Source organism: Amblyomma americanum, chromosome 3 (genome assembly GCF_052857255.1).
Source record: "Amblyomma americanum isolate KBUSLIRL-KWMA chromosome 3, ASM5285725v1, whole genome shotgun sequence".
In the NCBI taxonomy this organism is placed as follows: Eukaryota; Metazoa; Arthropoda; class Arachnida; order Ixodida; family Ixodidae; genus Amblyomma; species Amblyomma americanum.
The window spans coordinates 140,367,551-140,511,729 of record NC_135499.1 but is presented as its reverse complement, the minus strand read 5'-3'; the positions used below and the strand labels follow the sequence as shown (position 1 = coordinate 140,511,729).

The window sequence follows — 144,179 nt, the reverse complement described above, 5'->3', positions numbered from 1 at the left end:
CAACTAATCCACGCGCGCCCTGGCTGCGATGCGCCGCCAAAAATAATTGCGTCTCAAAAAAAAAAAAAGGCCCCCCCTTTCGGCTAGGCGTCTCGAAGATATATGTACACGACGGTCGCAGGAGAGGGCAATATTGGTCGTTAAACATGCCGACGGCCGGCGCCCTGTGCCGCTCTTTTTGTTCGAAGCTGCGTCGAAGCGGCCGGAGCCCCAGGGAAACCCCCCGTGACGTGGTCTTCCAAGCGGAGTTAAAGCGCTGTTCTATCGGGGTCACGACTGTCGACATCTGCGGCGGCCATCGCACTATCCCAGAACGGCTCGCTTCTACAAAGGAACCGAGAGGCAATGTGCCAGAAGAAAAGAAGTGAAGGGGGGGGGGGGGGGGGGGGCAGCTTTTTCACAGGGGCAGCTGCGTGGTGGCGCGAGGACCGTTTACCACGCGATGACGTTTGCGGCGAACACGGCCGCTCTCTTTGGCGTCTCTTTTCTGCCGGCTCGCCGCCGAACTCATGAAGGGTGCGCGAGCGGCTTTGTGGTTTTTTTTTTTCTCCTGTTGTTTTACTTTTTTGGGGGGGTTAGACCGACCCTCGGCCCCGTGCCAAGCAAGCCCGTCTGTTTACGCCGCGAGGCATAAAGGAGGCCATAACGTTCCCATCCACACGACGCCGCTGTGTACAGCCCCTCTACGGTACGCACACACACACAAACACGCTGCCGCAGCCATACGGGGCTCGCTCGGTTATGGGCCGGCTGGGAGCTTGCGCTCGACAGCGTCGCGAACGGAGCGGCAGTGCTAGCGTTGAAGTGAAGGGGGTGTTTCTCTCATGACACCTACACCGTGGACGCAAACGAATTCGTGACTGTATGTGTGAGCGAGAGAGAGAAATAGTGGGTGGGGTAGTGTGTATGCTATCAGATTAAAAGGTCGAAAGTCGAACAATGGAGGCGTGATAGTCTTCTTTTTTCTTTTTTTTTGAAGACCGTCGAGAGGCAATACACCCCTGCGCAAGAGTCAAAACACATCACAAACGTCTCATTTTCCCCTACCAGGAATCGAACTCTCAATAAAACTAGCCCCGTAAAATAAAGCTGCAATCACTCATCGAGCCGCGTTATGAAGCCCAGATGAGTGTGCGTGTGATGCAAGCTGGTGTGACAACCTTATCTTCGTCGTTGTGATTGAATTTTAATTTTTTTAGCATTTCATTGAAACGTGATACGAATAATTATTCTTTTTTTTTCTCTCTCTATGTAAAAAAATTATGCCGCTGTTTGCTTCCAGGACTAAGGAAGGCGACGCACGATTGCTCGACCATGCGAGAAATTTATCGATCACAAACCATACAGCTCACGGGTGACAAGCATGTGTTTGATTAAGTTTTTTTTTTTGTCACTTTGTGATCTCATATGCTGTTACATTACATGAGGTAGAGGCCCAGTAGGATCCCTCCTGAAATGATGCATCAGTAAAGTTAGACTTTTGTGTGTTGGAATACTAGTTATTAATTGTACGATCGTGCATAATACGTACAGGGTTGGTCAAAAGTTCCTGGGCCACAGGGTCCGCTTTTAAGCAGTACAGTCCCGAAAGTAACGACACCCACGAAGCTAAAAATCTCTGTGGCTGCTAGGAGGAGCATCATTCTCACCTCCGAAAACCTTGACAGCTTCAGTGGCATCTTAAGCGCCAGGATGTGACGTTGAAAAGCAGACCCTGTGGCCTGGGAACTTTTGACCGACCCTGTACATCTTAGTGACTTATTTTGAAACGAAACAGCAGTATTACGCTGTCGCTGCTAACGGGACCTCAAACAGAGTGAAGACAGTGGTTTTTAATGTCTGAGCTTGGCGAAGTAAAATGAAATAAACTCCGTCGACTCAGCACTATCGTATTGCTTGCATTTTATCCCAAACATACGAATGCCGAATTATTTCAATCCGGACAAGTAACACTTCGACTTTGACGCGATAGATCAGACCTAGCCAGCAATTCTTACGTCCTGAGTGACTGTACCGACAGCGGCGGCAAGGTCACTTCAAAATTTGAGGATAGCATGGTGACGGTTGGTTCATTATAACCATAAAACGGCGCTAAAATTGCATGTCGTTTCTACCTGTCCGCGCCTGCCATCTTCAGCAGTAGTGGCAATATTTAGAGACGAGGAAATGTCATTTAAATTTCAATTCGGAACTGCGAAACATGCGTTCCGCTGAATAGTTAATGAGCAAAATTTGAGGCTCTGTGTGATTCGCTAAAATTGGCTAAAATTCTGTCCTTTTCGCGCAGAATACTACGAAATAAGCGGTAGCTTTAAAATGCATAAAAATACGCAAATCGCTGTTAAGCTGTAAAATAATATAACAATGTGTTCTGAAACTGAGTCTGCGTCCGCTGCGAAAGAATGTATAGAGGCTATAGGGCTCGCTGTTATTGTGTGCCCTATCGCTGAAGCAGTCGAGCAAAGATCAAGGTCTCTACTGCAGACTGTCGCCTTCCATGCTGCATGCGGGATAAGTAAGTTTCGCATTGTGCTGCATCCGATGAACGATTGAGGGGAATGCCGGGGGTCTGCAACTCAGCATAGAGAAAAACTGGTGCGGAAGCCTGCATCGCGTACACCCATATCCAGCTGGACTGCATACTCAAGTTTTATTTTGCTGCCGGCCGGGTCCTCCTGTTTCACCGACAAAAGTTTCCGCCGGTCGATTAAGGCAGCTAACTGGGCCCAGTTCTGCTCCACTGTTTTCCCCGTTTTTACACCAACTCAACCAGATGAAACAAAAACGAACAGCAGGATATGCGTTTTTTTTATTTTACTGATAATGTGAATAAATAAGAAGAAAGAAGAAATCGAAAACATAAGGAAGCAACGAACGCATACGAAGGAAAAACAAGAAGGAAAACGACCAAGGTGGTTTCAACAAGAGGACAGGAGAATGCATCGTTAAAAGAGCTGACGGCAATATTTCACGGCAAATAGTTCCAATCAGAAGTTCTTCTGGAAAACATAGTCCTCAGCACTTAACCTCCACACTTGGATGTCATTACTAATTTCCCCTTGATCTTAGATGCAATTGTGCACTTAAATGTCACGACATAGTCTGCGTGGCAGTATGTAGTGTGGTTGCTTCTTGGTCGGGACCAGCTCTGGAGCCAAGAATATTAGCAAGCTCAATTTTAGTCTCACAGTCATATTCTCAATTCCGCGGTCACAACCGCGACCGAACTCGCGAGCCCTGCTGGGCTGTCCGGCCCCGTACGAAGCCATCGAACCCTCATCAATCGATCTCGCTCTGCAGGACGATCAGAAGGAACGGACTGCCGCTCCGTGCAGGTTAGACTACACCGAGTCGCTCCAGGATTCAGCCTTCGTTATAAGGGGGGTTGACGGGGTCCATCTATGCTCTCCTCTCCACCCCTCCCCGCCTCATCGCGGGCCGCCGCTGTCGAACGCCGTCGTGAAGGACGTTGATGTAAACGGGGATATGGCTTCGGCGTCACGTCTCTGACAGGGCCCACAGACAAATGACGTCGAGCACATCATTAACCGGGCGCGTCTATGAGCCTTCTATTATTGCCCCGCCTGCATCCATTCACGAATCACGCGGCCTGTCCTGTAAATAACTTCTCCGCAGCGATGTGTGCGCGCCTCGCTGCCCCCCCCCCCTCCCCCCCCCCCCCCCAAAAAAAAGGGTGTGGTGCCTGCCCCGCGGTGCAGTGCCTTCGAGAGCGCCCCAGGCACGCGGCGGGCATTGGCTGCGGGCCATCGTGCGGAACGGCCAAAGCTCTACCGCTTTGCCTGCGCCAGACTTCGCGCAGAAGGTGTATACCTCTTCTCTTTGGTTTAATTTTTATCCGGATTAAAGCTCGTCTACAGTGCTTTTCAAAAGTTCAGAGGCCACTGCTATGTAGCGCGCCTTGGCATTTTAAAGCTCTGATGAAGATGAGAGAAGGGGACGTCCACTTCCCTCTCTAAAGATTTGGAGTAATAAATATAATAATAATAATAATAATTGGTTCTTGGGGAAAGGAAATGGCGCAGTATCTGTCTCATATATCGTTGGACACCTGAGCCGCGCCGTAAGGGAAGGGATAAAGGAGGGAGTGAAAGAAGAAACGAAGAAGACGTGCCGTAGTGGACGTCTCCGGTATAATTTCGACCACCTGGGGATCTTTAACGTGCACTGACATCGCACAGCACACGGGCGCCTTAGCGTTTTTCCTCCATAAAAACGCAGCCGCCGCGGTCGGGTTCGAACCCGGGAACTCCGGATGCGCTCATTCCCAGCTTTCCTAGACATCAGCAGCTAGCGCCATCTGCTGACTGCCAGTAGCCAGAACGGCGTAACTCGATGGGTGATGTTTTGAACTTATAAATTGGAAAAAAAGAAGAAACTTAAGTACAGAGAAGTTCTGCTATAAACACCGGCTCTTCCTCCTTGCTGAAAAATCTGATTTACAAAATGCTCCCTGCATCCACACCATCTATTTCCAATAGCCAAAGAAAATCAATGGGATGGAACGAACATTCGAAATTCCCGCGGTGATTTTGACTGTCCGGCACTAGGCGGCGCGCGGAGGCACCCGTGCAAACTAAAGCGTCTGTCCAGATCTCCCGGTCTTGTGGGAATACACGGGCCACACTGGTGGACACAGAAGTAAACCTTGTGGACTTGGAACTCGTGAATTTGTTAGGATCACTTCTCGGTCTTTTGCTTGTTCAGTTGAAATCAGTGCGCTTTTGACATATAAGTGAGCAGATTTAATGTCCAAATTAGTGAGAAGTTTAAAGTGACATAGCGCAAATGTCCATGTGAGCGTATAACTCGTTTAATCGAAAGTTTAAAAGACAATTAACAGAACTACGATCGAATGTGCTTTTTCTGCCAGCAACAAAACCAGTATAATATACACGTTCGTTCAAATTTCGCACCGTGTAGCAGTTTCTTCGAAGACACTGAAGAACACAGGTATATACAGACTCGCTCAACGTAACCTGCAACGCACAGCTGTCGACCGTAGCGCGTACGCGGCGTAATACCCGCTGCAGAATCTCCACATGCCTTCTCATTGCGAGCTAAATGAATTAATTTTGACCGCCACCAGTCTCCCATATTGCTCCAGAATGGAGGCTCCGAAGGAATCTTGCTTGTTGCAAGCCACACTGGGCGTGACTCTGATTAAGTCTCTAAAGGCACTCCGCGGAGGCTGGCCACTCACATGGATTCTCGGTACGCCTCCATCTTGGGATCGATGAGCCGCCGCCTGTTGAAGTGACTGATGCCGTTCACCTCCTTCGGACACCTTCACAGTCCTGCGCGTTGGGGAAGGGAAGACAGGGCTGGGCATTATGACAACACGACGAAACAGTAACGACATAAAATTGTCCCAGCCAGCAGGCCGTGTGCATGCGGGTGGTCGTGCGTACCAGACCTGCACACGTACCACAGGAATGTGGCGAATTAAGCGCAATACCAGTGAAGGTGAAGACGTTAAATAAGGTTGCGTACGTTCTTTACGGCAGTAGTGGCGCATATACACAACGAGTAATCAATGTTGCGTTGCAATAAGGTACAGGTTGTACACTCTACTCCGAAAGGAGTAAAAATAAAGTAAGATGCCCTCTAGTGCACTAGACGAATGTTTACTCTCTTTTTTACTCCCGTATAGGCGTATTTCGTGCTTAGAATGTAGTGTATAAGATAATGGCACGTGGAGAAACAAAGGCTACATGCAGAAAGCCAAACCCTCGCGAACTCTGTTGATCGCGAAGTTCAGAGCCGTCCAACAGCGTCTCGACAGTAGCGGCGAGCCTCGCGGACTGAAACCCATGCTTCCTACAAATAATAACCGAGATCAAACGAAAAACTAACCGTGCCCGGGGCATCTGCATGTACAAATCATCTCCTTTACAATATACCTGCAAGCCCAAAAGCGCGGTATTTAAAATAGAGGCCGTGTAACGCAACCACTGTTCAAGCCAAGCCTCCGTCAGGATGACGCCGGTCGGAAACGACGGCACGCCTACCGTTTGTTTGTTCCATGCAAGCAACGACGCAGCAGCGTAGAGCAGCTCGCAGACCTCACGCGATGCGCGTCACCGCGCACAGCTCAGTATACGTGCACGCAATTCATAACAGACGTAGCACGCGCTTCCGCATGTAGTGCATCAAGCACTGAGAGCGAGAGAGAAATAGACGGTGAGAGGGAAGTGTTAATGAGAGCTCAAGCTGTCAGCGCAATGATTATAACAGCTTAGCCTGTAGATAAAGAAGGAAAGGGCAAAAAAAAGGTGAAATAATTATGGGCGCAAGCAGTCGCAAGCGAACGTACACACACGCACGGACTCCCGCATATGAGCGCGCTATAAACATACTGGCGTGCGGGATGATAAGCCACCCCTCCCGCTGTTGTCGGGCCATCGATTGATTTTCGCAGCCGCGCCGAGTTGCGCACGCGAGCCGCTCGTTTATCTAACGTGCCAGCTCATGTGTTGACCAAAATGTGCTCCTCTGTGCGGCAACGCTCACGAGATACGCGCCTCGCGCGCAGGTTACCGTGGTGACAACAAGAGCCGCTCCCTTCCTCGCACTTCGCCCCACGTGGCCGCACTCAGAACGCGCGAAGAACACGCGACAAGTGCACTTAGGCGCGAGGCACGTTGCTGATGACGGTGGACGTCGGTGGACCCCGTACTGCGCGCCGACCGGTCACCCTTTTTAAAAGCGGCGGCTGCAGCAGCCGCCACTCGATGCGCGCCTCTGCGCCACCGCGCCGAAGCCCCTTTGGAAAAGGGCGCCGCCGAAGAATGCGGCTCGGCCTGCACCGCCAGAGCAGCCGGATATGCGGCGCTGCTTTATCCGGCGCACGTGACGCGCCTGTGTAGGAGAGGCCGTTACGTCACATTTTTTTGAAGCCGGACGTGAATGCTCACTCCCCCCCCCCCCCCACACACACATTACTACTTGTCCGCCGTCTCAGCGCGATTGCGCATGCGCAGCAGACAGTGAAGCAGACGACGCTACTGCATCCAATGCTCTATTGGCTGCGTCGTCGGCCAGATAATCCCAGCAGCGCCTGCGAAAGTACGTGGAGCTCGAATAGGGAGGGCCTCTCCAGCGCCATGGTATAACGTGCTACACTTGTGCGCGCTCCTTCAAGCTCAGTTTTTTTTTTCTTCTCGCCCTTTGCATCACTTTGCTTGATACAAGCTAGCTCTCTGACTGTCGGTTGGGGTGAGTGGAGGAGAGTTGCATCCTGTCGAGGTTGCCCTTGTTTTATTAGAAGCGTGCATGAATCATATGAAATGTGTCAGCGTGGAAAACGCATTGCAATCTCTGCGCGGAGGAGAACTGCAGTGTGCTCGTGACTACATAAGGAGGCGCCGACTCATGGTGGAGTTATCCAACCCACGGTTGAAGATACACGCATATACACTCTCACAACAAATCCGTGCCGGAATGGAGTGAAACCTGGGGCTATAGCGTCAGCGATAATGCGGATCTGGATCCGAAAGTGTGTCGCTTACGTATTGTCTCGTACTCGCTCGCGGAAGCAGAAAATGAAAGGGAGCCGCTTCAATAAAAATTGGTTATAAGGAAAGCAAAGCCACGGTAATTGTTTCACATACATAGGGTTGGACATCCTAACCGCGTCTTTGGGAGAATGATGGAGGAGGCAGAAAGTGACAGCGTAGATGAGAGGTCCGGGATAAATTCAAGAACAGGAGAAATCTGAGAGAGTGAATAAGAGAAAATAAAGACCTTTCAACCCGAAGAGGCCCCGTTATTCCACCGTCAGTCAGTCATGCGGCAGCACTCAGCAACTGCTCTGCGCTCAGAGCTGTTACGTATATAAAAGGCGGTTACGCAATAACCTCTTCACAGGCAAATCAGTCGGTCAGGAGCGGCTACCGTGCTATCCTGGCCTGTAAAGGACTAAATGATAACACACGAGACCACAATGGTGTCCGGTTACGGAGACAAATCGAGCCGTCATGCTTGCCTGCTGTTAAACGCGGAAAGGAAAGCTTTACGCAGAGCAGGCTTAGGGCTGCCTACTTTGACCGCATGAAAAAAGGATAGGAAAGTGCACAGGCCTGTTGGCCGATGCCAACTGGGCCGCTATCACTGCCACGTGCAGACAGAGGGAAGTTAACGTGCTCGAGAACTTCCTCTCTGCGTACGCATCTTCAGGCTCAGGCTGCAACAGGAAAGAAGCAGCTCGAACGATGCAGTCACTCGTTGGAAGGCGCTTAAGCTGAGCTTAAAGCGGGACGTCACAGTCTTTACGACATCACCCGCGCGTCATTCACGCGCTCCTTTTATGCCCGCGACATCCTGCAGACAAGCAAGTTCGTAGGTTCGACGTCAGTAATGCGCAGCAAAGAATATGATGACGATGATTATGAATTTTTACGGCGCAAGGGCATAAAGAGCCATGGCACAAGGTATTTTCGTCTACTCAATGATCGCGACTTAGAATACAGCTCAAGTCTCAAGGTTTTGTCAAAGGCCCATTTCCCAAGCGCATCACCCTGAATAAGCCGAGCACCAGGCCAGAGAAAAGCGTATACCCATTTTATCACCAGTGCGTACCCGGTCGCACTGGGGATCGAACCCCGTACCTCCCACATGCGAGGCGGATGCTCAAACCACCATTTACGCAGTAAAGAACATAAGGGACCGAAGTGAATAGGCCTTTCTGCATCGTGTTTTCTGTAATACATTTTTTTTTAGTTTATGTGGGTATCTATAATAAATAAATACGCCCCGTAAGAGCTTGAGAACGGCTTACAGAAGAGTGAAATAAATAGTAATAATTAAATACCGCCTATCCCGTACTGTCCAAGCACTGAAAACATGTGAGAAAAGTCATGAACTTCGGGTATTCGTCATGTGGTCCGTATACATTGCAGAAATGCAAAAAACTAAGAAGTTGTAGATTTATCAGGAAAAATATTATTACTGCGCAGTTAGTGAGAAAACGAATGTAATTTATGAGTGTATAAAAGAACTACAAAACAAACCACAAATTCTGATGCGCATAAAAAAATTTTGCTGCTGTCAATCAACAGCAAAATTGAAGGATCATTCCACGGCTTGTCAAGTTCATCAATCAGTACGACCGTTGAAAAATTTTAGACTTTTTATCATTAGGGTTATCTTTGACTTTGCTTAAATAAATACGTTATAAAAGGCAGTTTCTACAGTAATGTCAAGAAATACCATACATCTGCACGCGAGCCTAAATGAAAACTAGCATTCACATTTTTGCAGTTAGCATCGTACGTCATATGCCGGTAATTACATCGTTAATTTACTACACCGAAAGAAAGCTCGTTAGAGTGACGATTGAGCAGAAGAAATGGAGCTCTGGAAACAAAACACACTTAAGGCTCGCTACAACAGGCTTGAAAGGGCGCTGCGATTGGCAAACTGACCATTGCTTAGTAATATACGTAGACAATCATTTCATGGCATAAGTTTCGAGGAGAACCCCGTTTGCTTCGCTGTATCGGACACTGTGTTACAGTGTGCTTCTATATGAAGCGCTTACATGTAGAAGCAGCAGCTTTGACGCCAGTGGCAGAGTAGAACAGTATACCAACATTGGGCCGGCTGTGTAGACTAATGACCGCGGGTCCAGCAGGGCCAATGTAACGACGAAAATGAGAAGGTCAAAGAAGGACGAAAGTAAGAGCAAGCGAGACCGGCGCTCTCAGTCTCGCCGATTCCCGGAACCGGCGAGATTCTTTCGCCTTAAAAGGCGAACCATTAGCCGCGCGCGCGGCGTCAAGTCTTCTCATTCTCGTTTTATTTTTTCTCTCGCGTTCCGCGCGTATACGTGTGTGGTGGTTTACTGCATTCTTCTTTCAAAGCGCTTTCCGTGGCGGCAGTCCGGCACGGGTCCGTGCATTGTGTCCGCTCGCTCCCGACAGACGGACAAGAGAAGAAAATGGAGAAGCGAACGAGGGTTCCGAGATCGGCGGCTAAGAAAGAAGAACGGGATGAGAGAGAGAGGGAGAAGAGAGTCTCGCAGAAGAAATCTAGCGGCGGCGGCGTCTTGCCAGAAGAAAGGAAACGGGCGCGCTCTCGTCGCCTTCTGGCTTGCCCTCCGTGCCGCTTATATGCGTCCCGGGGCAAGTGCCAATGGCTCTCTTCATTGGCCTCTCCGACACCTCCTTCTCGGTGCGCGAGGCGCAATTTTAGGGAAACAAAGACGCCATTTTTCACACCCCAAATTATAGCCTGCCATGGCTAGACGACGTGGGCATCCTCTCCTCTTGTTCCGTGCCTCGTCGATGCGCTCCTGCCGCCGCTGCACGGTGGTGGTGTCCGCGCGCCACGTCTACGCAGCCTCTCCCCCTCCCCCTCCCTCCGAACTACTCTGCCCTCGCCTTCCGAATTCCTCCGGCCGGCCCCAGCGCAAGCTGCCATATGGGAGCGCGGATATGAGCCCGCAAGCGGAGAGACGGCGACGGGATCTCCCCGTCTCGTCGAGATTCGATTAGGAGCGCGGCTTCGCATGCCTTATGCTGAAAGTTGTCCCGACAATTGTCCTGTCACTCCCTGACGCGTCAGTCGTCGTGCGGGCGACGCGCGTGTCGGCCGTCCGTCCGGATATGTGTGAAATATGACCCGATTGGTGCTTTGTTTTCCTTTCTTTCTTTCTTTTCTTCCTTTGTGTCTTTTTATTTTGCGATGCTTGCGGGACGTTTCGGGGAGAAGCGAGACAGATGTCGCTGGCCTCACCTCCGGCATATTATCGGACATGGCATATGCACAGCTAGATACTCGCCCGGCCGGCTTTCGTTGCCTTGCCAAATTCGGGCTGTGCTCTCTTAAGTCGTCGTTATGGAGGTTTGCCTCTGCTTCACTCTAACGATACATTTTACAGCATGCAGATCTACCTGCTGAGGGCTCGTTGCGAGAGAACAAAGCTTGAAAATCGAAGGTTTGACGAATTGCTTTCCGCAATTGGGTAGTACATTCATATCGCAGGAAAAGCAGCGCCGAACAAAGGTTGGGGGTCAAAAAAGTGGTAGACCTTTCGCTTCCCTACGTAAGCCGCGAACGGAGGCTTGTTACGAACATTTTTTTACCGCAAGCTCTTGTCAGAGTCGCGCCCTATTTGTTGTGAAAAGGAAAAATGTTTCCTTCGTTGCCATTTTATAGCGTTTTTATTTTTGTAGATTGGAGTGGGGAGTGCAAACATACGCTGAAGGAGGGAGACTAAGAAAACTTTAGTTCGGAAGAACAGACGGGAATGATACAATCCTCTCAATGGCAGCCAGGCGGCTAACATCTGACTCGCGGAGATCGAACAACACTCGCATCTAGCGCCCCAAGTGGCAAGCGTCCAACGTCCACTCCTTTATGGGCCGTCCTCATACGACACCCATCGGCTCTCTCCCTCTTGCTGCGGCTTTTCTCCGCGGTCGCGCACTCTCGTCCATCGCACCACAGCAGAGACTGCTGTTGCAGCGTGGCCTGTGGCAAGCCAACTCCCCCCCTCCCTCCGGCTCCCTCTCTGCAGGACTGCAGGCATTTTTGTACCCAGCGGGCCGACGGCTTGCCTCTGGCGTAAATACGCACTCGGCCCGATTGCTATCGACGCCACGCCATTACAATAACCGCTGTTACACCGTGTCTCCCAAGAAGGAGATTGATGCGGGTCTTTTCCAAATGAAGTGTTGCATGCACCCCACACGAGCGGGTGCGCGCGCTGGCCCGCGTTCCCCTCCAGCCGAACGTTGCACCTCGCAGTTGTTTTCGCATGCCCCGGCCGGTGTCTTCTTTTCCGCCGATGCTTATCGGCCCGCGGGCGGAGGACAAGGAGAGGTGGAGGTTTCGAGGACAGCTGTAAAATTGAGGCCCGCCCGGGTGGGTGGCTCCTCTGCGCGGTCGGCTTCTGCTCCTACTCTCTCTCTGTCTGCTCCTTTGGGCGTGTAGCAGCAGAGGCACCGTAATCGCTGTGGTCGTGAGGTCGCCGGTTCGAATACCGGCACCTTATGATCTCTGCGTAAACTTCAATTTTTCCAACCACTCCGTGCTGTTTGAATTTACTCAGAGCCCGCTTTGTTGAAATGTTTTCGCCTTTACTTCCCAAGCAGCACAGGTAATCGGCCCAATATTGGAGATGGGTGGTTTCACCCTGGTCATTTGTAGGACCGGCCTTTGCCAATACATTTCCAATTATTGGCCGATTAGCTGCGCTGCTTGGGATTGGGGAGAAAAAACAGAAGGCGTCACCAGCGCGTCAGGTTATTCTTTGGCAGGAAAGCGCATTGTAGGCGCGATGGAAAGAGGTTGGATGAGGCAAGCTGTCACGATTCACGTATTGCAGCCTCCCTCACATCACGTGTGCTGACAACAGGTATACAGTAGTGGTTTTCAGGCTGTTTCATCAACTGCGTTTGCACTTTGAGGCAAGCCGGCGTATTTACGCTGAACTGTCGCTCCACAGTCGAGGCGAGACAGTGGGAAAACACTTGAGCAAAATCTGAGAACATGACGATAGGGCAACTCTGTTAACGCTGTACAAAAAACACCGCGCGCTAAACGTGCTCGCAAACTGACGATTGTGAATCGTCTGCAACGTACAAAACAGACATCACGCACGCGCACTCACTAACAGCAGCAAGAAAGCACACTGCATACGTGTTCTTCGGGTATACCACAGTACCATAAACTGAAATGGCGGTGAGCGCAATCGTTCCAAGATGAGCAATGGCGAAAGGCTCTGTGGTTAGGAGTTCGACTGCTGAGCACGATGTCACGGGATCGAATCCTGGCCGCAGAGAAACACCCGTGTGCTGTCAGTTCGGTGTCAGTTCAGGTCAAAGAAGCCTAGGCGTTCTAAACTATATTCTGGAGTCATCCACCGTGGCGTCTCCCATAGACCATGTCTCTACGTTTAAACCCACAGATACAGAACGTAGGATGATACCATACAATACCTTCACACTACGCCGCACCACGGAACGCCAGCCGCATCACACCACACTAGCAAAGCTGCCGCGATGGCTCAGTGGTTACGGCGCTCGGCTGCTGACCCGAAAGACCCGGGTTTGTTCACGGCCGCGGCGGTCGAATTTCGATAGAGGCGAAATTCTAAAAGCCCGTGTACACTCCCTCATAGCCTGAGTCGCTTTGGGACGCTAAACCTCATAAACAGGCTAAATCAAACCAAACACCTGACCAGACTACCGCGCCCCACACCACAACACAACACACCTTAAACCAGACCAAACCGACTATAAAATACGATATACCATACCGCTCTCACTTCATCCTTAAACATTTCCCTTGCGGCGCCGTTCAAGTGTCCAGCGCAAGTGAGACAATTATTGCATTCTTCTTTCCTCGTAAAAATAATTGTTTTTGTTTTTTTAACAAGGCTGCAACATCTGGAAAGGGCATGAGCTGACAAGCGAGTAAAGCTCAGCGTGCAGCTTTGCGCAGGTACATTCAGCGCTTTAGACGCCCGAGGGTGCTTCTATAGCAGCTTGATCGAGACAACTCAAGTTCACGTTGTTACGTGTTCACGTTTCACCTATTTACACTGCGCCTTCTGACGCTGCCGGACCTCTTCGCTTTTGACTGTGTAGGTCCGTGCCCGACGCCTTCTGACAAGTAACATAAGATAGTTTGCTGAGCACTTGGGGTAGTGATGTGAATGCCGTAGTGAAAATATAAACGCAATAACTGTGAGCACAGTGCAAATATGTAGAGACACTATTTAATGCTCACCGGAAGTCAAAGCATGGTAGCCTATCGGCATACGGCGCTGGGGACGATAAAGATCTTGTCAAGCGTTTACCCCCCCCCCCCCCCCCCCCCACACACACACACACACTTGATTTGGTTTTTGGTTGGAGTTTTTATGCGCCTATTCGAAGATATAGAACATCAATATTCTGCTCCTCTGAATGGCACTTCGAGCGCAAAGCTGACTCAGTGAATGAAAAGATCCACTATGCATGGAACATTGTAGGGAATTTTTTTTTTAAGTATGAATGATCTCGGCGCAGCCCCAGCCGTAATTTGAAATTTAAAATGTGTGTCTTGAGCTTCGTAGTGTGGGCTTTTCTGGGGCATCGCTTATACCGCACCTGTTAACGCGCTATGACACCATTGCACTGTTTTCAGCGCAACGACCCCGTACGCACCCGATTATCCGTTGAACCTTTCACTGCTTTGGGTTTATGGGCACTCTCGTAGATTTATGCCCTGTTTATCACATCCTTTTCTGTTTTTATTTTTCACAACTGAACTGAAATTGCTGCTTCACAACAGTGCTTGCCATTCAGGTTTCCTCCTTTTCTGACCTATACAAAGGACTACTTTAGTTCAAATTAATGGAGTTTTTTTTTTTGCGAGGTATCCACAAAAGTGCAGCGTTTAACGAAACTCATCACGCTTGTTTTCCTTTCCTTCAGTTTACAGAGATGGCACATACATTAGAGCCTCCGAAGCCCTCACGTGATGTGGATACAGTGGCCTCCTCTTATCTGAACAGTCTATTGACGCAATCACCTTTACGAGCTGTATAAACGCACGCGCCCACCCTACTGCAAGTTTCGCAAGATCGCGCATGCACAACAAGCATCAGCAAATCCTACATCCATATCGTTGCGCTGGCTCCGAAAATATACACCACGCGAACCCCCCGCGGAGCATTCTACGCGTTACCCTCAATTTCTGGATCGTTAAGGCCGGTGGCGATAATAAAGCCGCACAAACGCCGCGAACTTCTCTGACAGCCTGTCAGTGCTGCGTGCTTTTTGTTGTTAGCGTCATCACTCGCCACCTTCCCACAAGGCGGCTTCACGGCGAGAGGTGTGCGCGAGTGGATGAGCATGTGGCCAAGGAAACAGCTTGTGTATGCGCTTAACGCAGCCTCCCCTCCCTATGCACCGTGTATATGCCTTTCCACAGCTCTTGCTTGATTTATAACGAAGCCGCGCTCTATATATACTGTTTGTGTACCTTGGGAGAATCGGCCGGCGGCGCGTCGCTTACAATCCCCGCCGATTGTCGCGGGGTCGCCGCGCGAAGGCTGCAGCGAGTGGGGCATTAACATTCAGAACGGGCGCGAGACAGCTGTGCCTCCCTCACCTCTTTCTTCCTACTCCCAATCTTGGCTCTGCTTATTGCTTTGTTTTTATCTCAACGCGCTCACGTACACACTGGAGCAGCTAGATTTTTTTCCCCCCTCGGATGCGTATGAAATATGATATACGATCGGCGCCCTTCGCTTCGGCCGACACGACACCCTGTTTCAATGTGTGCGGCATATGAAGAGCCCCCAGTATGGATTTGAAGAGATAAACAAGAAAAGCGGGAAACTCCGAAAACGCAAACGCAGGCGCAGAAAATTGAGAGGAGTCTCGTGGTGGGTATATACGCCAGAGCAGCCCAGTGGGAACGGGGACTCGTTTGAGCTTGCATGGACGTTTTGTTAATCTCTGACCCTCGGGGGAAGAAGAAAAAGAATGGAATAAACAGTTATCGAAAAAGCACGAGGAATAAGAGGGAGGAGATTGAAGAAGGACGAGTGCGCCGTGGACGGATACCGCGGCGTTGAGAAATCTGGAACGCTCGTATAGCACTAACGGCCGTACGTGTCTACCTATACACAAACACACGCACGCACGCACGTATCGCGGAAAACGGGAATTAAACGGTTTGTTTTGTTTCGTGCGCTGTATACGGAGAACACGTTTTCATCTACGCGACACGAGATTTCCGTCTTCCGTGAGCGGAACCCACTGCTCGCCGCGTCTTTTTCTCACGCCCCTGACAAGACACCAGGGGGGTGGCGGTATATACTGCAAGATAGAGCGAGAAAGAAAGAAAGAATAGGTTGAAAGGAAAAAAGAAAGAAGTGGAATGAAACATTCAGTTCGGAGCGTGATCTGCCTCTGGCTAAGGGAAAGGCAGCGGGAGACGCGAGACTGAGGAGAAACAGTGCGAGACAAGAAGAAAAGTAATGGAGCAATAGGAAGGTTATCGAAGGCGGAACAGAATAAAGCAGGTCGCGTTTCACTTGGGTGTGTCTCGGCGTGCCCGTATCGTCGGAACGTCGCTCTGCGGAATGCCGAGAGCGCATAACTCGCGTGTGGTCATCATACGTATATACATCACTGTACTCGGTTCATAGATGACAACGTGAGTTCGCCGGACGACGACACGATGCCGCGCGTTGAGGAAACGAACCGGGTTGCCACCCTTGCGCTTTATATATTTTTTCTCTCTTCGCCGAAACCCGGGTATACGATGTGATAACTGCACAGACCGCTTGGGCAGGAGACTAAGAGGCGGCCGTGGCTTAGTTGATATATTTGTTGAATACCTCACGGGCTTAGCGCGTCGCTGTCTCGAGCACGGAAATCAATGTGCCAATATTTGATTCCTCTCCAACATTCTACGGCAAAAATTTTGAAAATTGAAAAATTGTAAGGTACTGTTATGGAAATATTGAAGGTAATAGTCTATTATTCTTTTATGCAGCAAAATCTTTCGTTTAAAGTGTTTCCAGCGATCGCAACGAACAGTTACGACTCCCATAGAAAACCAATGGGGGACGCTTTTGACGACAGAATATCACCCGACTGCCGTCGGATGATCTGCAGATATACTGATTGGTATAGTTAAATCTTAGATTATATTAAAAAATGCGTCTATCAACGGCTTTCTGCTCAAAAATGCTTTTGTCCAGAACTGTTAAGCTTGACACTCTCCTTATATACCAACAGCACTTTCCAAGCTCCTCAGTATACAGTTAAATCGCATTCACGACTGTGCGTGAACTTTTTGTTTTATCACGCTTAATTAATTAACGCAACAGCGTTAAGGCTTCCGTTCTGCAGAAAATCGAGCATCGTCGGCGTCTTCGGCGTTGTGCGGGAAAAATACCCGGAGAAGCAACCCGGCGGGCCACCTAGGTCACGTGACCTTGTGGCGTCATCGCAACCTGCCCATCGGATTGAGAGCAAACTGACCACCGTGGGAGGTGGCGGTTAAGTTAATTATTGGTCTCGAGGGGTTGTTTGGGAAGAGCAACCTCGGTCTCACAAGCCTCACTGGTGGCAGCACCTACCATCGCAAAGCAGTGGCGCATCGCTTAACAGCTGCACCACTGCGCCAGGAATGGCATGAGGACTAGCGATCTATGGATGTAAAGTCGAGAGTGACCAATTTCGCATATATGAACATTAATTAACCCGTTAACGCTATCGCGTCATGCACTTAAGGCGCCACTTAGGTGTCCCCTACATTTTTTTTATTAATTTATTTGAAATGCTTACAGGCTTATGGGGAACTGTGTAACGGGGCGTCAAAATAAGAACAATGTATTTGTCGACAGAATAAGCAATTAAAAAATATATATAACGCATAGCAAAAGTATTTTAACGCATGATTACTGTGTACAGAACAGTTGACCAAGCAACAACGAACGAAAAGAAGAAAGACACGTGGCAGAGGTTAAAGAACAACAATAAAATAAAATTCACGCGACGGGCGTTATTGCCAGTTCTTACTAAAAGAAATCGTGATTAGCACAGTTCGGGATATGGTGTACAAATACTGCAAACAAATAAGAGGAAAAGAGATGCGAAAAACATAAAAGAAAAACAGAAGCAGAAAACAGCATCAAATTGGCGCTTAACTGCTGTTACAAAGGAAAAGAAGACATGTAAACGAAGGTATATTAAGCAAGGTATATTAAGCAAGATGTGTGACGAGCTGGCGGGAATGAATTTGGATGAGATTGTGAAGCGTTGTTGTCTGGTGGGTTATATCATAACCTCATGGCTCGAGGAAGTGCTGATGAATTGAAAGCTAATGCGTCACCGTAGATCCGTTATAATTATACATGTACTAAAAACGGCTCCTGATGACAAAGTCATCAGTAGACAGTCAAATCGAATTCACGACAATGCGAGAAAGGTTTCTCAATGACAAACAGCCTGCGCCGCCGTGGTGGCTCAGTGGTAATGGTGCTCGGACGTTGAACCGAAAGACGCGGGTTAGATCTCGGCCGTGTTGGTCGAATTTCGACAGAGACGAAATGGTAGAGGCCCGTGTACTGTCCGATTTCAGTGCACATTAAAGAACCGTAGGTGGTCGAAATTATCCGGAGCTCTCCAATGCGGTGTTCTTCATAGCCCAAGTCGCTTTGGGATGTTAAAAACGCGATAAAACCAAAGGAACTACCTCCTGTGACCTTTATGGCCTCGCTGTATCTTTGCAATTTGTCATTTCGCAATCTAACCCATCTGAACCTCTGGTGTGCTCACTGCGAAACAACTTTCAGAAATCTACAATAATGTATTCTATGGGTGAAAGCCACGAAAGGCAAGGAAAGATGTAAAACGAAATAATTTTTGAATATTTTTGAATATTTTTGAATTTTTGAATATTCACGTGCTTTAGAGCTCATTGAACGCGTGGGTCGTTAATTGAACGAATTAATCATCAGAAATCAGTGGAAAGAGCACATGGCAGAAAAAAAATTCAAAGGGCATGCATTGGGCATTTTAGAAAATTTCTTGCTACCTAATTCTGTAAAAAATTTCCTAGATGAAAATGCATGCGCGGAATATAATCTTTTCAAAATTATTGAAGCGTACATGGCGATTCGCTTTTATTTCTTCGATTTTTTGTTTATTCGAGAGTATGGGACGAATCAAGTATTCAAGTGGTGACTACTGCCTCCGCCTGCATGCAAACTAAAGAACGCGCGCTTGGCTTTGATGAACTGCCCTTTAGATGGGTAATAACTCACTAGAAGCGAGACAGGATATTAATGCTGAATTCTACAAAGTAATTATTTTAAAACTACCTAGCATCAAATGCAGCTCGGATGCGCCTGATGATTTTCAGGTCTCTATAGCTCATTAGGACATGCAAAATTATATAATAGCAGCAGCACGTTACAGCACACTGGAACATTTTTGCAACCTTGATAGGAATTAACCTTAGGTAAATTATTAATTAATTACCTTCGTTCTTTCTTTTTTGTTAGCCTTCCTGCAATCTATTTAAGACTTAGCGAAAGCAGTTAAGAATCTCACATTCCTGGTTTGGGATGATACGGACACAGCAAGACAATTCGGCGGCCATGCCGAGAATGCGCCTTGCTCCCCACAACCTATAGTCCAGGAAAAGGATGTCTCTCGATAAAAGCCGGTTAGCAAAGATAAGTGACGTCACATTCCTGTGACCGCAAGCGGGAATGCACATTCTACAGCGGCGATGATACGCACCGTAAACACATCGTATTGCACCGCGATTGCTGCCGGTTAAAGTGCACTCCCGCGGTAGCAGCATGCTCAATAATTCTCTGAGAATTTCTTTAGAGTTGTCCATTAAACCTGCTTGCAGATTTGTATTTCCATCTTTGAAAGGTAGCACAGTTTTCATTTAGGATCAAATTCACTTGACTAAAGCTAAATTATGGTTAATTGAGATAAGCTAAATTATGTCCTTTTCTTCCATGCTATACACTACACTAAAAATGTGTGCCCAATGTGCTCCGAAATGATGTAGTTCTAAACAATCTAGCAAGTAAAATAATATTTCGTGAAGCGTAGTTTATGATCGTGACTGCTATTCTATTACGCCCCCAAAAAACGATCTAGAAACAAAAAGCAGCCGTCAAAGCAGCTCGCATAACTCGTGCGTGCTAGTTCTGCAGTGTTAGCGCCACCGCAAGGTCACTGCATCTTAGGCGATCGGCCTTTTAGTGTCATAAACGTACTTACAGCCTTCGCCAAAAGTCTTCAGGTCACAGGGTATGCTTTTCAGCCTCGTATATAGTGGGCAATTAAGGTACCAGTGGAGATCAAAGTTTCTGGTCGATGTGGAGGACTCTCGCCATCACCTTGATAGTACATCAGCTTAATGTTGGCGCCCTAAGTGCTCCGTTACACGGCTCAAACGCATACCCTGCGACCTTAAGACTTTTATCTATAGGGTGTACCGTCTTTGTCAGAAGTAACCAAGCAACTGTTTGGTTGTGAATCGTAGAGTGGAATCCTTACGGCACCCCTGAAGCCCGAATTGTACTCATTACCTTACACAGATTTAGAGCATAAGGGCTACTATATGGGCTCCACTACACATCTGATAAACAAACCCTCTTGCCTGGCAACTTTCAGAAATCTACGAGAAAAATGTGCAAAAATCTCGGGCTTTGGCAAGTAGCGCTAAAGAGAAAATAAAAAATTTAAAATTTTGCCGAAATCGATGCGTCTGATTCTTATTGGAACCCGGTAGCATTTAGGGGCTCGTCGCACAGGTTAGCGTATATATAGGGTGACACATTCACCAAACAATCGTGACTGTGCGGCAGAATGTGTGGCCCTCGCAACCCACGCTGCTGGACACCATACTATAGATACTCGATGACGCATTATAATTTGGATCCCAAATGTGGAACTATAAACGCTCACACGCACACGGCGATGCCTCTTAAATTTTACAAGGTTGTACGCCGTCAGGGCACTTTGATCTCGGAATGGCGCGGTCCGTCCGCTTGTGACGCGACTTGTGCATGCCCCAGCCGTGGCATGCGGCTGAAAACAAAAGGCGCGAGTCTTACGCAGGGAAGGGGAAAGTCGACGGCAACAAGGAATCAGCACTTAAGTAATCGCCGCCGATGATACCGATGATGGGGAGCAGAGCTGCAGTTCGCGCTTACGCACACAGGCGGGCGACGATACGGAGCCATTTCTCTTTCAGCAGTCGCTCTTTCTGTAAACAGCGACACGCACGGCACTCGGTCTTCGCCGAGAAAAAAAAAAGAATAAGCGACCAGCAGCTGTTGCCGGGTGCGAGCCTGCTCGCATACCTTTCCTCTAACAGTTGCCCAGACACGGGTGCATGCAAATTTCAGGGAATGCATGCAATGTGCTTAGGGCGACGTTTCCTGTTATAAAATCTGTGCAGCTTATATTGTTCGTGCAGGAAAAGAAACCAGTACCAATGCGTCGTCATCGATTTTTTTTTTTTTTTTGCAATATGGCAGCGAACAAGCACGAGACTTCCAGTCCTCTCGCCGTCCGGTAAAGAGTATTGCAGCTCTCACGGGTGTGCCTGCCCCAAAGCAACAACTGGATCGCAATATCAAGGATGAAACATTCTGCGGGGAAGCTTTCACTGCTCGGTTCACACGACGGCCGTTGTTGCCCTAACTGCAACAGTACAGAAAATGGGCCTAGATGGTATACGGGCCATGCTAGGTATGTGCGCACCTTGCCACTTGTGAGCCAGCACATTATAAACACGAATAAGCCTATTGGAAGTAAAAACGGAGTAGAATGTTCTTTAGCGTACTCTTTTTTAGGGGCAGGATATGTCGTCCAAGTTCCTGAGTAGATGTCGATCACTAAATATACGGAATGCTTACTCTAGGAAACGGTTAAAATCTTCGTATAGCTGCAAGAACTTCGTACGTTTTGAAGAGGCATTGAGTTTCCATTTCCGACCGCAAGTGTTCCGTGTTTTTAGTGATGGAAATACACCCCAGGGCATGGGAAGCATATCCTTCCCCTTAAATGGAGTGCGCTGGAGAACAGCTTACTCCCTTTTTAGTCCTTTCGTTATTAGAGTGCATGTTCTATTCTTTCCTTCTTCGTGGGACATGGCGGAAAAACTGAAGTTTGTCCTGTATCCATTCATTACAGCGTTCAAATCACAAAGAGGCTACTTTCATTGAAGACGGAGGCTGTACAGGAAAGAAAGGACTCTAAAATGAAATACGAACGTCTAGACTTCCGGCTCTTTTCACAAGCGAACTGCGATGACGTAAAGGACGGTTTTTATACGCGGATCTCTGAGGATAGACCACGAATCCAGTAACTTCCAAACAATGATCACGGACTCCCCTTTCGGACTTTAGTGAGGAGCTTTACTCGACTGGTGGGGGAAAATATACATTTTTTAGCAATAGACGTGTATTTTTCTGCCGAACAGGCATTACCATGCATAGCCTCAAACATCCAAACAATAGATCTTTACCGAGAACAAAAATTGCAAGGAGTTGTCCTCAGTGTGCTGTGCATTATCTGAAGCTAAGGCACATCTATGAGAAAAGCATGCACGGTTCTGCCTTATCACCTCTTGCGAAGTGCTCATTCATCGGACGGTACGTCACATATTGATGTCGCGCTGCACAGTCGAGGAATAAGACAAAACATCGGTGTGCGCGTTTGAATTTTGCCTGATAATATATATATATATATATACGTTGAATTAAATCCGGTAAGTTTTTAATATGCCTTCCACAACTTACTATATTTTTAATCAGTTGCCTTGAAGAATTGATACATACATACATACATACATACATACATACATACATACATACATACATACATACATACATACATACATACATACATACATACATACATACATACATACATGCATGCATGCATGCATGCATGCATGCATACATACATACATACATACATACATACATACATACATACATACATACATATACACACACATACATACATACATACATACATACATACATACATACATACATACATACATACATACATACATACATACATACATACATACATACATACATACATACATACGTACGTACGTACGTACGTACGTACGTACGTACATACATACATACATACATACATACATACATACATACATACATACATACATACATACATACATACATACATAAATACATACATACATACATACATAATACATACATACATACATGATAAGAGGGCCCAGCAACTTTCGGCGCCGCGCGCAACGTGCCTTTACTACTCCCGTATATCGCTGCGTACAACACAATAAATTTCGTCACTCACGCCCTGTTGCGCCATAGAGGGCACCACTGTAGCGAGTCACGTGCAAAGCGCAGCGTCGTATCGTGTGGCGCCCAAATAAATCGATCCTGCTATACACGCGACAGAGCGCACCCTCCAGCGGTCAGTAAACCCCTCGCGTGATACGCGGCCACAATGAATATTAAGCAGCGTTTGGAAACGAACAGAACAAAGAGAGAGAGGGGGGGGGGGGCGCTCTCGGTCCGTCCGATGCAAGAACGCTGCGCCAGCTGATCTCTGGCCGCAATCTATCTGATGAGCTTCGCGTCTCTTCGGGGGCAGCATCCGATAGTGTGGTCGGGGAGGGGGGGGCGATGCGAGCACAATTAAAGCTGTGTGACGACGACGTCTCCGGCTCTTCATGGGCGACGGCATGTTCGATCCGAGAGTCCCGGGAAAGCGAATGCCCTCCCCTCATCGCACCGCGAAGATAATTGGCGCCTCTTCTAGAAGCGAGATAAGCACGCCAACGCGTGTGGTGTGACACGCACTCTTGATGCAGCAACACGTTGTGGTTTTGAGTGATGGGACGATGTTGAAGGTTAAGAAGGCCAAGTGATCAGCACTTTAAACTCATGCGGCGAGCGTGATATGTGTGTCAGTAAGAGGGTACGCCATGCCTTACTTTTCTCTCATAAATTTGTCCATTAAACTTGGTTACTTGGCCGCGAACATTGCGCTTTGATGGTGAGACGAAAAAAAAAAGAACTGCTCTACTAAAGGGTCAAGTGGCGGTGCACTAGTCTCAAGCGGAATCGAGTATGTGAGCAAAACCTGAGCGGCACTTAAAATCGCAATGCTTGAAATAAGAGCTTTTCCGAAAATGAGGCTTGCGGTGAACTTATAATAAACTGCACAACTTCAACCAAAAATTTTAACTTTAACCCAACGTTTCGAAGCCGACTCGGCTCCTTCATCAGGGGTGACTGAGGGCAGTAGCTAAGCGTCTTTAATACCCCTGTCACACGGGCACTTGTAAGGCCTTAGAAATTAAGGTCCTTTGCCCCAAAGGCGCGTGACGCGCATCTACACGGCAAAGCGTCGAGACCTTTGCGATAAAGTTCCGTAGCAATAAAGGCGGCCGTCAGCGGCCTTAAAGTTGCTTAAAGGAGCAACCCAGACGGCAGCGCCAGCTAGCGAGCTCAAAGAATAAAAAATTGACGCAATTTTTAGTTTTGAAACCGTAAAAAAATATCTAATTTATCTTATTTAATGGTTAATTTTGCGTTACGGTGCACTTAACCGTAGAGGAGGCTATGACTAAAGACATCCACACTGCTAAGAAAGGACTTGAACGCTTTTCAGCAGCCGCATCGACACACACGTGCTTGCGCATCTCGCTTTGCTGTTTTTTCTTCGTTTGCTCTTTGTTGAGTGCGTGTTTTGAGTTTGCTTGTGTGCACAAAGACACAAGCAACAAAGCACGCTTCTCGAACACAACGAGGAGCCGAACGGAAAAGTGCGCCTGCCGTGGTCGGACCGAGAAGGATGAAAAAAAAAGAAACTTTGTTTCAAAATATCCGTTTCTCACCGCCAGAACGCTCGTTTATTATCGTGATAGCTACTTTTTCCAACATAAACGAAAGCACTCTTAGCTGAAGTGCTACCGTCTGCTTTAATTTCATAATGTTACTAGCGCCGCTTCACACACAGCGGTGACTTTTGGCATTCACGGAGGCCGCGTTCTAGCTCCTTTGGATTTGCCGTGTAGCAGCGTCGCTGCTCCTTTTCGGTTTTCCTCCTTTAGTGCAATAAGACAACTTTACGGCAAAGGCTGAGAAGAAGTCCCGTGTGACAGGGGTCTAAGTAGGCAAATCTATCAAAATGTTTAGTTTTCAGTTTTGCGCTGAACTGCACGTCAAATGGGATGTTTCATAATTTCGGCCGGCCGCATAAGGCCAGGTGGTATACTACTACCCACCAACACCAGAAGTGGGAGCGAAATGCAAGAGTAACCTCTGGAACGAGTGAAATTACCGCTATGCCTAGTTGGTCGCCAGTGCTGTCTGCGGTACTCCCTGTGCGGATTCGCAAAGTTCGAACTCTAAACCGAGTCATTACTGCTCAGGGCGGAAAACAAGAAAAGGAAAAGAATATCTTCAGAGAATCCGATTCGCTGCTGACTGTTAGCGAAATTTCATGCTGAAGATAGCTGCCCTCTCTCCCCCTCTCTCTCTTTCTGTGCGGGCTATTGCTCAGAGAAAGGTTCATTTCAGAAGACATGACTGCACTGACACTTCACTGACTGCATTACTGCATGGCTGCGCTGAGTATATCGTCATTAAATGCAATAAGGAGTAATGTATTTAACACGAATATACATATAGTCATATACGCTGGTTGTGTCTTTTCGAAAAACACTGGACTGTACAGGAGCTGAGAAAATAAACACGGAGGCATACTTGAGGGGATCATTGATCAAGTCAGGGTACAAAGTAACCAAGCAGTCTTTTAAATCAAATAGAGCACAAGCGGACCAGAGCGAGAAATAAATGATTTTGTGAGTTCATGCGTAAATCGTAAAAATAAATGTGCAGTAATGTTGAGAAATATGTAGATGCTACTCTTATACGTGTTGTCGCCAAGGGGTCGGGAAAGTTCGCAATCAGTCCTGTACGTACCTGGCCAGTGCCAAAACATTTTTGGAAACCCTGTTCAGTTTCAGTTTGTTATTTTTCTCTTTTGCTACGCAAGAGCAGGGGATAAAAGCAGGTATACAAGATCGTTCAAAACTTTAGCACACTTGGCAATACAGTGGAATTGAAGGAAACAGCAGTTTTTACAAATAGATCAGGGCATGGAAACGCACTATGCAAAGCAAGAAACATATGTGTGCAACATATGCAACATATTTGCACGTGAGAAGAAAAGTTACACAGTTCATATCGCATAAAAAGAAACAGCACTAAAATACAGTATTTTCAGGATCAGAATCAATTTTCGCGGCAGAAACAATAAATGCACTTTTTAGATTGTCTAGATGGGTCGAAATACTCTGCGTTCAACATATTTGACCGAGTGGGCTAAGTACAAAAATGATATACCATTTTTCAGTACGTCGTGTCTGTCGAATAAAAGGTTTCCTGCAGTTTAGCAAGAGAGATTTTTACATGTGTACTGGTTTTTAAAAATGACCTATACTTTAGGATCAATCTGTAATTATGCAAACGAAAAAGTGAAAGAAAATCATGTTTTTAAAAAATGCACGAGTGGTATGATTCTAGACTGTATTAGCTATATATCGGACTGTCCTCTTTTGTAGTAGGTGTAGTCTTTAAAAGCTTGTGACGCCTGTGGCCCAATAGATTACGCAACGGTATTGCAGAAGCGAAAATACTAATGCATTATTAAGTGAAACTTTTAATTTAAAAGGTAATACGTCCTCATTCTGGAAATAATGCCAACACCTGATGCTACCTTATATTGAAGGTGCTCTCCATGTTCATTCCAAATTAAATTTTTTTAAAACATCACACTGAGAACCTTTACGGAGCCAACCAGTTCAACGAGTTGCACTCTCAGATCTACGCTAATGCTTCTTGATAGGTGCTCACCTCTTGGGATGCATTACAAAATGGCTTCAATTCGTTCCAATTTATTGTGTTTCCCTGGTAAACAACGCTGACTAAACCTCCTTTGAATCCATCGCCTGACAGCGTATACGAAATTTTGTTATAAGACATCAGTAAAAAAAAATCAATTAACGAATTGACGGCAAAGAAGTGCAAACGAACGAAACAAAACGCATACGTGGTTCTTTCTATTTAATTGATATTTAATTCTGCTACCTATTTCCTATTTCCGCTACCAGATTACGTTTTTGCGTTTACACATGGAATCATTAGTTTGTCGCACGACTTCACAAGCGCTGTTTATTTGCATTCGGCTATGTAAGGACTGAGGTGAGAACAGCTTTAAGGACCATCGAAGATCGCCAGCGCGTCTCAAACATGATAGCTAAAGCGGTATAACTATAAATTGTGTTATTGTTTTTCTTCTGATTTTGTTTATTATGTTACACATTGTTTCCGCTCTCCGGCTCAATAGCGGTTGTTCCAAAGAGTATAAATAAATAAATTAATTAAAACTACGTTAAAATGCAACAACAGGAACAGGTACCCATCACAGCCAAGCGAGGAGGCAGATTTCATCACTCCTGACCAAATAATGCTATACTCTGCTTTACATTTTCGGTTAAGAATTTGAGTACAATTGTTTTGTAGTGGAATTAGCCCCTAATTCAACTTATAGGTACCACTCAACGACAGAAGTATAGTCTCGAGATTTCTAACCTAATCCACCGCCACCGTACAACGAGTAGAAAATCACTAAAAAGGCTTTTATAGAGCTCCGCCGCTTATATAGCTGCGTGCTGTTTGTCACAGGTTTTTTTTTTTCGTTCTGCAAAATGACACACTCCCGGATTAAAGGTCATTGGCAAACGCCTTGTCTCAAATGCATACCACGCAAGGTTTTCCCTTCAATAGAGATACTGAAAATAAGAGCAATTGGAGAAAGCAGCTTTTCCCTAAGGACAAAGAAGCATGAGTGATATGGTTGAGGCCCGCAATGAAATAATTACCGCTTAATCAGTGTACCGCTCAATCAGTGTCAAATAAGACGTGGCACCGGGAAATTCTAAAAGCATGCCTTGACTAGGATTTCAACATCTTCCCGGAAAAAAAAAACCAAGACAGCATAACTGTAAGGCACCATTCGCAGTTTTTTTGTTTTTTTTGCAACACGCATATCAGATTTCTACACAATCCGCCGTGTGTAGTGTGGCATGTCCTGGGTCCTTTATCAACGTGCTGCTTTCCCACTATGTGTCCATATTTGCACCTACTAGCTAGCCCAGCTGCACACTGTCGTCAACTGGTTCAGTAATTCGCGCGCGTAAAATGAGTAGAATTTTAAACAGCGGTCATTGTTAAGCTCGCGTTTTAAGGCGGCCCAAACGAAGCTCTCCGCTTCGTACGGTGGGTACGAAACTACCGCACAAAGACTCAGACTTTACAGCCTGCATACAGCATGCATGCAAGCGACGCAGCGAGTACACGCGACATCGCCGTGAGAACTAAATACTGCTCTGGACGTTAATCGATGGCAGAAGCAGCGTACGGTGCATTTCAGGTTTTTGTTCGCAGCTCTCAACAAACCGCTGCGGCCGCGGAAAAAAATCGCGGGAGAGACCGTGGCTTTTTTTATCATTTCTTTTCTCTTTCTCTCCGTGTACGAGTGGACAGTGGAGGACCCTCGAAGTCGCCATCCGTCACTGAGCGATTAGAGCACTTGTCCCAGTTCGATTAATCTGCGACGCAATGCTTTCTTCGCTTTCTGCGAAATCTATAATCTGGCCTCGCGTCAGACGCCAGACAACGCAGGCAGATCGAAATGGTCGCTTTCGCCAATCGGTTACTGCGCCAAGCCCTACAACAATCTCAGTCGTCTTATATGTGACCACTGGCCAGAGGTAATTAATATAAATAACGTCAAAAAATAACCCCTGGCATCGAATAGCGCAATGGCAGAAAGAAAGGGGAAAAACACGGCAATTCGCGACAAGCGCCCGTAAAAGTACAATTAGCACTCATTATATAAGACAATGCCTACAAATATGGTCAGATGGCTATGACACTCAAGGAGGCTACGCAACACACACACGCACACACACACGCACACGCACACACACACACACACACACACACACACACACACACGCACACATACATACATACATACATACATACATACATACATACATACATACATACATACATACATACATACATACATACATACATACATACATACATACATACATACATACATACATACATACATACATACATACATACATACATACATACATACATACATACATACATACATACATACACACACACACACACACACACACACACACACACACACACACACACACACACACACACACACACACACACACACACACATACATACATACATACATACATCAGTACCAATCGATCTGAGTTGTTATTGTCCAGCTACATAACTCAGTATCCTGTTTAGTTCCCGTTGCTTTGTTTAAAGAGCTAGTAAGTTCGAATTAAAGTAGGCGACGCGTATCCTGTTAAATCAATACATCCCGTCCACGGTATAGACAGAAAAAGAAACTATACAAGCACTGTCGTGAACTGCCGCTTCGAAGCTGGCCAGTCTCAACTAGAGTCGCATGTCGCGGCGGTGCGGTTGCTGCATGCGTTGGTGAAACATTAACCCGGACAAGCGCGCATCGGTCGTGCTCGGCTTTCAAGCGGTGGCAAAGCCGGCAAATGCACGCAGAAAAGAGGCGACGCAACGATATATAACACTACAGCCCTCGAGCTTTCTTCCTGTAGTCGCGTTGGTTGTACAGGGTGGGTACGTGTAGTACGTTGCAAACCGAATAAAACAACACAACTAAACGCTCTGGTAACCGAACAAATCCAAAAAGAAGCTGCAAGTTTTGTAGAAGTACGAAAGCATGTACATATTAGAGAAACATCCTGCAAACGATTTATAGGGCGTTTAATTTATCCACTACAGATTAATTACGGAAAACCAGTCAGAAAGTTGATTTCAGCATGTTAGTCACATAATCAATTAATAGTGTTTTATATAAGCTTGAACCGTGTACCCGCTTGGTCATATAGTCCAACCTCAAAAGGCGGTGCTGTGTAGCTACTGTAGCATGTTCACAGAAAAATTGCATTGAATAAAATGAAGTGCCTGGTACACCGTAAGTACTAAGCATCAATTAGGCAATGAAAGCTTTTATGCTAGGTAAGGCTACAATCGAGTAACTGTGTTGAGAACATGAAGAGAGACATCACTTTCGACAAATTGCTTTCAGAATAACCAAAACAACTGGCTCTTCACAAACAATGGAGATAAACAGTTATAGCTGTAGCGTACGACACTCAACCCATAACCATTTACAGGCATTGAAATATGTATACGACGGCTTTCACTCTGCCCATTGGTCCGACACTTAAAGTACGAACCAAACAAGAAGACAACACTTATACTCACACTGAATAAGAACACTCTATAGGCTTCCATTTTCTTTCCACTTGGAATATCCTGATGCAAGTATTCGTGTCACTTTTAAGAAAACTTCGCAGAGTTCTCTTTCACAAGCGTTTTAATTTAACAGCTTCGGCGCATGTGCTTTGCAATTCTAAATACTATCGAACTAGCCAAATATGGCGCAGCCCGATCTCCGAGTGGCAACTAAATTTCCAAGCAGCCTCAGAAAGAAGTGATTTATTTCTTCTACGTATCTATTACTGTTTATGATGTACACAGCAACACACTCACACACACACCAATACAAATGTACGTATCCTTTTCAGTGCAGCATAACAGGAAGAATTCCCGTTCCACTTTGATTTATTAAATGGCTCAAAGTAGTGCAATAATTTTTATTCTTCTACCGCCTTCGCTGGCTTTGAAAATACTTCTCTTTTCTATACTGCGACTTGCATCGGTAAATATCACTGAGCGTATAAAGCAAAAAGGATACATAGCAAGCGCACGTATTTCAAATAAAATAAAAAAAGCGAGGACAAGAGTCAAGCCGACTGGGAGCGTGCACGTGTAAAACACGCCACCGCATAACAACGCGCGGGCGGCGGCACAAAACAATGTGCAAATGAGGCGGGCAGTCAAGTGCCATGACCTCCGGCCGTCTTGGTTTTCCTTCTTTTCACCTTCTTTCTTTTTCTTTTTTCCTCTCTCACTTTCACTCTTCTGTCTGGCGTGCAAGAGCCGAGGCGTCCGCAACCTTTTGTTGTTGCAGGCGGCCAGGAACGTCGACGCGCGTTAAACGAGGATATCGGCCAATAATAAACACTCGGGGGCAAAAAATAAAGGAGGAAGAAAAGAAGAGCATTAGTGTTTTCTTCGCACGTTTCTCCAAGCGACAACGACACGCACGCCTCGAGGAAATCCCGTATGTGTGCGTATATCAATGCACTTTATTTATAGGAGCCCCCGATAAATGCCTAACTGCACGTATAAAGCGGACCACTACCGACCACCCTTCGCTTTTCCCTGGCTGTCCGAGTTAGCTTTGAAAAACTGCCGCAATCGAAGTTTCTCCATTCAAACCACGAGTTTGCTCGAACGCTCCCGTAAAACGCTAGCCGAATGTTATATACAATTGCGTCTCTCTTTGTATACTGACGCGTCCTCTGGCGGGATGTCTTTGGCGGTGGTAATTAGCGAGCAAACCAAAGGAGCAAATAATGCGTCGGCCAGAATGAGGTGCATCAGTAGCAAAACTCTGCCGTTTTATCTGACACCTATGTATTGTACACGATGTAACGAAATACATGCATTTGACAATGTATCATCACAAAACTATGCATCAGCAGCAGTGGCTGGAAAGCACACGCACACGCAGTGAAGTTTTTCAGCCTAGTTAAATTTGGCTGGCTTGAAGGCCACCTGTTGACATTACCCCCCACGAAACAAAGATGTTTTGGGCGGTCGCTCTGCAAATATGCATATAGGGATGGAGACGTGGCTCACTTCAGAAGAAGAGTGGAGGTATAGCTATAGGAAAGGAGGAGGATGGTTTGGGAAAGAGGGAAGCTGCAGGGAAGGTGGTTATGCATCGTGTATTAACCCCGAGCCTCCGTCTGCCGATACACGGGGCACAATGGCCTCCGGAATTCCTTCCGCCAACGAGTTATTTGGGGGCAAAATGGAAGGAAGCACAACAAGCGCTGCAGCCACACTGCAGGTTCGAAGAAAAACAAACAAACGTACAAACAAAAACACACACGCACGGCTCAGGTATATGCCACCATAACCACGACGACCAAGATAAAGGGAGGCCATTCTCCCCTGAAAGAAGAGGCCAAACCTGACGTTTACGGCCAGATCCGTCTCGACCAGCAGTATTTCATTTCACCCGTTAGTCAGGGGAGAAATTGCCTCTGTTTCAAAGGGATCGTTACTATATACCGCGCGCGGAGAGCGCTTTCTCGGCGAGTGCTTTGACCTTCCGCGACTGTCGGTCAGGGGAGGTTAGCCGCCCATGCTCCTTGTCCCGCAGCGTTCTTTTGTTCCCTCCTTTCTTTTTTTTGCTTCTCTCGCTTTTGCCAACGAACGACACGCTCCAGCACAGTGCAGGTCCTGCCCAGCGCCAGTGATTGTGAAGATGTTTTGAGGTAACCGCGCACTATCTACCTGCTAGGCTGCAGCCACAAGGGCATTGTTTTTCTCCAGTACACCGCCGACCGCGGTGCGGACGTCGTTTTTCGAACGCCGTCCCAACTGACGAAAAACGTAGCGGTGGGAATTACCAATTGGCATATACTTAAACCTGCGCAAAGAAAGGGCCGACATCTTTTTCGTATGTCCGGTAAATAAAAAAAAATTTGTTCGAGTTGAGATGCGCTTTGCTTCGCTGCGAAGAACGATATAAACTGCGCTCACCAGAAATATAGCGCGCAGCTTTAGAGAGGTTTTCAGCGCAAGTCGCTCTTGTTACAAACATGTGTGGCAGCCTTCATCTTGTTTTTTTTTCTTTTCTTTAAAGGCCGCAACTGTAATGCCTTCAACCAGAAATAGCGAGTAAAATTTGGAAGTTACTCGGTGGTTACCAAGGAGGAGGTAAGCGACTTGAATTATCCGCGAGTATTCCGCACCGCTGAACCCAGTGGATACCACGGCGAATGCAATTAGAACGCGGTGACTGTCTGAAAGAGGACTCGTGGTCGGGAAGATGAAACGAGGGGAGAGGGCTAGGGAGAGGAGAAGGAGAGAGAGAAAGTAAGGGCGACAGTTGTCTTACATGGGAGGGACCGCACAGTTGGACCCTCGAGCTTTTAAGAACCATCTACTCTAAAACACAGAGGAGGTCGTCTCCACAGAGGAAGGCGTCCTCAAAACGCGAACAGAGCTGTGCAACCTTCGCGGTCCAGTCGGGGCGGGAATGAGAGAGGTACTCACGTCGCCGTGCGCAGGAGCAAGGCTAGGAAGAGCACGGCCCAGGCAGCGGCGAACCAGCGCACCGCGTAATCCATGGGTCTCTCGGCGGGGCTAACTGCAACGGCGCTGCCCGCTCCGCGCGGAGGCCGGCGGCATGGCTAGTGCTCGTTTCGCGCCGCGCTCCTGCGCTCTGCTGCGGGGCCCCCCTCTCTCGCGCGCGGCCGCTGCCGCAGATGCACCCGCCGCTGCTGCCGCTGTGCAGACCGTGCCGGAGGGCGGAGTCGCCAGGCGCCTCCTCTCTGCTGATGCCGCTGCTGCTGTTGCTGCTGCCGGAGGCCCTCCCGGCGGAGGAGACCCGGCTCCCTCGCGGCTACCTTTGCCACGGCACCAAAGGCGCCGACGATGCGGGGACAGCTACGCGACACGACGACCGACCCGCGCGACGTCGATGACGGCGCTCCTCTTGCGCGCCGCGCGGCCCCAATTTTCCTCCCCAGGGGAGGAGGGGGGAGAGGGAGGGCCGCGTAAAAGTTTCTTGGTCGGGGTGTGCGTGGTATCCCGGACGTTTGAGTATGGGACGTCCGATGAACGGATGGGACTCTGGGAATTCGAAGTACGAGGCTGCTGATCAGCTGGCTACTTTGTTGTTCCTTGAAGGGCTGTTGCTGTCTTCAGCTGTTGCCCCTTAGCTACTCCTGTACAGAAGACCGGGATGCGCCCTATCAGGCACTGTCTAGCCGGTGCTCTCTGGGACGTCTTCACGGCTCCTGGAGAAACTGACTTTAGATAGTCCGTTGCTTGGGCACTCAAAAAATAAAAATCTTCTGAAATGTTCGTTGCACACTTTTGGCTCTGGAAATGCACTGAAGGCAAGAGTCGCTTCTAGTCTCCTCGTTCAGGTAGAAATGTTTCTGTGAGTTCCCGATGAAGTAAGGTCAGGCCAGAGAAATTTGCTTCCTATTAAAAAAAAAAAAAATACTGCAGTTGTTCTTGCGAGTAAGGGAACTGAAGGAGTACCGGTTTTAAATGCAATATATGTTCACTCGTTGCCCCGAATTTTCCTTTCTTTTTCCTCTCTCTTTACCTTAATGTATGAGCACTAGCCTGCGACCTTTGACGGCACAATACTCGGTGACTTGATGTCGAGAGACGATCCAGACTCCCTCTGAAGTCAATGGCGTGTCCAGGAATCTGTGACGTACCTTCGGTATAACTCCGAACGTATGCAACTGACACCCAGCTCTGAAAAAAAAAAAAAGGAAAAAAGCACACATAATTTTTTTCGTATCTTTCACAACTCCAGAATGCGACATGCATATTAGCAGCAAGATTGTACAGCTGGGACTGTCTTTAGGAAAAGTCAGACGTATATGTGAAAGATAGGAGAGAGTGTGCGTCCGCTAGTTATAGTCGTTACTCCAACGGATGCAAATTTTTTGCGTGAGAATTAGAAAAAAAATGCCATGCTGCATGAATTTTCAATTGCAGTGCAAACTGTGGAATCGCTGTCATCATTAGGTCCTTGCATTTTAATGAAATAGTGGAGCCTTTTGTGATAGACTTTAGCTTCACTACTCACCAAATAACTCATAATTCTAAGTATATTTTAACTGTTTCTCCTAAGATAATATTATAGGATGTTATTGTTGTCGCCATGTTCAGAAATTTTAGAACCTCTATATATTTGAAGTATAATTCTGGAGTCTAGCTAGTCTGTCTATAGACGTGATGAATATACAGCGTAAGGCAAGACAAGGGACAGGAACAGTAAAAGACACACACGGGCACCCGTGTGTGTCTTTTACTGTTCCTGTCCCTTGTCTTTGCCCTACGCTGTATATTCATCATGCAGAGCCAACTAGCCCGTAAACTCGCTCTTGTACATAGAGCTGTATGGCGTCTTTGAACGTTCGTAAAAATTAGGAAATTTGTTACGAAAAAAATCCCTACTTGAGCTTAAAGATATGGCGGGTGAACGGCGCAAGAAATCAATAAAAACCGCAGCATTGCACTATTAAACAACCAAGACAACAAATCAGAACGAAAGAGAGATTTATGTGGCAGCCTGAGAGAAAATACACATGACTTGCTGTATTTTAAAAGAGGGATGACAGATGACTTATGCAAAACAAATCACATTCATTCCGTTGTGACGAACTTTCGGCAATATAACATTGTTCCGCAAGGCGGGTTTCTAGCGAAATACTTTTTGACAAGTCATGTGAAAACGCAAGCTTCAATTGTTCATTATTTGCTTGCAGCTCTTATCGGGGATTTTTCGCACCATTTTGCAAGAAAACTTATGAGCTCGAATTTTCCTGACTGTAGGGAGGCTACAGAAAATGACGATCGGCTCACACCAGTCTAGGTTCCCGTGCCACGCACTACTCAGTCAGTCAGTCAGTCAGTCAGTCAGTCAGTCAGTCAATCAATCAATCAATCAATCAATCAATCAATCAATCAATCAATCAATCAATCAATCAATCAATCAATCAATCAATCAATCAATCAATCAATCAATCAATCAATCAATCAATCAATCAATCAATAAATCAATTTTCATTCTCAGAGGCTTCCCTTCACACGTCTTCCCCGGAACAGGTTGCCTGCACTTCGCTGCGTCGTGTGTCAGACGCAATACCTTCCGACCGGGATCCCATTGTTCTAATCTTATCGGCCGGATTGCATTAGCGGCGCCCGGCGTCAGTGGCGCCCCCGTCGTGCGCCCTCTGTTGTGCCTGCGGAAAGAAGGGCACTTCGGTGCACGTGTCTCCCCGGGGGCCCATTTTTTCGCCCTTATCTCAGAGCCCCCAGTTGGTTCACTATGCGTGCGAAACTCGCCACGGAATGCGCCAACACATTCGGTGCGGTATATAACCTCAGGAGCAGTAGCCTCTCTCTCTCTCGGCCGCACTCGTAGATGTGGCGGAGTCATTGAATTTGTCAATTATAGCGGCGTGTCGTACTGTTTCGTGCGACTGTTGCTTGTATTCACGATCCTTTTCGCAGTGTTCCCTACAGTAACCGTTGGAAGCGACTACTTGAATTATGCGATTATTTTCTTAGTAACCCGAACGCAGTTGATGTCTGGCTTTCTAAAAAGAGGTTTTTAAACACGAGTAGAAGTTATGATGGTCACCAGCCGTTCAATAATGTCATTCAGCACATCAGCCGAGAAAATAGCGGTTGTCAAAGTGCCCTTTCATAATTTTTAGATGCCTTCTATATATTTGTATCTGGCGACAGCGATTTCGAATACTGCAAAGCGGTGTAAGTTGTGCCTGCCTCTTAAACTTATCGTTGGACATAAAATATCTGCTGTCTTCACTCCTTATTTTCTCCCTGTTACTCCACGCATGAAAAGTCGGCGCTCTACTTCACAATCAAGGTCCATTGCCTTCTTCTATACACAATATGTTGCGTCAGCTGATGATGATGACCTCCTTCACTGGCGTCGGTTCACACTCCACAGCGTGAAAAGGTATTCAGCTTTCGTAGGGTCTTGTTTTTGAGATTGTGCTGTCGATGTGATGGACAGTCTACTGCTTCCTCAAACGTATGCGTTCGGTTAGTGAGGCCAACGCGGTCCAAATGCTTTTTAAAGATGAGGAAATTGTACCACGGTTCTAAGCTTGGATTAAAATCTGACAACCCGAAACAGCAACTGCGGACTTTGGCAATGCAAAGCTAGGGGCCAAGCGATTTGTTCTGAATATGTAACCAACGAGCTAGGAGATAATTTTTTTCGCTTGTCACAAGTATAACGCCATTGTTACCGCACCCTTCGTAACTCCAGGACCACAAGCCCACAAAGCCGAAACACACTATGCGATACTCACCAGCATAGCTTCGACCGCAATTTCTGCCAGGAAGGGTGCCTACTTCACTTCCGCGCAGTAAATATGCAAGTTTTATGAAGGCGCTGGAAGACGACCGAAGCTTCTTCTTGCAGCAAGGGGCGACTTATCTTTGACACAAGAGTTGAGCTCGTTGCATCGTCACACCGCAGGCCGTAGTACACTTCCCAGGACTGTCTATATAGACCAGTGGCAGTCAGTGTCACAGAACCGAGGAGCAGTCACAGTAGGCTGACAGGCACACACGAAACAACTTGTAATCGCCAGAAACACAGCACGGGGTTGCGGTTCCACAATCGCAGGCGCTCTCATAGTACATCACCAGGAAAATCCGGACTCGATTTGGGGGCGTCTTCAGGAAAGCGAGCGTCCACCGTCGAGGACTCGACGAACGAGACGGACAAAAGACGGCGCAAGAACGAAGACGCAGGGCGCGGAGACGCAACGAAGCAAAGAAAAGAGACCCTCGAAGAGGCTCTCGATCGTGCCAACGCTGACGCGAAAGAATCAGCTTTTCCTAGCCGTTCTTGAAGACGGCGGCGCTCGGGGGAGAATGCTATCATATCGTGCCTCGAGTGGGCGAACAAAGGAACTGTTCTTGGGGGCCCCCTGATAGAGTTGTCTTTTATCAAGGTAAACAGGTCGAAAGACACTGGCGCAGGTGTGGGGGCAGGTAGACAATGGAAGCTTCCAGTCATTGGGACCCTTAGTGGGCCGTGGACACGGATACACAACGTCTCCCCTCTCCTTGCGCGAACATGCAGCGCTTCTTGGCCCAGATTCTCTTGTGCGACGAACCTCTTGAAGAACATGCATATACGGCAGATACGGCGCCGCTGCGTCGCGTTCAAAGGCCGGAAGCTGCACGCTTGCGCGTGCGGAAGGCCCTTCTTATTGTTGGTGGATGGGCACCACTCCTTGCCCCGGTGTGCGCGCCCTGCTTACGCACGAGAGGAAATCGTGGAATGAATAACACTTCGCCGATTCAATGCCGTACGCGAGGAACAACCGATGATTTACGGCATTTTGCATTTGTGTATGTGCGAATATATACACCGCGGCATTCGTGAACCGGGATATTTACATTAAACTCAACAATTCGAATGGGACTTTTTGCCTATGCGGACATCGTTATAACGAAACAGTTTATAACGAAATATTGAATATAACGAAGGAATGACGATTCCCCTTGGAAGTCTGGCCAACACGGGTTATAATGAAGCTACGGTTATAACGAAGTAATCGTCAAGCTCCTTCTACTTCGTTATAACGAGGTTCAACTAAAACTGTTGCTGAACGGAATAAGTTGGCCCACGGTGTTTGTATGTATTCTTCACAGTGACGTCTTTTGCGGCTGCACTGTGAAACATAGTTGGTTTATGTGTCGACTTGCTTGCCTATATACTTCCTGCTTTCTGTTTTAGCGCATTTGTATATCCCCCCCCCCCCCCCCCTTATGATACGGGAAGGCTATGTGAGTACAGTAAATAAGTTAATAAACAAATTCTGAAAGCAGCCAACAGAAAATTAGGCCTGTGAAAGAACCAGTCAAGCAGTGAGAGTGAGCAGCACTAATGCTATTAGGAAAACGAATAAGATAGTTTAAGCCGCATACAGCTACTATATGGATTTGTGCAATAGCCATAATTATCAAGGTACAAACGTAGAAACAGCAGCGCCTATGAGGTGAGAAGACGAGCTGTAAGAAAACAGGAGCTAATCAATGCCTTAAAAGGAATGCAGGGAGGAATGTCTGGCAAGAGTCAAATAATATGTCACAGTCCTTCACATGTGGATGACTGACTGCAGGATACAACAAAACATCAGTCAGAAAGGTTCTCCGACAAGGCGCCACAATCACTACACCTGCATGCTTATAAGGGGTATGCATTGAGATATATCGGGAAGTGCTATTTGGATAGCAATCAGTGCAGTAGACCACAGTAACCCCCGATAAAATGGTGACATTGCCCCGTCGAGGAAGTTGGGAGGAATAGCAGTGCATGATTGAAGCAAATGGAGTATGTTAGGATACTGCAGAGGATATTAGGAGGTAGATAACGGAGTCTGTTGGGTGCTATAGAGGGGACATTCAGGGGAATCCAACGCAGTATGCTAGGGTATCAAAGAGGATATTGGGGGGAAGCAAATGGAGTATGTTAGGATACTGGAGATGATATTAGGAGGTAGATAATGGAGTCTGTTAGGGTACTGAAAAGGATATTATGTGAAAGCCAAGGAAGTCTGTTAAGGTATTGAAGAGGATGTCAAGGCAAATCCAATGGAATCTGTTAGAATAATGGAGAGGATACTAGGAGTAAGACAATGGGGTCTATTAGAGTACTGGAGAGGATAATAGTGGGAAGCCAACGGAGTCTGTTAGGTTACTGTAGAGGATATTAGGCAGAAAATAATGGAGTGTGTTAGTGTGCTGCAGAGGATCTTAGGGGGAAGCCGATGTAGTTTGTTAGGGTACTGTTGGGGATATTAGAGGGGATCCCATGGAATCTGTTAGGGTACTGAGGAGGATATTATGAGGAATGCCAATGAATTTTTTTTTGTCTATTGCAGGTGCAATTAGGGGGAAGCCAATGGAGTGTGTTAGGGTGCTGCAGAGAATATTAAGCGGATGATAATGGAGTGTGTTCGGGTACTGCAGATGATTTTAGGGGGAAGCCGATGGAGTTTGTTAGAGTACTGGAAGGGATATTAGACGGAAGGTACTGGAGTCTGTTAGGATCCTGAAAAGGATATTAGGTGAAATCAAAAATAGTCTGTTAGGGTTAATGTAGAAGATTTAAGGGGAACAAGTAGAGTCGGTTAGGGTAATGGAGAGGATAGTATAGGGGCAGGCAAACGGAGTCTGTTGGTGAGCTGCATATGATAACAGGGGGAAGGAAACGGAGTCTTTTGGGCCAATGGAGAGGGTATTAGGGTGAAGGAAACGTAGCAGTGGCAGTAGAGAGTCAGGTGAAAAGATAAGGATGCAGAAATACAGTGGCCACAACCTGTGCAGCAAAGGCTAATTGGAGAGTATATAATGGCAGAGGCCTTTATCCTGCATGCAATGATCGTAACCGGGCTGGTGACGTCAGCGAAGATGATGATTACAATAACGAAAGGAAGGCTACACTTGAAATCTGACGTGCCCACCCGAAGAAAAGACCCGCAAAATTTTCCCTCTCCCCTCGCTGTTGCCTTCTGATGCACGGCATAATTAAGCGTAAAAAATAAGCGTTTAAAAGAAATCTCGCACAGTGACAAAGTGAACACAGCGTACTTGCTCGCTCACTTACACAACCAGCCCATGTTCTCTCTTCAAGGTGACCGCTGCTTGATTATTCCTCGCCGGTTTGTCAATTTTTTTATTTCAGGTGTTCTCATCTTTGTATGTCATATTTCTCGTTTTGACAACTGCACTGATACGTAAAAAGGCGAAGAGAGGCAATGTCTGTAACGCTCGCGTTTCTCTGCATGGATATGTTGTTTGTGTGCGAGGCGCGAGTTGTTTGTATTACCGCAGTTTCCGGATTACAGTCCACAGAGCTCAATTCTAATTTGTTTATTAGATTTTTGCACCTGGCATATAGCCGTCCTCAGAGGCCCACAGGGGCGCCGAAACGGCAGTGTTCTAATTTCTGCTTTCTTTTCTCGGTCGCTCTGCAAATTGTGCAACGTTTCAGGACCAGTCATACTCAACATCATCCAGGCTGGCGGACCAACTGTCGTATCTATACCGACAAAAGTATTGTCTCGGCTGTTTTTTTTTTCTCTGAATTTCTTCCTCGAGAGCAGACCACAGTCTTTCTGCCTGCAAGGTGAAACACACTGTGTACTATAGCACATTGTGTTGGCCGATAGTGATAAGCAAGACTGCACGCCAGAGGCGTGGCCAGGGGAGGTATTTCGGTGTAAAAACACCCCCTCCCCCCAAAAAAAAAATTCTGAGCGCTGCATCCCCCCCCCCCCCTTCATCCGGCCTTTTTTCGCCCATGCTATTTACACATCGCATCAATATATTAAAATGTGAAAGCAAAAATAATAAGAGTTTTGATTTATTTTCGAAAAGATTGATGTACGTTGTTGCGCGGTTCTATTATAGCAAGCGAAAATTATTGCTGAAAAGAGTCACTATATTCCTCGCCATCGCACGACGTACGGCACTCCTTTGAATTGTAGGCGCAGTTCACGCTATTAAATATAGCTTTTCACGTCAGTCTACTTGTTCATCCTTTGCGTCGTCTTGAAACGATCGTAAAGTATCGCGAAAATAAAAAGTGCATTTTTGTAAAGCTCCTCTGCATCCGGGCGCAGGCTCACATGCATAGGGTAGAAGTTTTGACAAATGCCATTCGCTCGCGGTTGCTAACTTTGTTGTAGAGCAGAAGCTTCTGTGTTATTGTATATTACGTGCAAATATTGTAAGTAGACGCGATTTTTCGTACGAGTGTTTTCTGTGTGAAAATAAATGTTCTTTACGAATCAAGTCCTAAGTGTCCTGCGTGCATTCGTAATTTTATGTAGAAATTACACTGAACGAAACAACTAACCCTTCGGCTTTATTAAAGCAGAAAAATGACTAAGATATTGTTTTGGCGCAGACACTCTTTCTTTTTATTTTTGTATCGGTGGCGTGCAACACCCCCTGAAAAATATTTCTGGCTACGCCACTGTTGCGAGCATGCCTTATGTAGTCAAGCGCCGATGATGAGGCATGTGCTTTATTAACGCGATAGCGTTAAAAGCCCTGTTCACCAGAAAATCCGACGTCGCCGTTGTCGGCGTTGTGAGTGAAAAATCACGGGCACGGTTCTGGCAGGTGGTCTCCAGGGGGCAAATTATGAGGCAGTTGGGCCGCCTAGGTCACGTGACCTTGTGACGTGATCGCAACCTACCCATCGGATGGTGAGCAAAGCAAACTGCCCACCGTGTCAGGTGGCTGTTAAATTAATGATTGATCGTTCGGGAAGAGCAACCTGGGCCGCACCTGCCATCGCAGGGCAGTGGCGCATCGCTTAACCGCTGCACCTCTACGAGAGAAGTGTTATGAGGACTCCCTGGGACCTATGAATGTTAAGTAGCAATCGACTTTCTGCATATATGCGAATTAAATCATTACGCTATCGCGTCATACCTTTAGGCGGGGCTTAATTGTGTCCCTTCCAATTTCTTTTCAACGTAGGTTGTAGGAAGAAGAAGCTTGATACTCTTCTAATGGCATAATAGTTGCTAGTAGCAGAATTAACACGGAGCTAGTAAATCGCCCGATAGCGAGAAACGGAACAGGGCGCGAGTACGGCCGTAAAAATTTTCCTGGTGGTGAAAATTGCCCCGGACATGGACCTTATAATAGGGATTGTACAACAAAATTAGTTATCAGTCTATAGTCTGCATGCTGTCTGCACAGCGCAAAATTTTAATATTCAAACATATCAGTACACGGACTGTATACCAGAAAGGTGGCAGACTGGGCATGCTGGTGATTCATAATGGAAGTGTACAGCGCAAATACAGACAAGGACACAAGAAAGAATGACATGGAACACACGAGCGCTGACAGCGCTGTACACTTCCATTATGTATACCGGAAACTACGATATTTCTGCCTAATTTGCATGTAGACGTGTGCATGCTCTGTACACGAGGGCATATGACAGGTATTTCAAGTTCCGGCAGCTCTTGTGTCCACATATTTCTTATCAGCTTTCTTTTTCTTCAGCCTTTCGTTTCTCTTTCGCGACTTGCGCAGGAAGTACTGCTTAGGACTAACATAGGACACGGCTATATAGAGTCAAAGAGTTTATTCAGACAACGTATGATACAGTTGCTTAGGGCGTAGACCAAAAGGCAAATGGATGCCTGATAAGTAGTCTGCGGCCTTGTTGCTCCCATTCGAGAGCACAAGACATTCAGCGCATAAAATAAGCACTAAACGAGATGGAAATACAGAATGGTTGGTTAACATTGAAACTGGGGTTATTTCATATTGAACATTTATGTACAACAGTTGGCCAAATACTGTAAGAAACAACGGAATAAAAACGAAAAGAGTGGTTATGCTTGGTTATCTGTATGTGTACGCAATCGCTCTGACGCAAGTATCTCTTTAGCAAGGGGAGTTTCCATTGTCGATCCTCTGTCTCAAGAGTTGGCACCTCTCCTTATCTATCTTTGTGTAATATATGCATATGGGAAAGAACTTACTCCATCTTCTCGTGTTACAAATGCGCCCCCTTTTGCGAAACGTTGGAGGGCCGTGCACGGAGCTTGTTCCTCACAACGCCGCAAGGTGGCGCTGACCTGGCTACACAGCTGCACGTGAAATTTGTTTACAGTTAGCGCAGTTTTTGCCTGTAGTAAACTTACATACTCATGCAGCTGTTAGTGAAGTAAACTTAGATAATGAATTACTATCTAGAAATAAATTAGGGTAGTCTTTGTATCTGATGTCCACACCAACTTCTGCATCAGAGCACGTTCTGCAGGGGAAAAGGGCCCGAATTAGGGAATTCGGGATCTAAATGAGGGAATTTTCGGTCATGGCATGGAATATATCACTGGAATCAAGTGAGTGGCCTAAATCCTTGCACAATACACATATCAGTAACCTACCAGTAATTAACATTTTTTTCTGGTCTAGTTGGCGCTTGCCAAAGCAAGTAACAGAACAGACGGGGACGGAAGCGAAGCATAAGAACGCCAAAAAAAGTAGGGTGCTGACGAAATATGCTTGCTTTCTGTTTGGCTGTAGGGCGACCTACTTTTTGGGCGCGGACTTAGCTTGCGCGAACAGGCGCGCTAGCTTTGGCAGCGTTGCCTGCTATATATATGAAACGGAGTATGAATATCTGACGCTTTGAAGTTGTGTGCGGCATCTGGTGACAGAAACACGAAACAGAAACGTGGTTTGTCGAGATTCTGTGCACGTAGTGCGTGGGAATTAAAACGCAGACGGGAAGTTATGCATAGAAGGGACGGCAATTAATTATAACGGTCCCACCGTCAGAGCGGGACGGTTACACGTTTTCGTTCTCATTCCTATATGATTCCTTTCGTCCCTGGCCCGTCCACAATGGTGCAGGCAAATAACGTAGAAATACGTCAGCCATATATATGCGGGGGACCTCCCATTATGTCAGAATTGTCTGCGTCCCCAGTGGGCTGCCCAACCTACTCAATCTCCTATAGCAAGGGTCAAGAGACGGAGCATCCAAGTCGTAAGCGCCATACATACACGAGCCAAAGTACAGAGGCTATAGCTGAAGTTGTTGGCGTACGTATCGGGTTGTTGTGGGCCATTGTTCGGCTCGCGCGAGCAGAGGAGCCGGAAGTGTCCATTTTTCACTTCGGTCTGCCTCAGTGTACGTGCAGAAGTGTCAAGTTTTTGTCGCATTTGCATATTCGTTCGGGTCCGAGCGACAGAAGTTGCGACTATCGGCACTTCACGTCCCCATTCTCCGCCACTGCATTTCTCGTTCGCTTTTCTCATTATCCGGGCAAACCCCTTGTTGTTGTTGTTTTTTCTTTGTGCGCCTACACTGTATAAAGCTGTCACCTTACACCGGCTGCCCCTGGGACACACGTGCACCGTCGCCAAACGCTGTCGGTGGCTCGCGCGCGTCTTTCGTCCCTCGTCTTCTGTCGCACAAGCAAGCCCGCGTTCCCAGGCCGTAACTCAGAGCGCGTGCCGCATGCGTCCACGGTAGGCACGCATGCGGTATGCACTGCGACGTGCGCGGACGTCGGCGGCTCGGCTCCCGCCAAAAGGATGCCCGCGCCTCTTTTTACGAGGAAAAACGACGGCGCCTGAAACCGTCGGCGAGCGAGAGAGGGAGAGGGAGACCTCGCGCCTGCCGTCGTCCCCTCGCCGCCGCGCGCGGTGTCGTCGTGCGCAGTCCTCGTCGTCATCGTCGACCGACGACGACGTCGTGAGAAGCAAGCGCGAGTTTGTTCGCTTGAAGCGCGGTCCGCCGACGCCCTTTGTTTGCCAAACTTCGGCGGACACGGGTGAGGCTCCTGTTCTTTTTCTTTCTTTATTTATTTCCTTCTTTCTTTGCTTCTTTCTTTCTTTCCTTCCTTCCTTCTTTCTTTCTTTCTTCCTTTCCTTCTTTCTTTCTTTCTTTCTTCCTTTCTTTCTTCCTTTCTTTTTTTCTTCCTTTCTTTCCTTCTTTCTTTCTTTCTTTCTTTCCTTCTTTCTTTCTTTCTTGCTTTCTTCCTTTCTTTCCTTCTTTCTTTCCTTCTTTCTTTCTTTCCTTCTTCCTTTCTTTCTTTCTTTCCTTCTTTCTTTCTTTCTTTCTTTCCTTCTTCCTTTCTTTCTTTCTTCCTTTCTTTCTTTCTTTCTTTCTTTCTTTCTTTCTTTCTTTCCTTCTTCCTTTCTTTCTTTCTTCCTTCCTTTCTTTCTTTCCTTCTTCCTTTCTTTCTTTCTTCCTTTCTTTCTTTCTTTCCTTCTTCCTTTCTTCCTTCCTTTCTTTCTTCCTTTCTTTTTTTCTTTCTTTCTTTCTTCCTTCCTTCCTTTCTTTCTTTCTTTCTTTCTTCCTTTCTTTTTTCTTCCTTTCTTTCCTTCTTTCTTTCTTTCCTTCTTTCTTTCTTTCCTTCTTTCTTTCTTTCTTTCCTTCTTCCTTTCTTTCTTTCTTTCCTTCTTCCTTTCTTTCTTTCTTCCTTTCTTCCTTCCTTTCTTCTTTTCTTCCTTCCTTTCTTTCTTTCTTTCTTTCTTTCTTTCTTTCTTTCTTCCTTCCTTCCTTTCTTTCTTTCTTTCTTTCTTTCTTATCCTCTTTCTCTATTCACTTTCTTCCATTCTTTCTTTCCTTTCGTTTCTTCTTTTATATCTCGATGCTATAGCTTATATAAGCGTGTAGACGGGCGGGAGCGGGCCAAACGAGCGAAGAGCCGCAGTCCGAGATGCCCTTAAACCTGGCGGTTAGTAACTTTAGCGCTGAATAGCCTGCTCAACGTCAGTTGGCCGACCGGAGAGAAAAGGGCGCGAGGAGACGGGTCGTCCTCCGGTAGCGCCGCCTCGCGCTCCGCGTTGCAAGGAGAGCACGTCATGCCAGAAGCCTCAGCTATACAGCTAGATGCTCGTCGGCGACAAGTGACCAATCGCGAGTATAGTATAGTATAGTATAGTATAGTATAGTATAGTATAGTATAGTATAGTATAGTATAGTATAGTATAGTAGTCGTGAACATCCATGCAGAGCCCGCGAGGTGGCCACAACAGCAACGACGAAGCCGACGACGACGATGATGATGATGATGATGATGATGATGATGATCATGATGTAGAGCACTTATTGGCACCAATAATAAGTTTGCGCAGTCCGGAAGGGGCCCTCAGTCCAGGGCTCCTGCAGTCCGGTTCACCAGCTTGCGCTGGTCATCCAGGCCTGACCTGGACAGCAAGGCTTCGCAGTAGGGGGGGGGGGGGGGGGGGGGATATGGAATAGGGGGGACTGCCGGGTTGAGTAGCCACACGTCGCAGTATAATGATCACGAGGCCGCGTAGTCGTCGCCGCGAGGCCCGGTAGTCCCCAGCCTAACGACGGCAACTACTATCTCGTAGCTTCGTGATAATTAATTACACGGGGACGCGTAATCACGTGACCACCCCTTGCACGTTGCCCGTTTCTTGCGCTAACTTCGTCGGCTTGTCTGATGCCGTCGAAGTTAGCACCAGGCCATGCAGCATGGCGCGGCATTCTGCTTGCCTGCGCAGTGGCAGCAGCGGCATAGAGCCGCCAGCAGCAACGTGTCACCTCAGTCGCTTAGCCGGAGCGCCATGGACGCAGCTGAAGTCGGGCTCAGAACACTGCGCGCATGCGCGAGGCTAGAGCCACGAGCGTGCGACAGGTCCAACAGAAGACGTTTAACTCTCTGCGCTACAAGATGCTTAAGCCCGTGCCAACAGACTTCTGACACCATAAAGTAATTCTCCCAAACACAAGCAAAGTCATCACCGTCTCATGTGCGGCAGCAGCATTCTGACTAGTCGCAACAACTGCGGAAGCACAAGGTGAACCAGCCGGCTGTGATCCTCCGCATCGCCAGGAGCGCAATCGCCGTGTAATCTTTCCGTGCACCTGCTGGGCGACCAATGGTCACTCGCCCCACTGAAGGGAACTCACGCGCAACATTTCGTCAAGTCAGCCGTTTAATCGTGTTTGATGCGCTCCTGTGTTCACAACTGCGGTGCCGGAAGATGTGTAGGCCCTGCGCAGGTGTACATACGCAGTGTGCCCGCTTGTCGTTCTATCGTATATGTCGTCATGCTGCGGCCCTTGGTTCTCCCCTTTAAACGCGTCTAAAGGAGAAGTGGGTATGTTGCACAACTGGCAACTGATTCTCTCGTTATGAAACGAAATGGCTGAACAAAATTGAAACCAACAATTTGAGGTGGTGATTGTTGTGTAGTATAGTATAGTATAGTATAGTATAGTATAGTATAGTATAGTATAGTATAGTATAGTATAGATGGAAGCCAACAGTCAGCGAAACCAAGGAGCGTAGGGGATTTTTTTATTTGTATTTTTTATCAGTGGGAGAATAATAAAAGCAGAAGAAAAAACAACCACTTGCCGCCGATGGGATGCGAACCCACGACCTCCGAATTTCGCGTCCGGTGCTCTACCAACTGAGCTTCGGCGACGGCTGTCCAATCTTCTGCTTTCAAAGGGGGAGGAGGGGGGATTTACGTGTAGTGTAGCCGAACCTTGAAGAGTGTTTATCAGCGCCACCCTCGTCCATAGCGGCGGACGTAGTACGTCCTGTGTTACCGTGAGTGCTACGTAGGAGTGTGGTCGAACTCTGACGGTGGCACTTGCCCTCTTATGCTACGTATGGCATCAGACGACTGCCAGAACCGGGCCCTCGATGAACAATTCAGCAGACAAAGGAATGGAAAGAGGTGCTCGTTATGACATAAATGACGGAAGCTGGCAGTCACCGAAACCAAAGAAAATTTTATCAATGGGAGATTAATAAAAGCAGAAGAGCATACAATCACATGCCGCCGATGGGATCCGAACCCACGACCTCCGAATTTCGAGAAATTACAAAGGTCTGCAATAAAAAATCTAGCTTTAATTGAATGCATTTGAAAAGCGCTTGCACGTTATTAACATGAGCTTATATATATACTGATGTCCTTGGAAAGAAACGCATGCAACCTGGTCCATCCTGTCAGTATTCCCCTACGGCTAACCAAAAAGCATAGGGGTTAAGGGACACTCAGGAGAAATTGAAGCTGACTTGTATAGATACAATGCCAGCTCCTAGCCATAAAAAGACCGCTCTTACTGAAAACAAAGCTCTTGTAAGGTAGAAAAGAGCAAGAACCAAAATACGGGTATCGCCGCCACAGGTTAATCTCGCAGGTACATGCGCGATGACGGATTTCTGAAGCTGACAAAGGTGCATGAAGGTTACGCGTTTTAGATACTAAAGTACAGAAGCTCTGTTTTGAAACCGCTAGTGCACTTATATCACACGAAAAAGACGGAAAGAAGACGACCTGAATGTTGGAAGCCAAAGAAAACATGCAATTGGCGGCGCAACAGGCGACCAGCTGAGTTTCGGTGTTTTCGTTCTTTGCGGGTATACGCCATTTGCGTGCCCGGGTGGTTTTGTTTTTGACGTGCCTCGATTTACAATTGCGGAGCAGCAGAGGGACTCCAAGTGCACTTCAAAGTGCTCCTCTGACGAAGTCCATGCCGCAGCACGTACCTGAGGCGAGGAAAACACCTGTAGCTGTAGCTACTGTTGCACGAGCCTCCACGTTAGCAAACGCACCGCTCGGTTTTATAGCTTCGTCAACGTATCAAGATGCTGAGCTGCATAACCAGCGCTAAGATGACTATTATTACAGAATTTAGATATGTCCCTGCGTACCAATCTCTACACATCAGTTGTGACGGTGGCTCGGCGGTGACAGCTGCCGCACCAGTAGTTTGGCTTGCAGCCGACGCTGCCGACTCCTCGGAGCTCAGACTATCCTGCCAGACCCGCCGCCTCAGCCCTCATAAGCATCGCACGCTGAGGGGTTGAGGTCGCTGAAGTGCAGGCAACAGTGCGAGAACTTCCCTGTCGGGATCGGGAACGGGATACACCATAACGCTGGTGCAAGTGTAAGCGAAGCGACGGCTGATAGAGGCCTTCACCGTCCGGCCGGTGGTAGTTTCATTTCGGCAGCCGCTAGGCTGCACCACTCGGTGGGCCAGTAATCACGGAGTTCCCGTTTACGTAAATTTACTTCGCTTTCCGGCTATTTCGTCATCAGAGAGTCCTGATTTTGAATTAGAGTAGCGGGAAAAAGTTTCTAAACTTCCAACCCAAATCTCTTAGCAATAAATTTATTGCACCTTTCGCCCAAGAAAAGCGACAAAAAGGCCACCAAATTCCGAACTACCAGATTTTGATTTTAAAAAAATGTAGATTTTTTTCTCAGTGTTCCTTTGAGAAGAAGAACGAACATGAGCTAATTATTTTTATAATTGAAACCAAGAGAATTGAAATGTCCTTTAAAGAGCAACGACGGCATTTCTTCCGCTTGCTCTGGTTTTGCTGAAACTTTCACGGTGCGTTCTCAGCAGTTTTCTGGGCCTTAATGCCAAATTTCTCATCAGAGCGATGTTTTGTTGCTGCGTAAGCGAACTTTTAAATTTCCCATTTCGTCTCCTCAGTCGGGAAGATTTCTACGAGCAACACTGCGCGTGTGACGTCACTGGACTCCCGGCCGTCCATATTCGCTCTGCGTTTGCTGAAGGACTAAGTTTCGAGCTGGCTTTTGGTAATTTAAGACAAATAACGACCCAAACTCTCGATTACAGTTGCCAATTTTGGGCAGTTAACGCGGAAACGATTTGTTTTGTGACGATATCCGTGGCGTAATAGTATGGTCTGTCGTAACGTCATCAGTTGGTCTAAACCTAGTTAGGTTTCGTTTCTTGTTCATTGCCTTTTTTAAATACTTCTACTTCTACTAGCTACTGGAACGAGGGGACTCTAAATGTGGTGCGATTGTCAACTCAAAATGCTCAAAAAACACTCGTAATTGAACATTAAGGTATCTGACTAGATCACAAGGGAAAAGAAATGTATCCGGAGGCGCCAGAAAGTCAGGTTGGGATGTAAGCTTGCTATTCAGTGTGACCAAGGTGCAGGAAAATGCTGATTAGCGATAATTGGGTGAGTGCTTAATTCTGCAGTACATAATTCGATTATGATGATGATGATGAGGTCTATGTTATTTTGATGCCCAGATTAGTATCGCCCGTCGAGGATTTACTAACACCCAGGAATCGTGGACAAGCGCATTTTTTCTATGAGAATTTGGTTATGACCGCAGTTTTTTCGCATATCGTAAGATTTCACCTATATCCACAGATCCCTCCTCGGGACGCTTGAAGTGTTAAGCTATTTATCGTCAAATACGCAACCCCATTGGTTTTCCATGGCAGTCTTAACTACTCCTTGTAAGCGCAGGAGGAACGTTAAGGGCAAGATTTTTCTACGTGTCGGAAGATTAGACTTTTCCCATCAATATTTGCACAACGCTCTTACAATATTGCACAGTTTCATCATAATTAAAAATGCTGTCCAAGAAGTGTGGATTGTTACTACTCTTAGAACACTTTTTCGCGCATTATCATGTCATGTGACTCATCTCAGGTACCCCTTGTAAACCCAGATTAAATTTTTATTTTACGTTCTCAGTATTTCTGCTCCGTATAATGTCCAATCGATGTTCACTGATTAGTTAACGCAATGTAACGCGAAATTTCGACTTCGAAACTGAGCAATTCAACCAGTGAATAGAATGCCACCGAAGACGTCTGAGCTTTTGTGTCTTGCCCACATAGGATCCCATAAATAGCGACGTTCAGACATCGTGACTTGTCCTGTCAATACGCACTGACGAAGTGGTGTTTGATTAAAGGGAGTGCCGCTGTATTTTCCCGCATGCGACCCACGACTGTTTTGCCAGCGCCTAACGTGCGACATCGCGGAGCGGTGTTCAATATTGACCCACAACGTTGGCGATCGACGCCGACCCAAACGCTTCGGCGAGTACGACGTTTACGACGAAAATTCTCCCGTTGTTTCAGCCGGTTGTAAAACTGGGCACGAAGCGCCTCCGAGGTTGTTATTGCTTGTTCAGTCCTTAAGACGGACATTCGCGTAGGATGCGCGAATGACGAAGCACACTCGAGGTTGCACGTATGAGGATATATGCAGGTTCGTATACCATTTATGTGTATACGGTGGCAATTGAATGTGTATGCACACGAAATCCGCGACAAGCGCATATTCACAGGTTCTGCTTTTGCCAATGCGCACGTCAATGACAGTTAAGAGAATGTAAAAAAAAATTCATGTCCTGAGCCAATATCATGCAAGCAACACATTGGTGAGCTTATAGAAACCGTCATACGGGTGTTGACGGCACGCATGCTTTGGGGCATATATACTGAATCGGAATAGAAGAAGGGACGGAGGAAAAAGCGTAGGGAGAGCACTGGCTTCTCTGACATGACAAGCCACCGAGGTGGCTCAGTGGTTACGGCGTTCGGTTACTCACCTGAAACACGCAGGTTCGATTCCGGTCGCGGTGGCCGCATATCGGTGGAGGCGAAATTCTTGAGGCCCGTGTACTGTGCGATGTCAGTGCACGTTAAAGAACCTCATGTGGTCGAAATTTCCGGAGCCCTTAACTACGGCGTCTCTCATAGCCTGAGTCGCTTTGGGACGTTAAACCCTTATACACCAAACTAAACCGTTTATCAGGAAAGTATACGGCCTCTGTATCGGAGAGAAAAGATAAAAATGTAATAAAATAGACACTAGAAGAGAATCTTTGCACTTTTCGGCAGATAAACCTAATACTTTTTTTATAGCAGCAATACGAACGGAAACACATAGACTCATTCTTCAGGCTAGTTGATGATAAACCCCAAAGTCTTTGAGTGCTATTTGGTCGCGATGTCACTTCAGTCTTGCCATCCAAGCTCTCGTTTTCCCCATATGGTGTGCTTCTTACAACTTTGCGCTATTTTGACTATAGGGATTTGACTTTTCGACTTAAACCGAGAAAAAAATCGATAAAAATAGGCCGAATTCAGTTTCTGAAATTCGGCTTTAACCGGAAAAGGTTAGTATTGCTGACATGCGCACCGCACCTAATTGGTTGTCGAGTAAGATTATACTCAGTCAAAGCAGATGAATAACAAATTACGGATACCAGGGCCGTCGTGGGGCGGTGGTATATACCGTTTGATTAAGTAGCGCCGTTATGCATGTCGAGGTGTCGCTCCGCTATACTTACACCCTCTGCAGACTGGGAGGTTCGACCTCGTCGCCAAACGTCGTCTGCAATTGTAGCGCTGATCACTGTCAACACCCGCTTGGGGCAGTTACATGATTGAGCAGCTGTCTCCATTTTGCATGCGAGGACGGTCGAAACCACTCAAAAGCGTCAGGAAAAGGTGTTATGTTCTGGACACCTCGATGATTGAGCGGCAGTTCCATCGCTGTCATCAATATACAGACAGCATGATTCCACGATCAGAGGGATATAATAATATGTCACAATCACTCATTACCGTTTAGCATGTTTGTGATTCATACACGTAACATCAGAAAGGCCGCTAACATAAACTTTAATTTTCCATTTACCCGAAACACATACGGTCAACGGATAATTCAGCATCAGGGTACAAAGATATGGAACACCTTACCAATAGAGGTGAAGACAGCCAAAAACTGTGTTTTCCATAAAAAGGTTGTATCTTTCGTTGATAAGTTAGGTATGTTGGACTGCGCCCATGTTGTTACTGATTTGGTAGTCATATTGTGCATCGACGTATATTTCCTGTTATTCTGATTGATTTGTAAGCAGTGCGCGATTGTTAAACTCTGACTTGATCGTTGCTACACATGCGCATGGATACCATATGGGCCTAAACTAGCTTCGGCTATGAGTTCAACTGTTGTTTGCTTATGTTGCTGCACAATTTCATGATGAAATAAATAATGCCTAATGTCTAATGAATACGATATTATATCACCGAAAAAAAAAGAAACGATAATCCATCCATGTAGTACAAAAAAAAAATCGCCGAACAAAACCGCGAACTGCTGTCTGAAATGAACACCTGAACACAAAAAAAGGTCTCTTGAATTTTAAGAAATAAAATACCGAAAATTCCAGTCCTTAATTATAACACAAAAGCCGCTTCGTGAACTTGGCATCGCCCGCACGACCAAAGTGCCTTCTAAACGACTTCCTTCTGGCAGGTTGTATATTTTCGGGCACGCATGTTTCTTGCCACTTGGCTGTTTCCACTACGTTAGTGTTAGTGTTAGTGGAACGTGCTGACCGTCTGCAGGCGGTCACACAACAACAGATTCGCGCCATGCTGCAGCCATCCGTCCTGGTGAGTCAACGCCAGGCATAAGCGCGAATGCAGGGACTACACCCATTCCTTCTTCCTTCCGGATGTTTCGCCGGGCCCTTTCGACGCTGCCGCTTTCTCCCCTTAATGAGCGATGCTCAAATTGGTTCCAGCTGAACTTCGTCGCGAACTTTTGCTCTGTGTAAATAAATAAGAATGCGACCCTAATAGCACTGCCGACGTCGGGGAAAGTTGCCCTTTACTGCGAAAAGATTCGAAATCTCTCGCGGTCAGTGCAAACACATGGCCGACAGTGTGGCAGTCGTGCTATCGACAGAATCGAAGGACGCTCGCGTGGCAGTTTTTAGGTTCGACAGGCACTTGTGCGGTATAAAGCGTTCCATATTTCATGCGCAGTAATCAGAAAAGACTGCATGGTGTCCGTGATTTTGTCTCCAACGTTCGCGTCACGTATACAACAGCCATCGGGAACATTTTCAGTGACATATATGTGCGAAGCTTTCTTCGCATGACCGGTTTCGTCATCGGCGTCAGCTGTCGAGTACGCCTTAACCGCTAACCCTCATCAATCAGCGTAAGTTTTTCCCGGAAAGGTCTGTCAACGCTCTTTTGTGCTGGTCACATTTAGAAAACTACCACCTGCACGCGTTTACTGCTGCTCCCTAATGCGACTCATCCGCATGCTTCGGGTTGACGCCATGCGCTGTTCATGGCATCGCGTACTTCCCGTTCACTCCGCCTCCCTCCCTCCCCTCCCCCCTCCCCCCAATGGCTGCTGAAATTGAGGCTTCGATCGATGAAGAGTGTATTTGAGTTCTTGAGCTTATTAATGCTGACGTTGCAGCGCACGCATTGCGACAATTCTCAACCTCTTCAAGAAAACTTCATCAGCAGCCAGGCTGACTCCACAGCAGGTGAAACGAGTCTCATACCGACTTTAATTCGACCTATCCAGTACCAGCTGCTGTCAGCCGATCACACCAAATTTTCCTTCATCTCGTCTCCCCGCCTCACTACCTGCATTACCTGGTTAATCGTATTCCTTGTTAAAGAAAGTTGAAGAGCGTGCATATATGCACTATCTTCATCAGCTTTGGGGAGGCATTTCATGTAGACCACTGATCACTGTATACTCTACAACTGGTTATCAGTGGTCTACATAACATGCCTCCCCAAAACTGATGTCCCCGTCTTGGTTCCAGATAGAATAGCATAACCTTATGTTTATTAATTAATCAACGCTCATATTCTCATTATTCTTCCGCTTAAGATGTATCCTACGTCAATGCACGGGAACTGAAAGCGCACTGCAGAGGTAACGCTAGAGGAGCCCGCACAGCAGCACAGCGACCGGGTGGCGTATTGCGGAGAAGGCTAACTGAACAGGTTAGGGCAAAGGCGGGCGAGCACCATTGTGGGGCCGAAGATGATGGATGCCGCGGCAGCGTCTTGACGACGGCCGAGCACCCCTCTCTCGCCCCTTCCGACCCTCGCCACTGCACCCCCGATAAAGTACAAACGAGCGGAGAACGAGAAGGAAGACTGCCGCAGAAAGCTCTGACGCCTGGAATGCAGCGACGCCGTGGACCGTACAGGGCCGCGTTTCTCAGCGCTCGCCATAACGAAACCTTTGTGAATAGAGCCTCCGAGATTTGAGACGATGTCAGAGGGGCCATGTTGCGCTCACCATCCAGTGGCACATCTTGGGTCACTATTTGAGGGGCGCTTGGTGGGAAGTAAGTCCCATGGTATCCTTCCGGATGTCGATGCAGGCACAGTCACTCATCATGAGGCCCTTGGGTTTATATATAACAGTGGTCATGTAAATAAATCTAAGCGGTTGGAAAATCGGTGGCCCAAAAGCAGAGAGGTGACATAAGGTTAGAAGTGTAGGACTGAAAACTTAAAGAAAATGGCGAATTTTACGACAAATTTATTACACAGTGAAATAAAAATAAGTAAAGAAGCCGAGCATGGTGTATTTATTGGAGTTTTTTTCTTGGTGGCGGTAGTGGTTTTTTTATTAATATAATAGTAAAAAGGAAGGAAAAGATGTTTGCTAGCCCCGGCATCTGCCATCGATACTGAAGCACCTGAGCTGGGGCAGCGGAAATAAAGGAAAGCAGGCAGAATGGAGAAATTAAATGAAAGAGGTGAGGAGACAGGAAGACAGGATAGAGGGAGAGGTAATATACACAAACTATTTACACAATAAAAAGTGAGGTTCAAGACGGGTTTCCTATGCATAATTATTCGCTATTGGGAAGGGGAGGGGGATCGACCCCAGATCCGCGTCTGGCAGCGCATCGCACGTGCGTACAGCGCCCAGGGCTTATTACACTAATTAGTTGTTCCCGTATCATCGATGTCGGTGTGAAGTTGATTCGATCAGATTACAACAGAGGACTTTTCCAGAGCACACCTGCTAGCCAGTGGGAAATTCTCTGAGGAACGCCACTGTCCTGGACTCGCCTGTGCACATCGCTCGTTTCTTCAAGACGTCTAATCTTAGTTTAAATTGGCTATGATGTTTTCAGGTTAAGCATGCCTGTTTTGAGGTTAAGCATGCCACCAGCCCAAATGAGTTACTACCGTCGACATCACGTTCACGCCGTTCGCTTCTGGCTCGCCTGGTTTCCGACAACAGCACACGTACCTTTAGCCCGTAGTCAATAGATGGAGCGTCGTGCAAACCCGGCGCGTATCCGGTAGTTTTTGTTTTACTGACCACGGACTTTTTTTTTTTAAAGGTAGAAAAAAAAGAAGGAAGAGAGAGAAACAACGTCAGGGAGATTAGGCAACTCAGAACACTTGGGATATTGGAGAGGTAGGTATACGCAGTGGAGAAGAGGTTGTTATCGTCCTCATACGCAAGAAATTATTCACCACTCTGCACATATACTACGGGGCGCCACGCTATCTAAGGAATCTCGAGATTTGACATTCCCCGCGTGTGTGTGTGCGCACAAAGTGAGTTGGCACATAAAAAAAAAAGAGCGAACACTCAGCAGAGTGTCCCCGCTCAAACTCCGGCCACCCACCCAAGCATGCAAGAATGAACGCTGCATGACCACAAGAGCGCGAGGAGGTCGGACGGTCCAAGAGGAGAGGGGGGGGGGGGGGGGGAGGGGGTGCTAGGCCGATTCATGCAGCGGGTTTCTTTCCTCTTGGTAGCCCGCCATAAGCAGATTAAAGAAGGAGATACACTCGGGAGCACGGCTGCGGGGGTCACCCGCCCCCTGAATGATAATACACTCGCCGCAGAGGATGATGGGGGTTGCACGAGCGCGCGCCTTGTTACAACGGACGACGCTAAAGGACGACTTCCGTTCTACCAGCGCCGCTGCTGTGCGCGCTTATGGCTAGCTCCTCTCTCTCTCTCCCCCTCCTTCCTCCTCTCCTCGGCGACGATGGCGCTCCGCACGGTAGTCACCGTATACACTCCCTGCGCCTCTTCTTCTTGTAGGATTAACCGCCACGTAGGCCATAGGCACAACTGCTGCCGCCACTGCTGTGTGCCGTGGCTTCCGAGGGAGTACGTCTCTCTCCTGGAGGCGGCAGAAGCATGGCGTCTCCGTGCGACACGATGCAGGGGAAGTGCAACTTGGTTGCCCGTTCACGCTTGATTACAGTAGAAACAATGCTCTTCACGCACGGGTATTTTGCTGCGGCCAGGCGGCGTGAAAAGGCGAGGAGGGCGCGTGCGGATGCAGCTAGGGATACGTGACGAAGGCCTCCCTTGCTGTCGAGAGGCGATGCTTCAGATGATATTATACAGGTGAGAGGGGATAGACACAGGGGCCTCCGTCATCCACAGGATGAAGTCTTCCTCCCTAGTAGCCTCTAGACTAACTTCCTGTGGTCGTCTTGTTCTTGAAACCCCTGCTCCTGGACACGTCCACAGCAGGTGGCGAACATCCTAGTCAGCTGTGGGCGTTGAACATTCAGGATATGTGCTAGAGCCGCCCCAGCCCTAATCCCTCTAAGGAACACTTTCTCGAATCCCGTTAAATCTTGAGGGAGGGCGTAGGTGCACGGGGGAATCAGGGCACATGTACTGTACGTGAAGATGGGAACAGCGGAGCCGACATCAGCAGGGAGGCTAGTTGAGGAGGCATCCGTGGTTGGGGCTTGATTGGTTAAAGCGGCTGCTCTCCTCGGGTGCACGTGCTGGGCATGTTCTTGTGTCCGATGTACCTGGATGTGTTTCGTTATTTTCATATTGAGAGCATGCATCCCTTCTTTGATGCCTAGTGTCTTTGTACCTCTTTCGAGTTGCCTAATAGCCGCTAAAGAGCCCGTGCAAATATGAGCTTCTCCTATAGACTCCAAGCTAGTTATAGCCTACATAGCATCACGGCTAGCGTAGAGCTCCATCACAAATGGGTCTGGGTATGCGGTCAAGGGGTATTCCCTATGTGTGGATAACTCAGTGCGTGTTGGGCTATTATAGTAGCCGTTTTATCGCCCTTGACAACTTATTACGCCATTTCTTTTCTTCAAAATCAAATTTTCCGTATTTGAGGATACAGAGTCCGTTTTACATGTTTTCTTTTCTTTCTGAGCGTACATTTTACGAATTATGGCAAGTAGCCGGCCACTAATCACCTCTAATTGAATAAACCCTCCTTTTTTTTACAATGTAATGCCTCGCTTCTCATTGAACACCTCAGCAGCGGCGCAGGGAGAGAAGGAAGAATTAGAGTGAAAGCAAGTAGTAAAACTACTATGTACTCGGCAGCTGCATAATAATAATAATAATAATAATAATAATAATAATAATAATAATAATAATAATAATAATAATAATAATTGGTTTTGGGGAAAGGGGATGACAGAGTACCTGTCTCACATATCGGCGGGCACCTGCACCGCGCCGTAAGAGAAGGGATAAAGGAGGTAGTGAAAGAAAGGAAGAAAGAGGTGCCGTAGTGGAGGGCTCCGGAATAATTTCGACCCTTTGGGGATCTTTAACGTGCACTGACATCGCACAGCACACGCCATTCCTAATAATAATAATTGGTTTTTGGGGAAAGGAAATGACGCAGCATCTGTCTCATATATCGTTGGACGTACACCTGAACCGCGCCGTAAGGGAAGGGATAAAGGAGGGGGTGAAAGAAAGGAAGAAAGAGGTGCCGTAGTGGAGGGCTCCAGAATAATTTCGACCACCTGGGGATCCTTAACATGCACTGACATCGCGCAGCACACGAGCGCCTTAGCGTTTTTCCTCCATAAAAACGCAGCCGCCGCAGTCGGGTTCGAATCCGGGAACTCCGGATCAGTAGCCGAGCGCCCTAACCACTGAGCCACCGCGGCGGGTAGCGCACGCCATCCCTCGGTTGTCAATTCTGCGTCGGCGAAAGCGGGGGCCACCGCATTTCGAGCGTTTTCCGGCGGCCGCTTTCAATTACAGTCGGGCACCCACGCGGTCAGCGCGCGCCACACTGACCACCGGAAAGAAGCTCGCACGCGTGTGAGCTTGTGTGCCTGGAAAGCCGGCGCCGCCGCCTCTGCGTCTTGGCGGCGGCGGTGCGGCAGCATACACTATACGTGTGCCGCCCCGGGCGGGTGGCCATTTAACGAGTTTCCTTTGCCCCCGGACGGGCGTCTGGTGCCCGCGCTGAATCAGCCCTTTTTCTTGCACCCGCGAGTCCCGACGGCGCCACATCGTAAACGCCGCCTCTGAGGCTGCAACGCCGGCTCCTGGCCGCGGCTCCTGCTGATCGCGATGCGCGTGTTGGTGCTGCGCTGTTTCATCGCAGCTTGTAAAGCGCCTCCCGTCTCGAACCGGGGCGCATTCTTGAGCGCTGGCGCCTGTCCGTGGCGCGTACCGGTGGTCTTGTTGTTTGGGGCTCCGCCGCGGGCGGTGAAGGGGTGCGGGCGGGAGAAGAGCAATTACAACGAAACGATTTGTAAACTCTTTCGCCCGAGGGCGGCTTCGCGGCGTATGCGGCCGTTCCGTTTATTCAGCGTACGTGCGCGCGTGGAGTGACGTCGGGGAGTGCGTAAGAGCCGCGAGGGAAGGTTGCATGCTGTCGAGATAAAGAGGGTTTATTTCCGTTAAAGAGCCTCGGACCAACGGCCCCTGTCTTGCTTTTTTTTTTTTGCAGCGGCTTGGTGCGATTCTTAATAGCGGTACTCAAGTAAATCACCGACGCCTGGCATCAACCTCTGCCGTTGTGTCAGACGTGCGAAATGTGCGTATATTTTCATCGAGCGCTTGTGCTACTCCAAACAGGAAGGAGTAGACAGGGAGTGAGCCAGAGGACAGTTTACTCCCATTTTAGTCCAATTTTACTCCCATATAAACGCATTCGCGTTTAGAGTGTAGTGACAGTTGTACGCACAATCGGTGGTCGGTTGGCGGTCACTGAGGGAGCGGGGGCGTCTTCGAGTAGGGGTGTCGGTGGGAATATGCGAGAATGGCGAGATGCACGTCCATAAGCTGCCGTCGTGTATCGTTCTACAGAGATCTCACTGCAAGCACCGGGCCGGGGTAAATATGGTACTCATTAGAAAACCGGTGGGTCCCCGGCGGCACTGGGGATCGAACCCAGCACCTCCCGAATGCGAGGCGGATGCTCTACCACGAGGACACACACACACACACACACACACACACACACACACACACACACACACACACACACACACACACACACACACACACACACACACACACACACACACACACACACACACACACACACACACACACACACACACACACACACACACGCACACACACACACACACACACACACACACACACACACACACACACACACACACACTTCGAGCTCGATACACAGGAAACGAAAGTGTTCGCGAAGTGTTGGCGTAAGCGGACGGAGCATGAACCTCTGCGTCCGCCACAATCTCGGGCACACCGGGCGAGGGAGATCTACGGGAGCCATTCGATCCCCGTCAAGAGGTTTCCCAGCGGGTCCCCCCACCGCCATTCCAAACTGACACGACCACAATGTGCGTTGTGAGGACAAGCCGAGGGTGAGCGAAACCGACTACAAGCGTGGTCGCGTCACATTCGCTCCATTAGCGGGGTGCGCATACATCGCACAGTACGTTGCCGGCATTTCCTCGTCCATAATGGTGCGCGGCTGACAGTGGATGTTTAGGTTCCCTTTCGAAACGGAATCGTCGTTCCCGCGCTGAGTCGGCGCACGATCGAATGGGACACTGCGAGACTACAAAAAGAAGGGGGAAAAAAGGAATGATAAGAGAGGAGGAAGCAAGATAGAGAGAGTGAGGTAGAGCTCGCTTGGTTACATTGAATTCGGTCGAGGCGACGGGAGACGAGTCGTGTTCTTCTCGCTCTTGGCCGACGGAAAAAGAAGGCCGCGAAAGAAAGGGTGGCACAGGGGAGAAGGAAGAAGGAGGAGAGAGGAAAGCCGATTACGACAAGAAGAGGACGAGGAGGCAGCGGCGGCGGAAACCCAAGAAGTCCCGCGAACTTGTATTCCTGTCTCAATAAATGCTCCGTGATAGCACTTGCGGCAGGACCACTGGCGGCAGGCGGAGCAGCCGCAAAAAGCAGCAGCAATCCCATTCAACGTGCTCCTGACCGACGGAGCGTTTAGGCCGAAAGCCTGCGGTCTCCGGCGAGCGCCACAAAACGCGCGAGCCGCGGAGCAGGATACTCCACGTAGGCCAGCAAGCGTAGCCAGTGTACGTGTGTTTCTCTACTTGCCTTTTCTTCCAGTCTCTTTTTTTGCTTCGTTTCAAAGAGACGTGCGGCGCACAAGAGGTAGCGAAGGAGAAGGCAAAGGAAAAAGTCGCCGCGCCAGATCCGGAACCAAAAAACACGAGCGCGGCGGCGGCAGGAGAGCGCATCGGCTAAGCTCGCTCTTGTGCAAATCCCCCGTGGGAACCGAGCCCTCTCTCCCCTCCCCACCTTCACCGGTGCCGCCGCTCGCTTGGCTGGGCTGACTCGCGGCCGCTGGCAGCGGGCGAACATACCGCCCCTAGTGCGGGGATCGGCTGCAAGATGTCGCCACGCTCTCGCCTTTGATGTCTACCGCGATGAGAACCGGGCGAATTCTTCTTTGGCGGGCCTTTGCTGCCGCGCGCAATGCCCGTGCCACCATCGCCGCAGCCACAACCGCGCACTTCGGGCCGACCCCCCCCACCCACTTTCAACCCCCATTCCAGCTCGTGTCTTTGCTGCGCCTCCTTTAAAGACGCGGATGGGGCGAGGAGAACATGAGGGAAGGGACATTCGCCCGACAGCCCTCTGGCGCAGCAGTGGTAGTTTATTCTTCTCCTCGAATTCCACTCGCTGTTTTCTTTTTTTTTGCTTTCTTTTCCATCTCACCTCGTCGTCCGGAGCTCGGATAATATTGTTAGAAGTTTTGTACTACACGCGCGCCTGCAAGGTCATCTGTCAGCAAGTTGAAGGAGGAAGGATATCGGGTTTGAATACGAAATTAATTTTCTTGTTATCGGAAAGAAATAGAAAAAAATGGAGCCTCGAAATCACCGCCATCACGCATTTGGTCTTACAATGTAGAAGAAAGCATGGCCGGTTTACTCGAGCGTTGCCTCAAGGCCTACGAGCCGAAAGCTGTGGTAATCGGACTCTGTCGACAGTGTAAACGGGTGCTGGTAACTTGAGATGTTACGGGGGCAACATGCTGCCACAGTGCTTTCTGTTCGGGATCCCGAGGTAGGGATGAGAAAGTTTTGTCATTCTTTATCGATGGGAAAGGGCGAATGTCTTGTGATGACTTATTTGACACAGCGAACGTCCAGGAAAGGCCATCGTCTCAAGCTAGAATGAATTCTCCTTCAACTGCACAGGGCAGCTGTATAGCTGCCCTGTGCAGCCGTCCGACTGCGCTCAGGTGGTTACTAATAAGTAATTTCTCCCTTAATTGAGGCTTACTCCAACTAGGGGTATTCCTGGAAATTCTTTGTGTAGGATAAATCCTGTCGGCTGCGCCAGTCATCTCAATGAATTTCTTTTTTTACATTACCAACAACAGGCCGGAAAAAATGAGTTTCATTTTTCGTTATTTTGTAATGGGAACGACCGGCAGCAGTACAAGTGGTGGGACGAAGAGCTCGATGAAATGCAGTTTGGGACCCTGAGTGGCTCCTGGGAGCGCGCCCGTCGTTACGCTCTTCGATCAGCGATCACCGACCTGCGCTTCAAATAAACACATTCACACTTGGTGGAGATGCTAAGTCAGTCGCAGTCGATGTCAATGCAAATACAGAAATACAAAAACATTCTAACAAACAAATGAATACGAATTTTTTCCTGCAGTCCGCTATTTATTGTTTAACTTCAACGAAGGATTAACTAGAGCCGGTGTACAGTCATGGACAAAATTTTTCGGGATGCGGAGGCAAGTCAGACCACAAAAAAGCCTAAAAGCACGACGGGAGAAGCATTTTGCACCTGTTGTAAATAATAGCACCGGTCGACTGGGTAACGAGGTAATGCAGAATATATATATATATATATATATATATATATATATATATATATATATATATATATATATATATATATATATATATATATATATAGTGAAATGGTCACAACTGGTACGATTATCTAGGTTTATTTAGCAACGGTCTTTGGTCGGTGGACCATACTTCTTCAGGGTTAAATATACTCATCTTCAACCCCCCCCCCCCCCCCCCCACACACACACACACAGATTCTGCACCGATAAATACTGACATTCCGGTCAACAAAGGTGAAGGTGGACGCACGAACGAGCATCAGAAAAAGTGATAGAACGATAAACCCATCTTCAGCGACTCGTATGAAGTAAGAACACAGCAGACGTTGTATAAGAACAAATTAAGAGAACAACTTTGTGTGTGTGTGGGGGGGGGGGGGGGCAGTGAATTCTAATATAGCTTCCGTACGACAATTACGCGAAAGCCAGCAGCACGAGCTGTTGGAACACCTAGGGGGAGAAGGAGGGCACTGCTGCCAAAGGTTACGGGAGAGGAGGGCGGCGCGAAGGAGAGAACAGGCTCGCGCAACAAGCAAGGAGACCTACGCAGTTCCGCCACGCGATGCGTGCGGTTTCTGTGGCATGCAGGAGCAGCAGGTAAAACAAAAAGGAAAACAGCAGCGGGGGCTCCGCGCCATCACTGCAGCCACCACCTCAGTTCAGAAGGGCAGGAAACAGCGGGAGGCTTCGGCGTTGTACGGCCGCCCCAAGACAGATCATCATTTCATACGCTTTAACGACACTGCTAAATTGAGCTTAAGAGGCGCCTCAGTCGCCTCGCTTTCCCCTCCTCTCCCGACGTAAAGCGAAGAAGCGCCCCCTGTCGCACAGAGGGGCCGCCGATCGTTCTCGCGCTCGCCGGAGGTGTGCAAAAAAGCCGCCCCGCACGGATGTGCTGCTGGAGTACTCGTCTTAAGGGAAAGCAGATAGAACGGCACCACGTCGGTGCCGGTGAGTGTGCGTGCATGTTTGTGTTGATGAGGAGATGGAGGGGTTGTGCGGCGCTAGATGAGCAAACGAAGGACGAGGAGGAAGCTGTGCAAACAGGGAGGACGCCCGGCCGCTTGCACACATATCACCGCGGCGCTCTCGCCGCGCGAAGACTGCGAGCGACGGAAGTCAGGTTACCGGCTAACCCCGAGAGAAAGAGGCCACTCCAGTCGCGCGGACGGTATATATACAAAAAAGAAGTCGGATATGGCGGTGCCGCCCTCGCGGGTTGTATTTTACTCCGATTCCCCGCTTCCCGCGATAAATTCACTCGCCGGCGGTGGCTCGCGCGGCTCCTTTCGATGAGGTACGTCCGCGTACAAGCGCCACGGATGAGCGGCTCTCTGTTCGTATCGTGTGCAGAGTCTGCTGGTGCAGGGTGAAATCGGAGAACGTAACTGGGAAATATGAGACTTCGCGCCCAGAGAGGCAATTCGGTATGTTAGATGTTGAGTTTTGCATGCCTCGGCGTTCTTGAGCGGCAGTAAGACAAAGTGCGTCTCATTTTTGGTTTATGGGAAGCGTACAAAATGAACACTGCCTCCCCCTCCCCCTTTTTTTTCTGTTTCTTTTAAACCGATTTCTGTAACCGGCTTTCCGCAGAACACAACACTGCATAAGAAGCACCGCATTCCGAAATGGCCCCTCTTAACCCGCCTGAAATACGAAATTAGGCTGTGAGTCGAGAACCAAAGCAAAACAAAGCAACTACTATATTCGTATACAGTTGAACCTCTTTATAACGAAGTTTAAGGAGTCTGGCGATTGCTTCGTTATAGCCGTAGCTTCGTTATAGCCCGTGTTGACGAACTTCCAATGGGAATCACCATCACTTCGTTATATCCATTCATTCATTATAAACTGTTTCGTTATAGAGAGGTTCGACTGTATTACTCAGTGTGCGAAGAAAGTATATGGAAGTCTTTAAAGTTGCCTTTTGCGTGCGCAAAAAGATTGTGCTCGGACGGTGTACGTTTTGTAACATTCATGGGAAATGCGCTGAGCAAAGTCATTTTATTTACACATTTTATTCACAGAAAGGTGCGTTACAAGCAGAATGTGCAGGCCCTTTCTGCTGACTAAAGAGGCTCCCTTCTCTTCTCCTTCCTTAAAATTTTTTCCGATGGGCTCATCTCCATCGAATTACTTCTTTGCTCTCCGAAGGTGAAACACAAGATAAACCTTCATCAATAGCTGAAGAAGGCACATTAAACGCAGAACTGAGAACACAGCAATGACCGAAATGTACAAAGACTTAAAGGAATGCCCAAGACACATGTAGGGTTTGTTTTTTGTAGCCTAGAAGATACTTTGTTGATTTTCCCATTGCCAACAAGTCGGAGAGCAGTAAAACAAAAGCTACTTATCTCCATGGGTTTGGAGGGTCTGCAAAACCTCAGAGTCTCTTCAACCTTATTCACAGACGCTACTTAAGTGACAAGCTAACAAAAGCTGCCTAGCGATAATAAGAGTGCAGCTGCTGGTACACATATGCTTCACCATAAGCGTTTTCAAAAAGCCCACTGAGAAAGAATAACAGCAGCAAGGCGTTATCAGCAGCTGACGGACTGGAAACAGTTTCTTTCTTTCATTCGCGCTTTGTTTCAAGGGTCGAAGTTTACGCAAACGAAGTACTGCGTGGCCACTCAGAGATTCGAGCATCCTTCGGTGCATAAGCGAAAAAAGACTCGGAGAATCGACGGCAGAGCGATTTTGTTAAGGACTCGGAACGAAGACAGGTACTGTTGCTGATCCCTCGGATGTACGACGTATTTGAACCATTAAAAAATCGAGTATCGCACACTGAATTTTGTCATTTTCCTTCGGATATCAGTACGGATTTCTATTAATTTACATGAGAGCAGCGAAAGAAAGAGAAAATCAAAGTCAGCTTTTGCCCTGTCTGGTGCCAACGAGGTGATGTCTTAATAGACCTTCGGATGTGCTCAGCAATATCAAATTATTGTGGGGCAAGTTGGGCATGGGCATCGGGCATATTACTCACAACGATAAAATACTTCTCATTACAATATAAGCTTAAGAAGGGTGCCTTCGATTTTGCGCTGTTTGTAGTAACAACTTGAGCTCAATCATGTAAGACTTCAAAAAAAAAAAAACATTGCATTTTTTTTCAAGTTTTGTTCATCTCTAACCCAACCTCCTTCATCACCTTGCTGGAAATAATAATAATTGTTGCTGTTGTTACTGCTATTGTACGAGTTGAACTGCTAACAATACAAACAACCGCTCTGTTGTTGTTTTGGTTTTTTTTTTTTCTGTACGTCCTACGTATGCATAACGGTGGTCAAGTGGCATGATGACTCCTTCCAAGGGTGCTCCTCCTAGCGGGTATTCCTGTAACGACACCAAGCGACAAACAGTAAGTTCCCAGTATGGTCCCAGTGCTGTCACCGGCACGTCGTATCATTCCGTCAGCTTCCCGTCTGCTTTTAATCCGGAAGGAGGCAAATGCAGCCACGTTCCACGGCCTGACGTCCAGGCTAAACGACGTATTACAGGAGCGGAGAAATCTCCCCATAAACGCGCTTATTCCTTTCTCTAGCGCCATGTTCATTTCCGCGTCGTCCTCTGGGGCTTCTAGTACAGGCTGTTCAGGCTAATAGAGACTCCCCGTCACAAAGTTAAGCGTGTGCCAAGCGTGTACAGATGGGGAAGGGGGGAGGGGGGGGGGGGGGTTCTTAATCGTCCATATGAGGGCCCTCAAGGGAGAGCAGCTCGGAGACGCCGGACAGGACAAGCGGCGGGGGGGGGGGGGGGGGGGGGGTGAACACGGGCATCCACTCCGTGTGTGGCATCGGAGAGGAATGAAGATGACAAAAGTAAAAGAACAGATGTGCGAGAAAGGGTGCGAGCGGCTGCACAGAAAGAGACGGGAGGAGGGACGGGCGCTGGAGAAGCGTCGCCCAGGCGTATTCGTTCGCGCCCCCTTTTTGCATTGAGACGTCACGGCGCGCCAGCATGGCTTCCCGCTGGGCACCCGCCGCGGGAACCGAACGCGCTGTTCTCTGTTGCCAAACTCCTCACCACAACACCTAGACACTCGGGACACCTCGTATATATATGTATGTACCGCTGCTGCTGCCAGCCGGCTGCTTCACAGAGGTGGACAAGCGAGGGGAGGCAAATAAAGAAAAGTAAGGGGCAGCCATTGGATTGCGACCTCACACCGATCCGCGGCCCCGCTGAGGCGTACAGGCAAGAAAAGAAGCTTGTGCGCTGGCGCGCGCGCGCGGTGGCTTCTTCTCGAGCCCTCTTGGCGTCCAGGTCTTCGCTGTGTGGCAGCAGCCGCGGCCGGACACTGCGCGTATAATGACCGCGATGATCGTCCGCGGACAACGCCTCTCCTGCGGCGCCGCGACGGGCGGTGGCGCGCTGGTCGTCGCCCGCGTGGGACGACCGCGAGGGGACGCCACTGTCCCGGCGGCTTGTGAGGGTTCCCTCCCCACTGCGGCTGTAGTTACGCCTCAGTGAGGCACGTTGTAAGCCGGGAGGCGTCCCCATTATTATTATTGCTGCCCGGTATTCTTGTGTACCGTTTGTCCACCGTTTGCGGGCGACACGTTTTGTTGTCGATGCCGTTTGTTAAGAGTCGGTTGGATCTCTCTTTTCCCCCTTTCTCTTTCTGTGTCCGGAGAGAGGGGAGTTCCTTTTGTGCTTTTCGCCCGTTGTCGTGTTACCCAAGAAAACTCTGGAATGTGTGCGCAGAAAAGCGATACCCCGTCGATTCTCTAATGTGCTTTTCTTGGCGCATTCCGCACTTCTTTCTGCCTGGGGGAGACCCGCGTTGTAGCGATGAAAAGGTTCTACTAGAATTGGCGCTTATAGACTTTCGCGCGAGGCTGATTATTTTTTTTTTCTGTCAGTCATCACCGACGACATGCTTTGCCACCTCACATCGATCCTCTGCCGCGCTTAGAAGAGGCCGAACGGCTGTACAGCACGTCGACGTTCAGCGTATGAATACGCGAAACCTGCTTCTGCGGAACAGTTTAATATGTAGGTATAGCCCTCACTTGTGCTCCTGTGTGACTACGTTGATCACTCACTCACTCGTTCCGCCTTTATCCAAAGGAAGTAGTACCTTCACACGTATCCGACGAGCTCACTGCATGACGCACCATCTTATTAACAGCCTAGTGTGTCAACGATCCCACGTAAGGGCAGGGGCCTCGACCAGTCATCAGCAAGCGAGATGCGCGGCCTCAAGACAACGGTGAGCAATGGAGATTCTTTGAATCGCCAGCTTGCGCTGCGTGGGTAGGGCGCCCGTTCAGAGTTACTCACTCAAGTTTATTGCTTCGAAATGAAAGGGGTGTGGAGGGGGGCTGCTTGCACCTTGTTATTCGTCGATGATCATCACAGACGCCATGCTGCTTTTGCGAGTTGGCTAAGTGTACTTATCCATATGCGCGCAGCGTTCACGTGAGATCGTTTCAGGGCACAATATATTGGGACTTTGGCGAAGCACGGTATATTGTTGAAGCCACACACACACACGTACAAGGGGGGGGGGGGGGGGTGGCAAGCTTGGAGGTACGGAATTCGAAGACGTATAATAGACTCGTTTTGTTTCTCCCTCTTTCCAGCCTCATTAGCACCAAGCCTACACGCGCTGGGTGGGAGAGCTCATCCCCGATAATAGAGATTCTAATTAGCGACCCTCGGTAGTTGAGTACGCGGAGAAAATAAATAAATGAACGCACCTCTGCGCAGTCAGTGTGGGCATGATGATGCGTATAAAGGGTATACCTTACCGGCGCGCATTTTCTCTGAGCTCAGCGACGCCTCCGCTCACTTTATTAAAGCCCTCTGTGACGCGCCAACGGCAGAGTGATGTCGGCTGCTTTTAGGAGACCTCGCTAGGCTGAATATGACCGTTAAGGTTCTGTGCTCAAAAGTTACTTCCGACCATGTAATTACGCTTACAATATTCTGATGCCGACATAACTTAAGCGGTTGTATAGCGACGGTCACCGACAAGTACGAAGACCACCTCCATTGAAATAATGTTAGTACTTAGCACTATATATATATATATATATATATATGTTCGCACCGCATCCAACGTGGAATCAACGCCTGTTTAGACTGTCTCTCAAGTTCCGAGTATTGAAGTCAGTGTATACACTCTTAACAGAAAGGACTAAAAAGAGAATAAGCTCTCCTCTTGTGCACTAGCTCCCTTTTATAAAAGGAAGTATACGATAGATACAGGGCCTTTTACTCCTTATTTACTCCCATATAGGAGTATTCGTGTTTAGAGTGTAGTCACGGTTTGCTTATTTCCAGAACTTCTCTCGGTAATTTGTTTCTGTCCATTTTATAACGTAACTTCATGTTTGTATTCTGCTGTCCCGGAACGGTAGACTTTGTGGTGATCTTTTTTAGCCATGCTCTGATTTTGTTTTTAATACTTTTCAGCAATGCAAACCCAACAGAAATACGGAAACCAACCAACACTAAGAGAAAACAACGCTGTAATCATCTTCGAGCTGCCCCGGACAAAACTTACTGTATGTATCGCTTGACCTTATCTAGGCCCTTATCAGTATAGATGTATGTACACCATCAGCATTACCTTTCTGCGCCTTGCACCTACGCGGTGGCGCCATTTTCTTGTAACAAGATGTCGCACAGAGACATATCTGCGAGGCGACGTATCACGCTACTGGAGAGGCGGAGTCAGCCTACGACGTCATTTTATGACGTCAAGGCAGCAGCCCACAGTGATACCGCGCCTTTCCTTTCTTCATAGCCTCCTCCTCTGTCGCAGCGGCGTGCGCTATTGTAACCCAGCTTTCGAACTGTTTGCGAATGGCTTAATATCACTCAGAATAACTGATACTTTGCTGAGTTGGTTTTGCGCTCGCACGAAAATGAGGACCACAGAGGACAAGACAAGCGCAGACTTTCAGCTGAACGTGTATTCAAACAGAAAGAGAATAAATACACGTTGAAATGAAGATGATATCAGGCCGTGCTCACAAAATGCTGTCTGTTAGCGAAATCTGACGCTCCTGTGGTGCGACAGAAGGCGTACTAACGCTCGTGGCGCCAGCCTTATGACTGTGATTGGCTTCTGCTGTCTCCGTAACAGTTTGATTTGTGCTGCTCTCTACAATGCAAGCTCTCAGGTTGTAAGACGGCGTCACGTGCTTTAGACTTCTCTTGCGCTCCCTGAGGCTCTCAATTATATAACACCCTGATTGTCCGATATAACTGCTGCAGCAGGAGAGAGGAATCTTATAAACTTTGCTTTTTTGGCATGCCACGAATAAAGAGGGATGGTTAACCGTGCGGGCCTTATCATTATGGCGTTCCCATCCTTCCCTCATAACGCTGCACAGCTTGGCAAATAGTGCTTAGCTTCCTCTTAGCCGAAATTGCATTGCTGACGTCATACCTGGCGCCAACTTTTTTTAGGCGATGAGAAGGGCAGTGAGCGTAGGGAATGACTGCGAATTTCTTCCACCCAGTTACACCTGTCATCTCTTCGGGATTGTGCATATTATTCGTGAGCTTGGGAGTCAATATTTCACATAGCAAACGTATTGTTACATCCGGGTAACCCACCTTTTTTCAGCACAGTTACCCGCCCGCGAAAAATTTCTTCAAACAAGTTCCCGCATCACTTGTTCACTGCTGATCTAAGAGAAGAAAGAGCAATTCCGCCTTTAAAGAATTCCTAATGCGTCTTGTCTTCTGGTCTGTGGTCCTCTTCCTCACGCGCGAAGGTGTATAATATCGCTCAAACGACGTGGAGTAAATTGCAATTGGCACCTGAGGTATCGTACTTTTCGGTGATATACACAGTACTTATACGTCAGATCCCATCTGTAGCTGAAAAACGAGTGAGCATTTGGAACGAAGCGAACGTTTAAATCGTGGACGCGGCTGTTAGAGGCGTACACGATTTAAAGAAAGCTCTGACCTAGTGCATACCTCAAGAGATGCTTCAAGATAAATTGGGAGCTCAGTGGTGAAAAGAAACCATTTGCCACTCAAGTATTCGCGCATAACACGATGTTCTGCTCGCGTGCAAAGCCTTTGGCCTAGCGCGGCACTGCAGTAAAACGGAGCGACGAATTGAGAATAAAAGGGGGGGGGGGGGGGGTGTAACAGCCAGGAGAGCAACACAAAAGGGTCGACACTCAACAGCAGCGTCAGAACGCGTACAACCATCACCAATCAAGACAGGAGAGTCAACACCGTCAGCACTGCCGAAGGTCGCGCGATGGAGCTCGGCCTCTGGGGGAGAGGTGGTGAGTGGAGAGGAGGGGAGAACAAGACGAGGAAGGAGAAGAAGAAAAAAAATGCAATCTCGATGAAAGCCGACCACTTTGGAAGGCGCTCATTCCTGTGTTAGGATACCTAAAGAAAGCCCCACGCTGCACTGGCGGTCATCGGGGATGACACAAACTCCCCCTCTCCGCCCGAGAAGAACAACTCGCACGCAGCAGCATGCTCCCTCTGTCGTCTCTTTCAGCTGCTTCTCGGCGGGGAACACGGAGCGATGTGTCGTGAAGAAAACAAAAGTTGAAGATTGGAGTCAGAAAAGCCGGGGGGGAGAGAGAGACAGGTACAGGTAGTGCATAGTCTGTGCTTGCGAGAGGGAATGGGGGGTTGTCTAGCAATTGGGGGGAGATAAACAGCACTTCTTCTCGCGTCGGCCGGCGTTATCGGTAATTTCCGACGCCTTCAACGGGGGTCCGACACCTCGCGCGGCGGCGGCGGGCAAGCCGGTTCACGCGCCCCGGCCGTCCTGTGTGGCCCGCCGGGTTCCCTCCTCGCAGACGGTCACGCCTCTCGCGCGAGGCAATCGGCCTGCAGAAGCTTCGGCGGCGCGCGGCGCAGTTCCTGTTGTTGTTGCTGGCCGCCGCCGGACACCGCTCGAATGGTGGGGGGGTGAGAGTCTAATAAATTTTCCCGCCCGCTCTCGGCCCCCGGGCAAGGGCGGTTATTAGGCATCGGGCTTCCCTAAGCGCCCGCCGAAATGGACGGGGCGGCGTCGTGTATAGAGAAGAAGCGCGCGCCTTGCCTGCCTGCCTGCGTGTGTGTGCGCGAACGCGGCGGCGGAGCATGCAGGGCTTGCTGTGCCTGCCTGCCTGCCCCGGGCTCGAAAATCGCTGATGTGTCAATTCTGCGGCTGACAGGAGCGAGACCCGGCGAGATCGGAATGCTGCCGTGCCTGTGAGGAGCTGCCGTTTCTCTTGCTCACTGCCCCTCTCTCTCTTTCTTGATCTCCCTTCCTCTCACCTGTTCAGCTCGCACTGCTGCTCACCTTCTCATTCTTACGGAGGAGGAGGAAGAGGCGATGGCCAAGTGCAACTTGTCGTCGCTGTCCACCACTTGTACCCGGAGGCTGTGGAGCCGAAATGTGCAGGTAGAGACAGTATCAAAGGGAACACCGAGGTGACAATTCAAGAACCGGGTTTATTTTTACATCTGCTTGTATCCTCATAAACTATTTCGGGAGTCATTTTGCCAGAAGAAATATGCTTAAAACAACAAAGACTGTAATTCTCAGTCGTTCTCAGCGTACTACTAAGCGTTGGTTACGTAAAAATCAACTATTTCCTTTGTTATTGTTAGGGCTTGTACGCACGACCTGCGTGTGGCGTGAGTAGCAAATAGCTGTTTTCTATAAAGGCCGTACGACACATTCTCCATCGTGCACGACGCCCACCAATGTAAGCCGGCCCTTGTGACGTAGCGACAGCGCCCGATTCTGCGCGGCCGCGTGCTGCTACAAAGTTGCTTCGGTTCATCGAATAGAGCTCGACAAACTTTCTTAGACATTCGACACGCCTTCTGGGTCCGCATGTGCAGCGTAAGATACAGCAGTGTCGTTTTGGTTCAATGACCCTTTGTGTCCTGTTCATAAGGAAGCGCGGTTGTCGCGATATTGAGGGAACGGCCCTATTGGAATGGCCCTATAGGGCAGCCTGAAACGGGGACGGGTAACCAACGGTGCTGTATAGATTACTGTCAACGGTGGTTTACAAAGTGTGTGCCTGGACGACTGCAAGACCTACTGCGGGCACACGCTGCTCGCTATTACTGCCAACTCCTACTGCATGCCCCCACTTTCTCCACCTTACTGTTTACGCCGTGTTTTTCTCAGATATCCTCACACCAGCGAGGCTCACACACTCCACAACATAATCTCAACGATGTCAAGTTTTAAATATAGACTCATCAAGTCCTTGTTCATGCGCACTGAAAGAATAAAAGAAGAAAAAAGAAAGAAAGGAAAAAGAAGGAAGGAATGATAAGAAAAAAGAAACAAAGAAAGAAAGAAAAGATGAAAAAGAAAAGGAAGAAAAAATAAAGAAGGAAATAAAGAAAGAAAGTCTCATCTTGGGCTACAACGCTGCACAAATACTACACAAAGTGGCGCTTCGATGTTGGCCACGAGCAGTGATCTTTCCTCCTTGCCGAGTTGGCTGTCAGATATTTCACGCGCATCACATAATCATCTAAGCACTGAACGCCGCGAGTAATAAACAACAAGTGTAACGAACAGTTCTAGGATAATTTATTTCAAGGCAGGTGCGAAGGCTGTAAAAAAAAGGCAGAGAAACAAGTGTGAAGCAAGTTTCATTGATAACAACCACTGACAAACTGGTTACAAAGGAAAAGTCTTTTCTTTTCTTTAATAGAGAAAATATAGTGTGCTCGCCTTAAAAAAAAAAAGAGGAACACACACAATATAGACACATGCCGATTGCCTGAGTAATCTGAAGCCGCTGCAGTAGACATCGTTATAGATGCGAGGAACATTGTACATAAGCAATCTTTCTTTTTTTGTAGTATTTGTTATCTCGAGAAACCGGGTGGACAAACTAATAGCTTCGATTGCAGCAACATTAAGCAATACACAGCACAAAAACAGCAGGTAACGCTCACATCGGGGGTCACACTCGTTCGTCACTGATGGCACATATAGGAATTGCAACACGATTCACAACTAAGGAATAAGTTAAGTGAGATGACAGGTGGTAGCCCATTTCAGCACAGGCTTCTGGGATCGTTATCCTGCGTGCACATTACGAGCGTTTGACGCAGGAGCCGTATTTAGAAGCTTTGGTTGGCAGCATCTGACGTAATCACCGCTATAATGCTGCAAATCATTTAAACACTCTCAGAATAGCAACCGTCTCCTTCACACATATGTCTTCAAACAGCCCAAACTCTTTTGTTCGTTCTCTGTTATTGTATAGTCAGCCAACACAACATAAAACAAAGGTCTGAGTATCAACAAGAAAAGGCCGATTGGTTGATTGACCTTTACTGACGACAAGCGCCCACAGTAGTATTTAAGGGCGTCTGGATCATTTAGTGAAGCAAAATTTAGATATAGTTGGCGCCGTTTGTTACCGGTAGCTAGATGGACATTACAGGATATGGTACGAGGCTCTAATAAGTCCTCGTGTGTCTTTTCCAGATCTCACTCACGGTTAGCGTTCACAAATTCCTTTTCGGCGTCGCAGTTAACTTGTCTGCTTGTTCGTGTCGTTGACTTATGCGGTATGAGCCACTGAAACGTGTAATTTCTGCACTAGGGTTATTGTCTAGTCTGATCTGCTGCAACTCTCAGGCTGCCCATGGTTTGTTACAAGTCTCAAAGCGCCTCATCATTTTGTAAACTTCTCTACAAAGTCTGCAGACGATGACGAGCGCCGATATGTACCCATTATTTACCGAACAAGTAAGTGTTTCTTCAACTCTAAATCCATAAGTACACCATCATCAAACACAGTATTCTTTTCGCCCTTTCTCTCAGTGATCAAAAGTGTAGCCGTGCACATCGCCACTGTGAAGCGTGGTCAAGGGAGATGCGTGGAAAAGACTACAGGTGTGAAGACAGCATGTAAAAGACAAGATAGTAAAAAAAAAAGCTGAATGATCGTATCGTGTATGTACATTGGATATTAATTATAATAATAAGTTAACACGCATGCATCCGAGTAATGATATACTGCACTGCATCGAAGGGACCCTCAAACTGCGCCAGTCAGTTTGTGCCCGTCTTGCCCGTAGTCAAAAAACAAACACATCGCGCATTCACTGCGAGCTGTCAAATGCGGCGTCCTTCAAAATGCTGGAATAACTATAGGGTAAGAACAGTCGTGACGCACCACTTGTCATCTTAGACGACATCTGTTTGATCCCATTAAACGGGCAGCGTTGTGCCGCTTAACGCAAAGCATGCTTTCGGCTTCACTGCTTAGCGCGATCTACAAGGAAGAACACTTTACAGACTCATGGATGCACTAAACAGCAGCATCGCTTGTAGCTCTTGTATGGTCGTTCCCTCCGGTTGGGACCGCCGAAGCAGCAGCTTATATCTGCCATTAAGCTGAAGAAAGAAGAGCGCAAAGCTTAAAACGTGAGCCAGCTATCTGTAGAGATCATCAGCAAACAGGCTGTGTGATTAGGTTTGTCACAAACGTTGCTTTGCTTGCATCCAGACAACTACATTTAGTTTCCCGCAAGAGCACCTGGGACGAAAAGAACTGTGAATGAAAAACAGCTCCTCTTTGCTTCAGCAATATTTGGTATGTGCTTTTCTTTTTGTCTAAGAAGTTGTCTCCGCACCTTCGTACTATCCGCATTTTAATGCAGAACTTGAAATGATGCTGTGCACGGCCTGAGCAAGTAAGAAGCTGCTTCGTCGAAAACAAATTCTGTCTCGTGCAAGTGCTTCAGAAAAGGAAGCACTTCCGTCACCACTCCGGCTCCTGTCAGTCTAATGGCACTAGTAATCTGCGTCTCACTTTGTTGCAGGAGGGCTGAACGGCGGCCGAGAAAGAAACAATCTTCCCGGCTCTGACCTGGCGCCGGTGCAAATCCGAGCACCTTATTCACACTCTGTATCACTCGGTCCTTTATAAACACGTACTGTCACCGCAGTCCCTCTTCATCACGGCTCACCGGCACAGTTCGTCGAAAACAGATACGCGAGAACGCACTCCGCGCTCATCGCTCAACTTGCCGAGCACGGCCGCCAACAAGCGGAGGAGTCCTAGAAGAGCCTTCCGGCCTCACGTCTGCCGTGTGCGGACCAGGGCGCCCAGGCGTCGACCACGTTCCGCACTTAATCAGTCCCGATGTGCACCAACGTCCCCGCCGGCGAAAGAGATCAGCGCTCGGGACGTGCTCCGGTGACGACAGAGACCAGCGAGTCGCCCGCGCCCACCGGTGTCTCCCGGCCGCACTGCTTCGTTGCTCCGTTCAGAGAGGCACGTCGGGCCACTCAGAGGCACGTGTGCACAGTGCGGCGGACCTTGCACACCTTGCACTTGACCTGGCAGCACCAGTGGAAAGTGCAGGCACAGCGCTCCAGGTCTTCGCGGACCTCAGTGCGGTGGCCGCGACCGCAGCACATGAGCTCGCATCCGTCCACGCCGGCAGACGACTCGTTGCAGTGGCGGCCGCGGGTGCCGTGGACGCCGAGGCGCGCGTTGGGCACGCAGAAGTCGGGCGAGTTCTCGAAGTAGACGAGGTCCTTGCGCGACGGCGGCCTGTGGTCCGGGTAGAAGGGCTTCAGGTGGAAAGAGCGCGGCTGGCCCTTGCGTCGGCGGCCCCGGAATCCGCGGATGTTGCCCTGGTTGCTGAGCAGCACCCGCGAGGCGCCGTCGAAACGCTCCTTGAGCTGGTTGCCCACGTCTCGGAATGAGGGCAGCCGCATCCAGCACGTCTTGACCGTGCAGCTGCCGGACATGCCGTGACACTTGCACTCGCGGCGAGTCTCCGTCGTCACCTGCTGCGGAGAAGCAAGTCGGAGCAGTTCATTGTACAGACACACTGCCCGTCAGAGGGGCACGTCACTGCACGCCATTTGAGCATGTCGTTTGGCAAACGGCACATTACATCACCGCGATTATCTGCATGCCAACTTTTTCAGAAAATATGTGAAAGAACATCTAGAGCTGAAGACACGTCCTTATTCCATGTGAAGAAAACGCGCTTCCTCCCTAATGTCTCCTATAGAAGTCTTATGGAAATTAAGTGAGGTGAGGCACTTCATGGCACCACATGCAATCGGCATGTTGGTCGGCTTCAATTTAGAGTCCCTAGAAAGACAGCCGCCTAGCTGACGCAAAACTTTACAACCAGCCTTTACCGCAGCTTTAAAAGTTCATTTACCATTTACTTGTTGGCTGCGATACCAGCACATTGAATCTGCAAGATCTATGGTACTATAGCAACGAGATGATTGCACTACATTTGCTCATATCTGAGCTTTAAAGTAATTAGATGCGTACTCTTAAAGTGACGCTGCTGTCTTAACAACATAACAAGGGTGCCTGTTACAAGAATACAAAACTAGTCTTTGCCTAAACCTTAGCTCGTAGAAATTTTTTAGGGAAGGGCACAGCAAAGAAAATAAAAAGGTAGCAAACAGGCAAGAACAGGGAAGAGGCGCCAGTGGCTGCTTTCAAGGGAAATCAAAGCTGAAAGACCTTCAGGCTTCTCGCCCTCACCCGGGATGAAGTGACAGCTATACAGTTGCACCTCGTTGCAACAAAGTTGAAGTGGCCCGGTGATTACTAAGTTATAGCCGTAGCTTCGTTATAGCCCGTGTTGACCAAGCTTCCAAGGGGAATTGTCATTCCTTCGTTATATCCATTATTTCATTATACACTGTTTAGTTATAACGAGGCTCGACTGTATAGCCACTTAAACCTGCGCGTATGAGTTGGCCAATTCAGTAGCTGCTGAACACCTGCACCCCATCACTTGACTCAGATAATATATACCGACACATACACCGCATTAGTTGGCTAACTTCAAAGCTACTGCACACCTAGTTGCCTCTCATCAGCTGGCCTGCTTCATATATCTGTTGAACACCTCCACCAAATAGGTTGCCCTCCATAGCTAATGCAAGCCTGTACAAAATGTGTGGGCCTGTACTCCATAGCTATTGCACACTTACACCCTGTCAGGTAGACCCTCTCCACAGGTACCACACACCTAGACCCAATGGTTTGGCTGATTTCGTACCTACCGCAAATGTACACCGCATGAGCACGTCCACTCCAAAGCCATTGAACGTGCACCTTGTCAGAATGAATTGTCCCACACTATATGCTGCACACCTGCGCCTAATGAGTTCGCCCACTTCAGAGCTTCTGAATACTTGCACGCCGTCTTTAGCCCACTACACAGGCGCTGCACGCCTACACCGAATGAGTTGGAGGTGGACGATTCCACATTTACTGCAAACATGGGTATGCCCACACCCTATAGCCGAAGCATACCTACGGCCCATCAGTTGGCCTGCTCCAAAGCAACTAAACACTTAACCCCATAACTTGGCTGACATCATAGCTACTGAGCACGATCTTTATTGCACGCCAGCACCTACGAATTTGCCCGTTGCATCGCTACTGCACACCTGCATCAAGTGAATTTCCCCACTCCAAACTGTTGCACACCTACATCCAATGAGTTTGCCCACTCTCAGGCACATATAGATAATATTCTCTCTGGCCAGCAGGCGAAGGCAGTTCTCGATTACAATACACTAAGCCAACAAGAAAAAAACGATGGACATGTGGACATTACCGACAGTTAACATCAAAAACGTCAGATAAGATCACCGTAGAGCTGTCGGCGCATAGAAGAACAAGCTACCACCGTGAATTAGGCACACCTGCTCTGGTTAACTTTAGTCAAATGGAATTCCTTAAAGCGCCCCGAATTGTCAGTAGACGGGTTCTTTAGCATTTCGCCTGCATCGGAATGCGGTTGCCAGGAAAGGGATCGAACGCGCTACTTTGGCCTCAGGAGCACAACGCGATATAAACTCTGAACCACGACAACCGAAGGTGTAAGCCATAGATGCACATATACAAAAATAAAAACAAAAAGTTCCTTCACCCGCGGAAGTCATCATGGGCTGCGGAGCTCGCCACGGTAGAGGGCTCCATCAGCTGATTTGGCGAGCACGAAGACTTATTTGAGGGCCATTTAAAATGCACATAAAACTGCTATACCTATATGGAAGCTGTGACAACCGCAATTTCACGTGTGACTCAGTCAATAAATTTGAAAAGCAAGAAACCACACAAGCAACCAACGAAAAGGGGCACGTCTCCACTTTCGAAGTTGATTGCTTTGAGGTTAGAACATGGTGATGGTTGTATTCTGAATGCATACTTTGTTGAACATGCGTGGAATGCCATTTCACTTCCAATATTCAATCTTGCTCGATTAGCGAGGTGCGCATTTTCTCCCGCGCATTTTTTCTCACAGACAGCAATAACCACTGAATGAATTGTAGACTAAAAAAAAACATACTAACCCTGAAGCGACCATTTGTTTGCTAACAATTTTTTTATCGACGAGAAAGACGAGCACCTTGTTCATTTTTACTATTTTTCTAATCGCTTGGCATGCATCGACGTGTGTGGAATGTAAAACAAACCATGTCTCTGCTGTCTCATCGATAAAGAGAAGAGAGACGGTGTTCGCCGCAGGCCGGCAGTGTGTTTCTTTTGCGCAAAACACGGGACACCACAGCGCACGCCAAACCACGAACAAGCTCTGGGGGCTAGGGAGAGCCATTCTCAAAGCGCGTACAACGGAGTCCAGTATAGCCGATGCTGAACGCAGATTAAAAGAGAGCGGAGGGAAAGGGAGGAACCGAAGAGGCGTCGCATGCATCCATTTCTCGCCCATCGCATCAATCACGACGGGGACAGGAGGGGGGCGCCACCACACACGACTTGTGCTACCCCACTATCAGTCATACGGCCAGCCATTAACGAAGCTCAGGTCGCGAGGTAGCGCTCCGCCGATAAAAGAAAACGCGAATGGGACAAACGCTGACACAGGCACGACACAGCCGAAGAGCTGTTTTGTCAAGTTAGTCGCATACTCTTGCGGCCCGGGATCCATAAGGTCCCCCACGGAGAGAAAGAGAGGACGACGAGCGCGCAAGCTCTTAGTTATTATCTGTGGGTCTCTTCCAGGGCCTGTATGCTCTACGAGACTCTCGGTCTCTGGGATTCCAAGGCGGTGAGAAGGCAAGAAGAGAGGAAGGGACCTGAGATGAAACAAAACTAAATGGGAGAAAGAAACACGTCACTGTGGAGCAAGACGCATTACCTCCCACCCACACGACCACTTACGCAACGCTTGTCATCGACTGCACTGGGGGGGGAGGGAGATTGGCCACGCAGCTACAAGGCCTTGGAACAAGGAAAGGTCAGCGGCAGCTCCGCGGGATGGGAAGAAAAAAGTAAGGGTGCCAGCAACAGGTACGACAGAGAGAGAGAGAGAGAGAGATAGAAAAAGAAAGATCCCCGTATCGCATTCCTTTCGCTTGCCCCCTCCGCATCCTGTCCCGAGCGTTCCTGGCGCGTCTTACCGTCCATCGCAAAAAGTGGAAAAGGCGCCCTCTTTCACTTCCGAGGTGCGCTGCGGCTCCTTCTCTCCCTCTACGAGATGTAGCAGTGCTTGTGGCCTCACATGCAGGCCGAATGCAGCAAGCACCTAGAACCCAATGCCACCCGGGTCCCACACTCATCCTGTCTGTATGCCCCCACTTTCAATACCTGCTGCGGTCCCTCCAGATTCTCCCTTCCCCAGCATCCTCGCAACACCGCGGCCAGCCGTGGCGTCGATAGAGTCTCTTCAATTTAGTGACTCCGCGTCGTTGTGAGAGAGAGTGCAGCAGCAGCAACGCGACCAACGTCGAGCGAAAAAGAGGGAGAGAAAGAGTCCTGAGGGAGTCAGCAAAACAAGACCGAGTGTTCCCGCTGCGTCTGCGCCTTCGTTCAAGAAAAGCTGGACGTGGAGAGAAACAGAAAGATGCAATATTAAAGAGCGCGGTCTTCACTGCTGAGGAGAAGTGAAAGAAGCAAGGAACGAAGGAAGCGCAAAAGGGAGGAAGGCGAAGAGCCCGAGGAAGAAGGCCGGTCGAGAGTGGGCAAGAGCCCCGGGAGCAGGATTTCGGTGACACATTGAGTTATGGCCCCCACTGCCCCCCTCGGCGGTCGGCAAGTCGGCGGGGGGTGCCAGTCTGCGCTTTTCGACGGGGGCTTCGCTTCCGAAACCCAATCCGCGATTCTTCATGGCCTCGTGGCGCGAGGGGGGGCCGCCTAAAGAGCCCCCATTTGGAGTCACCCCGCCGCGCCGCGGCTGCCCCCACTGGGCTGCCCCAGGGGTGTGAAGAAGGCACACCGCGGGTCAAGACCTGTCCCCGCGGTTGCGCGTATAGCGCGGTCAGGAGGAACGGTGCCCACGTCCGCCGCTGCCAGCGCTGGCTTCTGGCGAAGTTCGACAGCGGGCTGTGTCGAACTTGTCCGAACTCTGCGCGACGGTTCGAAAGTGCGGGAAGTGAGGGTTGCAGTGAAGTGTGTCACGTACCAGCCTGCCGGCCTCGTTGTTGTGCAGGTTGATGACGAAGCGCAGGTCGCGGCCCCTCTCGGCGGCGTCGACGAACGCCCGGGCGAACTTGTACCCGAAGTGGACGTTGTCCGAGCAGCCGCCCCACTGCCAGTCGTGCCCCGAGGGGGGCCCCCGCTGCCGGTAGTCGCAGGTGCAGGTGTCGATGGCGCCCTCGCTGCACGCGCGCGACACGGCGTGCGCCACGCCCGCGCTCGTCACGGCGTACACGAACGCCGTCTCGCGGCAGCCTGCGCAAGTGGGCGTAAATGACAGCGATAAATGTAAATGACAGCGCGGCACAGCACAAATACTTGATATAAAAATACAACAGGAAACAATAATATGAAAGGTGATAGAATCAAACATGCATGTCGAGCGAGTGACAACAAATATGGAAGAGAAAAATTATACAATATGAAATTATACTTTAGTAGGATGGAAACTTGGGCGTGTTGGTATAGGTGCATACTGGGTTGCCTTGATCCACCAAAAGTGCATGAAATTATGCGATTACACATGCTTTAAAGGACCAATCGGTACACTATGAGCAGACAAGTGAAGGAAAGGGTATTCTAGCGTGATTGTATAAACAGACAAATATGCTCCAAGGCATGATCCTGGATGTTTGCTTATTATTTAATGTTATGATGATGATTGTGATGATGACTTTAATGAAGGAAGGGCAGCACGGCTTAAGAGCGGCATGGCTACGCATGTTCCTGGTCTGCAAAAGATGGGCTAAAAGATCCATTTCAAAAAAGGTTTTGCCCCATAGACATCGAGCAACCGGCTATAAGGGAAAGATTGCTGTAATATTCGCCCACTGAAAAATTGGGGGGTAACTGGCGGCTAATACTGGATGAATTATTCAATTTCGTGGTACCGGAAATCATAATGATGCCATTGTAACAAATTTCGGGGTGATGGAATTCTGCGGCATTAGAATAATGCTAGGGTGTTGAATTGTACTGGTACGTACATGTAATAACCGAAGTAGACTGCACATGTAGTACATTCGGTGCACGCCTGAATAGACAAGTCTCCTGGGACTGACAGCTAGCTGGCTCAAAATATTTGAAGGCTGCAGCCACGGTATTCATATTTCATTTTATTTACCCTCTGCATTGTCCCGTGCATTGTGCTGTCGGCTGCTAAGGGTGACTTATGAGGCAACGATTTGTAAAGACAGAAAACTGTATACATAACAGTGAAGTGAAACGCCATGTGTGTTCTCCTTAAAGGGTAGACATCGTTCACAAATAGCTAACAGCGCTTTGTAATACTTAATTCTAATGTAGCACCCCGGATTCCAGTTTGATCCTTTGAATCCCTAACCAACGGCTCGAGTCCTTTCGTGTCATTGTTATCGCAAGAATCGGCGGAGGTCGATTAGAAATTATGTGTGTATCATGTATCTAATGTATCTGATATCGTTAACGTTGATGCTTATTGTTTCTCTTTCATATTTTGAATTTGGGGTTTTTATACCAATTATTGTGATCACGACATCATTGCTTATAGTATATCCTCATTTTATGTCGTTAAGTAATATCATTACACCGCAGCGATGGCCTAGTGGCTTGAGCATCCGCCTCGCATGCGAAAGGTGCGGGGCTCGATCCCCAGCCCCGCCGGGCAGCCACCGGTGATACAATGGGTACAAGCTTCCCCTGGCCTGGTGCTCGGCTTATTCCGGGCGAAATTCTTGGAAAATGGGTCTTTCACCCCACGTTGTGTAAACGAAAATACATTGTGTCATGGCACTCTTTGGCCCCAGATGCCCTTGCGCGACAAAGATTCACTATCATCATCATTACTTATAGTATATTTTTATATTTTATGTTAGCATTTATGGCGTGTACTACATTGTACGTACATCCTTTGTCCGTAAAGTTTCGAGACTGATTTATTTTCTTCTCTAGAAATGATTCCCCAAAACAAATGTTGGTGCGTATGTGTAGCGGAATCTTTTCGGGCTAACCTGAGCTATTTATGTTAATTACTGTGGCAGCCGCTAGATGGCACTACATGTAGAAAAATACGTTGTCTCTAGTCGTCTGCGCATTCTACTGAGAGTGAATGTGGAAAGATGGGACGTCCACCTCGAACAGCGTGTAAACATAAAATTTTGTGTGAAGCGTGGCAGAACAGCCACACAAACGGATCAGCTCCTTCGTGACGCTTACGGAAAATAGACATTATCGCGGGCGTGAGTTTTCGAGTGGCACAAGAGGTTCGTTTCGGGGAGAACGTCAGCGGAAGACGACACAAGGCAGGGGCGCCCTTCAACCTCACGGAATGAAAACAACGTGGCTCGGATCAGGGAAATCGTACAACAAGACCGCACCATTACAGCCCACATGCTATCAGATGCTCTTGACATTAGTAAGACAACATGCCACCAAATTTTGCGTGAGAACTTGGGGAAACAAAAGCTGAATGCCAGACTTGTGCCGCACTCCCTCGGACTGGACCAGAAGAACACGCGGGCATTAGTGAGCGCTGATTTGCCCTCCGAGGCAGAGAAGGATGCTGCATTCGTCAACAGCATCATTGCTGAATAAAATACACGATGTTTTCAATAAGATCCTCAAACAAAGAGACAGAGCGCCGAATGGCGATCCACAAGCTCTCCTGCGTCGAGAAAGGTGCGGCGACAGAAGGCCAAAACAAAGACGATGCTGATAGTTTTTTTCGATGCCAGATGTGTCATACACTACGAGTTCGTCCCACAAGGGCAGATGGTGAATGAGGAGTTTTATATGCGCGTGCTCCAACATATGCGTGATGCACTGCGACGCCGTCGCCCTGACTTAAGGGCATCTGGACAATGGAGCCTTCTCCACGATAACGCAAGGCCGCACACTGCTCTCAGCGGGACAAAATTTCTCGCCGAGCACAGCATTACTGTACTTCCCCATCCGCCATACTCGCCTGACCACTCCCCATACGATTTTTTCCTGTTTCCTCGTTGAAGAGAGCCCTAAAAGGTCGTTGGATGGGGAGCGTAGAGGCCATTCAAGACGCCACGACAAAGGAGCTGACAGCCCTGCCAAAAGAAGCGTTTTCCAACTGTTTCCAAAACCTCAAGAAGCGTTGGAAGCTGTGTATAGACTGCAAGGGAGACTATTTCGAAGGGGTGCTGCACAAATTATTTCAATATTAAGCGCATTTTTTTAATAGACTCAGTGTCGGAACTTTACGAACAAAGGTTGTATTATTTGTATTGTGAGTTGTGTGCTAGAGCTGTGCTTTGTTGAGTGTTATTTCGGCAGTTTCAGCATTTTTGTTCCATTATGTGAAAAGAAGTAGACGACGCCGTCATAATCAGGCGCCAACATCTCCATTTAAGTTCATGTGAATAAAAAAATTGAATTTGAAACATAAGAATTATATAAACTCCTAGGCCTTTATTACTGAAGTAATTTTTTTGGAGTCGATTCCAGTTTTTCTTGACGAAAGTTCTGCCACAGCGTTTGTGTGCGTGTCGATGGAGAAGCATATATATGTGCATCATTCACAGAGGATGCTGCGCCGAAATGTTAGTCCGAAAGAACGCTTCCTTTCAAATGGTGCAGAAATGCTCGTCTCGCGTTTCTTTTCACAACGAATCATGGTGCAGTTCACAGCGAGTGTTACGGTGAATGGACAGTCCAAATCGAAGCCTCTTTGCATAGGCCACGCAAAGAGGTCTCTCGAGTGTTCTTTCGGAAAGGAGTACTATGCTCAAGAAGGCGCTTGGTTATATATCCTCGTCAGACGCGAGCAAAAGTTCGGCTTGTCAGCGTTAATTCAAATACATCTCTATCAAGTCTAGGTGATCCAGTGAATGCATAGAAAAAAAGTTACATCCCAGCGGCTCCAGCAGTTCTTCCTTTATGAGTTTGCTCCATGCGCTCTGCTGCGGGCCTCTGGGCTACAGAATCATGCAACAGCGCCCTATGATGTATATTTAGTTAAATACATGCACGGCGCGGAACGCGTAATTCAGTAAAAATGACAAATAATGTGACAAAAAAAAGGAGAAACTAGGCAAAATATTTGGCTGCTTGGAGCAGAAATCTGGCTTAGACAGAACAACCAACCTAGATGGCTGCTCAGAGCGCCGCGATTGTTACACAGTTCTTGAAAAGCTGTAAGCGTGGAAACTCATTGATTGCTCTCTCTCTCTCTCTTCCAATAAGAGTTAGGCTGCATAAGTGATGCATTTTTTTGAAAATTCTCGAAAACACATATGCATAATGTGGGTACGTGGGTCTGACGATATATATCGAACGCGAATATATCGAACTAGAACGGAATCGCGAAATAGTTCGTTATATAAATAATTCGACATAAAAATGACAATAGGTAAGCCTTACGTTACACCCACGCTATTGACACGCTTCTTGCAGCTACGTAGCCACCCGCCCACGTTCTGGCAGCGCACCGCTCGCTAGGCTCTGCTAGTCTTAACGTCCTTCGCACCGAAGATGTAGCGGACGGTTCTTTGGAACTAGCCACTGCATATGATAAGATGTCTAATCCTTTTACCAGTACAATATGAATAGAACAAGCGCTCATTGAAATTTAGGTGCAGTTAGTTTCCGCACCGCCTTCGGCAGTGAAGAAACGGAAGTATACTTCTATCGCGTGGGCCCTGACTGTAGGCTTTAGTTAGGTTGGCTTTATCACATGAAAGCGATGCGGCGTGGGAAATGAATATAGCAGATCGAGTGCCGCCCTCAAGCACACCTCACGTTCACCTCACCGCGTGGTTTCACAGAGCTAGCGCTGCTACAGCAGATGGCCAAGGGCGCGCAGTCGACTAGTCTCTGCGCGCGCCGATCGGAGCGTCGTTAGGAGAAGCGCCAGTTGCAGGGGCGCGAATCGCAGTTCGATATATCGGATAACCGGCAAAATTGGAGCTCGATATACAGCGCGTCTTTTCTATACATTTATAGGGAATTTTCGAGGGATAATCTGCGTGTTCGATATAGCCGATAATTTGTAATATGCGGGTTCAAGTTTATTCTTTACGGACTATAGCTGTAGCGTATACAAACATACGTACTACTAAAACAGTAAGAAAATTTGATTTTTGAAAAATGTATCGTGCCGTTGCAGTTGCGAAAGTTTATATCGCGGACACTTTGCTGCCCGCGATTACATTAGCACACGCGTTTTAAGACCGCGAGCCACGGTAAGCAAAATTTTAATCAAGGGGCTCTTGGACACAGCAGCTATAAAATTCTGAGGAGTCACGCTTGTGTCCATATCTCTCGCACTAGAGAATAAATTTGTATTTCATATCTCAGTGCACTCGGGCTCACTCTTGCGTGTGCCCTGTCCTCAGCCGCCTCAGCTTTGCAAACGATTTCAGGTGTCATTCAACAGTTCCATTTCTCAAACGCTTTACGCAACAGCGGCTCTTCTGGTCTACTGGCACGTCAGGTTTCGTCACTTGATGAGGGTTTAAATAGCCACATCAAACCTGCAAAACACTAGTCTCTTATACGCGATTGTATGGGCTTTACAGCATCAAATAATAATAATTGGTTTGGGGGAAAGGAAATGGCGCACTATCTGGCTCATGTATCGCTGGACACCTGAACCGCGCCGTAAGGGAAGGGGTAAAGGAGGGAGTAAAAGAAGAAAGAAAGAGAGAGGTGCCGTAGTGAAGGGCTCCGGAATAATTTCGACCACCTGGTGATCTTTAACGTGCACTGACATCGCACACCACACGGGCGCCTTAGCGTTTTTCCTCCATAAAAATGCAGCCGCCGCGGTCGGGTTCGAACCCGGGAACTCCGGATCAGTAGCCGAGCGCCCTAACCACTGAGCCACCGCGGCGGTCTTTACAGCATCAAACGATGATGTTTTCGCGCTGAGCGCATGGCCACTGATGCTACATCCAGTTCTCGGGGAAGATAGAGCTGAATCTCCACCACCCGCATAAACGATCACTTCAGTGTTATATTACAAGTCGTGCACTATTGTTAACAAATAATTCCAGCTGCACCGGTAGGAAAAGACGTTGGCGTATCTCGCGCAAAACACTTTTCACCTGGCAGCCATAGGACACACCATCGCCACCAATATGCATGCACCGGTGTCTTCAGTAATGGCGGCAGCACTGAGCGAGGTAGTCGCATGGCGCAAAAAGGCAAGTTTACACTCGTACAAGAAATTCGCGATTCACATCCTGTTCGTACGGGCAAAAAGAGAGAGAAAGAAAAGGATAGAGAGGGAAAAAAGTGAAGGCCTTCAAACAGAACGTGTTGAGATCGCAGTGTGAGTAAACGTGTACACATATCGCACGTGCGCAGTCCGGGCGCACGTAGCCTCCGGCGCAGAGAGCTCCGGTTAGAGAGTAAAGAAAGGGACGGGGGAGAGGGAACGCTAACGGCGGAAGCCGATCTGCGCGCCGCTGCTCGCAGTCGCGGCGGCCAGGCTTTCAGCACGAACGGGATCGGCTCCACAAGGAGCGGTGAGGCGCAGGAAGCGGTGAGTTTGCGCTGTGGGCGGCGCCCCGTGCTCACTGGTGTGTGCTTTCGGGGCGGAACGTCGCCGTGCGCGAGCGCGCCGTCTCCTCCTCCTCCTTCGCCAGTGGTGGGCTGCCGCGCCGAGCTCTGAACCCCCCCTGCGCCTTTCCTTTCCCCTACAACCTCTCGGCATTCTCCACTCCACCTTCGAAGAGAGGTTTGCGATCGAGCTGGCCCCTGGAGGACAAAGCGCACTCGGGAGCTACCTCCCAGCTGTCGTTGCCTTCCGGTGGAGGAGCCACGGTGCAGGTTCATAAATCTGTGTTGGCGCGTGATATACCCCCCCCCCCCCCCCTCCCAGTCTTCCTTTCCTGTGCGCATGCGCAGACAGTGTGCAAACTATTCACTCATGGCGGGCGAGGGTTAGTGACAAGGGCAGCAAGGACTGTCTTCACCTTGACAGAATGCCGAAACTTCGTCTATATATAAGGGTTGCGGGCTTCGGTTGAAACCGAGAAAAGAATAAACGGACAAAAGTACTCGGAATTCAGTTTTCGAAATTCTGTTTTAACCGAAAAGTGTCAGTAATTTTGGAGTGTTAGGCATAGCTGTCTGGCTGTTGAGTGCGAGTTAGGCTTAGCCAGGAGCGTGTTGAGACGGGGTTACTGTTCGATAAACAGCGCAGTTGTGCCTGCTAGCTATGCACTGTTTGTTCACTATCATCGCCCGCTTACAGCAGTTAGTTAAGTAGGTTTATCAACTGCACGTATGACACTGAAACGAAGCCATGCATGGGGGTCAAGGCAAAGTATCTTGTTCTGGTTACCGCGACGTTTGAGCGGCATTTCCATCACAGCCGTCCACTCGTGGACCACGTGATGCCCTGCCATCTCGCTCAAGCCAGCACGACAACCCAACGATATCATGTCAACCCAGTTCTTAGAAATAAACTTCACTTCCATTTTTGTCTGCCGGCTGTCTCATTAAAATTGCGTTATTTTGTTAATGACTATAGTAACTCCTTCTATTAGCATACCTCCGAGTTCCACCATCTGTACGTTAAACAGCGGTAAATGAACTTTTCATTCTGTCTAAAACGCCGCGGCAGACTCTAAGTGACTTTTGACTACGCAGCACTGCTCATCAACTCACCGAAGGAAGTTAGTAACTCAATCATTGAAAATAATATTCACCGAAAAAAAAAGGCCGAAACTTTCGTTCTGAAACAAACACCGAAAGAAATCCGCCTCCCGACGCGGTGGGTCAGTGGTTAGGGCGCTCGGCTACTAAGCCGGAGTACCCAAGATTAAACCTGACCGCGGTGGCAGCGTTTCGATGGAGGCGAAAAGCAAAAGGCGCCCATGTGCTGTGCGATGTCAATGTCCGTTAAAGATCCCCAGGTGGCCGATATTATCCCGGAGCCCCCCACTACGGCATCTCTTTCTTGCTTTCTTCTTTCACTCCCACCTTCTTCCCATCCCTTACCGCACGGTTCAGGTATCCACCGAACCGTGCTCCAAAAGAACACCTTCAAATCAGCCTACTGTGCAATGGTTGGGCAAACCTACTGAACCTGTTAATAGCATCACTTTTCTCGGAGTATTTCCGGATGAGAATTTGCACTGGAAGCACTGCATTCAGGCACTTTGTAACTAGTTTGGTGTAGCATGCTTTGCACTGCATAAATGTCGTCCTTAATTTAGTAATGACACAGTTACAATGGTCTATTTTTCAGTTTTTCAAATCCAATTCACATACTGCATTGAATCATGGGGTGACAACAAACGGTCTTATTTGAATTCACTTAAGAGTTTTGCTAAAAATGGCAATTTGATTAATTACAGTGTCAAAATACAACGCGACACTGCTCTTTTTTTTAAGCATATGTCACACTAGCACTTAAATCGCAGTTCAATACAGGACTCTACTGATTGTACATACACGGCTTAAAAACAATTACCCACTACACTAATCTGTATCCACTCTGCAATCACGTACCACTCGTAACACTACACATGGAAATTTCCTTGTTCCCAACACTAAAAACGGCTTCGGAGAAAAGACCATATATCCCGTGTAGGGATGATGATGATGATGAAAACCTTTATTGACAAAGCATCAAGAGAGAGGATATAGTACAGATGCAGGTGTGAGTTCAGGATCCTAATGGTCACCGCTGTGGCTCTAGGCTGGGACACCAGTGTGCGCTCTATGCTGTGGGATGACCTTCGAAATTCGATAAAGCAAAGCAGTCGAGCTCGGTTTTATCAAACACGGATATTTCGAATTAATGTATATATCGAACACAAAAGATTATCCCCTTTAAAATCCTGTGCAAAAGTACAGGAAAGCCGCGTTGTATATCGAACTCCAATTTCGCCCGTTAGTCGATATATGGAACTGCGCGCCGCGTCCCTGCGAGGGGCGCTTCTCCTAACGGCGCTTTTTGGTCACTTTTTACCCGCTTAGTCGGGTTGTCTGCGGGCCATTGGGCAACTGCTGGCAGCTCTAGCGTCGTAAAACAGCGTGGAGAGGTGAGCGTGGGGTATGCTTCAGGGTGACCTTCGGTCCATTATACTTGTTTTCCAAGCCACGTCGCTGTCATGTGGTGAAGCCAGCCTAACTAATCAAAGCCCAGGGGTGGCCCAACTAAGTAAGACGTACTAAAGTATGCACCTCCACCGGTTGCCTTCTGCGCGTGCGCAGTGCCACGCATCTGCACCTGCGACTGCGCTCTTTCCCACTTGGTCAATGTGAAGGGATGTTCACTCTGAATAAGTGAACACGCGGGTGTGTCTCTAAGTTTGAGGGGCTTTTTACCTCCGCTCTTCAGATCACCAATGCGTCCTACGTTGCCTCGCATCGAAGCCAAGCGGCACAGGCAAAGAGGAGTCTGGAGGTGGTGCTTCGCATCGTCTTCCACTTTGCTTCGACACAAGACCGTGTCGGACAAACTGGCACTAGTGCAGCCACACGTTTGCGTGTTCACTTTAATAATGGACGACTCTGTGTGGCTGGCCTGGTATATCGCCACAATGGTGCGTCTGCGCAATGCTGAAACTAAAACGAGTTGAAGGAAAATGAGGAAAGCTGAGTGTCGTTCGATTACTTTTGTTGCTATTGCTGCACGCGTATAACAGGACAGCGTAAGGCTCATTGGCAGTTCCAAGAGCGCGTCGAGAGACCGCTGAGGAGTTATTGCCGAGTTTAGATTATGAGCTTACATAACTCTCGCGGTGTCAGGTGTTCGTGGTTGGGTTGAGATGCAGCTGCGACACCCAGTGCATGCAAATAGACAAAATATGCGGTGCGGAAAAGTGCTGTGACCTCGATGTGACGTTTTGCACTGTTTGAACCGCTCTGATTGCATACTCCCCATATTTGGTTTCGCTGTACCGAGTAGCACTGAATGAATGGAGAAAAGGTGTCATTCCACCACAGTTACTCATGCACAAGAGCTGCTTAAATGGCTGGCACTAAAGCTACTATAGTGATACACTGCATAAGCTGCATTCCGAGCGTCTAGTTTTAGTGTTTTTACACACACGCACACATACCCTAAGACACAGCAAGCTCCAAAAGCACAAAGCAGCAGTAAAAAAAGTGAATGAAGTGGGAACGTCGCCTACGGTAGTTCAAATTAAGAACCTCACTGAGTTGTTGACAGCTTGACAGCCAAGATATACCACTGGTATATTAAGCACCGTTGTCTATCACTGCCACGGTCATAGTGCCCCCACCTAGATTCGCTGGGAAATAGGGACTAATCCTGTCGACGCTTATGCGACCATATCGAAACAGTGAGACTGGATGCGCGCATGCGGAAACAATTAGAACTCTTCTTTCATGGTCGGACTGGACTGGACACGATGGCGGCGTGTCCATGGGAGCGCTTGCACGGCCGGACTGGACTGAACACATCGCGAACAGTGCATCCCTGCCACGCAAGAACAGATCATATTGTTTCCGCGAGTGTGCATGCACCACCACCTCGTCCAGTCCAGTCCGGCCGTGCAGGAGCGCGCTATCGCGTCTACTCCGGTCGTGGCCGCAAAAATCGCAAAATAGCTTGCGCACGCGTCCAGTCTATGAGCCCCGCCGCGGAGCTCTGCGTCCTGCCTTCCTCCGCGCGGTGTCGTCCCGGAAACGGCGGAGCACGCGCGCTCCTAACTGGCGGCGGCGAAGCTCGTGCGTAACATTAACGAGGCGGCGGCGACCCGCGCTGCAGTGTTGGCGCGAATCTTCGTCCCAGCCTTCCCGCGTGAGGAGAAAGAGTACGCGCCGCTAGAGGCGAGCTCAGCGGCAGCAGCACAGCCACCGCTGGTCCAACAGAGTCCGCGCCCACTTCTCAGCACACAAGTCTGACCGCTTAATTACACAGCTCGGGGCCCCCGAGGCGTGCGAAGGAACGCGCGGCGCGCGCCGGGAGCGCCGTATATTACACACGCGTCGTCTCCGCCGCTGCCTCTTTCGCGGAGCTGAACGCTGAGCCCGCCCCGAAGTGGCGCCCTCGCCGGAGCGCGCGCGCGCGCCAGCGGCCCCCGAAGTGCTGCTCCGTCCACCTGGGGGGCCGCTCGGCAATTAAGCTGTAGCGGCGCCGGCTATCGGCCGCTCTTTTTAAACCGGTCCGTGCCCGAGCAACGCCACCTGGGAAGCCCTGATCCTGCCGCGTCGCTGGCCTGTCTCGCGTATTGCCGCAACGCGTCGCGCTGTTTGCGTACGAGACGCTACGAACAGAAGACGTCCCATCAAAGCCCCTCCCCTCTTGCTCTTCTGCTCACTGAAGTCCGTAGATATGCGGAAAGACGTACCCTTTCGGTGATGAACCTCCGATGATGCACAGGAGAGCATGCGCTACACAGCAGCATTCAACAACTGCCACTTCTTTTAATTTACGCAATATCGAGGAATACGCAATATCGAGTGCACCGAGACTTATGTCTTAATGAGCCCAGAGCCGGTCGGGGAAGCGAGGAGTCCTCGCCTTGTTATAGTTGGAGAACAAGTAGAATTTGCGAGGAGCGCCCTGGACCCTGGATGCTAAAAACGAACTCATGCAGAAACAGCAGCCGTTCAGTTTGCGAACCGCTGCCAGTCCTCTGCCCCACGGGGTCGTTCTAACTCTGAGCACTTCACAGCGCGCAAACGTCCCAACAACGTCCCAGATTTGATTCCTCTTCTGGCAACGAAATAAAACGGATTAAGAGCTGTCTGAGAGGTGTGCAGGACATGCCGTAGCAGATGGGCCTGATCAGTCTTTACATACCTTTATAAGCTTTCTTTTTGCGGATGGAGCGCACGTCTGGGTGAAACTTATCAGGTGTGTCCCTTTTATGGCAATCGGCAATCCTGTTGCGTTCAGTGAGCATGATAAGCCTAATTATCTGTTGGCGTAAGAAGTCATCAAACCGTGCCATAGCGGAGGTGCTGCTGATGTTTGTGCATGCATATGCCCTGAATGAGCTTTTTGCACGGAAGTCTTCATGGATGGTGACGTGAAGACATTCCGCCAGCATCTGGGTGCTCTCGGAATTTCAGCTTTCGACCTCGACGGTGGCTATGAAACTTCCCCACTTGATACGTCATCGGACTTCGGGTCAGATTTGTCTTGCATGGAACGGCGACTTTAACTGCTACAAATCCTGACATTCGCAATGGGATCGCGAGCACCAATTCAAAATAACACTCCAAACTCGGAATTACAAGTCGCACGATATTCGAGGCATACATGTGCCTTCCTGCCACGGTGCTACTGCGCCCTGCGTCCTAATAGTATTATTGCAATATATATAGAAAACGATCGTTTTTCAGTGGATTCTTAGTCAGGGCCAAATACTCAGGTATATAGGTGAGCGGAGAGGATTGAAAAACAGGCCCAGCACAACACAGGTGCGGGCGTCGCTACATAGCGACAAGAAATTATTTTTGCGCGGGAAATTGTTGCAGGAGATCACCGCTCTCCCAGCGGCCATTGTCATCTACCAATCGTAAGGGCTGTTAGCATTGTATCGAAAACCTAAGTTCACGCCTACTTACGTCGGAGGTCAAGTGGTTAAACTAACATAACGTCTTCGTCCTGACGTATCGTTCCATTATTGTTTTTGCTGATGCCACCGGGCGCGCGCCCTGACATAACGAAAAAAACTTGGGAGACGCTTATAAGCTCCGCCTTAAGAGTGAAACGCGATAGCGCCTGCTCTTTAACTATCCACATGACGGCATCACTCCGCACCGCTCTTAGAGGCCCCTGTGCGCAATGGAAACTTTCTACTCCGCTTCCTCGAGGACGAACGATGACGTCACACTTATTCGCAGCGCTCCTGGTGGCCTCCGCGAGAAGTGGAAAGTTTCCGTTCTATCAAGCTGCGCAAGGCCTCCACCGCTGGTGCTCCTGGGATTTTTCAGGTACTAACGACTCGACGCAGCCGGGGCAGCCTTAGCCTTAGCCTTAGCCTTAGACGGCGACGACGCAGGCTTTCCCGCCTCACGAGCTCCTTAACGTGCTCAACCGGGTGGGTCGTATATGCTGCGGGAAAGGTGCCGCCGGCTACTCTGGTCTCGTCATAAGTTCTTGCATGTGCTCACGGGCGACATGAATGAAGGCAGCAAAAATTTGCTTGGTTTAAGCACCTTGATTGGGGCCACGCACACTTGAGGCTATCTAAAGGAGCGTACTTAACGCGTACGTACAGGTAGAAGCAATATGAGAGGGAACATAAGGGCGCGTGGCCACCGCACTTCTGGGACCGCTGTCGCCAACAGGCGTCTAGAACCGGCGTCAAAATAGGCATGCCCGGTAAGCATGGCCGGCTGTACTTTCCGCGCAAGCTGTACTTTCCCTGCAACGTCTATCCGACTTGCCCACTTCACTTCTTCGTAACCATAACTCTAACGATGAACAATATACTCTCCATATGAGACGGGGACAAAGGCATGTCTCTCTCTTTCCTGCCTAGCCTCTGCTGCAGTGCGACAGAAAGTTGTCCGCGAATATAGCATTTGTTCTATAATACGTGGTGTTCTCCCTCTTATAATTACCCTTGCCATTTATCGTTTATGGTGTTTTTATTGTGTCAAAAATGCCATGCATTACTCGGAATAATTTGCCTTAGCCTGTTTCTCCAAGCACCATTACCATGTTGTTATGGAAAAAAATGGAAATGGTTAAGTGAAAGTGAAACTGTTTTTTTCTTAGATTATACTTACCCAGCAATTCTGGACAAAAGCATTTTTGGTCGGGAAACAGTACATGAACTCAATTTTTTCATATAATGTAAGCTTTCAGTATAACGATCAATATATCCGCAGACCACCCGACGGCAGTCTTGCATTTTTTTTTATATTAACCTTTTTGCTATCGTCGAAAGCGTTCTGCGTTGGTTTTCTATGCCAGTCTTAACAGCTCGATGCGACCGATGAAAACACGTTAAAAGAAAGATTTTGTTAACCATCAGAAGAATGAAACTTTAACTTCAATATTTACATAACCGTATCTTACAATTTCTTAATTCAAAATTTTTGTCCTAGAATGCTGGACATATGGACCTTACATTAACCTATATATCATTCGCCCAATACCTGAAATATCCTCTTAGTTAAAAAAAAAAAGTTGTGCGTTTTTAGAACGGAAGCGATAAATCGACGCACGACGTGGTCGAATAACCGAATGAAAGTAGTTAAGAGCGTCAGTCAGAGCCGCTGACACCGGCCACAGAAAGACAGACGAAAAGAAGAGAATACCTATAAACCAGACGAGATGCAGCTGCAATTACGGCTTCGCTGACGAGGGGGAAGCATCTTGTTGAAGCCGCAGTGCAGGAGACAATAACCCTGCAGTTCCGGAACCAAGGAGGCAGTTCTATCGACAACCGCTAGCACCAGCCGGCACCCGCGGCAATGAATAAGCCCTCTCCTGCCAGCTTCTTGCGGGCAGGTGCAATCCTGAGCTCACGAACGAATCTCTCCTTCCTCTTTCCCTCCCTTTTCGCGCTGTTTCCAAAAGGCTTCGCAATCAACGCTCGCACCCACTGACAAGCGCGATCTACAGGATCGAGTGATGGAAATTGCGTGCATAGCTCGCGGCGGCACCAGCCAGCGAAGCGCCGAAAGCTTCGCAGCATGTACGGATACAGACGGGACGCTATGATTTCGAAGCGTATATTGCGTTCCCCTCTGCAGTTCCGGTCAGAGACCGTCGCCTCGCGGCGGCCTACAGGGTTCATGGAACCCTCCTGCGAACTCGAGGCGGCAAACGAGCTGCAGACGACGACCCGAGGAGCGCAGAGGCGCGTCGGAGGCTGGCTGCATGTACACTATATGCGTACGGGGCGTCTCGCGCAAAACTGGAGCGAGGTTCTGACGCGCCCCTGCGGCGTGGGAGAGACAACGGGCGGGAAGACGGAACAAGAAGACCACGGAGGTCGTAAAAGGGCTCTCGCGCGCCCCGGAGCTCGGCGCGCGCGTATACGGAAAGAACGCTTATTTCTTCACGGCGCTCGTTCGTTTTCCTCGCACGCGCGGCAACACGGCAAGGAACAGAAAAAACAACAGGGTCCTGTCTCGCGAAAATTTCTCTCTCCGACCCACGGCGCGGCGCGGTCAACAACAGCTATAGCCGGGATGAGTCCGTGTGCCGCGCGGTCTCCTATAGCGCGCCGCTCGGCGGAGTAGGAAAGGAGAAGGTCTTCAGGAGTGGAAGCGCTCGCTCAGCGCTGACGGCCCGAGCCTCCCCGGAGAGGTCCAGGTGCCTTTTTAATGGCCCTAATAATGACAACCCTCCGGTTTTACGATCACCACCAACTTTCCCTTTTGCTGTCGCCCCCGCAGCGGCATGCATGCATCCAGCCGGTGGAAGCTGCGCCTGTCCTTCCTTCTTCCTTTCTTCTTTCTCTGCACCCCCCTGACCGCGGACTGCGTGGGCGCACGGTTCCGTGGAGCAACGGGGCCGTTTAGCGCGTACGTGTGCGCGTGCGGGCTTTAAGTGGTGCGCGGTCAGCGCGGCTGGTTATTGCCTGGACGCGGAACTGGCGCTTTCCTCACACCTTGGTCAATATAAGCGCGAGCGCGGTGGTCTCTCCGGACCCGACTGCGTCGAGCCGCCATGAACCGAGCTCTAATACCGCATATACCACTGCTGCAGTGTTCCCTTATTTTTCTAACGCTGCTTCGTCACTTCTTATTGGCGAAATGAGAAGGACGGCATGAGCAGCTGAAAATAACACAGCTAATTGGTCCTCATTACTAGTTCTCGTTTAGTAATTGCTAAAGCCTTCCTAATGGCAACACTGCGACAGCAAATCGATTCTATTGGAACTGTAAATCGAAGGACAGACGTGTTCTGCAGCTAATCGCCGATTGGGAGCCAAAACTCTTTATTTCTTAGTTTTTGTTTCTCGAAGGAAAAATAGGGCCCCTGGAATAGCAAAAGACCGCAGACAAAACATGTCGTGTATATACGTGAGCGTTTAACCTTTTTTCATGCTGATCTGTAAAATGATGCGCATGCTGCGTGCGCATATCTTATGGGAGATGATATATTCTTCAGATCACTCCAGCACGTTTTTACTACGCCTTGTCCTGCTATTTCAGAGAAGAATTAAAAAAAAAAGAAAGTTTACTTACGCCGGCTGGAATAATCAGTAAGGGTCGTACAATATCACTTGTCTCGATCTGTAGCTGACTTTTCTTTCCCAAGTTTTTTTTATTCCCCTGAATATCCGCCAGTGGTCCATTAATGGGCCACTGTTTTCACTTTATAGAAGACGGCTGCACTACTCAAATGTCTAATCCAATCCTACGGCACTTGTTGGGTGTTTACGCCACAGTACGCGTGTGTACAACCAAGAAGCCCGCTGTAGAGGGAAGCACTCGGTGTCCAGAGACTTATTGTCTCGCGGCGTTCCTACAGATATTTACAAGGACTTGAACAGCGAGTTCCAGTTGTGAAGTAGGGTACTGTGTGACAGCGCAGAAAACGCGCGATTCCCAAAATTTCTGCACAAAGGTCGAAACAGCAAATTATGAAATTAGCTAACGGCTTACTCCCACCGGACGCTTAATTCAAGAAAATAACAAGAACAGCACAAAAAGACCCACGGCCATTGAAAACACGCTTACGCAGAAAATTTACCTTTATACGTCATTCTGTAATTTTTTTAAATATCGAATCATGCTCTGTACTAAACACTGGAGGCCGTCTTTTCTACCGCCTCGATGCAAGCAGTGATGTTTCACACCAGAAATTTTCCCTTTTCCGGGGAATCTGAGAGGTAAAATTTCACGAAAATTAAATTTTGACGGAGTTTCAGGAAATTTTTAGAACCAAAATTGTCTCACTTTTCCCAAACCGGCGGATTTTCGAAGCAACAGCAGGGAATAAAGACCTCAAATAGGAATTTTCGAGTCTAATCGAGGAAATTTTCGGCAGAGACATTGCGCAGCACTGAATGCAAGAAGACTCTAATGTATAAATCTACAATGCGGCTGCCTCATCCACTTTGGAAATAGTCAAATAACGCCCAAAATTGAACGCGTGACACCATGCACTCTGCACACGAATACACCCATAGGGGAGTAAATAGGGAGTAAGCTCAGTACACTATCGCACTCCCTTTTTATAAAAGGAAGAGAGCTAGAGGACAACTTACTACCTTTTTACTCCTTTCTGTTCGGAGTGTGCAATATGCAATGCACTATACGGCGCAATGCATCATGCAATGCACTATGGCGCAATGCATCATGCAATGCACCATGGTGCATTAATCGTTCCGTTACCTTTTTATGGCTTTCGTGCGCGACCTACGGTTAACGAAACTTATTCCTGTGGCGGCGCTGTCTATAATCTCTCGGCTCTCCTCTCCGTGCTATATAAAGTTCTTTGCAGGTGGAAGCGAGCTCACTGTGATCGGTCCGCGTGGTCGTCGTGGCTTAGCACATGCATATTTCAGTGCCTATAGAGAGGCAGGCTGCGGACAGAACAGAATGGCGTAGGAAGAAAAGATAAAACGACAGAAAAAGAGCCGTCCGCTAATGTTGCAGACTTCACGATGCCCTGTCTGCCCAGCCCGGCGCTCACGATAGGAGGGCAGGCACTGCTTTAGAGGGAGCAGTTGCGTAGGGGACGAGGGGGGGTGTTTAATGTCGGGCGGAGACCCGCGTGCAACACCATGCACGAGGCCCTTTTCTCTGAGTGCCCCTCTTTCCAAGCACAACCCCTCTCCCCACTGCCGTTCAGGGCCAATTCCGCAACCTCCCACCTGGACACGGACAGCCCTCGGTCGCGTCGCTTCACAAAGCTTGCCCCCTGTGCGGGCACGATGACCATTGGCGAGTCGCTTACACTGCCGAGTAGATGGAGCGCTTTTGGCGAAACGGCGGTGTCCCCTCACCTCCCACCACTTGATGACTGGAGAGGAGCCGACGATTGACCTCTGACCTCTTTTGTCACCGCGGCGCCTTCTCCGTTTTTCACTTATAGTATTCGGCGTTGCTTCATTTGGTTTATTTATCCATTTCCTCTCTCTTTTCGGCGAACTGCACTGGGTAGTGTAAGCGACAAGCGTACGAGAAGTTTCTCCGATTATGTTTCCCCGTGCCCCGCAGGCGTGCAGTGAGTCCAGGTGGAACTCCCTTGACGACCAACCGTACGAAAATTGCAGCCTTTTATAACTCCGTCCTGGGAAAGTTCAAGGCAGGGCACGCTGTTCGCTCGTGTACGGGGCAAGACGATAAATAATTCAAGCTCTTGTTGCAATTTGGCCCTGTACTACGGCTTGTCGGCGAAGACAGGCATTTGGAATTAGTTTGGGCTGTTGGTGCTGGAATTAATTTCAAGGCACGGGCATTATTAGAATTAAACTGAGCGGTTTCACCTGAGGCGAAATGCTTTTGATGCATAGATAAGGATGCAATTAATATAACACAGCGACTTTGAAAGAACCTCTGGCAGGTTGACACATTCATGGCCTCCTCATTGAAGGGGCGAATTAGCATATTATTTTTTCTGCAGCTTCACTGGGAAACGCGGGCCTAAATTGCAAAGGCGCTTCCTTCTGCAGGCGACGGCTCATTGAGCTTGAGAGGTGGCGTTTTCACAGGCCAATCTGACGTTGTGGAAGTTGGTTTTATTTTTGGGCTTGTGGTGTATGTGTTAAAACAAATACTTGTATGGCCTTTAGATGTCTGTTTCACATGGTGCACATCTCGCAACCATATTATCCAAACAAAACGAGAGAAAACTAAAGAAGCATGCAAACAAAAAGAAGCAAAAAGTAAAATGTACAGCTGGTATGTCTAGCCTGTCGGTTTCTGTAATCACGTTGAGATTAATGTGATGGGAATCTTATACGCCAAAGCAAGGCGTTTATGAGCCCTGAATAGAAAATCGAATTCGATGTTATTCCCGAGTGTTCTACATGAGTTTATGAGGTTGATTATAGCTTGATTAGCGCTCCCCTTTCGCAAAGGCACAGCCTCCGAGACGAGTTACGGAACAGAAAATAGCGAAAGGTAACTTCTGCATCAATTTGGCTGCGTTAGCTAAACGAAGTGAACGCATTTAAGCGCTTGCAGAGATAGCCGATGAGAGACTTGGTGACAGAACTAATTTCAGGCTCGATGACCCTTTTCTTTTTTTGGTATGTGTGTGTGTGTGTAGGAAACATTTCCAGTCACGCGTGTATGCGTCCATACACAGCCTCTCTTAAATTCGTATATATCCTATCTCTATTTTCTTCTCTTCTTTTTTCTCAACGAATTTTGTGCAAGAAAACGTGACGTATGAGCGAGAAAAACCGTCCACTTTGGTCGCGCACCTTAGCTCGGAAAACCGACGCTAAAAGCTATCTGGGCTGTGTTCGCGTCATCACTAGCGACCGCGACCCCTGGTGCTCGAAAGAGGAGGCTGTTATTTCCCCGCCCGCCCCATTCGTGCATGGACGCCGCTGAAAAGGTGCTAATGCCAGTTTTTATTGTCGCACGCAGAGCTCACGCGCGCTTCCAGGAATCGTGAACTGCCTCCCGCATATATATCCTCCCGCGTTCACTTTCTGAAAAGAATGCAAAGGAAAAAGGATCACGACTCCCATCTTTTTGTGAACACTCGGGCGTTTGTGCGCGCGCGTGTGTGTGTACGTGTGTGTTTACGTGGACGTCGTTATTTGTTTTGTTTTGTTTATTTGCTGACCCGCTCGAAAGGCATGCCGTCGAATGGTGGAAGGCAGCTGTGGGAGTGCCGTCTGCAGCGCCCGTATACACAAATACGCAACAAAAAAAACACCCGGAGAATGAAACTTCACGAACTGTGTTATAGCCTAAATGTTCGCTCTTTTTATAGTTGTAGTCTAATTCTAGCAGGCCTGAATTCTGTATTTAATAGCTGGCCAATGCATTAGTCGCGTTCACTAGCTTAGTTATTATAACAGGCTAAGCTAGTAACATTTATTGGTGATTTTCAAGAAAATGACGCCACTCTGCGGCGACGTCGCGAACTAGTCCAAGAAGGATCGGCGCGCACTTAACAGCGTCGTTTGCTCCGTTGATTGAGTGGTTAGCCTGTATATTCAGACGTTGTTAACTGTCGGAGTTTTGCGACGAAAATAGATCATAAGAATACTGTTACACGTAGCATGTTTGCATGCTCACGAGATAGAAGAGACACTACGCGTCATTGCGCGAGTTTTTCGGTGCCAGTAATACAGAGAGACCATGGGAACAGGAAGTTTCCACGCTGCAGTGGGACGTTTGCAGAAACATGAGAGTGCTGTTTTTATCAGTCTACATTTGTAAATGTATTATTTGTCTGGACTAAAATGGCGTGTGGAAATAGGAAGCGCCAGTTGTTACGTAACACCGCTGAGCAGACGTGACTAGCGGGAACATTTCAAGCGCGAAGAGTTTTGTGCTTGACTATCTCTGTAATTGAGGATCTTATTACAACATGCATGAATATGATATTACATTATACATCGAGAGTGGGCGAGTGGAGGTATAACGATTTCCTTCGCATTCAATTTTTCACTTTAATTGTCCAATACCATTCTGTCGCTCGAATCGGTCAGACAGACGGGCAGATAGCAACAAGACAATAAGATCGGACAAAAGGAATGGCATAATAGCTTCCTTACATTCACTGTATGCCTTGCATGCACTGCTTACGAACAAACTGAATGTATAAGGCGTGATTGATCACTCCGACAAGCCAGTGCGCGGAAAATTCTACTTATTAACTGACCCCGCGGGAGCAGTCCTCCGTAACACAGCCATATTGGATCAACTGAGGCGCCCTCTCTTGATCGTGAAAATCGCCAATCGCCTGAAAAACCTGTTCCTTTTTGCTCTTCAACCATTGTTCAAACGAAAAATTAAGATTAAAAATAAACTGTCCGCGAAATATGCAAAGACGCCTCCTTGGTTGCCCTCGTTCTATGAAAGAAACGTTCCGTTTTTGTCTCGGTTACATATGTTCACGGCTTATGAAGAAATGAGCTGCGCCGTTTTCATGAGCCCAAAAATCTCGTTGGGGTTCGGTTTAACTCCAGCTACACGTTTTCTTCTGCCAGTCATGTCATGTTGTACGGTTAAACGTAGCAAAAATGTAACCGGATGATGCACATGACGAGAGAGACGCTGAACTTTCAAAATGAACCTTCACTCGAAGCAGCTTTGTGCGCGCACTTTTGGAGGCAGTCAGGAATGCGTGGTGAGCTTGCCAAATCACGTTGGACCTTGATGCGCTTTGCATTCGAGCAATATGTGCATTCCCTCAATCTGTCTGGTTTATTTGATTCATATCGCGCCTGTTACGCTTCAATTTACGACGCGCCGTCCGCAGTGCTGCCCGAAAGCAGGTTCTGAAATGTTCCTAACATGACTTCACGAGACAGCGAATAAACAGATAGAGAAAGAAGACCCCCCCCTCCTCCCAATAAAAAAAGAAAGAAAAGGTGGTAAACTCAAGTTTTCCAACCTATAGCTTTTAGTTCGTGACCCGACTTCTACATTCACCAAGTCAAACCTGCCAGCCCGCATATCCGCTCGCTTCGGTGGTTGCGTGCTGCAGGCGCAGACGCTTTAAGCGACGACGCGAGTGCTCTGCTGGTCTGGCCCGTCCCGCACGGGTGGGATGCTCGGGCTGCCTGGCCGGACTTTCTCCGCGCCCTGGTCGGCGGAGATCGCCTCTGCCGCCGCTGGTCGAAGAAGCGGCACTGTGGGCGCGTGCGCTCTCTGCGATCGGTCATTAAGATAGAGGGCGCACGGCCGTATCGGGGTCGTCCCTGCTACCGAGAGGGCCTGTTCCTACAGCGCTAGCAAGGCTCGACTGCCTGCGCTGCTGCCGAGACTACCTGATTTACACCGTGTCCCTAAGAGCTTTTTCTTCACCGTCATGCACGCGTCCGGCACACGTGTACCCCGCGCGAGCAACCCGATTACTTGCCGCCGCTGTCTGCGTCGTCTCTTCTTATTACCGGTGTATACTATATATGGCTCCTATATGTGTATATGGGCAAGCGTATGGGTCCTGCCCCGACCGGGCCGTAGTGCCGGACCAGATGTCTTCTTTCTCTCTCTCTCTTTCTTTTAATAAACTTTTCTCCTCTCTCTTGTAGTCGCCGCGGTGAATGAGGGGCTGTAGCGTTCGGCTGTTAGCGCGAGTTCGCGGATCATCGTGGTTTAGAAATGTTGCTTTGGTATGTGAAAATCAACCGTTTCCTTGTCTTTCGGGCGGTTATTCTATACTTTTATTTTTGTTAACCATGCTTGTGCTTTCTGTTCCACACTTATATGGCGTACCTTGTCGCATTTGCTGCAAAGAAAAATGATCAGTCCGGATAACCTATATCATGTGACCAAATTTACGTTTTAGATAGAAAACTTTATGGTTCAGGATTAAAAAAAAATTTTCTTCGGTAGTGCTTTCTTAACTTCGAAGCTTGTACAACTTGTTCAAAAAATTTGGAAAAAAAAATTTCCGCAGCTTCAAGTGTATGTTAGAAGTTTGCACAGGACTGATCTGGTAAACTGCATGCCTATATGTACTTTTAAAACCTGTAATTGAAAAATTCATCGTAATATGGCGCGGATAGATCCCCCAGTGCATCCAAAATGGCACTGGTATATAACCGTGAGAAAATTGTACGAAAAATAGGCGAGTTACCTTATATATCAACAGTAACCTTGTTTATTCCTCCATCTCCTGAGCACGACCTCAATTCTCGTCCGCCGTCAGCTCAAAAAAAAAAGAAAGAAAACTGCCGCTCAGAACCAGAGGTCATTATTGAGATCTAAAACACGCCCTGGCTTCGTTTACTCCTCGCAATGCATTTCTAAAGCACTGTGCAAAAAAAAAAAGTTGTGCAGTAATAATGTGACATGAACCCACATGAGAGGCTCCAATATTTTCGCAGCTCGGACTTTTATACAGATCATCTCAATTTTTGTAGGAACTTGCCATGATGCTTTTCTCTTCTGTGCCAGGCCTGAGGGAAGATTAATAAATGACAGCGGAGCGGCGCTAGAAGACAGCGCACACTACATGAGCCAAAAATACCTCAAATGGGCGACTGATTGCACCACTTCGTATAATGATTAGCCCGTGGGCAGACTAACCGCACTGATGTCCATTTGCAGTCTGACTTTAAGGGAGTAATAGTTGTTCTTTGAGGGACTAAAAGTTGTGTCTGTGCTGTCAGCTTCTAAAGCACTAAACCCTGCACCCTTTTTATTCCCTTCGTGCTTATTGAGTCCTATTTATCTCAGAGTGCAGGGTCAAGACCATGCAATCTGAAAATAGGTAAAGTGCTGCAGGGGCCAGTCTTTTGCGAACCGCCTTGCCACAACGATTACTCCCTCAAAGAGCAGACTTAGAACATAATTGCAGGGGGCCGTCAGCCAGCATTCCTCGTGGGGACCATGTGGCGAAATTAGTCCCATTCTAGGCATGTTTGGCATGGCAGCTCAAGCAGGGGATGCAGGCTCGTGTCACTCACCCCTCTGGACGATCTTTCCGAAGAGCGACTTGCCGCGCATGTACTCTGGCGTGGGGCAGTTCCAGCGCCGGTTCCGGAACTGGTGCTTGCACTCGGCGATGGCCAGCCTCATTCCGCGCGCGATGGCCTGCAGCGAGCCCGGGTTGGCGCGCACCAGGCCGCGCTGCTTGCGCCGCAGAGGCACGCTCAGCTGCAGCTGCGTGCCGCTCATCACGGGGCTGCCCAGGGCGGTGGCCACCACGGCGTTGTTGGGCTCCTCCGGTCCGCCCGACGCGAGGCCCCTGCGAACACGCGCGGGCCACCGAAAGTCGTTACGTAGGCTTGGGGACCTGCTGTTGTGTGCGCAGACCCCGTCGGTCGCGATGCTGCGTATAGTATACGTCGGGAACTCAGACGCATCTAGATTGCCTTTCTTCCTCAGAAAGTCCCCTTAGCAGAGCTATCATAAAAAGTTTCTTTATTAATGCGAAAGTATTACTAGTCCTATTAGGAGAAAATCACACAAAAATTGTGACGGAACAGCTTGACGCAGAGCGTTCCGGGTACTGTCATACAAATTCTCGTTGCATATAGCACAAAAGTGTTAGTCAAGTTGGAGGCTAGTAGTGACAGGGATCCGAAATGACGACATATGCAACTTCAACTACATGCCTTTTCAAGACTTTCTATCAAGATTATGTTGCAACCTTTTGTAGTACAGCGTTCCTGGTGGTGCGTACGATTCCACATTGGATATAGCATAAAAGTGCTAGTCAAGTTGGAGGCTAGTAGCTACAAAGATTCGAACCGACGAAATATGCACCTTCAATTGTAAGCCTTCCCAGACTTTCGCAATCGAAATTGTGATGCAACCGTTCGTCGTAAAGATTCCCAGATGATGTCATACGCGCGTGTGTGTATGTGGGTGGGTGTCAATGCACCCAGGGACAGTATTTCTTTCGAATTCCCAAACCTAAGCGCTCTCAAGTGTCTCTGCCGAATATTGTAGGCTCCCTTGTGCAACCTAAAAATGAGCACGGCGAGAAGGAATGCCATGCAACTGCTTTGTGTCATGCCACTGTTTGGTGTCAAGCCAATGCTTTTATCATGCCAGTGCCTCGCCGCACCAGAAAGTATGCCGCGTATACAGATCAGTCGTAGTTTAAACTTTGTGACCGAGTTGTCTACTCTAATAAGCGGGCTTTTTTTTACATGAACTTTTTGTGGCACTCGAACGCCAGTTGGCCAGTGCGAAAACATTGCCAGCAATGATTACACATGTTCTCTCTGCCTATTGTTAGGGTGATTATTTTAACGTTTTTAGATATTTATTTTAATAGCTGTCAGAGATACGTCGGCATGGTCTCTGCATGTGAATTGTACAGCAATGCGGACATTATGTAGTACATGATTGCGCTCAATAGTTAGACGGTTAATTAACAAAAATAACTAATCAATTTTTTTATTTTTGACTTAGGAGATAAGATTATGAGGCGAAATTGAAGGTCATCCACATCGAAGGTGAGCCCAGTTTTTATATTTTCTTCATCAGAAACGTGGTTCTAAATATGGAAAGTGAAATTTACGCATTTTAATGCTCGATGAGTTTGCTTTCACGCATCGGACATTTATAAAATGATGTCCCTTCGCGTAGTATCGTCGCCGAAAGCATGTTAACTGCTTCTACGCCATTAAATACACAAACGGTGTCTGTATTTGCTCCATTGTAAATGCGAGTGACACCATTTTGTATGTGTATAACGCGGGAAAGCCAACTCAACTAGCTTAGAAATGCTTATTTTTGACGCTCAATAATCCTAAACACAGTGCCGATAAAAACAATTTAAAAAACTGGACTCACTGTCCATGTCGACGACCTCTAAGTTCACAATACAGCCTCGGCCCTTAAAATAAGAAATAAAAGTGTTTATTAGCTCATATAAATTAATTAATCGTTAACCATTGAGCTCTATCACATGCACATTGTCTCCTTGCTACAGAATCTACCTGCAAAAGATCGCTCCAACGTATCTTTCGCAGTTTCAAAGTAAAAATCTGCAAATGCTAAAAAAAATCACCCCGTTTTCAGCGCTAGGAATTACTCGCGGGTGTGTAAATGCAAGGCCTATGGCAGCCTCAAGGTGTGCTGTGTTTTTCGAAAGTTTCCAGGCCACTTCGAGCGTTCTCGTAAAATATGTTTTATTTTTTTTTGCGAGCCTGGTTCAGTGAATGTCTTACGCCATAACAACTACTGAACGTTTTAGTACTTAAAGCTACCGTATTTACTCCCGTATAAACCTACCTGTTTTGTTTTTTTAAGTCACACTGTTCAAACTCAGGGGTCGACCGATACGCGAACCAGGGGCAGAGGAAGGAGGAAACCCAGGCTACAAACGCGGAAGCCGAATCGGATGAACTGCGGAAATGATACTATACTGCATAAAACACTGGCTTCTGGTTGGCTTCAAGAATTGACCACCAGTTGCTACTACCGCTACTGCGCAAAGGTTTTGTGCGCCAATTATTTTTCAAGAATTCTCAGACACGACTGATACGAAACAAACCCGGTACCCCGCCGCGCAGTCACCGCGTCCCTGTCTTAAAGAAGTATAGGCAGTAATTCTTTGTTGCGCGTTTTTTTCTTCTTTGTAATGATACGTAAAACAGTAGTATTCATAGATCAGAGCATGCTATTCGCTAAATAGTTTAGTTTGATTTCTCCTCGCATGATGTTTCGGTTTCAACAGCCGTACGATAGCTGTGACGTCAAATGTTAGTATAGGTGACGCGAGGCATGAAAAGGCTGCAATATAATCGCTGCTTCGTAATTTTAATTCCCTAAAACGCTAAAGCCAGCCTGCCTCAAGAAACAGAACGTAAACGAATGAAGAAGGAGCGATTAAATTGCAGTTTTTATGTCTCATGTGACCTATACTGACCTTTGAGTCACAGCCATTGTTCGGCTTTTGAATCCGAAGGAGCATGCGACAAAAAAGTCAGTTATCATTACCTGGGATTCAGGGCAAGCACTTCTAGTTTCCTTGGCTGCCACCACGTGGCGCATGGCTTTGAACATATAAATAGCGCGTTGACATTGTCAGTGACGTAAGACAAGAAGAGAATGACTGAGTGGCTGCAGAACGGACCGTAATATGCCGTTAGGCTTAGCTGCACTAGCTGAGCGCTGTCCCGAATTCCTGGTAGTGATTATTTAGCTGTCGTAGGTAAATAACACCTGGTTATCCATGCAATACGGATCATTACATAGATGAAAAGATGCAACCAAACTTTAGTGTCTATACTCCTTCAAAACCAAAGCTCCACCCAGTTTCTCATCCGCATGACGAGTAATGCTCGGTGACCGAACAACGGCGGCATCAGAAAGACAAATAAGCTAGCACTCGCTGCTTCGCGTTAACGCTCATTGGTGCAGTGCCTCTGAGCGCTGCACCAATGAATAGTGCCTTCCATCCCACAGAGCAATGGCAAGACGGCTCGCAATCGCCGGCGGCTGGCGCCGACCAATGAGCAGCGCCTTAACCGCCCCCCCCCCCCCCCCTCCAACACCAAACTTTCGCTCTTGCTCCCCCTTTCCGAAGCTCGCCTTTCCTTTCTCTCCCATCCTATCTGTCTTTCGCTCTGCTCTCCATGGGCTGAAGACGACGGAGGTCGCGATTTCAAAAGACGAGGCATTAACAGCTGTCGCTGTTTTCCGCGCTCGTTATCGTCACCGAGTGCAGGCGTCAGCATGAAATGATTAGCTGTACAGACGGCCTTCATCCATCGTCGCCGCGCAAAGTTGCCTTTTCCGATATAGTGGACACTTCTCTGCTCCTGCCTGAAAACCACGGAGCGCCTCTGCAGGAATCAAGTCATGTATGCCGGCCTCGCTACAATGCATTCTATTGTTGAAGATCGAGATGTCACAACGATCAAGCAAATATTGATATGACATGTCACTGGGCAACTTCATTTATAGATGTAAGGGCGAGGATGGGGATTTGAATATTGTGTTGGCATTCTTGGAGACGAACTTTGGTGCAATTCTGCGCGTCCGCACATCATTTGTTACGCATAAGCTGCGCTCGGTTACCGTCACTGGAGAACAAACGGAAGCTGAGTGATAATTAAGCTGCGTCTTGTGTATGAATATGTGCACCTGTTTCTAGGCGCATTATGATTTATAGAGCATATATAGGTCGTTGTAAGCACAGATGTATCATCAGGCAGGATTAAACCGCAAACACTCCTATATGCATTAGTCATGAAGTGTGCAGCGTGACTTGGTTTTGAAAATTGTTGGTAAATACTTTTCTCAACACTCTTTCGTAGACGCTTGATCGGGTTTCATATGGGCTTCAGTAAGCAACTTGAAATTAAGTGTAGCCTTTTAAAAAGTTTCACCTATATAGCTGTACCGTGTTTAAAAAGAAATTTATAAAATATGTGCAACAACGTTCCTCATAAATTAAGTAAACTCTATACGGAACAGTGCCCCGCATACGCGTATCAGGAACACAGTACAGGGTGCGAAATATTATTATAATAATAATAATAATTGGTTTTGGGGGAAAGGAAATGGCGCAGTATCTGTCTCATATATCGTTGGACACCTGAACCGCGCCGTTAGGTAGGGATAAAGGTGGGAGTGAAAGAAGAAAGGAAGAGAGAGGTGCCGTAGTGGAGGGCTCCGGAATAATTTCGACCACCTGGGGATCTTTAACGTGCACTGACATCGCACAGCACACGGGCGCCTTAGCGTTTTTCCTCCATAAAAACGCAGCCGCCGCGGTCGGGTTCGAACCCGGGAACTCCGGATCAGTAGTCGAGCGCCCTAACCACTGAGCCACCGCGGCGGGGCACGAAATATTATTATGCGCAACCGCGTTCCATGTACAGAATCGTGAATCATAGCTGTTCACTATACTTTACAGGTAGGTGTTTAAACAAAAAAAACACCAATAAAAATGCACCGAATTCTATTTTCCAAATTTGGTTTCAACCGAAAAAGGACCAGCCGCCGCGGTGGCTGAGTGGTTATGGCACTCGGCTGCTGACCCGAAAGACGCGGGCTCGATCCCGGCCGCGGCTGTCGAATTTCGATGGAGGCGAAATTCCAGAGGCCCGTGTACTGTGCGATGTCAGTGCACGTTAAAGAACCCCAGGTGGTCGAAATTTCCGGAGTCCTTCACTACGACGTCCCTCATAGCGTGAGTCGCTTTGGGACGTTAAACCTTTATAAACGATTAACGAACTAGCGAAAAAGAACCGCCGCTTTCCCTACAGTCAAGATCTGAAATAAACACTGAGGACATATGGCAACGAGAAATCACGTGCCGCGATTCGGGACCACCCGGAATCAAGCTCATCTGCAACAATTCACAACAGTGCCCGCTTTGGTCATGCGCAGCTCAGTACACTAAAAATAAATCTTCACTGCGTGCCTCCATATATAGGTGTCATTAACTAGAAGTTTGTCCTCCAATACACGATGCGCTAATCCACCCCTATTTTCCTTGTCTTATACACAGCTCGTCCACGTAGCGCAATCCTTCATCTAATTTCATGCCTTTTCTTTAGCCTCCAAATTTCATCCCCATACCGTCGCGCACAATGCCGAGGCGTAAAAGTATGCAGAGCATGTTTCAGCTGGAAAGAGTGAGCGAGACTTGGGAGCTTAACGCGAAGCGCTCGAGATTTGATCGGCCGATTGGAGGACAGCGTTCCTCCTCCCTAATTCAGAATGACGCGGGAACGGTATAGCAAACACGACCGACTCTTATCTCACTCAACAAGACGGATGGGTGACGTCAGCGAGCGGATTCCACTTGCCTCCATCTGTCGAGGAGATTGAGAAGGAGCACTGAGCCCTGGAAACGCGACGCGACTCCTCATCGAACGCCGGATCGCTATCGCGCCCTAAACATCCGCGTGCTCGTTATATAGGAGCGACGGTTCGCTTCGAAACAGAATTAAAGGGCTGCTAATTTGTTATACGGGCGCGATAGAAATCGCGCCTCTTTCAAACGTCCCCCCGGATAGAACACACGCGCACATCCGAGAGCAGAAGCCTCTTCCAACACAGCGGATGGACTACCTCCTTTCTTTTTTCCTTGCTGCGTCCAATTCTTTGTTCTCTATTTCGGTCATTGGAATGTGCAGCGCTACCTGGGGTACAACTTCGGAAGCTCGTCGGGAACGATAAAATCGAGCAGTGCACCAGAAGCATCCGAAGTCTTTCACGTGTGCGTCGTGCGAGCTTTCGCGGGGTCAGAGAAGAGCGCGGGCGCTTATGGGAAGGGCAGCCGAGGCAAGAAGAGGCGGCGCGGCCGAGCGACATGCCCCATCGCGGACGGAACTGCCAGGGCCTGGGAGCGTCGGGATTCGCATTCCTCGGAAGAGACGGGAAACCAAAGCACCACCGGCTCTGCGCGTTAGTCTGTGCGTTGCATCCGCGCAAGGCTGGGAGGCAGTGGAGGAAGAAAGGTGCGCAAGGAGGGCGGTACGAGCTGCAGCTTGCTTCTTTTCTCTGATGCTCATGCACGATAAGCGTTGTGGCCACAAAAATGTTCCTGGTCTCCGCGAGGAACCGTCCATCAGGAAGAGAGGCTGCTCGGCGCGCTAAGAGCAGGACACCTTACATAACCTGGCTGCTTCGCCGCCGCTCGTCGGTGACGTTTCGGGCCACTTTGCTTTTGTTCTCGTCACGCGGAGATCGAGAGAGAGAGAGGACGCTCTACCGCATACATTCGATGCTCGCGCTTTAGGTAGCGCCCGTTCCGTACAGCGATCGCTCTTGGGCCGCCGCTTCTTCTGCGCGGACAGTCTGCAGAGCACCGCGCGGACGGGGACGCGAGCTGGAACGTATCCGCCAGGGCTGCGCTCTTCTTTTAGACAGAGAAGAGCGCAGCAAAGAATGGGGCGATGCCGTCGCGACGTCGTTGATGGAAGAGGTGGAGTCTCGGGTCGAAGCTCCTTTCTTTTCCGTAATGGGCCACTCAAAACCTCCAAGAAGGAAGCATCTCGGCGGACGTGCGCGTACGGAGATATGCGACGAGCGAAGGGCGGCAGGAGAAGCAGCAGCCCCCGTGCGTGCTGCCCAAGTCACTTCAACGCGGGCTCAGCGGGTGCATCCTGCAGGTGACGTCTTGACGTGAATTCGAGTTGGTGAGGGCGCGTGAAACACGCTGTGTACAGAGCGAGGTGGCTGCAGCTCGCGGGGAGTGTTCCACGGCCACTACAGGCGGGGCTCCCCCCGTTGTCCGGTAGTGACAAGCCCCGCGAGATGTCGATAACATCTTGGATGCGCGAGCGTTGTTTTGAGCTCGGCTTCTGCTCTTACTTCTGGGTTCCGACGAGCGCCGCTGCCTTTTTGTTGATGCGAGAATTCTTCTTGCGAGCGGGGCGTCTTCCCGTGACCCTGTGAGCATCCTCAGATATGCGACTGACGTGTGCAGCAGGTTAGGGACGGAGCGCGTCGAACCCTTGAGAAAACATCATGTCGACCGGCAAAGCGAACACGCTCTTGAAGTGGCATGTCCGTAGTCCTCTTCGCGGTGTGGAGTGGCCGCTCGCAACGAACAAAACACTGTCGAATACGCCCTAGTCTTTGTTTCTCACGGAAGATATGCCAGGAATTTGGTTTATACTTTGTCGCAATGCGTTCTGAGGGAGGATCGTATGAATTCAAGCTGTCGTGGTCAGACATGGGGTGAGCGATGAGAGAAGCATATATCATCAGTCTTCCGGCTCACGTATAGCCGTGTCCAAATCTGCTATGTATACGGCCACGAAAAGACCGTCAATTCCAAACTCACGAAAATTTAAAAAAAATCTTTACCTTTCTTTCCGCGAATCTATCGTCTCCGCATTCACTGCTGGAGAAGAATGCAACGTATGGGCATGCGAACATTTCAGAAATTCCGAGTACGAATAGAAAATTCTATTAAAGCGCTATTTATTTCCTAGGACATAAAAGGGGTATGTAATGATGGTTGATTGAATGTAAAAATGTTGGCCAATCTAATGAAGTCCAGGAGTCAACGATGATGCAGTTCGTGCGGCCAAGAGGTATAGGACTAATCATTTGTCGGAGAGACCCGCTGCCGCTAGCTGCCGGATTCTCGTCGGCTTCAGCGCCGGGCGAACCAACAGCAGATGGCGGATATCGGCCTCAGTACTTCGGGATTTGCAGGCCGGGCACCCGGGGTGTGGAAATAAGTCTCGAAATTGAGGCCACTTTCGAGTTACGGCAGGAGTGAGGGCAACTCCGAAGCGCAACTATACTCTGCACGGTTAAGACCTCGGGGGAGGGTTACGGCACATGGAGGGATGAGAACACATGTGCGGCACCGGTGGTAGGTGCTCCTTTCTCGTTAAAAGCAGCGTGACATGATTCATAGTTATAAGTTCTCCTTTAGTTCGAGAAACAGATACTAGAGAGTTTCTGAATATTTAAAATTTTTTTTAATATTCGGCACCGACCGAATATAGCGGGCTTTAATAAACCCGACCGTAGTAAAACTACAGTATCTAAGCAAATTATACGAATATCGAGTCTGAAGGGTTAGAAAAACAGTACAAAGGCGTCCTTTATTCCGAGGAGTGGTCACATTCCGAGGCGATATTCCGCAAGTGGGCTTTCACACATATCACACCTTATGAAAACTGTTTACATGGCCGACCACCCGCTTCGAACAATCATAATGCGGAAGAGCGCGGTTCTTGGCATGATCCTTCCCTAATGTGTTACGTACTTAACGCCCACACCTAATGACATTTGTCCTGTCATCTTCACAGCTCTTTCCGACACCTTGTTTTGGTCAACTATGATATGCAGGAAAGCATAGTTGCGAAATTTCAAGGGAGGTTCCCGAGGGGGGGGGGGGGGGGGGGGGGGGAAGTCGAGGTGTCACCAGCAGGGCCAGAGATCGCGATAAAATGCCGTGTCTTGCGTAGTGAATAGCCCGTGCACTCGGCCGTCCGCATAACGGAAGGCGTGACGGCGGTAGCAGGTTCCCTGTAGCTAGACCGAAAAGTAAATAGCCTGTCCACGTAGTTTGCCCCGCCGCGGTGGCTCAGTGGTTAGGGCGCTCGACTACTGATCCGGAGTTCCCGGATTCGAACCCGACCGCGGCGGCTGCGCTTTTATGGAGGAAAAACGCTAAGGCGCCCGTGTGCTGTGCGATGTCAGTGCACGTTAAAGATCCCCAGGTGGTCGAAATTATTTCCGGAGCCCTCCACTACGGCACCTATTCTTCCTTTCTTCTTTCACTCCTTCCTATATCCCTTCCCTTACGGCGCGGTTCGGGTGTCCAAAGATATATGAGACAGATACTGCGCCATTTCCTTTCCCCAAAAACCAATTATTATTATTACTGTCCACGTAGTTTCGGTTTCTGATATTCCTCCAGCCCGCAGTGGTAACGCCGGCTGCTGGCCCCGTGCATTCTCCAGCCGTCCGGAACCAGCCGGGCGCCCCTTTCGGACAACGACTGTTTCGTCGCTGGTCGCTTCCTTTTCTTTTCAGAAGAAATCTCGCTGTTTCGACGCAATTGTGCGTTCGACATGCTTACGTCCGGGTTGTTCTTCCAGCATGCCGAAACTGCGTGCTTAATTGTCACGGACTGGTCGCTGTTACTACGATGCAGCCTTCCCTCAAGGCTTCCAGCATTTTTTTGGGGGGGGTGGGGGTGGGGGGGGGGGAGCGGGCAGGACGAGGGAAGTGGGAATTTTTCATAACTCGAACTTTGTATAATTCAGGCATTTCTTCTGGTACCTTGAAGTCCAAATTAATGCTGTTTACTTGATTTTTAGTTGTCAGTCATGTCCAAATTATCGATTTCTCATCATCACTTATATTGCATGACCACATTACAAGTTGTGTACTGTTATGCTGCCCGTCTAGTCAAGGTATACACATTTCTGTGCGCATCATGTTCCTTCATGGTGCTGAGTCGGTGTAGTTTTAACGCGTTAGCATTAAGGGCACGTGTCGCAGAAAATCCGACGTCGTCGTTGGCGTCTGCGTCGTTGACCGTGAGTTAAAAATCACCGAAAAATCTCAAGAGAAGCAACCTTGGAGGCAGGTGGGCCACCTCTGTCACGCAACCTTCTGACATCATCACAACCCGCCCACCGGATTGTGAGCAAAGTCCGCACCGTGGCAGGTGGCATCCAAATTAGTGATTGATCGTGAGAGGTTGCTCGGGAAGAGCAACCTGGGTCGCACAAGCCCCACTGGTTGCGGCACCTGCCATTGGAGGGCAGCAGCGGCGCATATATCTTAAGCACTTCACCACTGCGCCAGGAGTGGTGCGAGTAGTGCCAGGGATCTATGAATTTAATTAGAGAATGGCCAATTCTGCATATATGGGTATTAACCCACAACGCTATCACGTCAAACCGTTAAGGCGGAGCTTATGTATTTCATCCAAGTTTTGTTTGACTTCGTTTAAAAATATCATGTACTATTTTGAAAAGGAAGAAGGACATTTGCCTATTTATTTTTTTCTGAATTTTTTGCCTTACCGTAAAGATAAACAATATTCATGACGACAGATGCAGCGCTCGTAACACAAAGACGAAATGAAGAGGGCACCATACGCGGCTACATTGCTCACGTCATCAAGAGCAACCAACTCGCCGGCATACAGCTGCCCGTATACAACATTCGAAGGATTTTTTTTACTTCACATTCGTATTCAAGAAAATTTCAATATTCGCACACCCTTAACACAAAGTATATTGAGGAACAGAGTTTCAGTCTACCACTTCTGCCTTCAACTTCGCCGCCGAGGGTTCGGAACATTTTCTCGTAATGGTATACATATGCGTATAATGGTATATACAGTGGTATACACAGGTATACGGTACACATGTATGGTATACATACATATATGATACACATATATGGTATACATGCACATTTACGCTGCACACGTGCAATATTTGGACTATAGAGCTTTCTTTCCACTATACGTGGCCGATTGAGAGAGCAGGCGCGACTTTAAAGGCATGCACGTATGACATGTCGCGTGACGCATTCTTCCTCAGCCTTACAGCTCAGACGTGCGTCACTGGGTTCGCTCTCTCTCTCTTCCTTCTCTCCCCTCCCTCCCCCACAATGTCTGCGCACGACAAGAGCAGCGCGCCGAACACGGCGGTCACGGCGTCTGCATTTCTATAGCCCCATTCGGAGGACGAACGGGGTTGGTCGTCTGCCGTGCCGCTTGGCCGAGCGGCTGATGTACTGGACGACTGGCTCGTCCCAGAAGGGAGGAAAGACAAGGGAGAAACGGAGAAACGGAGAAGCACCGCTCTCTGCCGTTACTGTCGCGAGCTGTTTGCATAAGAGCTTAGTACAGCTGGCGCCGGTGTATATAAGTATTTAGTCTATGGGGCTGGGAGGTAGTGTAGTGTGTGCACGTGTACCTGTGTGCACAGATGCGGGCCTTTGTTTCTCGGAAGTCGGCGGCGGCAGAATGTGCAGCTTTCCCACGGTCCGAATCGCGCGCCCCGCGCACGCGCAGACAAGTGCATAGGCGACACTCGGGTCACGTCAGTGTTCTCCCGCCGAGTCTCTTGTCTTCGCAACGAGAACCTTAGGCGTGGAGCCTGAAGCAACAAGAAAGAAACTCCAGCACTTCTCGCCCGTAAGCTTCTCCATTTCGTAAGAACGCGCACTCCAAGGCCGACCGGGTTCACATGATCACACAGGACACATTCTCGGGGAGAGTGTGTTGCACATGGCGGTACATTTTACATGGCTGAATGACATGCCTTTCCCGTCAATAAACCCTCTCTCTTCATAAGTATGAGAGTTAGCAGTGACATTATACTGAGGAGGCGCATAGATAGCCATTTTGTAGTTTTCTCGGGTTTTGAGGTATAGATTTTCGCATTCTCCGCGAAATTCGTTTGATTTTCTGTCATTGTCTGTATCTTTCGTTTGGCGTCCGTTCTGCACGAAATTTTGCCTTAAATCCGGGTATTTTCCGCACGGGAAGGTGCTTCGGCTTTGGACCTAGCACAAGCCAGGGCGGGCAGTTAGGCTTGAATATATTTGGAACTTATATCAGTATTAAAGCTTGCTTTCTTTTGTATATTATTTAAGCAGTTAGTCATATGCAAGGCTCTTCATCTTACTTGTGCCGTGCTTTAAAAACCGACAATGAGCTCTGCAAATATTATACTAGCGCAGAGTTGCAGTGTTTAAACAAGGTTAGCATATTTTTAATGCGCGCTCATTTTCTAATTAACAAAGATGAATTCATAGCCTTTGATCATTAACTTTAGCGCAAATATTTTATTATAAAATTTTCAGAGCATGTTGAGAAATACCCAGTTAAGCCATATGTCTTCGAATTAACATTAGCGAAGTAGTGTGGCTGGTGGTGGGCTGGATTTTCAGTCTCTTGCAATCAGCCGTTGCTGGTCGCTTGGGGATGAAAAGATGGTGAGTGGGTTTAAATTGGGCACTGCCACGTAGAGTGGCGCTTTTGCATGGCGGGCAGTGCAGATGGTGTTGGCAGTGTGCAGGATATTGTGAGGGGGAAAAGGTGTGCTTGTGGTGGATGCTCAGGAAGGAGTTCATCTGGAGCTGGCCGTATAATATACGCGTCTTTTGAACAGGCGAGAACGTGTCATTCAATGGAGTGGAAGTACATCGGTGCGACTATAAACTATTTTTTTTTCGACCGTGCAACATTAATCCCTCCGAAATCCCAGAGCGAAACGTTCGTAACGCTAGAGAGTTTTAGCGCCGTAGTACCTTAAATTACGGTAACTACGCGTGCACGGTAGAATATGTTCTGCCAAGACTTGCAACAACAGCAACGCCAACGCTTTACCATATTGGCAGAGCAGTTGTCCAGCTCGGCTAAAATTCCCTATTAGTTCTGAAATGCTAAATCTTTTTAATTTTTACTACGACTGCCTGAGAACAGAATTTAAGGCCGAATACCCAGCATAAGGCATTGTTTTCATGGGGAATGAGCGATCACTGAAATTAATTTGCTGTAACGAACTCATCATTGTGTTTGTGCATCACGGTATCACTCTCACTCCTATTTTTGCTTAAAATGTTCTTTTAATTTTATTGGAGTGTTAGGCAGTAATACTTCAGTATTCTAGGAATTAATTTTCTTTGTACAGAATGATTTCGTTTCTTGGTAATTTTTTTAAACAATACTTCATACTAACTAAAACTTACTAAATCAACAAGCGTCAGTAAATGTCTACAAGTCAATGCGCGTTTATGAATTTCGGCGTAATGTTCTCTTATCAACTTTGCCTTTTTTTCCTCACTCTAAAATGTGAAAGCATTGAGGCTTGCATTGAGGAAAATGAAATGAAATTGCTATAAGAAAACCACTAGTTGTGCTAGGCTAAGAGAATGTGAATAATTTTTGTTTCACGTTCAGAGTTGCTTTAGTTGCCGCTTTGGCATGGCCAAAAATATTTTTTAGGTTTTTTTAATGTATTTCTACACACAGCAGTACATAGAAAGGAGCAAGAAATTTTTATTAACTTTCTATCAGCAAATGTAATAGAATATGCTCGGCTAAGAGAATGTGATTGCTAATCTTTTTTTCATATTCAAGGTTGCTTTAATAGCTTTGAACTGTTCGGCTACAGTACTTGATTATTTTAGGCATTTATTCGCATGGCCCGGTTTCTAGTGTATTTCTACTGACAACAGCACATATAAAGCAGTAAGAAAAATTTATAAATAGAATATCTTATGTTTTAAAACGTTGTTTCATACCCTGATTTGATTCCAAATGCATTTGCTACAAATAATGTTGAACGGTTTTCGATTGAGCGAAATTGTTAGCTAGGTGCAATAGGTTCCATAATGCACTCAGGTAAGAGGCCGTACCGGTTATGCAAACGAGATAGTTCTAATCACCTAATATACAATAAACATTGTTTATTTATTTTTCTCGATGTGTCAAACTGAACCAAAATTTTCTAGTAACTTTCTGTTGACTGTAGTATATACGGAGAAGTAATATTCTACCAGCTTTGTATTAACAAAGGTGCAGAGAATGTAAAAATTATTTTATAGTAACTTCCCACTGAGAGCATTAGATACAAAGAAGTAACTTTCTACCAAATTTGTATTGAGAATTGTTGACAGAATGTAAAAAAGAATACAATGTTACTAAAGCAAATAAAAAGTTCGTGCAAATTCTAAAGAAAGTTAATAGCCATTTTTTTCAGGTTGGATTGTTTTTTTTTTGAGTTCCTGAGACTTAGAAAATGTCATGTGCCTCTATGAGCTCCCGCCTCACGATGTTATCACCCCCCCACCTGGCACTGACTGAAGTAAATGGGTTTAGCAAATCCTCAACCATTGAACAGGCCACCAATCACAGCGATGGTTCTGGGAAGGACGCGGGTGGTTCTTTTTGCTGAAATCGTTATGCTGCAGCACAGGCGTATATCCACTTTTCTTATATCTAATTATCTTTGCTATGCCACAGGTAAAACGGTGACATGATTAAAACCTACTGCCCACACTCATCGCGCAACCATCGCTGTCTTCTGTATGTTATATGTATTCATTGCAACTTTGTGTAAATGGACATTTTTTAATCCTCGCAGGCACTACTTAAAGCTTGGAAAAAGGTATCATGAAAAGATGATTCTGGAGAAAGCAACTGAAATAAATATTTCTCAGCTTTTTCTACAGCGTCCTAATGTTAACAGCTACAAATGGTGTGCTATATAGTCAACAGTTAAAAAGTCAGGTCTTTTTAATTTTTCAACAATAAAATTGCCGCTACTTAAAGATATGCTGGCCTGATCAAGATGACTGCCAGTAATTCTGCTTTCGTGGACACTTCGTTGTCGTTTTTCAAAGCTTGGCACAAGTTGACTGAAACTATAACCAAAGAGAGTTGCGGTCAATTTAACAACTTCGTGGCTCACTAGTAGCACCTCCATTACTGCCCTCTGAAGCAGTGGTCAAGCGACATAAAAGCTGGACAAAACGAGTGCTGATGGCTGCAGATAAAACAATACAAAACGGTATTTTCAAATGATCTGAACAGGCTGACAGCCTCTTTGAGATTGCTGCCTCCCAAAAGCGATTACGCAGTCTCTAACAAAAAGACACCGCCCTATTCGCGGTTAAAATTCTTCATTACCGCACCTGATTTTTTTTTTTACACAAAGTTTAAAACTCTCCAGTTACATCTCGGCCAACTCAATTAACTAAAACGTCTCACGAAGCTCCAGAGGGAAAGTCAAGGGAAAAGCGGCGAAATAAAAAAAGTCTCACGGCGTTCCGATAAGCAGCAGGAGTCGGATTTTCCAAATTCGAAGTCATTTACACTTGCTTATCAGCTGCTGCGTCTTCATTCCTCTCTCTCCCTCCCCCAAAGTTGTTAAGAGATGCGTTCTACATTTCCCCTTCCCCCTCGCTCCTGGTACAAACGAAACCAGTTTCCAGTGGCACCCTACGGCCGAGTTTGTCACGGCCAGTGCGTGCTGTAAATCATTCAGGAGTGTCGCGGCGCAGATAACGGGTGCATAAATTGATACATACACGCCAAGGGGGCAGGCGGCGTAATCTATCTCTATCGCTCGCCGCGACAGCCCTGCACGTCCTCTTCCCCTTCACCCCCTCGCCCCATCTCCTGGCACAAGTCTCACGAAATAGCTCGGCATGGTGGCGAGGAGGAAAGTCACCTTCTTCTCGAAGAGCGCCTTGTACTACACGAGCATAAACAAGGCTGGCGATAGCGACGCATAATCCGTCTCCTCTCTGGCGTCTGCCGGACGACAGGTGCACGTGGAAGTGGCCAGCGACTTAAGAATGCGTCCTACATCTTCGTCATCGGTGATATATAGATTAGTGGAAGGAAACAGAATGCTGGGGCCTATGGATGAACCCTCATCTGATATGTGCCTACCCTTGATCTTGCCTTATTACGCAATTTTTTTCCTTGTTCGTTCTTTTTTTTCTGTCTGCGGCTTAAGTTTATCTTTATAGCCCTACGTCAATGTGCTTTCTCTGACTACTTCTCTCTTTTTAGTTTTTTACGCGCCTTTACTTTCGTGCTTCTCAAACAGAATAGCAAGCTCGATTAAGCGCGAGCCAATAACCGCGTCTCCTGATTCGCGGGAGCCGTCGCGACTTTCTTCTTTGTCGATTGGCGAGCGGCTTTTACGGTGGTCGAACATGGAGGCCAATCGCAACAGAGCAGACATGCACGGATCCGGCAAGGTTCTACATCGTTCGTGAGAGCTGTGTACACGAGCGCATATATATATGCATAGCGTGCATTGGGAAAACGAGCGCTCTATACCCGTTCTCACGTTAAACTCCCTTTCTTAGTTGTTCCAGCGACTCTCTAAGCCCCATCAGTCCGGTTTTCTTTTTATTTTTTATTTCTGTTGCAAGCTACTGATATACGCGGACCGGTCTGCACACGTCCAACCTAATCTTAAGCACGCAAACTAAGCCACGCGTGCGAAGACAAGTGCAAAGGTTGTGAGTCTCTTTTTTTCCTGTGTAGTGTTTCGGCTGTGCATACGCTCGCACCCATCGGCGATTTTCGTCCAGATTCCGCCATTCGGATGCCGCTTTAACGACTTTACTCTCTTATTTTTTATTGGTCTTCATTGTTCTCTAGAGAACTGAGCCTAATCGTTTTGGGCGTAAATACACAGCCTTGAATTCACTTCATTTGACTCGTCCGACTAGCGCTGACATATCCACTCGGTTTAGACGCGCATTATAGAGGTGCCAACATGAGCGGCACAATAGGTTAAGTATGGAAGTTGTTTTCAACAGGGGCTACTCAACGCCAGTTGATTGAGAACTCCGCAGGGGCCGGATGTTTTTTTTTTTGTTCGCGCGTATACAGACACCAAGCAAGGATAACGCTTAGGCCGAACCTTTTTGGAGAAGGGGTAGAAGAATTTCAAGATTGGTGAATTTTTACTTCTAAAAGCTCAGAGCTCGGAGAATGAGAATCATCGTTTTGAGCTGTTCCAGGTCAGCTTTGACTACCTGCGGTTATTCAAGGTACAGAAAAATCTATATCAAGAAAAAATCTAGAAGTTATATCAATGACAGCGTATCTGGCACATCTTATTAAAGAAGTTGATCATCCCCGGCCAGATCACGATCTTTTTAGCAAGTCTTTTTCAAAGTTCTGTACGTGGTGCGCTGCTTGTCAGATGAACACCAGTTCCTCCAAAACTGCTTTCATGTCGTTCCCGAGCTGTACGTCTATTACTTTTGTTAATATATTTGTTCAACGAGAATTGCCTATAAAATGAGTTCTGGAGGGCGAATACCTCAGCCTTACTTTCACGCAGGTTATGCCGTGGTATAAAAGCGTCGATAAGATTCAACGATTTGCGGCCGGCGTATTTGTACTGCGCGTTTATTTTTGCTTTCGCAGCATCTCACATCATATGAGGGCTTATTATTACTGTTTGTTTGTGCATATTTAACTACTCCTGTCACAGCCTCATGCGGCCGCTGCAGTATGTGAAAATAAAGATATATCACACCCTGTTTAAATGAATTTAAGCGCGCATGCGCAAGACTACATATTAAATGCCAGATTTCATACAGATAGACAAATGAGCATTTATATCACTCAGTTCAATCTTTCTCTTCTTTTCTTGACTAATGAATGTGCCACGAAACGCTTTTAAACTAAACAACTCGTTCCATTACTTCCACATTTATCACTGAATTGCACACCTGAGAAATTCGGCAAAGGAAGCAAGGCGTTGTGCAATGCCTGGCGCTGGAGCCTGCATGAGAATGAGTGAGCCAGTCGCGATAACGCACGTGAGAAGCATGACATCCCCACCGCTGTACTGGGTGCGACACCGATCTCATTCGCAAATATTTTTTTTTTATTTTTTATTTATAAATACTGCGGTCTTATAACAACAAGACCATCGCAGGTGGGTACATAATTTGTGTAACACCAAAGGACAAAAAAAAGGAAATACAGCAGACAAGGCGTCACAGCAACGAAATTAGTACATCACACTGTACTGTATCTTTTCACAACCTCAGAATATATATACTGCAGTCATAGAGCCAAGCATATAATTAAGTAAATCTCAACAAATTACTCATCAACCGAACATTCAAAATTTCGTCACTTGTTGCAGCAGCGCCTCAAAATGGGACAAATTATTCTCTTCGACTATATGACCAGCAAGGTTGTTCCATTCGGTAATAGTTCTAGGAAAATAGGAATATTTGTAGCAGTTTGTTCTTGTGGATAAAGGTTTTACGGAAAGAGAATGTCTCAGGCGTGTTGCATAACCACTAGAGTAACTAACAATTTTCGAGATGTCAATGTTGTATTGCCCATGAATTAACTGGAAAAAGAATTTCAAACGACAGATACGGTTTCTATCAGTAACGGATGGTAAGCCACTCTTTTTAATAAGATTAGTGATAGAAGTGCGACCATAGGAATTATAAATAAATCTTACTGCTTTCTTTTGAATCCTTTCTAATTTGTTAATGTTAATCTTGGTATATGGGTCCCAGATCATTACGGCATATTCTAAGATTGGCCGCACAATAGTGTTATACGCAAGGAAACGCGTTTCAGGAGTAGCGAACCGTAGTGCACGCCTCAAGAAGAATATTTTGCGCAGAGCATTTGCCGAGATGGTATCAATATGTTTGTTCCAGGAAAGATTATTGGAAATCCATAGGCCGAGATATTTGTAGCATGTTACCTCTGAGAGTGCACTATCGGAAGTACCATACTGGTAGAGAAGAGGATTCCTTTTAAGCGTTATTCTCATATATACTGTTTTATCAAAATTTATCACCATTTGCCACCTATCACACCAGCGCATTACCTTCCGAAAGTCATTATTTAGCCTGATTTGATCTTCACTTGAGTTAATTCGTTCATAGAGGACACAATCATCGGCATATAACTTAACATTAACAGAGAGATCTTGGACGATATCCTTAATATAAATAATAAACAAAAGCGGTCCAAGCACAGATCCTTGAGGAACTCCCGATTCAACTACAATGCAATGTGAGAGGGCACCATTTAGTGTAACAAACTGGCGCCTGTTTGTCAGGTAAGCCTTAATCCAGGTTATTAGTTTATCGTTTTTTATTACAGAACTCAATTTATATATTAGCTTGTTATGAGAAACCGTATCAAAGGCCTTGCGGAAATCTAAAAATATTACGTCAGTTTGTTTTCCTTCGTTTATGGCTTCTGCAAAATCATGAATTGTTTGTATTAGCTGTGTACATGTCGAATATCCTTTCCTGAAACCATGTTGAGCTTTCGATATTACGTTATGTTCTTCAAGAAAGGTAGATAAATGTTTATGAATAATGTGCTCAAGTATCTTACACGCTGTGGAAGTAAGTGAAATAGGGCGATAGTTCTGCACCTGTGTTTTGTCACCAGTTTTATGCAAAGGTTTAACTCTGGCAACTCGCCAGTCATCGGGTAGGGCGCCTTCCTCTATAGACCTTCTAAAAATGACACATAAATACTTGGAGCACCATTGCGCGTACTGCTTCAGAAAGGCATTTGGGATGTCGTCTGGGCCAAACGATTTCTTAACATCAAGATTTAGAAGTAAATTGAACACTCCATTTTCAGATATGGTAACATCAGGTATAGGTGGTAAAGACAGACTGAAAGATGGGAGATGACCATTGTCTGCAGTAAAAACAGTTTTAAAGTGGTTATTAAAGGCTACACAGGCTGCATTATCATCGCGAATACATTTTCCATTTATTACAAACATGTCGGCACTGCGGGAACTCGGGGTAATCGTCCTCCAGAATTTTTCAGGAGATTTTTTAATAAATGATGAAAGTTGGAGACCAAAATATCTTTCTTTGTCAAGCAAAGTCTGATCTTTTAATTGTTGTGACACCTCCTCAATAACACGGACTATGGAAGGGGTGGCTGATCTCGCTCGCTTTTTAAGACGTTTTAGTCGACGTTGCAAGTGCAGCGTCTCTCTGCTGATCCAAGGGTTGCGGCTACAAGACTGCTTAGATATCTTCGGCACGAAACACCGGATACATTCATGAACCATGTTCTTGAAGATGAGCCACAAGTCATTAATACTGCAAGGATTCGTTTGGAAATCGTCATAACGAAGGTCAAGAATGTCAATGATGGACTCATTATCTGCTCGTGAAAAATTTGGAAAGGAATGAAGAGCATCTTCAAGCTTTAAAGAAATATCATTTAGTGACAATAAAACTGCCTTATGATCTGATATACCAGTAGCAACATCACAAGAGATGTTTTCCGTAATGTTGCCACTTAAAAAGAAGAGATCTAGGATGGACATCGAACCGTGCTGTATTCTTGTAGGCTGCATTTGTAACGGAAACATTTCATGCGCGGTATGGGGAACCTGCGCTGCCAAGGTGGCACTGCAATTGTTCCGTTCGGTGACTCAAAACTGCTTTTGTCAGCCGCTTGGGCCGCTGCAAACGCGAGAACACATTCTGCGCGATTAGATACCCGCGTCTGGCTGACAGCATTCATTGCCTAGCTTCTCTCGGCGTAGCCCGGATAGCTGACGCACGGCACGCGTCCTTCGACAGAGTGCGGAGGCTCACGCCAATAAGCGCCTGAAGGTGGCGCGGAAAAGTACTAATAGTACTACCCAAAACTGCTTGCTCTTCTCGCTAGGCAGTGTGTTATGGCGTTGCAATCGGCACTGCAAACTCCAGCGCAAGTTCCCCATAGGCCTTTTCCACGAATATACCGAAGAAATGTATGATTTTTCGACTATCATGGGGTACAAGCTTACATCGAAAGCACGCGTACCTGTGCGCGTGCTCGTATGTTTGTGCGTCACCTTTTTATTATTATGAGCGATTTATTCAAAAACACAATAAAACGAAAGGAAAAGATGCTGCTATAATCGCGGCGTCTGCTATGAAGCTAAAAGCACCTGAGCTGCGGCTAGCGGAACTGAAAAAGACAGGGAGAGGACAAGATCGAAAAAGGGGAGCGATTGCAAGAAAGGAGCCCCCCCCCCCCCCCCCCCCCCCCTATTTTTCTTAAGAAACATTGTTCTGCTCAGTAATCCTAAACAATTTTGTGGCCCACCATTCTGCCAAATGCACATCGTTGCAGCTGGTTACATTCGAAATTCCTGCGCGGACAAGTCGAAAGTAATTTTCGCCTCTACAAGTGTTATTCGTCGCATCTGCGCCATGTACTTCCGTTTTATTTTTAAGACCAGGCTAATAGCTATCCAAGCTTAGTTTTTTCTGGGTCGCGCGTACTGAAATCACCTGTAGATCTTTAACAGCAGATATGTATTTAACGTATGTAGAGAAAGCATGAAACCGTATGTGTTAGGCAGCATAGAAGAGTCACTTTAATCGACCGTAAGATTTTATTTGAATGAAATAGTGTGCTTTCTCAAAACATTTCGCTGTTTTTATAGAAGTGCCTGCCTAAAACCACCGACAGAATTTCAGCTAGTTTATAGAACAGCGAACGTTCGATAGTGACACTTAAACGGTTTGGTTCGCTTAAAAGTTTCGGCATGATTTATTATTTAGGAAAAAAAGCACGAATTGTAGAATTTGGTTTGCTGGAAGGATTCATTGCTTGTACGCTTAAGGTATTCGCAGCGATATAGAGCATGGGACATTCTTTTTAGCCATAGGCGCTTCAATAGATCGAGACCCCTGAATTCCAAGCACAGCACGAAACCGTTAAACAAATTCAACGCAGCAGAAAAGCCACTAGAGTGTGCCAATAAATAGCGCAGCTACATGCCATGCAGTAGCTTAAAGAGGAGCATGTTTGACACTAAATCCAGCAATAAAAGCCTGATAGAAGGGCAAAACTATCTGAATGACAGCCGCCAGAAGCAATCCGTTTCCCGTGGGCTATGCTCGGCCAACATTGTAGGCCTGCGCATAGGAATTTAAACCTACGATTGGTTGGCGCTATAGAGGAACTGGCAAGATGCGCGACACTGGACACCGGCAGGAAAATTTGCTGCGGCGTCCAGTACAGCTTACTTGAGTAGCCTGAGAAGATTTAGGCGGTCTCCATACCTGCATGTTCCTCGTATGTCGTCCGAGACGCGTACAGCCGAAAAGCCTTCGAAGCGACTAATGATGACTCGCGGCATTGTCTGCTGCGTTGCATCTATAGTCGTGAGTTATCAGCATTTCACCTGTATTGAGCGAACCAGGCGGGTGACACTTACAAAAACCACCGTTATGGACAAAAATACGCCGCCTTGCATCAGAACTTGCACAAGGAGCCCAACTTAAATCAGTACTATACTTTCAAAGCAAGTTTTGATATCTCCGCAGTATAAGCTAGTTTGAAACCTTCGAAACCACCACAAGGTGGCCTTGTGTAATAGTTGCGGTCGTGAAGAATAAAAGGAAACAAACCGGCGTCAAGAAAGCACCAGCCACATAAGTGAGAGAGAGAGAGCAGTCTAGACATGACGTGTAACATATACGAGATGCTCAGCTCAAAGAGCAAAGAAGCACAAGGCGTAATCACGGCCAAGTGCGCTGGTGGCCTCTCAGATACCTACGCATACAGCACATGCACCTTCATTGGTCTCGCTTCTTCCTGTAGATTCAAGAGATTTATTGGCGACCGCGCACACACAAACACACGCTCTCAAACGCACGCAGCTTGGAAGCAGAGGATCAGCCACCGCATAGACTAACGGGTCCTTCCAGAGCGGAAATTGGCTAAGATTGACTGCGGACGCCGCCGCAGCCGCTTGCGGCACGCATTTCCTAGATCACGCCCGCTGCTGCACGCAGCGCGATCTCGCGAGAAGGGCGCGGTTATTCAACGCCTGAACTTGAAAACGCCGCAGCCACTTAGAGAGAGAGAGGGAGAGGTCAGCAGGGGGAGAGAGAGAGAGAGACCGAGTCATGATCGCGAAGAGCACGTCGTGTGTATATAGATGGCGGCGGATGCTGCATACTTATACACGGCTGTAGCTATGTAGCATGCACGGAAAGAGCGCGCGCGCGGAAATCGTCGGTCATGAGGGAAACGGCGTAGCACGCGCGAGAAGGGTCTGCCACGGACGCGGACGCACCTGCGTCGACATCGTCGATCGAAAGATGCCACACGCTCGCGCCTTGTGTGCACATACATGCCGAGCGCTCTTCCCCCTCTCAGCCTCTCTCCGCCGTCGTGCAGCACCTGTACACGCCACTTTTCAAAGCAAACCTCTCGCCCCGCGTGCAGCACTGTATAGAGACGGCCTGCAGCCGGTCCTGCTGAGAGTGGGATGCTAACCCTGGGCAGTCCAGCAGTAGCAGCAGCTTTGAGGGCGTATACTTGGCTTTGCTTTGGGGGTGTATACAGTTTAGCTAGCTTGTCCGCTCGGCTCACGATGTACTGTCGCGAGCAGTGGCTTATAGCTGGGCCTAAACCGAGCATTCGCGAGTCCGGCGGGATTTCCGCGCCGAAGCAGACCCCGGGAAGAGTCTGTTTGACAAAAGGATGACGTGGAGGAAAGTAGCAGTCAAGTGAGGCAGGAGGGCAGAGAGGCTTTGAAGGGACTCCGGTTTGGTGGTCCTCAGGTGGAAGAAGGGGGAAAACGGAGGGCAAGCGGTGAGAAACCAAGAAACAAGAGAGGGGTCGTCCCAGAGTGCCTCAGGGGTGCCCTGTCTGAAAGGAAGCTCAGGTGCATCAGCGTGCTGTGGACGAGGCAAATATTTAACGCTTGAAACATGATGCGCCGCGCACTTCGGGAGCTTCTATTTTTTTGTATTTTGAACCGAACAACGCGCATCTATCTCGTGCACGCACACGGAAACGAAAATTCTTTCTGGAACTTCGTTAACACACCATGATGCGACGACGGTTTTTAGAGAAACCTCTACAACAGCTTGGCCTTTGTTTGAACAGCCCAGTCTTATTGTCGTTTGGAGCCACCATACTTGGGTACAGCCACAAGTCTGTTTTTACTGCCGTGCAAAATTTTTTACGGAATCAAGACGGCTACCTTGTTAATTTTTTTCTAATGTTTCAATATTATTTTTATTACAATTATCATTATCATTTAACGACTCGGCTATAAACATCAATCTCGATCTCCTGCGTGCGTTCTGCATTTCCCGTTTCATTTCGTTGTTTCTTTTTGTTTACTTCTTCCGTCCTTACCATTCATTTTAATTTCATCCAGGAATTATTTACCTCACAAACTATCTGTGCCCTTCAGTTTTTGGCCAATCCCCCTATGTGGGCTATGCTATAGTATGTGGACAACAACAACAACCTAACACTCCTCAATTCAGAGTTCCCTTTATTTTCTTCCAAGTTAAGCTTGCAACGGCCAGTTTTCTTAATGACTTGGAAATGGATCGGCTGTTAATTTGTTTGGAACCTTCGAACGTGACGTAGCTTTGCGTTGTTTCTGAAAATGCAACGACGCCTATATGCCGTACACTGCAACCTTTAAGCAGTTGTATGTAAGCTGAAATTCCTAAAGCTTATCTCGTATAATCTTAAACACCTGTTGTTTCTATTGCTAACGGTAGTCGAGTAGGATAAATTTCTCGGGCAGATTTCACACGTATTGTAGTTAAAACCTTTGACGACTAAGCGAACATGCTCTTTACAACAGGCTCCTTTTTCTAATGTCCTCACGTGTGATGTCATTCATGGTACGTGTAAGACGAGCTGGGTGGCGGAGAAGGCCATTCTCTTAGTAGCGCAAGACTTGGTGGCAAAAAGTAAATTAAGAAGAGTAATTACGTGGAGCAATAAATTGGCCCCTTGCCCTTGTACGGTTATTCGTTCATGCACGCTAATAATTGGTGAAAACTAGCAAAACTTATGCACCTAATGCAGATTATTATAATTGCAGATCAAAAGCGAGGTTTTCCATTGTTTGCCATACGTAAATAGCCTTTTATTCACTGTTTTATGTTGTGATCATAGTGTTGCTTACGCGGGAAGAAAGACGAAAGAAAATACACAAACTCTTGTAATTAAATACGCAGGAAGGTAAGTAAATGATTGGAGAAGTTTAGGTGGTAGACTTGGCATCATTTGATTTCCTCCCTTCAATTTTCTGTACATATACCAGGTGAGAAGGAAAATTGTATTATCAATACCGTAAGATAAAGCACTGCATGTGTTACAGTGCAGCAACAGTAGGCCAAGCTATTGGGAACAAAACATGGCTAATCAAAGCTAATCAGCACGAACTACCATTTCGTAGAACTTCAAGCGAAATTGTGAGGAGGCAGTGTTTGCAAAGCGGAGAGATTTCAGATAATATTGTATTTTTGTCCGCGGTGAGGTTGAATACTATAAATGCATAGAGTAAAGGGACAAGTTTTGTGATGACTCTGCAGATATAGTATTTCGATGTTTGCGAAGCTGTTCCTTAATGGGCATTGCATGCTTATCTGTGAGACATCAGCATTCTTGAAAAAATTCAGGAACGTCCCGAGAAACTTTAAAAAGCGTCTAAGATGCCTGTGCACAGCAGCCCTCCGACCACAATTTTTTCATACTTTTTCTTTATTTTACAACTTTATATTCTCTTTGCGGCCACATTTGATCCCCGGTTTCCAGTTCCCTAAACAAAGCACGACATTTCGGTGCATTTCGCCGGCAAAAACCTCTGCTATTCTTTCTTTGTTTCTTTCGTGTTTGCATTTTTCGCAGTCCATTCCCCAGTCGGATAGAAAAGTCCAAAAGACAAGTATATATGGGCTTAATAAAAAGATTCAGTTGGTGCAACTATTGCATTCCTATCCCCGTTTCCTGAAATTTTTCGTCGATAACTGTTTCGCTCTCTTATTGAGGTGAATATCTGTGCTCTGCTGGTTCCAGATTGCAACAGCCGATTCCATCTCGGATGAAACACATTTTGAAGAAGCTTTCGTGTCTGCTTTAGTTGCACTCATAAAATGAGCGCGCCCTAGCATCTGATGCCCTGTTTTGACATCACATCATGAACTAATCACGCGTGCAACCCGTGCACAATTCTTATTGTGTAAATAGTCTGTGTATATTACTTCTCCCCCTATCCTCTCTTCCAGTCCCCTCACCTCTTTCATTTCATTTCTCCATTCTGCCTGCTATCCTTTATTTCCGATGCCCCAGCTCAGGTGATTCAGTATCGATGGCAGATGCCGGGGCTAGCAAAAAATCTTTTCCTTCCTTTTTACTATTATTTTAATAAAACAGCTTGCTACTACTACATAAAAATTCCACTGTGTAATGTGAGATTATCTCGCGTATTTCTCCTTCGCATTTGTTAGCTAACTTTATCTTCCGGGGGAAAAAGAAATAACCAATTAATGCGCTGTAACTGTCTTCTACTATCAAGTACTTCCATGCTGAGTACATTCTATGGGGCCTGTTTCGGACTTCGCACAACACCTGCATGACCGTGAACTTTGAACCGAAGGAGAACAATGCGAAGCATGGAACAACACTGGACATCTGAATTTACAACGTTGTATTTTGTACGCTTTATCGGGGCGAAAGCACATGAATATATCTACTATCTATTCTGTCAGAAAAGAAGCAGCAATTCATGACCGGTCGCCTTATCAACGCGTGAATATTCAAAAATGACCAGCTTGTATAGAACTTTACAAGGGACAACTGGCACTGTATGGAGCTGCATGTGAGTAAAATTAATGTCGTAATTGCAGGTTACTTCCTGCGCGCACTGCAACTGCACTTTTTATGGTCTTTTTAAATGCAATGGAAAGTGGCGCTTTCTTGAAAGGTTCGAAGATCACGCTCATACTGAGCGCGTTTTTTGGGCGCTAATTCTCTGCTACTAGTTAAAAGCAACCGGGAGTGACACATCTATGGCAGTTATCTCGTTTCTGTGTGCGAGCTTTTTATAGCCAGCTGCACCAACAACTTCGATTATTCGGCTGTCAACGGAGCTTCCGTAATATTGGCTGTTACGAAACTTATTTTTATGCCAGCGCCGATGTTTCGTACAAAAAAAAAATTCTTTAGAGTGCAGAGGTAAAAGTTTGATATAAGCGAAAGTGAGTCGCATGACAAACTACGATGCTGACTTACTCGAGACGTTCAGATGAAAGCGAATGCACCCGGTAGTGATGGGTACATGTAGCTAACGAGTGGCAAGGGAAAAAAACCTGCATAATGAGGAACGCAAACCAGCTCGATATCAAACTATACCGCGTGTATATATATATCCTCGAACGAGCCTCCCATATATATACCAACTTCGTGAGCTTTGCAGTCGCAGGCTGTATCACCTCTCACCAAACAATTCCGGTGTGAGAGCCTTTCCTCTGCCATTCTCCCCCACTTTGCACGTCCATTCACGGCGTTGTCATCTATCACGGCACCCTTACAAATCGTCACCGGAAAAGAATGCTCGCATTCGGGCTCTGACTGAGGAGCGCTGTACTTTCTCGCGCGCCCTGCACTTATACACGCCGGGGCCACTCCATCTCCATCAGGGCTGACAAGTGCCCCCGCAACACCCTCCGCCATATTTTCCCTTTTTCTTCTTCTTTTCCTCCCTCGCGGTCTCCCTTCCTCTTCCACTGAATTGCTGATGATAGCTGCCTCAATACGCCGCTTTGCACCTTACAAAATGCCCTCCGTGTGCGGTGCGCGCCTGTATGCGCTCACCGCCATACAGTGCTGCGCGATGGTTTCGCTCGCCGAAGAACATGCGGCTACATAAGCCTGGCCCACAGACAGAATGTAGATTATTTTTTATATAAAAAATTACGCGCTTCTGCAACCGCCTCAAGAACGTGCGTCCACAGTTGATGAAACTTGAAATGAGACTTGAAATTTGAGGGTACTGGCCCTTGTGGTGCGCGCCGGAACGGTATCATTTGCATGGTGCCTGGTAACCATGCGCACAGTGTCCTGGTTTTAATAATGCCCTATAGTTGTTGGCTCCTTTGTCCCGGCCGCGGCGGACGCATTTGGATGGAGGCGAATTGCTAGAGGCGCGTGTACTGTGCGATGTTAGTGCATGTTAAAAAACCCCAGGCGGTTGAAACTGTCCGGAGCCCTTCACTATACAGCGCCTCTCATAGCCTGAGTCGCTTTGGGACGTTAAGCAATATAAAACAAAACAGCACAAAAACTGGCTCGTTTTGCCGTGGAAAGTTTAAAGGTATGCATTAAAGAAAAAGTCGCATAAGAATTTCTTGCGTTTATCATTATTAGTTCTCTATTTTTTCGCTGTCGTATCGAATGTCATTCGCAGCATGTTTAGTTCACTTTCCCTAATTCTCAAAAACAAAAATCCATGTCTGATATCAACCATAATGTTGCCATCGCCTATAGCAGTTCTATTTCGTGTGCGCTCACATACACCTCATACAGAAAAACGTTACGCATTCATTTTGAGCAATGGCGCATGCGTGCAAAGCCCCTCGCTAACAGCCGTAAGGCATCAGCGCCGTTGGTGAGTTTTGAGGCTTCTAAGTGCAAAGCAAGCGGTCGCTTGACGGATGCATAAGTCCCGGAATTCCGCGCAAGATAGAAACAAGAAACGCTCCCATTCATTCAGTAAAGAAGACAGAAACGGGGCGCTCTCTGACGTCAACATCTTGCCCTGCGCAGTTATCAACTTTCTCCCCAACTCCCGAAGCTCTCCTTCCACGGTATACTCCCCCTAATGATCAATACGGTGGTCGTCAGGCAACCGAGGACAAGGTACTGAACGCTGGAAGTGTAGAAAATCAAGGCAGGGGTGAATTTGCAGAGGAAAAAGATAGTCAAACTAGACAATTTAAAAGCGAAATAGAAGGAAAACGGAAAAAAAATTAACAAGGGGGAAAGTAGAGGATAGGTGGCGCAAGCTGCCACCTGATACAAAAGGTAATGCCATTATCATCCATCCAGCTGATTCTACATCGCATGATAGGTATGCAATTTGTCGGGGTAACGTCGACACTGTCCACGTGACAATGGAAGCACGTGATCGCAGATGGAACGTTCGAAGACCTGCTACTCCGCATGTTCAGTGCCCATGCGGGGAAGCTGTCCTAACAATGAGACAAAACGGTCACTGCAAACGTGTCGTATACTATCAACTCGCTTGCAAATAGCAGGAAAAAAAAGCACTTTGCAGCCTTCTTTCGTGTTGTACATTGACGTTGGCGTCGTTGAAGAATGGCAGCGTTTTAAATAAGGAACAAAAACTAGAACAAATGATACCCATGCGGCCAGGTGTCCCTAGTAAATATCTACCGCTTTGGGCACAGAAACGCAGCCGTCTTAAATTAACGCAAGGCTTTCGACTCAAACATTTTCGCATTAAACCAACAGGCATTGCCAGACTGTCGAGGTTATCCGGCAGTAAAAACACGTTTGAAAAACTTCTTGGCGGCAAATCACTGCACTTTAGGCGCTGCGTCGGTAGAAGTGTGGTTCACACGCAGCGGCCCGTAGTGTTTGAAGTGTCGATAAAAGCAAATTTCGCACGAAAACCGCCCTGTTCACTGTGGACAAGTAAAAGCTAAACCTTGATTCATTTTGTCAGAACCCAACTTTTCTGAACTGTAATTGTAGCAGCCATTGAATTCGACATGCACACATCCTGATTTGTAAGGTGGTTGTATTTGTAGACAATTCACAATTTTCTGCGTCTGGCTCGTTCTCTGTAGTTTATGTTTACATAGCACTACCAAAGAATGCACCGTTCACGAAACAACTAAAAAGTTCAATTAAAAACATGACACCGAAAAATTAACAGCGAGCGATAGCTAGAAGGCCGAAAAAGGATAGGAGTAACGTATATAGCATAGAGCAAGCCTCAAAACTAACGCGCAACAGCTGCCGAGGACACACGGGACGCTGTATCCTTGAAACCCTTGGGTCACTTTTAACCTTGGGCAGCAGTAATGGTGTGAACGCCCGGAGGAGCATCATTTTCCGTCGCATTGCGAACGGCGCCGTTTCCCGACCGGATGTCCAAAACCTGCATGCGATTACGCGGTCAGCAGCAAAACGTTGTTGCCTGAAACCATTATACGTATATATACTCGACGGCCGAACGCTCCTCGGTCGTGTGGCTACAATAGAATGCACGCAAGCTAGCAAGCATGCAGCGAAAGAGAGGTCCACGCGTCAACGCGCACTGTTGAGAGTTTGTTTGTGTGCATGTGTGTATGTGTATACGTGTGCGCAAACACGAACACATGTGCACTCAGACCGCTCACACAGACGCTCTGCTCAATGTCCGAAATGGCAGGTTCCGTTCGAAGCCGACGCGCGGCGAGTCGCTCCAAGGCGGGTGACTTCGGCGAATTCGCGCGGTCGCTCATTATCCGAGGCGACGGTGCGAAACATTAGTTCGTGCAGGCGTGCGAGCTGAGTGTGCGTGTGCGTGCGTTACACGTGTCTTTGAGAGCGTGTGCGGTCTCCCCCGCCCGGCTGTAGCTGGAAGCGAAAAACCCACACTTTTTCTGACGGTTTGTCCTCCGCCGACGCGTCATGGCCAGGTGGCTTTCGGCTGCCGAGCATTCGAGCGCGGTGTCGATCGCTCCTGTCGACTGCAGAGCGCTCAGGAGAGCCGCGTCTGTCTGCCCAAGTGCTCCTTGCGAAATGATCATCTCACTTATCTCCCTTGCATTAGTGTGCCTTGTAAACAAATGAATAAACGATGCGAAGAAATCTAAGCGTCATTCACTGAGGTGCACTTCAGTTTAGAAGCAAAGAGATTGCGCATCGCTGATGGCGTGCATACAGTTGCTTTCAGTTCTTATGAGGAGCACTGCACGTTCGATTCTGGCAGCTTTGTAAACGTTTTACGCAGTAGGGTTTGGACATCGCTACCAATTACGGTTTTAAAAAGAAGTGCAAACATGTCATCTGCATTAGAATGCAACTGAAAGGAAACTGCGTTGGAAACTCTGTTTTACACAAGGAGTGATTTAAAAAGAGAAACGTGCTCTAGACATGCGTGTTTCGGGAAGCTGTGCATGCTCTTGAACGCAGTAATAACTACGGCCTTCACTTCTAGCTCTTACGGCGGAAAAATCAATAGTAAGCGCCTTGCAGGCATTTCCAGCTTCGCTACGTGTACAGGATACAACTATCATTGGCAAGTATAAAGTTGCGCTTTTGGCAAGTGCGAAGCTACACATGGCGCAGTCAGTGCGTGACGTTGGCGACCCAGCACGTCTTTACAAGCATCGCGGCTGTGGAGGCCGATGGTTTCCCAAGGACGCCGAGCTGTTTTTCTCATCGAAAAACGCTGATCGCTTTGTAGCAGCGAAGCTTCGGGAGATAGACTTGCCTCGCAACTTTTCTGTTGTGCAGCAGCGACAAAACAAGATGAACAGTGGCTTCCGAAAGTAATAAGTGTCTAAAAGCCTATAGGCGCGTGGTGCAGAAAACGCGTCCTCGCTTACGTGAGCCGGGGTGTTTGCTCTCTGACGAAATATTGCCCGCACGCGGGCAGTTATGGGCTGCCCGAAGGACGAGCCGAAGAAAACTTGGAGCGCGTTCAAGTGAAAAGGCGGCTGACCCGAGTTCATTGAATCTGGTGTGAGCCCGTATTATTGGCGCGCTGCCATCGATCGAGCCGGTCGATAAAGAGCGCGCCGGGGGCCGACGACGCCATGGGGCACTGATTTACAATGCAAAGCTGAGGAGTAGCTTTTTCCTCCCCGTCCGGCAGAATATTCCGCGGGAGGAGAATGCGAAGAAGAAGGATGAACGGACGGCGCGCGCGATACCGATCAGCGGGGCATAATAATTAGGCGGCCGGGATTATGCAGAGTCGTGACCTGAGAAGGGAGCACAGAAGAAGAGAAACAACCCGTTAGCGAGGGGAAGAGTGCGCCCTTGTCGAGTGAGTGGCTCTCGAGCACCGACGACGAGTGGCACGGTCACTCACCACCATCTAGAGCCTCGGCCCCGGCCCGGTTTGCGTTTGGCCACGTTGTCGGAGCCCACCGCCTCTGATCCGGGAGGCAGGCAGCAGAAGCACAAGAGGACGAAGGCGATCACGATCACTGCGCTGGACCACGGCGGCGATGAGGGCCACAAGCGTTGCTGGCGCAGCGGCGCGCTGGAAGACCGTCGCGGCGCCATGCCGGAGCCGCTCAGCGTCGTACCCTGGCCCGAACCACACCTCGACGCGCGGCTGTCGTCCGGGGCGAGCGCATGTCGGCCGTACCTGTCCTGGACCCTTCTGGATCCGGGCCGTCTCCACGTTTCGCGCGGGTGCCCCTTTTTTTTTCTTTTCTTCTCCCTCGCACCCCTCCCTCTCCCCTCCTCCCGCCGTGTCGTCTTTCTCTTGTTCTTCTTCCTCTTCCCGCAGCCACCCCCCACCTGGCGTTACTTTTGCTGATTTTCTATTGCGGCTCCGATCGCGCGCCGCCGCCGCTGCCTGCCGACGGCGACGAGACGGCGAACTCGAAAAGATTCATCGATTCCCCCTCCCTCCCCCACCTCCGGGGCTTCGGCCAATGGGAGGCGAGGCGCGCCGCCGTAGCCTGCTTATGGGTGGCCCGACGAGGACCCCCCAGGATACCGGCCCTTCACTGTTCCCTCCAATGAGAGCTGAGGTGGAACAGAGCGGACAACAAAAAGCCAGCGCCGTATACGCTTAACCTTTCCTCATACCGTTACCTTCCCCTTCCTCGCGCGAACATCGCTTCCCCCCCCCCCCCCCCCCCCTTTACTCTTGGCTGCTGCTGCTGCCGCTGTCCCCGGCGTGATGCCCTGCGCATGATACTATAAGCAGCAGCGGGGCCTTCAATTATGGAAGCCTGGTGGTGGGGGCAGCACCACTCGTCTCGCGAGACAATCGCTTCCCTCCTCGGTCCCGACGCGGAATGCGCGACAAAAAGAGAGGAGGAGGAAGGAGAGAGACCCTCGCGCGCGCCGCCGGCGCGGGAGAGGGGGAAATCGCGAAGCCGCGAAGAGCGACGCTGCCGGCGCTTGCGCGCGCGCGCGGGCGTCGGCGTCGGTACTTCCGACGACGGCACCGCCGGGAGAACCCACTCACTTGATTCACTTATTCATCGCGGACCCCGCGTTTCCGGTCATCCGGCTGCCGCCGTCTGAGTGCTGGCGCTCGGCGCATAAATCTGGTGCCGGGAAGAATGGGGAGGGCAAGAAAAGGAGCAGGACCGACAGTCATGCGCTTCGCCAGCGCCACGCACTAGAAGGCCCCGTCGGCGGCGGCAGGCTTGCATCACCGCCGGCGTTGGTCAACACACACATGGCGCCGTTCGAGTCAGAAGACAGAAATGTTGATTGTAAAAGGTTCGCGGAAAGCTTTTTACGCGGCGTATGCACACTCTCGCGCACACACGCCGAGTGCGGCCGTGAGGTGGCCCCGAAAACGGCCGTGTTGTAGAAAGACCCGTTGTAATTCTCCTGCAGCAGCAGTAGTTCAACAACCGCTGCTTTAATTGGGGGTTTTTCCCTCGCCGGTTCCCGACTTAGGTGCGACTTCCGGCGCAGTTCATGACGGGCGAGAGTTCCACTGCCACCTTTCGGCAGAATATTGCCCGCTCGCTAGACAACCAGTCAATCTCCAGTAGCTTTATTATCCTCCCCGCACGCAAATTCTGGCCATACAAAATTCACCGGTATAGGCGGCCTTCGATACTCTATCGGCTGCCAATAGTCAACTGAAAACCAACATACGGCACTCGAAAGTCCCCCGCGGGATTTCAGCACTGATGCTGAATAATAAAACAACATTAGTGGGCTTTTCCGTGGTATAACGACTGACGGGCTATGCGGCCTTTCACATTCATGAGTATGAGTGTACACTGGCTTTCTTGGAATCATCCGCCATGGAAATACGGTCCGCACCATAACCAACAATTCTGGACAAAAGCATTTTTAAACGAGAAAGAGTTTATGAACGCAATTATTTCATATATTGTAAGATTTAACTTTGACAATCAATATATTTGTTCATCTCGCTTCGACAGACTTACATTTTCTCGCTACAAACGTTTTTTCTATGATCAAAAGCCTTCCCCCCTTGGTTAATTGTTCCATGCGAGCGGTGGAAAATATTTAAAACAAAGATTTTGCTGCACTTCAGAATAATGGAGCGTTACCTTCAGTATATCAACAGCAGTGCCTTACAATTTTTCAATATTCAAAATTTTGGTCCAAGAATGTTGGACATGACGCAACCGAATCCCTGAGGTCACACTCAGCAGCAAAATGTCCACTGAGCAGCCATTTTAATATAGTAAAATCTATAGAAGATGTAATGGCTAATAATGAGTACAGAACGTTGTTCAAAGTATACTGTTCCGGATTTTAGCGTCTAACAAATGAAAAATGCATTGTATCTGTGTATTGATTGTCCCCGAGTAAGGAACACGGACACAAACTCCTGTTCACCAACTAAACTTCCCTTCAATGTGTCAGCCGGCTTCGCAAAGAGCTCAGTGTTCAAATGACGAATGAAAATAATCGTTACGGAAATATTCACACCCATCGGTGCAGCAACGGACAACGATTAACTGTTCCATCGTTTTGCGCCCAGTCTATCCAGAATCTTGCCGTCTCAATGTTCGCTAAGTCTGAAAATGGAACACAAAAGCACTAGAATTTTCTCACTTAACGATATGCATCGAAAAATATGTCTATATTTTCGTTACTTCCCACCATAGGGCGCATTGAGCGCATGGTGGCCACCGTTATTTATGCGCCGCGATGCCTGCATAAATAACAAACAAAAATAGCTATCTGGCTGACTGTCTAATTGTTTCACTTGCATTGGTATTCAGGAAGAAAATTCTATCCAGCGCGTACATCTGAAGAAATGCGAACTGACGCAATGAAACGTCAGGGCGAAACAAGAGAGGACAAGCGCTTGGCGCTTGTCTTGCTTGCATTTCTTCAGTTATGTCTCGTAGCCACCAACTATATAGCTAAGACCAAAGTCTTACTCTTTACAGAATTGCCTGTCATTACTAATATGCACTGATAACGTGTGTGCAACTGGACACAAATGAGTAGCCGTAACGGTCTTGACTTTGTGTGTAGAAGTGAGGGGTAAGGATAATCTCTGCTGCGTCAAAAGTGCCGGACTTAATAAACTATTTAAGTGCCGAGTGCTACGTACGACCGACTGTTTAGGGGGCCGAGCGAACTTTGTAAACGGAGGTTCTTGTGCGCACCACTGATCATCTCGCCGTTATAGCACACATGCGCACTGCGTCATGCAGCGTTGCTTACCTCAAGAAATAATTTAGCCTGCTCATCTTTTCGCTGTTTACAAGTTACCGCAAGGCCGTTTATCTACCTCCAGTACGCATCGCGACCTAACTTCTTTTTTTTTTTAATCTAAACAGCCACATTGTGGAACAACCTTTTCACAAGTGCCGTCGTCCATCCAAGTCGGGTTCATCTCAATGCAGCCATCGAATCGCTGTTTTGTCAACACGTTATACGCCCACTATTCATGTAAAACCCATCTAAAGGGCCATTAAGGTTGTGCAAATAAGTATAAGATGAATAAATTTCACGAGAAACACAACCAGGAAATCAGCGTTCCTGTGTTTAAGCTGCGTGTTTCGGGTTTTTCGTTTAGTGAAGATAAGGCTTCTGTAGGGAAGCCGAAACGTCTTTTCGCCGTTTTAACAAGTATACCTCTGGTGGACGTTCCTGTTTTTGTTTTGAGTGAGCGTTCCTGTGAATGAGCAACGTATGTGTCCATTTCGTGCTGTCCGCTGTTTTCTGAGATGCATTAATTACACCTACATTGACTTGAAGCGTCTTCTTAAACCTGAAACAATGGTAGCTGTTACCGAAAAAAAAAGCCCCATTCATCATGTTTCAATTAAATTTGTTTTTTTTTTTCGCAAGCGCGACAATGCGTTCCTTTGGTTATGCGTATTTCTCCGCATGAATGTATTACGTCACACGCAGACTTCGCAAAAAAAGTGCTATTTCTCCTCGCTGAGATATTGGTTAGTTTTCTATAACTCGCTGTAAATGTATTCAGATCAGAAATTTAGCTCACTTCTTTCTAAATTAAGCCTAACTCAAGTATTGCGATTTTTCTCACAGGAATCGATTACACCACAAGAGGTTAAGCGATTTCACGCTCTTCGGAATGCCTGATAAATTCCAGAGGAGGTTTAACGACGACCTCCGTTATCAAATGACAAATAGATGACAAATAGTTTCGTATTATGCTTTTCCAACATGAAATTGATGTAAATAAACTCATACGAATTTTCATATTTACTAACAGCAGTTTTGTGCGCCTGCCGAACAGTTTCAACCGCTTCGATCTTTGAGAATAAATATTCCGTGTAACACTTTCCAGCTATAACTGTATACTGCGCATCAACATAGAACGTGAATCATTTAAGCTTTTCCCGTTGCATCATATTTACGTTTATTCGTCCTCTCATTTCAAACGCCATTACAGAGCGCGAATGCATACAGTACAGACAAATCCGTCCCTTTAACTTGCTTACAACGCTGCAAAAACGAGTTCCGTACTCACCACGGAAAGAAAGTGCGGGGCGCTCTGGACACTGAGCATCGAAATTTTCTTCGATCTAAACGGCATGACTGCTTTCTTTTAGATGGGACCACTCGGACCGAACTTGCTAACATTTAGGTGTGACAGAAATTAGTAGGTGTAAAATATTTGGTAAAAATATGTTGAAACTTGACGCAGACTGCTTAATTTCGGTGTGCCGCAAACTTCTGCTTTGTTATATAAGTGGTCCGTGTCGGTCGGAACAAAATATTTCATGTAATGCAAGTGACGTCAGTCATTACGTTTTGTGCATCACGGAAAGCGCTGTTAGTACAGCAGTCACATCACTCACTCACTCACTCACTCACTCACTCACTCACTCACTCACTCACTCACTCACTCACTCACTCACTCACTCACTCACTCACTCACTCACTCACTCACTCACTCACTCACTCATTAACCCTTTGAAAAGAGCTTCAGTGATTTTTCATGCCGTAACAGAAAATTTCCCTCTCAATTCGACCCAAACTTTCCTATTTCAGAATCTTTCTGCCTACAACAGCTTAAAAACTCCGTCAATTTGGAAAAAGTGAGACAATTTAGGTTCTTAATTTCCCTTAAACCGCGTAACAATTCTCTTTTTTCTAAATTTTACGCCTCAAATATCCTGAAAAAGGAAAATATTCCGAATAAAACATAACTGGATAGCATTCTCCTTCAACAAAACCAGCGGTCATGTTCCCTCATTCAGAATATCAATCCAATGTATTCTTGTGTATCAACGAATGTAATTATGCAATAATGTCCAAAGTATCTCGTCAACATCGCCCGCAACTTAATCAACAGTGAAGATATGTGTCCGATTCAGTGTTGAAGACGCAAAAACCAGTGTAACATTTAACAGTCTCAGTGGGTACTCGCGCTGCATATATAGGGCAGTAGTTTTTAGCTTGTTCTTTTTATGGAGGGGGGGGGGGGGGGGTGTTCGAGATAGATTCGCAATGGCAATGTAAACGTCGGGTCTATACTTCGACTACAAATTCGGGCACAAATCAGGTTACTCAACACAATGTGTTGTAATTCGAGTTTCCCCAGGTAATTTTTCTAAACGTAACTCATGGTGATGTTCTTTGTTGTTATTAAATGGTGCAAGGACATCTTTTGGCCAAATAGCGCTATGGCACAAGGTGGCCTGATCTTCACACGAAGGGATCAAAGACTCATTTTTCAAGCATTTCATCCCTGTAAAGAAAAGCAGCAGGTCAGGGGAAAGCTTGTTCCCGCTGTAAACTGGTGTGTACCCGGCGAGGATGACAGTTCCCATAAAAAAAAACCAGGCATCTCTTTTTTATTTTTACTTTTAATCATTAACTTATTACTATAACCTTGTGTAGCGTCTGTTCTATGCCTCCCCGCAATCGTCTGTGTAGAGCAATAACACTTATTAAACATCCAAGCAGTCATCTTAAATTCACAGCAGACCAGGGAGAACCTTCTTCACTTTCTTCTCCTCTCTCATCCACCTCAGAACCTTTGAGAATGACAAAGTTATTGTTAGTAGTGCTCATATACAATAATGTTAGTTGGAAGCCCCAACAGTGCCTGCGTTCTGGCCTCTTGCTTCTAAAGCATACTGTTATAAGTTATCTTCAGATTAAGCCAATAAGGCATCACTAATAACTAAAACCATTAAAGTAAGCTTTAAATCACAATTAACTGATAACACCGATCTTAATAAATGAATTTCGAATTAACATTAATTGATTCAAAACTGTTTTGAACTTGTGCATCAGGCGCACATCTCATTCGTCGTTCACAAATTCGTTCAGAGGCAATTACCAAACAATAGGTCCGGAGTAAAACTACCCCGACCTTGCAACCAAGAACGGTATGTCATGGTCTAGACACATTGATCTGAGTTCTAACAAAACTCTCGTAATGTAGCTCGAACAGGTGCGCCGCATTTCTCGTGTTGTTCTACTAGATACCAAGTTGCTTGCATAAACAACCGTTATCGGCACAATCCTAGAAAACCCCTGCGTCATTTGTAATTTCCATAAGCTTGTGGGTATATAAACAAATTGGAATAGGTCTAAAAAAAGGCTGTCTGCTTTCTTTTCACCTCTATTACAGACACTTTTCGCCTTCTTTTCACTCACTAAACCTTTCTCACGTCTTCATATTGAAAGTTTAAACTTCTTGAGCACGTTAATTATAGCTCTCCGTAGTTTAAGTCATTTAGCAACTATTCAAATTTTTCAAAGCCATTATCATTTCACCTTTTATATCTCCCGTGTGTTTCATCAAACACAGTTTCTTCCGCGCACTATAGCAGTTTGGAATTCCGTTCCTGACCCCACATGTGGTTTGCCTTTTTACTGCGCGTTTCCTCTAATGTGCAGGTGATTGTTACTATTGTGTTTGTATATATTTTTTGTCCCCTCCTGCCATAGCCTCATGCGACGTTGCAGCGTGAAAATAAATAAATAAGTACGAGACAACTGCCATTTCCCCGTGTGATGCTTTCAGCTTTGTGCTCTGGCGAATTACATTTGCTTAAAGGAGACGTATTTTACGGTCGAAATCGGGGTTGACCCGATTCTTCAGAAATCTCCCCGGGGTGCAAGATTTGAGTGACACCTGGTTTTAAATGAAAGCGAAGGCCCGATGTATATAGAACTGCAAGAAGGCGCAGGGCGCCTCAGCTTGCTTGAATGTCAACTCTTGAATGAAGTTGACAGAAATTTAATTTATCGCCTTATTGAGACGTGAGTTTAGGGTATGATGACTATGTTTATTAGTATTGTCTCACTGAATTTTGTTTTCCCATAACTGACTTCCTCAGGTAGATATTAGTTAGATGTGTTATCGCTGAATTCTCTGCAGCAAAAATTAAGCTCTTATAACAAGATGCTAAAGCTGAGGTACCGCCTAGGCCAACGAGTTATAAGTAATGATTTTCAATACTACTCCACCAATCACTAGAAATTAATTTTGAGTTACGGATGCACAGATTTCAGTTCGAAAGGTCCGCTTCGTTTTCGACTTGTTTCATAGAACAACTACAAAACAAAGGGCATTTCAGGGTATTGAAAAGTTTTAGTTGGTTTTAAACTTGTTGCATGCCATAACTACAAAATTACACGTATAATGGGCGCTCAGTGTTTTCCTTGATTTTCCTTGATTTTCGACTTGTTTCAGGCAATATGACAAAATAACGTACATTTTTAATATTTCAGCGAGAAAGTTTCAATTCGCTTTAGACT

The 144,179-nt window shown here is 47.7% G+C and overlaps 2 protein-coding genes across 3 annotated transcripts in view; both read right to left on the bottom strand.

The window, feature by feature from the left end:
- The window catches only part of LOC144125027 (protein Wnt-6-like), a 44,892-nt gene extending 7,667 nt beyond the window's left edge, over positions 1 to 37,225 (bottom strand). The window contains exons 1-3 of the mRNA XM_077658061.1: positions 36,689 to 37,225; positions 32,871 to 34,091; positions 5,222 to 5,315 (exon numbers count right to left, since the gene is read on the bottom strand). Coding sequence (XP_077514187.1) covers positions 5,222 to 5,244 — 23 coding nt within the window. The 5' untranslated portion in view covers positions 5,245 to 5,315; positions 32,871 to 34,091; positions 36,689 to 37,225. The remainder of the gene's footprint in view (positions 1 to 5,221; positions 5,316 to 32,870; positions 34,092 to 36,688) is intronic.
- Positions 37,226 to 73,138: 35,913 nt separating this feature from the next.
- On the bottom strand, positions 73,139 to 136,855 carry LOC144125026 (protein Wnt-1-like). Of its 2 annotated transcripts, none has more exons than XM_077658059.1 (4): positions 136,333 to 136,654; positions 104,473 to 104,753; positions 81,003 to 81,271; positions 73,139 to 76,386 (listed from the first exon to the last, which is right to left on the bottom strand). In XM_077658059.1, the coding sequence occupies exons 1-4, from the start codon at positions 136,527 to 136,529 to the stop codon at positions 75,877 to 75,879; spliced, it is 1,257 nt and encodes a 418-aa protein (XP_077514185.1). In that variant the 5' UTR covers positions 136,530 to 136,654; the 3' UTR covers positions 73,139 to 75,876. The 2 variants fall into 2 exon arrangements, with proteins under 2 accessions (XP_077514185.1, XP_077514186.1); XM_077658060.1 differs by having other exon boundaries at positions 73,145 to 76,386; positions 136,336 to 136,855.
- Positions 136,856 to 144,179: the final 7,324 nt, after the last annotated feature.

Excerpts from the sequence above, each read along its gene's own strand:
- LOC144125026 (XM_077658059.1), bottom strand. The coding sequence starts at position 136,529 with ATGGCGCCGCGACGGTCTTCCAGCGCGCCGCTGCGCCAGCAACGCTTG. Across the intron at positions 104,754-136,332 it reads GGCCGAGGCTCTAGATGGTG|GGGCCTCGCGTCGGGCGGAC; the intron begins GTGAGTGACCGT and ends GCGTGTTCGCAG. Across the intron at positions 81,272-104,472 it reads CGGAAAGATCGTCCAGAGGG|GCTGCCGCGAGACGGCGTTC; the intron begins GTGAGTGACACG and ends CCACTTGCGCAG.